We start from the raw sequence: 140,527 nt of genomic DNA on the forward strand, positions 1-140,527 counted from the left end.
AGGAGGCATCCTTCTGTGCCTTCATGGAAACATGGAAAAATGTATCCCAGCCTTCTTATGCAGACCTTCCTATGAGGACGAAGGCCACTTAAAACTTTCTCTTTGAGCCTTTTGGACATGCCTTTAGAAGATGCATCATCTTCACACCCTGTCCTGCAAAAGATTTCCCTTGCATTTCCTGACTATAGCAGAAGCTGGGGAAGCTACTGGAAAAATGTCTGAACCTTGCTAGTGGAGCTAGTTCAACCTCTCTTTCTGTGGGGTCAGGTTCTTTAGCCAGAGGAGCCTGCTTAAAGCTTCATAGCATAATTCTGTTGCCACACAAGATGTGGAGACAAGGGCCAGCCTGTGGCCTCACTGTTCCTGCCATGAGAAAGGTCAGGGAAGGATTAGAGCTGAAGACCTTTGGGAGCTGGCTTGCCTCTCCTTCTACTTTTGGGGAAGCAGGAATAATTGGGCCAGTGGGAGCACTTTTAGGGAAAGTTGTACCCACACACACCAACGCACCCCTCAGCATGATTTGCAGAGCTTTTGAATTCCACAGACAGATAAAAGGTTGTCAGGACCTAGGGCTACAGCACTTCTGTATGCATGAGAACCAGCACAAGTGCAGGTACTTTATACCAAACCCATAAAAATATTTTCCTGTCCCTGTACCAAATAGCAGCTTTATAGCTGGACAGAATGACGTCTGTTCCCACATCTACATAAAGTTGGTCACTTTTTTTTTAATGCTACGTTTCTTCTTGCACAGTTAAAAATACATGAAAGCATTCATAATTTGATGGTAATTCAGCCTTGAAACTGGCTAATGGCTTATTCAGGCTCCACAACTGGTGAGAACTCTGTATTTGTTCCTACTAAATTTATTCAACCTGAGAGATTTCCAAGTAACACTAATATGGAGCACTGACTTCACAAGAACAGAAAGACAAAGTGTTCCTGTTTCATCCTCTCCATGGAGGGATGCAGGAAGGCAGCATCAGGATTCTAATAAGAAAGGATGGTTTGGGTACAGTTGTTTGAATTATTGATTGTGAATAAAGAACTTTTTTTTCCTGCCGTTCTTTTTGTGTATATCATTCAAAGATTTATCCTAATTTCCTCAATTGGTCTTGCATTTGTAAGAATTTACAGCATAACTCAGGGCACTTTCTTCATAATATCTTCTGTTTGTCTAAATATATGCAATGTAGGAATGCTATGACGCAACTGTTAGAAGAGAAACAATATCAACTATTAATTTTACAGAAAAGAGTCTTGTTTTTCAATTGTTTCAGCCCCTGTGCTACTGCGTACTGACCATTATTTATACACATGCCAAGGTTGAGTTCAGTTGTTTCTCTCTTTTCACCTACATGAATAATTTCAATTAGGATTGATGGAAACTATATTTATGAGCACTATTATGCTGTTCTGAACTCAGTCTGCACCTGCATTTATTCTCTAGGTTCTACGTTGTTCCTCACCTCTATCCTCTGCCACAAGCTACTGACATTATATCAGCAATGTTTGTTTTCAAAGTAGTTTGACAAAAACCTAACAGTTAAAAACACCCCCAAACATTTTCAACTCCAAATTTAACAGATGTTCAATGAGCATGTGGATGTAAACTGATGGACAAACTGAGAGAGAGGTCACAGTCACTTGAAGAAATTAAAAGAGTATGTTACTGATTCTATTAAGGAACAAATCTCCATTTGTTAATTTCTAATTCCGGGTTGGCTCTACCACTGCTTGTAATCACTAGTCGTGATTCACCAGAGAGGCCTTCTACCTCTTCCCACACCCACAAATCTGGATGAACTTATTTCATCCTCAGTTTGGCCATCGCTACTACTTGCACAGACAAGATGACAGAAATATAGATCAAATTGCCCCCTGCCAGTGGGAGATGTTCTTACTGTGCTAGCACCACCTTCACACCTGCTATAGGGAGGACTTTTTCCCAATTTCATAAGGAATTAGACCCTACTTCCCAAAAGAGACACATACTTCTAGGCTGGGAACTACTGCTAGAGAGGACACACAATATTTAAAAACGAAAAAAAACCCCCGAGCTTAATGAGGTTGACGTTAATGAGGGTGAATATATATATTGCTATTAAAGGGAACTTGTTCCAGGGTTATCCTAAAATAATCTACTATTTCTCTGCTTGTGCTCCTTAATCAGGTCTCATAACACTGTTTTAATTAGAAAGCAATACTATTAAGCCCAGAATAATGAAATCAAATAATTCAGTAATTGTAGAAGAGTGACAGGCTTATCTACATTCCTTCTTTAACTTCTAATTCAAAAATACTCTCAACTTCCAAGCTGCCATATTGCATTACTATTTTGACTTCTCATTTGGTTTTCTGTGAGCCTCCAGAAAAAGGTAATTTTCAAGGAAATAAAAAATAAATCCAACTTTTTAAAACACACCTCTTGCTACTCTAGTATTTAAAATCTGAAAATGAGACTGAAAGCAGAAAAGAAAGGTGAAGAAATGGAAGGATAACAGAGAAATATTTTCAAGTGGAATAGTTTGCTTTCCATATAAAATAAAAATGAGGGAGAAATAAAAAATTGCTAATGAAAACTTTCCCATCCTCTTGTGTGGCGGGGGGGTGGGAGTTTTTTTTTTTTTTTTTTTTGTTTCAGTGATCTAAACAGCTATAGCTTTTTTTCCCTGTTCAATGACTAACACAAAGCCTCCATTTGCTGTCTTTCAAAGGCTGATTATAAGCTATTCTATGAATTTATGGATTTTCAGGAATAGTCCTAATTACTACGTGTCTGTGTGTATTAAAAAGAAATGAGGTGATATTTCTTGAGAGGGAAAATCTCCATACATTCCAATAATTATAGAAATTAAGACAAACAGTTAGAGGAAGCAGACTCCTAAGCTTCTTTAGTTATTATCCATTTTTAAATGGAAGTCCAAGAACAATAGTCTTATGTTGCAGCATTATATCATAACTTATGTATCTGCCGTTCTCATGACTTTTATAAAAGTAGCGCAGCACCTGCTAAGAGAATTGTTCCCACCCTGCTTGGAAGAAACAGCAAAGCGTTGCCTGTACATTTCACCCAAGAAGAGTGTTATTGAACCATACATTTTAAAAGAAAGATACATTTTAAAACACACCTGTGCTGGCCTTGGGAAACAGCTCATGAGAAACTACAGTTTTGCTAGCAGCTAATGCGCCTTCTCCGAAGACATGATTTAATAGGAATGCTGAGCTGTTCACACAGGGGCTCCTGCTTCACTGGGGTTTGACCCTTTGGAAGCTGAAGATTCATGGGCTTGTACCTACCTCTGTGTAAATCAGGAATATCTCCTTTGAAGTCAACAGATGTAAAAATCTGGGTGAATAAAGGAGAATCAAGGCCTGGGGCTGTCATCCCTGCCCTGCTGCTTTTATTCAGGTTTGGATTTCAAACATATAATTGCAGTATTTTTTTCCTGTCATTTGGGAATGTGGATTGGGGCTGAGCTGTAACAAAAGGAAGAATAGGTGCAGACTTGCTTCGCAGAGCTGTGGCATGGCGCCAGGGCAGGTAGCGGTGGCAGGTTTCCAGCTGTCCTGTCGCTCTGAACGCTCTCTCTCAGCACTGCTCCAGAACTCCCTCCTTTGCTACCGCCGTCCCTCTCGCAGGCAGCAGTAACAATGACATTGTTGATCGCACTGTAGTAGAAGACTTCATGCCTTCCTAATACATTGTCATGCTTCTAAACCAGAACTGCCTCACCACTGATGGTATTCAAGCCCATATCTTTCCTACATCATCTTTGTGAAATATATAAGCCTCTCACCTTGAACCGGTGTCACCATTTGTGCTAGAGTTCCTTACTTAAAGCAAGGTGAATCCCACCTGGGAAAGTTATGTACTTGGTCAATGGCTTAAACATCAGTCCACACATTGGAGGTGATGTTGCAAAGGTTATGGTTGCAGCTGATGTGTTCAGCGACCTGCCAGAGGCACATGACACGGTAGGGCTCGCTAAAATAAGTAACATGATGAAAGACTGTATTACTTACAGTCTTACTAACATGGCCTGCACTTGAATCAGAAAATCAATTAAAAAAAAATTAAAGAAACAGAATAGTCCACTCCAAGAGCGGAGTTAACGCAAAAGCCTACCTCAGAAGAAAACACTTGCACCTGTACTGTTCAACTCCCACACGAATGACAAATCAGCCTATCCTGGCACAGAGATTTAGGTACACAGATACCTTAAGCCTCACAGTCCAAACCAAGAGTCTCATTCACGTTGAAGCATTGTTAACATCATTGCTCTTTAGTCTTTTAGTTTTTTATATGAAAATCAAGTGCTAAATCAAAGGTTAAAATGTAAAGAGAGTTTCTTTTACTTCAGAAAGCACAATAAAAACAAATGGCTCAGCATAATCTGGAACACCCACCATCAGCTTTTGGGAGTGACCAGGGCTTTTCCCCATGCGGAGAAGACGAAGATTAAGGCTGAAGTTCAGAACACTATGCTGAAGATGCTAATTTCTAATGGGGCAACCAACCCAATAACACAGGAAAAGGCTGCATTTTACATTCCTATATCTTAATACGCTCTTCCACTACTGGAAAGATCAGTATGTGAAAAGACATTAGAGATGGTGTTACAAGAAAATTGCCAGTACAGAACTACATAAGCAACCTGTGCACATTTTTGTTTATCACTAGCTTCCCAAAGCTGCCCCACCGACGGCCTTCAGGCCAGGCCTGCCCTGGCCAGTTACTGAGATGGCCCAGTGTGTACTTTCTGCATGGATCCAACACTTCTTCACTCCTAAACCAGAAATGAAGACAGTGTTTCCAATTAAAACAAATAGCCTCAGTTTTGGTGATACAGATAAGAGCCACTAGCAGTTCTCACTTTGTTTTGGTGCATGGGCTTATCTGGAATTTGTGCTACTGTAACTAAAAGCAGAATCTGGGAACTACTAGGCATCTGTTTTATCAGAATAATTAAGAAAGAAATACTGTGTTCGATGTCAAATAATAGTTTAATGAAATCTCCCACAGCCAGTAGTTCTTCATAGTGCTATAAATGCTGGCCATCTCAAAATGAAATGGTTAAATAGCTGACACTTTGATTTGTGCTGTCAATAGTGTCCTGTTGCATTTTCTAACATGGAAAGAATATAGTCTTTGCAATTAAGATGCAGGATTAAAACAGATGATGCACACTGCTGTTTAGTGACCTACTATTGCTAATATAACGAAGAACGTGCATGTGTTTTCACCTGTACTTGCCGATTTCCAGCTTTTCGCACTGTACCCACACCTGAGGGATTTTTATGCTTCCTACCCTTGGGACCCACTGCTCAGTGGGGGTCTCTTTGCTGAGCAATTGAGAAATGGGATACCCAAAGCAGACAAAGAATAAACTCCTGGCAGAAAATGCAGCAACTTCAGCTCTCTCAGTGCTCTCTGAAAGCCAACAACAGGAAACTACACTGGGCTGGAGACAGTCTACTAAATAATTTATGACATACAGCACATTCCTGAATGACTTTTTCCCCATTAGGCATGCATTAACACATGGGAGCCTAACACATGGAAAATCTTATCTGGCCTCAGAGAGAACGAAGTCCCCTGCCGTTTCACTACCTCAAGCTAGACAAGAGCTTTGACTACTCTGAGCCAATGCTACTGTCTTCTAAAGAGATTGTCCTACAGTTTGCTCTAACTCCGCTGAATCCCAACTTGGGTTTTAAATACACCTTTGAAACAATCATTATACCAACACAGGCTTTATCTACTACATTCATTGCTTGCATCTCAGCAGACTATTACCTCAAAAATCTGCCTTTCTTAAACATGGCATTATTCAATGCTACCTCATTCCTAGTCACAAAACTTTCAAAAATCAGGGGAAACCCCTCATCTAAGACTGCACGCTACATTAAAGGACCATGTTTTATTTTTACACGAGGATTACCGTTCCCCCAGATTTCAATTGATTACTACGGACCATGTAAAATGCCACAGACCACAGAAGCTACATTTCTGAATGGATGTTTTTATTGATTAATCAGGCATTGAATCAAGTATTGTAAAATAAACAGATTTTGTTCATTAAAAAATGTCCAGAAGAATATCATTCATAGCAAACTTGTTTCCTCATAGTCACACAGAATATGAAATTGTCTGAGAAACAAGCAAAAAAAGAACACCTGACTAATTACTCTCAGTCTGTGTGTGTATATATGTATGTATGCATATACACAAATTACACACTATATTTGTGCATATACTGGCGTGTGTGTACCCATACATACGTATACATGTATACACATATATGCACAAAAAGTACTGACTGAATGAATAGTCCACTGGAGAAATGTGGCTTAGCTCCAAATGAAGCATTCTGTGTTAAAATAAAAATGATACATCAAGGCCTGTAGATAACAGACCATTCCTTTTCCATTGGCCAAAACCATGATCTGTCTTTAGACTCACGGTCTAGCTTTACAATGAAAATAGGTGAGATCACCGGGGATCTTTCCAAATTCATGGTGTTACTTCCATCCAGCTCAATCTCTGCCAAGATTGTACGGCCAAACACTGAACAGTGTTTTCAGTTTGTCCACTACTGAAATCAGCTTCTAGATTTAATATTTCTGGCAAAAGAGAAGATACACAGCCTTGCCATGTGTACTTTGGTAATATACCCTTTCCTTTTAGGCAGAAGCTTGGCAATAATCCTACATTAAAACTCCTTTCCTTCTGCATCTTTTTATCACTGTTTTGCATCAGTCGTCTCCTGTAAACTCATTATAATAATTTTCATGCCATCTCAGCTACCTTCCAAACATCCCAGGCCAGATCATCTGGGCAACGTACTTCAGACTGTATTAGTAGCATTGTGATCGATTATAAAATGTAATGTTTGGGGATTTATTTACTTTTTCGTTTTTGAGGGTATACATTTCTTTATTATTAAAACACTATGATAAACACTGCAGTTCACTATATGTACACATTTTTGCTTATTTATGTCAACTCTGGAAAGATCAGTGGCTCCTACCTGTGAACCATGGGATGCTGCCTCAGCTGAAAGCCATGGTACCAGCAACATACTGTCAGACTTTTCTCCATTTAATTCAGCATTTAGCAGGGCATGTAAAGGGGAATCAAAGGAACATGGATAGGCATTTATTTTCTATTAAAAAAAAGGAAAAAAAACAAATAGGCATGTATGTATTCCTCATCTTGCTCATAAGTTTTCTGCATCATCATAAGGCAAACTGTAGTACAGCTTGGTACCTGGAGAATCAGTATTTAAAAAATCTGAAGCTGAGCTTGGGACCATTTTAGTTTGGACCCACTAGTGAACAAAGTGCATTAAGGCATCCTTTTCAAAAGACACCTAAAGCATGGTTATAAATTACTGAGCAAATCTTTTCTTAAAGCCGGTATTCAATTTATCCTCTTTCTACACAGGCAGATTTTCACCACTTGCATAGTAACAACAAAACACTGTAAGAAAAACATTCTTTTAAAGTTGTCATATGCCTCAAGCATCTCCCAAAATGATCATTTATACATAAGCATTGTAGTAATTACAAAGGGCTTCTATTCTGCAGAAGGAAAAGAAAAAACATGCACCTGATCAGCTTTGAGATAAAGTAGGTACAACCTCTATTGCCTTCACTGAAGTTCATCCACCAACACCAGGATGAACGTAGGGGCTGCCCGTGCAGATTCCTACTGCTGCTGAAAACTTGTTATTTACTCCTCATTCACAAAGCGAACTGTGCTTTCCCAAACAACCCAGGACAATGATAACTATGAGCAAACCCCAGCTGCAGTGTTTCTCCATACAGCCCATGTAAAACAGATTTCCTTGCTTTGTTATAGAGACTACATAATATATGACAATGAAACATTTGTATTTAATTTAAAATCAATGGTAAAGTGGCGCATATGTCATTTCCGAGTTGTTGGCTGGGCTTGCTATGTTGAACCTTGTAAAATCAGCAATAAGCATTCACATGTCTACCATCAGAACCACGACATCTTCCATTACAATCAATCCTTAAATGATGCTGTGCTTTATCAAATTAGTCTACAGTCAGACCTTGGATTGGCTGCTCTCCTCCAGTGTTGCTGATTCTCAGAGATGGTACCAGTCTTTCACATCCTCAGTGATTCTACAATGTTTCCCAAAGATGAAGGCGAAACGCTGGTAGATGGGAAGGCTGCCATCAATAAAATAAATCACCAGATGATTTATCCACTCACATTTCTAGGAGATATTCCACATGTTTTTTTTATGAACAGAGAGAGCACTGCCCTGTGAACAGAAGTAAATTAAAATTTCTTCTTTTGCTGTGTTGGCTAGCTGCACTTCCTCACTTGTTTATTTTTGTTCTTTTTGGTCTGCACCCTCCCATGTGCAAAGTAGAAATTAGGAGATCTCACACTCAGTAAGACTGGTAATGAGAGCACTAGTATTGGCACGAATAAAACCTGCAGTATACTGACTTGTCCACTGCGCAGTTTTCATCCTTCCAATTTCCTGCTTTTATCCACTGTAAAATAAAATGATGTAAAGGGCTGATGAAACTTTAATTAATAGGACCATCAATGTGCAAAACAAATAAATCATTTTCCAGGTGTCCAAACCAGGCTTTCCCTTCTCTCTCTCTTTTTTTTTTTTGTTTTTATAAATAATTTATAAATCTTCCTGTAAGAGACTAAATACAAAACCAACCAAACAAAACCAACTTCAAAAGAACGTTCTAAGATATTATTAAAGCCACTTTTTGTCCTTCCGTACAAAGTACACTGTAAAGAGATATTCTCCCCCTTTCAGTTCTGGCCGGATTCGGCAGTGACGGCCGGGACCACTTTTTGCTTCCGTACAAAGTACACTGTAAAGAGATATTCTCCCCCTTTCAGTTCTGGCCGGATTCGCGGCCGGGATGCTGCGTGATCCACCAGCTCCGGGCAAGCTCCTGTGGGCAGCCGCCTGGCCGCCCTGGGAAGATGCGTCATCCTACCTTTTGGCTTTTAGCAGTCATGCGAGCTGCTCGGAGGAGTCTAGGTGGTCAGGGATAGGCAAGCCAGTTATAATGGTCAAACACTTATTCCACACAGTGAACGTGGGGCACACCGGCTGCCCAAATGTAATGTCAAAAGTGTAAAGGTGTAGGGAGTTCAAAGCATCGTAAAAAGCAAGGGAACCGTTGTCATAGTCCAGCAAAATCCCGACCCGCCGGAGATGAGGCGCTGGCTCGATGGGGATTTCTTTGCTGTTGTGCCGCACCACCCACGTGTTATTGCAGCGGCACAGCACCCAGGAGGCAGAATTCTTGCCGATCCACTCGTGCTTTGGCGCTGACTTGTAGGAAATACCAATGGCATACCTGGAAAACAAAAAAACAACTCAAGGAAACAAATGCTTCCTGCCACGTTTGTCTCTCAGTGACGTCAAACTCCAGAGGACTCACTGGAATGCCCCGGCCTCTTACTTCTGCTGGTTAAGTTCTAATTAAGTGATGTTTCACCGCAGTATCTGCACAGGCTTAATTAATGTTTTTCCCCATTTCTCTTAGGGGTCTGAGAGGTCAGGGAAACTTTATTGTCCCTCATATTGTTTGTAGTTTGGCTGCTATGGTAATTTGTTGGAGCACTCGCCTCTGGTATTCAAAAGGAAGATTGTTGAGTACTCAGCAACTCAGAGTTTAAATCACTGGGCCTCAAACTTCCACTTCCAAACAGATGAATACAGAGGAATTCATTGATTTTAAAATACACTGCTATCTGTCAGCTAATCTGATCTCTCCTTGCTCCTTTAATATATGGCCCAGAAGAAGGAATGCAAGAGTAAACATCAAAGGACACATTAAAAAAAACATTTTTGCCATTCCCAAATATGTTTTGCCAGATGTTGGTGTGGTTTTTAGATTCAAATGAGCATTTTTGAGAGTGGGTTTTGGGCCAAGTGAAGCAATTGAAGGTGAAGACATTTGCTCTGCAAACCATAATTTATGGCAAGATGTGCAGGGTAAAAGGATTGTGAAAATGTTCTCATTAATGGACACCGGGGGCAAATACCTGATTTCTCATATATAACAGAAATGTAAAAGTTCCTCACGTTCTAGAGACACTGCAGTATTTGTTGGGCTTTCAACCAACAGAGATTAATGTGCCATAAGTTACTCTATTTCCATTCCTTAGCGTTGGCACAGGTAAACAGCATTTTTCTTGTTTGAGACAGTGGGCATACCCGAAGACCTTACTGATTTTTCCACTCCATTAACCTCCATCATGACTGCTGCCTTTGAATCCCAAAGGATGACATCTCTTCCACTGACTAAAGGGCCCCTGAAATCCACCCCTGTATGACACAGAGGATCATTGAGGAGCGGAGGAATGCAATCCTCCATTTCCTGCCCCTTGCTTCGTACCCTGGGGCACAGACCTACAGCTCTGCTGCTCCGCGCCCCCTCCCCAGAAGCAAATCTGACCTCCACCCCTGTGAAACTGGATCATCAGATTGTCCTCATACTTATTTTTTTTTTCTTACTGAAGGACGCTAAGATCTTTCACATCTAGTAAAGAAATGATCACACTTACAAAGTTCGCTCTATTGTATAAACAAGATGAAACTTTCTAAGCTCTCCAATTCACTAAAATCTTAAAACGTACTGTATGTGGGTTCAAAAACCAACCATCCCCGGACATGGAGTAAAAGTCCTGTGAAGGCCGCTAAATATAAAGATGCTCTATCTGGCAGATTTAGTTCCAGAGTCCAAAAGTGCTGAAGACTGGGAAAATAGTCTGACAAACTATGTGAAAGTATATGCTTGTCCTGCTCCTGTACTGTTCCCCATGCCTCTGCTACTGGTCTCTATCAGAGAAACCGTGCCAGGACCTGCACGGTGTGAACTAGTTATTCTTTTCACATATATTTTTATATACATACCACGTACTCCCGCTTATGACCACTTCCCAGTAATGCCGCCCGCTGTCAATGAACACATTGCCAGCTACTCCGTAGCTCCCCTGGCTCGTGAATCGCTCTGGTGTGTGACTCTTTTTGGAGGATGTTTCATCACGTTCCACCGTCAAGTTATCATGAGACACTTTCAATTTTCTATGAGCAGATTTGGGGTCCAGTTTAAATGGCTGACCTAGAGAGGCAGAGACAAAGATGGCAGAAGAATGGTTTGGCTTTGATTTTGAAAAGGAGAGTGGATTAGCGAGCCTCTAAGAAGCCTGCAAGATTACAGAACCATATTAATATCCTCCTCTGAAGCGTTCTCGAGGTAGACTAACTTATTCTGCTCCCTGCAATAGCTAGTTTGCATTGTCAGTTTACTGTCACTCTCATTGTGCACTAACTTCCCCGTGTCGATAATCCCTGAAAAGAGCCCTGCATAATCATCATGCCCATTATCTCTGACCTAGAGGTAACCCGAATACTCTAATTCTTGCACGTAATTGAAACCAATATACATGCTAATAAAGGTCTGAGGGTTGCTTTTTTCACAGCATATTAGATTTAGAATAAGTTACATTCTATTAATTCTCTAGGGATAAAGCTCCATAACAACATCTTCATCGTTTCTACAAAAAAGTATGATTTCAAATCCCACAAAACGAGTTTGAAAAGAAGAAGAAGCACTAGCCTTGTCTGTTCGTTCACTCACAGCTTTATTTATAACAAGCACAGTCAACAATTCAGGATCGCTTTGGAAGGATGCCCATGTGGTGCTGGATACTGTGCATTAAAAAGAAGGAAGTGAACTGTAACTTGGTCCAAATAATATGGTGTAAAAACATTACTGAGGCTGTTGCTCTTGGCAAGTATCTTCGGCTGTAGCACAAGGTTTGTAGACAATAACAGGAAGCTTTTTGGTAAACCAAACCCTGTAGATATATAAAGCCCGCCACAATTCTGACAGGCTTGCTCATTGTGTCAAAAAGCAGAACGATCATTTACCTCCACCAGGAGACAACTAGGAAACTATGACTCCATGAGTGGTCCAGCAAAGCCCTTTTCCCTTCTGACTGTCTTTCATATCAAGGGGAAAAAAAGTGTAAGCGGAAGGTTTGATGACATGAACAGAAAACAGAAATGAGCGCTCTCATGAGGCCTGTGTCAGGCATTGACACACGTACATCAAATAAGATGTAAATTGTTCAGAGTTTATGAAGGAACAGTTAAGCATTTCTCATGCAGTAAACCTGAAAGCATTAATGTGGGGGGTAAGAAGAAATTAAGTCCATCTGAACAGTGACAGTCAATATGTGTTGGTTCAGATCTCTAGCCACTCTGAAAATACAGACATTTAAAATGGGAGATGATTAAGGCAATACTAATTCTCAATTAACATTATTAGAGATGGGTCAGGAATGAGATAAGGAGTACTTTTAGCTTTAGAGTTATCATCTACTTTCATAATATGTATTTACTTATGGATTATGATCAAGTATAAAATGAACCCATTGGAAAGTATTTGGGGCACATTTTACCTGCTTTTTCTTACCGCCCGGTAGCAGTAAAATACCTACAGCCTGGCTCTCTAACTGGTTAGCAGCCTTTGTGTTGCTGAAGCGGTATCTGAAGGATGTCTTTCTCCGTACTGAAGCGTATCTGGTCACATAATTTCTCACAGTCACCTGAGAGATTGCTTTTGTGCCACACTGGGTCACAAAGAGACAAAAGGATAAAAGATTGCCATTTCCAAACGGGTCCTCTGGTTATGCATTTGCTTGTAGGTTACCAGGTTTAACAATAAGCAGATTCTTGGTAGCAGATGTGGGGTTTGTATGAGCAGCTTTTACGCAGAAATGCAAGCCAGGTTAATAGCAGAAAGGGGAAAATGAGAAACGTGTACGTGCCATTCCCTGCAGCCTCCTTCTTGCAACATTCAGTATCGCCCCTCTTCGGGCACCCTCCCCTACAATAAGCAGGTTTCAGAGGGTGCACAAATCCCAGTGTTCCCTATCCAGTGCTCAGAGCTGCCTGTGATGACTACATGACTGAGGGACTGGCTGGGACACAAGAAGAAACAGGCTGAAAACCAGTCTTAAAATTGCTATACTACATCTGCTAATAATTTGTGTAACCATTGTTTTTTTGAAGTGGGATCTCTGACTACTCTACCACCTTGTTGAACTCCATAAAAAACTGAGGGGATGGAGCTAAGAAAGTTTTCTAGTGTCCTAAGAAAGGGATCATTTTGGAGGATAAAATTAAACTAGCAATTATCTTATGAAAATTATACAAAAATAAAATGTTTTATTGCAAACATAAGAAAAGGTTTTGCTTTGTAGAGGAAAAAGAATAGAGAGGACATTAAAACAAAACCACAAAAGAGTATTTTTCAATCATTTCACATGTGATGGCTCTGTTCCTAAATGATATTTCCAGTGACCAAACCTCAGATACATCTCTCAAAAAAAAAGTAATTTCTGCCCTACTGAAGACTCTGGCAGTCTTGAATTGAGTTAAATAAGTGGCTTTCTTTGTGGGAAGCACTTTAAACAGGTAAAGCTGCTCTGCGCTCTTGTATCTTCCAAAGATCAAACCTAAAAAGGAAGGCAAGAAAGGAGAAGAATGCGTGCGTGCCGGATCTCACGTTACTCACTGTTTGTCTTGAGCTTGCCAGGCTCGCTGCTTCTGCTGCCCGCCTGATTAATGGCCTTAACAATGAAGATGTACTTAGTGCCACTCTGTAACCCGTGCACTGTGTAGTGGTTCTGTTTGATATTGGGAACAATCATCCAGCTGTCGGCTGAGTTGCATAAACCTGCAATTTCAAACAAAGCACAATAGTTATAACTGACTAAACGCTTTGTAACAGAGGAACATTTAGAGCACTCCTGAGCACCCAACAACCGATATGAATTTTGCTTCTGTACCTTTTAAAGTGGTGTTACATTTACCGAGTCGCTACTTAATTCCACTAACTCATTTCGTCAGCCCTCAGCCAAGGTACCTTTTAAGTTCTTGCGATGTGAACTCAACCATAAAAAATGGACATTTAAGAAACGACTCAGTGGAGGCATGAGCAGTCTGAGTTTTTTCATATCCCAGCACAAGGAATTCTTTATTGCTTAAGAACTAGAGGATTATGGAGATCCCATCAATCTCCTGTTTGGATTAATGAACTCAGTTTAAGCCTCAGAAAACTAACATAAGCAGTAAAGCTAGGAGGGCTGGGGAGGCACCTTTGCTGACAGTCCCCAGGTATGCATTCTTCAGGACCTGAAGCAAATCATGGGAGGCCAAACAGGGTAGAGCGCGGGCGCTTTGGCTCTTACACTCCAGACTTTGTCAGGATGTAATCTAAGCCAGTAAATTTAATGGATGCAACTTTTTGATTTATGTCCTCATGGTTAGATGTCAGCTGGGGAAGAGCTGGATTATTTTCCAGTTACAAACATTTTTGGGTACGTTTGATGCCTACCACAGAAGTATAATATGTAGGAAGTAAGTAAAGTAAGTGAGGAGCAATATCATCTGCAAAACAGGAAAATACTCCATTGAGATGACCTTATTTATCTACATAAATTTTTCCTACTGTGATATAACTGCAATGGCAGTCGATCACCCATATTACTTACTGCATGTTTTGAACAGCTCCTGGCCTAATGGATCCCCAGAGTCTGATAGCTCTCTTATTATAAATGTTTACATAAATAACAAATTTAACATTCATGAAGTGCATATATTTTCACAACCTTTTATATAGCTATACAGCTAGAAAAAGATAAATGCAGATGGAAGTGTATGCATGCATGTGCATATGTAAGACTGGAAAACTTAAAAGAAAAATGCTTGACTGGATTAGGAACCTGACAGACTTCTTGGACTCTGCCTTTACTGGGCCTAGAACATGTTATGAAAGCTACTGTGTTATTAAAAAACAGCTTTCAGCTTTTAACTCTTGTTTTACCAGCAAACCAGTAAGTACTAGCGAAGAGAATCTTTTAGAAGTCAGTAGTAATTTCAGCTCTACAAATTAGGCAACACAAAACCTTTATGTAAAGTAAAAATTAAAAGGCTACTGGACACAAAACTTGAAATAAAAAGACCTGTGATACAAGTTTACAGACTCATACACAATTCATAACCATACTGGGATATTACTTCCTAATTTGGGATATGCTTTTCACAACAAAAGATCATTAGAAACAGAACTCATACCCCAAATTTCAACCTAAGAATTATGTAGCTTTTGTCTCAAAGGTCTCTTATGTTACCTAGCATGCTTGAGAGGCAGGCAGCTATTCATCCTGCTGTGCAAATGGGTAACTGAGGCACAGTTTCAGGTGGGATTCCTATCACCTTGTCACCTAATGAAGAGCTGCAATGCCTAACATATTTTTCCTGGACTCTGGGGAGAGGTAGAAATCAGCGACTAGTTTCTATCACTTCTCCAGGTGTGAACATCCTACCACAAGTGCCTCTCCTTTCTTGCCCACAGAGGCAGCCTAGGTGACCAGCATAGGTAAGATCTCTAACCAGGTATCTGAAATGAGGTGAGATGAACCCCTCCCACCACCCTGATTTGAAGTCTGGAAGTCTAAGCCTGTGGCTGAACTCACATGTGGGTTGTGGCCTTTGGACCATGATTTACCAGAATGAGAACATTTCTTTGTTGCAGTTTCCTGGTGTAAAGTGGGAAAAAAGAATTCTAGGATGTTCCTTATGCTTCAACCAGTGAGCATCCTGACCACATGTAGCCTCCCTAAATATCAGCTACAAGGGATTCAAACAGTTTGCTACATGTGGATAGAAGCAGCAAAGAAAAGCAACCTTGCGGCACTGTTTTTCTCAAGACTATTGAAAAACTAGATCATATAGAACCATCATCTGTCTACCTCCTGAAAAAAAAGAACCCAGTGTTATACACCATGAAAACCCCAGTTGTACCTAGCACCTGTAGTAAACTGCTTATAGCAACATCAGTCCACATCTTGTTTCACTGAACCATACCTACTGAATGATACTTATTTTTTTAGTCTGGGTGTGAATGGGTTTCCTAAGAGGAAGAAAGGAAAAAAAAGCAGCAGTTTTCTGGCATAAAATATTTCACTGAATGCTCAGAGGAATCCTCATCTTTTCCCACTAAAAATTTGCCACAGGTATTAGAGTGAAGGCACAATTGTTCTGTAGCTGAACTACCACATGGATTTTGCATTGAGACCATCGCTTACCTGGCTCATAGGTGCTATTGCAAAATAAGTGTTAAGCTAAAATAAAACAAAATGAAGCACTGGATTGAGAGGGAGTCCAGGATGACCAAGGAATCCCTAACTCAGATGCCTCTGATGGGGTATCAAATAACATATGACAGTAAGCGGTATGAATCCAGACAGGAGTCCTGGAAGTGTCTTCTCCTTCCACAACCATGCTTCAGAAGAAAAGGTCTATGGTATACACAGGCCATATATAAATAAACCCTTATTCAGACACAGAAGTGCTCAGATTTTTGCTAAATGATCTGAAAACTAGATTTGTATCAGTCACTACAACTCTCTAAAGGGCACATTTTTCAGGCTTGCATTACACTTTTTATGTTACCCTCCAGAGGCTGATCGCTCCTTAACAAAGTATAAAACTTGGATCTAACATATGAAGGACTGTACAGGTACAGATGCATTGCTATGAGTCTTCTCTCCAGTCTATCCTCTCCTCCTGTGTATATGGATTTATACATACCCAATACGCACTAGTCTGTAAAATATTCACACAAGGTAAACTATTACATAATTAAATAATCTAGTTAATGCTCAATTTAGATTTCTGTGTACAGAAGTCAGAGCCACAATAATTTTAGGTATTGCTATATCTTGGCTTCTGCTGCTGGGGCTAATGGCAAAACACTTGCAGGCAGGTGTAGATTCATCCCACCTGACCTTGAACAAAGAGCAGAGTTCCTGAGTTAGGACCTTACCTACCCTAAACTCTCTGCACGGTCAATAGAGAGAGTTGGGAACTCTCCGTTTGACCTGACTCATGACCTAGGGGAAGGCTCTATCCTCTTTGATGACACAAGACACCTTGGGTTTCTTTTCCTTGTCCTTCCAGTCTTAGGCATCCCAGACTACCGGCGTACAATAAATGTTGGATGTGCAGTGACTGACTCGGTTACTTTGCTCGACAAACCTTGCTGTCCCAACAAGCCCGGCTCTTGCCTATGCTCAGTGATGTGCCCATGAGCTTCCTGACTGTGAGGTATTTGATAACAGGCTTTAAATAGAACTTTCATTCAAAAATCTTGGGAATGAAGTTTTGATGGTGTCAAACTACAAGTCCAAAATCCTTCAAAACAGAGAATAGTAACTAGTGTCAGCCACATTAAGCTTTTAGGTATAAAAGAATATTTTGACACCGCATCAAAAGAATTTGTCTCCAGTTATGCCCTGTCAGGACAGCCTTTCTTCTCTGAATACAAAAGGAGATGATTAAGAAAGTTCAGGGAAATGACCAAGCAGCCTGGTAACGTGGGCATCCGGGGGTAGCGTTTGCCCTCTCAGCTCCCTGCCGGTGGCAGCAGGTTAAGTGGAAAAGCACACATCTTCTCCTCACTGGCACAGCAGCAGGAGCTAAGGGTCTCCTATTGTACCCACTCCTAACCCGGGCTACATTCAGGTTTCTTGTTTCAAAAACCCAGGGCTTTTTACAGAGTAATGCAGGTGGTAAAACAATGTATTTTAAAACTGTAGCCTACAAAAATGTAGAGAATTTAAATTACATCCTGGAATGGTGCAGTGAGCACAGTGATGTCCGTACAGGATGTGTGAGTTTTCAAAACAAGTTTCTCAGAGTCTGGAGGTAATAATTTGTACAGCTATTTCCCTGGTGTTGGCTGTTGATGCACTTTAAAAAACAGATGGGAAAAATCCCAAGGTGTAAATCCTCCTAAAATTTACAGTGTTAGATTTTAATAAAATGTATCTTCTTGAAAACTGGAAAAGGAGCACAAAAGTCATGGGAAGGTTATTTAATCTCTTGAGTATTTTAATTATTTTAAAATGCTTTATTTAAATAAATTATTACAAATTCAAATTGGTAGAACAAATACAGTAGGTGAAGGTAACAGATAGCTCTCCACCCCCACTTTGCCTTCCCATGTGGAAGAAAATAATATATGCAGGATTTCTGCAAAACACATTGCTTTTTTTTTAAGAAAAACACTCTTTTTGTACTCTTCAAGAGGCAGAAGTTTCCTTGATTTTATCGCAAACTTGCTTTTGTGCCATTAAAACATACTCACTAAAATCCTCAGTAGCAATCTGAAGATTGCAAGGAAACTGTTTTTAATAAATTAAAGCTTCCAGAAACAGACAAAAGCTAGAATATTCAAAAATTAATTGGTGAATCATAAAATCACTGTTTTTCATGGAAGCTTGGGCTCCTAGTTGTCTTAGATCCTTCAACAAAATTTTATCCTATCTTATAGGAAGAGTAACCATGTAATACTGGGAAGGTTCTGACAGTACACTGTATCTTAATACAGTGAATTTTAGTATTTAGCTGATGAAACTAACTAACCTAAATTCCATTTACCAGGAAAGAGAGAATTATTTACTGCAAGAGGCGGAAGTTTCCTTGATTTTATCGCAAACTTGCTTTTGTGCCATTAAAACATACTCACTAAAATCCTCAGTAGCAATCTGAAGATTGCAAGGAAACTGTTTTTAATAAATTAAAGCTTCCAGAAACAGACAAAAGCTAGAATATTCAAAAATTAATTGGTGAATCATAAAATCACTGTTTTTCATGGAAGCTTGGGCTCCTAGTTGTCTTAGATCCTTCAACAAAATTTTATCCTATCTTATAGGAAGAGTAACCATGTAATACTGGGAAGGTTCTGACAGTACACTGTATCTTAATACAGTGAATTTTAGTATTTAGCTGATGAAACTAACTAACCTAAATTCCATTTACCAGGAAAGAGAGAATTATTTACTGCTTTTTGTCTTGAAGAGAGAGATGTGTTTTTCATGAAAACACCTTGTATTGCAGCTAGTAAAAAGCTGGGTGTTTAAATTTTAACCTTCCTGAAGCACACTAAAGCAATTCCATGATGTTAAAAAAATGCATACTCAATAAATACTTGAAAATTTATTGAAATGCGATAATGAAATTATAATGCATGTTAGCTAGCTAGTGACAAAGTCATTTTAAAAGCCTTTACAATATTCAGATTGCAGGTGATTAGCTGCCTCTCAGAAATGCAAATGTGCGAATGGTGTAACTCTGAGAACAACTGCTTTAGTAAAAGCCTGCTTAATTTGAACTTCTGTATTGCTCTTAGGCACAGAACAGGGCTGCCAAGCATTTAATAGCCAAGCATTTTGGCCACATTTGGAAATAATCCTTCCTGTATGAAACAGGATTCAAAATGAAATACTCTATTTGGACCTTCTCCATCAAATGTTAACTCTCCAATTTTTCAGTTAATAAAAAAGAATATAGTTGATTACGTTGGATAGAAAATACACTAGAAAAACATATCATTGCTTGTTTTTGTTACTGAATTCTTAGCAATCTCTGAATGATATATGCCTCTGGTAGGGGAAATGTACCAAGGAGTGGAAAGTGCAGTCAGTCTGGCTATGTGGTTTTAAGAAACGGATTCCAAAAGAAAAGCCTCCATTAGCACGGTAGGTGGGTATGTATGCAAAGTGATTCCTATTGTCACCGGGGAAAAAAGCTTGTTGGTTTAATGCAGTACTTTAGCTACTCCCTCGTGACTAATTCATAGCTACAAAAACACAGAACTGAAGACAATCTATGAACCTGTTTACATTATCTGCTACAGGCAACACACAATACCAATGGAAACTTTTTGGGATATGACAGGGAAATTAAAAAAAATAATATGTGCAACAGCATGCAAATGCCATAAATAGAAAGAAATTTGTGCTAATCCAAAATCTATTCCATTAAAACAGGATTTAAAAAAAAAAATCACCTAGCTTCATTTCATCAAAACATGAAGGCTGCAGTGCAGCGCCTGCTAACGCCGCTTACAGTGAGAAAATAGCGCTCTCTGTTCAACCACACTGCTAAGGTACACTCCGATATCACAGGGACAATCTTGGAAAGTCATTTATAAAAGTTGGGATATTAGACCCTTCTGCAGGACAAAGAATATAATCCAACAAAGTGAAGAAACATCCAAGCAGTGTTCTGAGTAAAATCAGGATGTTAATGGGCAAATCTCCAGTACCAGTGGAAGCTGGAATGAACTGGGAGAGTCCCATGTGTTAGAAACCCGGGCAGATCTGCAGCAGCTAGATTTGGTGGGAACATCTCCATTGGAGGTGTTCAAGTCTACATTAAATAACGAGATTAAAAAGAAGCTTTACAACATTTAGAAAACCCTTCCACATATACTTACATGTGCATGCATTTAATGTGGGTTAACACTATAGCTTTCAATTAAATTGAAACTAACAGCCAGGATTTTTGTGTAAGACCTAGCTGCATTAAAAAAAAAAAAGGGCCAGTTCTTTAATTTCTTTCTACTGTCATTTGAAGTCTTCAGAGCATTTTGTAAACAAAGTTTCTTACAGTGTTAATTTGTTTTCTCTTCAAACTTTTAATGACACCATTTTTGCAAAGTGATAAAATGAAAGTTCAGACTGCACACTGAGCACTTCATGCTATACCCAAAAATTATCATATTGAATCTCTGAGAGTAGGCTAATTGATACATGTTTTGCAGATCAAAGCTTTCACCTCCACAGGGGAAACCTACAATACAACCTAAAAATGAAATACCTTGTTATTTATTCACTAGTAAGCAAAGAGTAAAACCCCACATCACAAAGGTGTGGAAATGGCACACCTTTCTGCTGCCGTGTTCACACGTAATGCCAATAACTGACTTGCATAAAGTCTTCTAGTATAAAGCCATAGATAAAAATGGGTTAGAAAACAAGCAATGAACTGTGTTATCTTTAAATCTTATCTGCTTAGTAGTGATTAATCAGGGAAGCTTTTCCTTCCTTATCTACCTTGCTCCAATTTGTTCCAAATTACTATTAGACCTTTTTGTTATCCAGCTTGCTCAGATGTAGGAGCATGTGTTGAAGGTTACTTGGTCTTTCCAGAAGTCTTAAATTTTCCAGTGTGTTGTCCAAAATTAGGCTGTTTAGCGAAATACTAAATGGAGGTTTTGGCAAAACACTCATCAAATTTTCAATAGTCCACCTTATGTTTTAGTCAATCCTGAATACCATAATATAGTCACAGTATGCTACTTAAAAATGGTGTTAACAAGCCAGCACATGAATCCTCAGATATCCTTTCAGATGGCTTGGAAAACTACCTCCAGTTTAGTGATGGAGAAAATGAGGTGTGCACAGCAACAGAGGAGTCAGTGCAGGAGTTTGGCTCAGTACTGAAACTTGGCATAGACCACACCATTTTTCCACTGACATAAAGCATGTAAACATGTCCAAAGCACTGACTTTCATCAAAGTATCTCAACAAATCTTGTAAGAAGAAAAACACTTCTGCGCTGGGTCAGAGCTAAGCCTATCCAGCTCAGTGCGTGCCCGGGGTATCTGATGGTGCACAAAAGCAAGGGCGTAGGAAGGTGTTAAGGAACAGGGAAAGCACACAGCGGTCATTTCTCACCACGCTCTCCCAGGCCTCAACAGCTTACAGCTCTGGGACTTCCTGAGCCAGGAGGAAGTCTCTGCACCTCATTGTTCTCAGTGGATTTTTCTTGCATGATCAAGAACTCAAAAACACAACAACCCTCTGTGGCAATGAGTTCCTAATTTAAATACATGTTGCCTGAACAAACTCCACCTTTTGATTGATTTGGTTCATTTCAGAATCCTTGTTTCATAAAGCAAGTACATGTCAGCTAGTGGTATTCCCGTTAAACACACGGGGAACAGGAAGAAGTTAAATGACTTCTCCAAATTCATAGTCAATGATCACTATGCACTGAACCCAGAAGTGTTGACTTCCTGGCCAAAGATTAGACAACACTGTTTTCTCGGAGGAATAGTTATTTAACAACAAAACAATCCAAGGAATAATCAGTAAGTTTGTTCATTAAGGAAAGTCACAGATTCAAAACAGAGAGTGTATTTAATAAAAAATGTGCTACAATACAAAATATAAAGCAATGATTGTTAATGTCATTGTAAGTCGAACAAAGTTACCACATTAATTGTTGTTCCACTGATGTTTGCTGCCTTATCTTTCAGTATACTAACTGAGACCTATGCTTTGTAGCCTTGAAGACAGTAAAAATCAGAGGGAAGGACTTAATCTGTATTTCTGACAAAGGTCCAGTTGTCCAGGGTATCTAAATGGCAACGGGGCTGCAGTTCTAACTAACGACCCGTTCAACACAGGCTCCCAAGTGCCTGACTAGCCCAGACAATGAAACTGAGGTCTTTGTCCCTGCTACATCTGCAACAAGGGACCTAGGACGCAAGAGACGAGCCCTGTTAACATAGCCAATACTTGTGCCTTTGGGAATATGTGCTGGTTTTAGTCTTCGAAAGCTCCCACTACATGGCACTCCCAGAAAAGACACAGGAAATTTTAACTGAATTAATTCTGAATTTTAAAACCTTTTGAAATCATTATTGGTTTGGATTTAAAATTTTGGCTTTAAATCTTCCTAGAAAATATTTTCCTACATTTATATTTAAAGACACTTGGTTTACAGAGAAACCATAAGGAAACAGAACTAGAAAAGAGGTGGTTTATACTTACTAACAACATTAGCTTGTCCGGTGAAGATGGTGTACTGCAGCTCGTAAGAGACCACACTGAACTCATCATCCGACGTCCAGTGGACAGTAATGGTATCATAAGAAGCTGTACAGAGCTCTTCTCGAATGGTGGGTGGGTTGGGAGCTGTGAGATACAACAGAGGAGGCTTACTGACACAATCAGTAAAATATTTCCCTTCTCACCTGAGATAGGGGATGCATCTGATGTATGAGTTTGTAGCTACACCATCCAACAGACTTTTCAACAACTTTTGGCTAATTCCAGTAGTAACTTTGATTATCAATAAATTGTTGCAAAGGTATTCTTACTATCAATATAACCACCTAGGAACTCCAGATTTGGAAAATATTTTTTATTAAAGTAGCTTTAGTTTCAGATGCCCTAGCAGAAGTGATGTGTTGGTGGTCATGTTAAACTGTGATTAAATAGGTACAATTGACATGTTACTTTTTCTAGGATTGTTTCTGACCATCACACCAAAATTATCAGTTTCATTGATGCATATATCAAGAGGGAGAGTCAACACTCTTCACTGTTGACTTGAAAGCAGTGTTTGCCTAGCCTATCTTACCAGAGGTTGGCACAAGTGGTATTTAAAAAATATAATTTTGGGGAAGCCTCCAAACACCCATGCTTTCATGCTCAATCTTCTCCTCTGTCCAAGTTCATTTTTATTTATTTCCTAGCTATCCTTCCTAATATAGATGCATATAATTTCTGTTGACCATACAACTCACTTTTTTTCAGCCTTATATAAAGAGTTCTTATAACATCATGACTGTATGACTATTACAACCTAATCTTTAATGTCACTGCTAATTAAATAATTCTAAAAGACAATCCAAACACTTTAATAAAAAGTTGTCCCTCTGTTTCTTTTTTTTTTAATCAACAAGCAAGATCTCTGTGTTGCAAGCTATACATTTTTCTCCCATATTAACACACAGGTTTGTTTTAAAGACCTGTTTAAAGAAGTGAAACTTGAAGCAAACTTCTTATGTCTAAATTTTCCTTGTTTGCATTCTTTACAAAGCCAAACAGCTAAATAAGAAACAAATGAGTCTTTCTTTGAAAGACTGGTGGGCCTTCCTGCATGCTTGTCTCAGTGGGAGCCTCATTCCTAATCATCTTCCCTACATGCCACCATCATGCAAAAAAACCCCAAACCCTTGTGCTTAATAGTGTTCCTCCCAGCTGTCACAGAGTGAGGCAGGAGGGCACTCAAGCTGAAACAACCACAATATGCCTGTATTAAAGGAAAAGGAAGGCAACTTTGAATGGTATTTTTGCTATCAGCTCTTTAACTTCTGTTAGCCACAAATAATGGCCTCGAAAAAAGTTCCTCTGAAGGAATTCCACTTTTACTTTTGCAACATCTTATTTTTATGAAACATCTATTTTACTTTCCATTAAGAATTTTTATAGTTCTTGTCCCCGGTTTACTGATGTATGTTCCCAAGGATTAAAGTGCAGACACATTTCCAAGCAGCCTCTTTCAACCAAGGGGCATAAGGAAACATTCAGATGTGTTTCATGAGATGACCATGATTTGTGATGCTCTAAATATTGTAGCACGGAAGCTTACCAATGCCTTTTTTTTTTTCCTCAGCAGAGGAACCCTTGGGACAGATGGATATTAATAGAGAGAGAAATGAACTAAAATAAGAACAGTCATCCAGGAGGGGAATATAAACAAAAGAAGGAGAAAAAACCCCTCAATCTTCTGGAAAGATTAGTGTTGCAGTTTAGAGGTTGTGTACTAACTGAGGCCAACTAACTGTTGTGAAAGCTATGCAGTACTGCGTTGGTCCTATCAGCTATGTTTCAAAAATGTATCCAGCAGAACAATCTACAGGAGCTATTTTTTTTTTCTAGCTGAGGCTTCATTTTCATATTTTGCCTTTCCTTCAAAGACAGAAAAAAATTTGAGAAAAATATTAATCACAAATATACCAGCGGATCCATTTTGCTACTATTCAACTAAAGTCTTCAGTCGTCTGCACCTAACAGAGCAAAACCTTTTACTTGAGAAATGTACCTGTTATTACTACAACACAGATAATAAATATTAATTTAATGGAAAGCAACAACTACTGAAGGTTTAATGAACTGTAAACCACATTTCAATAGCACCTAAGTGTCTTCAACTCCTTTGAAAATGACAGCCTAAGTTCACTCTTCATATGCACACCTGGCTGGCCTTATGGCTGGAGATTTACAGGCCTTCATATAATGAGCATGACAGAAAAAAGAGATTTGACCTAAGCAGGACATCTTTTCTCTTGCTCTCGTGATTAACCCACACCCACCTGAGACGATACTGCATGAAATTCAGCTCTTCAGCAACACTCATTTCATAAACCACTCAGAATAAAACAAAATATACCTGCTTCTCCTGCAGACAGACAGGGAAGTCTACATGCAAATGGTCTGTTACGACTTTCAAAATAATGTAGAAGTCTGACTGCCAAATTCATCATTCCATAGCACATGCTCCTTTGGAGAGTGTAAGTCCATAATGCAATTAAAGCGATTGACCTTCATCAGTTATCTTCATTATTACATTTGATAGTGTGTGATTTGCTTGTCACATTTACTAGTACTGCTATGGAGCTCAGGTGCCACAAGGAAAGCTCTACAGAGACTCCAGAGTGATCTCAAGACTGCACCAGCACCTTCCCCTCCGTGGCCTTGATGTGGGTGTGCTCCACCACTGCTCAGGAAGAGGAAGCCCGGCATGCTTCCAGCACAGCAGTGGAAGACATAAAGCCTCATATCCACCCTTCGGTGCTGTTTCCCCATGGACAAGCAGTGATTGCCCATGAGCCCTTCCAGTCCATTTCAGGGTGAGGACAGAGCACTGACTCGCACCGGTAACAAGACTGAAGTTTGACAGCTGATGCTGTTAATACCCTCAGCTATTGGCGGCCTCCTGCCTACAAACTGCCACCCAATATCAGGGAGAGCTAAAAAAATTTGAAGCAGCTCTTGAAAACCCCAAATTTACAGCCTTGAGCAGTGAGGGAAGCTGGAATCAGGGCCAGCAAACTTAGCAAGGTACAATGAAAGCTACAGTGGTTTAAGGAATTGCTTCCTAACATCTGTAGCTCTCCTTGGTCATGGGGTGGCAATCTCCATAGAGGACCAGGGCAAAGATCTGGGATTGGTAACTGCTTCAGTCGCGCTGACTTTCATCCATCTGCATTCATGAATCAACACTCTCTGACAAGGGTAAAAATCATTGCTGAAGGCTGTTTTAGTTAATTTGTGTGACTTCGACTCAAAACTGAGCAGGCACACTTAAACAGTTAGGAACCCCACCTGAAGTGCCTGAAAGGCAATAACTAATATTAGAAAAGCAGTTTCTTAAATTTGCTCCCAGAAGCAACTGACCTTGCGAGTATACCTACTCCCTTTCAACCAAGTTAGTCTAACCCACCTTCCATTCAACGTCATCTGTGTGGCTTTTGCTCTGAAGCAGACTGAAAGCATTCACATGGTCCAGACACCTGAGAGGCAGTTTAGGGAAACTGCCACCTCTTATTGATGAATCAGCATGAATGCAGTGGCTCCTGGGCGACTATTGAGACTATTTCGAAATCCTTTCAGCTTGAGGTCACAGAGATTGACTAAAACCACCTCAACTTTCTTTTGATTGCTCGGTCTCCAACTCCCTGCTGGCATGGGGTGATTGACTTTGTAAGGGTTCCTTACTGATTTTGATACTGAGTAAAAAACAAAGATCTAAGCCACCTCCTTGACTTAATGGTGCTAGAAATATTCACATTGCTGGTATGAACATGAAGGAGTTGAGGAAGCTGAACCTCTCTCAGCTGTTCATTACTGGCTCCATGGTGTATCATGACACTAGGCTGAACCAGCATGCAGAACTTGAAAGGCACAGTTACATCAGATGTGGATACAAATTTGATGTGTCATGTCATGCATGAGTTGGCATCAATAGCTCAGTCATACAACCATGTAGACGTAGTTTTGGTTAGACCAGAACTGTTTAAAAACAACAGAATGAGAAGAGATTACACCCAAAGCATGAGACTGAGCTGGCTAGAGGTGGTTTTTGATCTTTTAATACTGAAAGGGTTAAGAGGAAAGACAGGTTGTGAAGGGTTTCCAGAATGAAGTTGTTTTCATGTGAAAAAACTGCTGGTATATGCTAGGCAATGCATATTTCTTAGTACAGTCATAGCTAAAGTGATAGATGGAGAAAATGTATCATTGTTTCAGATGGGATTTCTGAAGCAGAGCAAATTGCAAGGTCAAATAATAGATGTTCCTGCAACTGATTTCAAAGTATTAAGACACAGAGCAAGTATTTTTGCTTCACCATGGATAAAAAAAGCCCTTATGTTAATAATATTGTGCAGAGAGTTTGCAAGTCATATGCATTGCCTGGATCTAGCAAGATACATGTTTAGAAAAAGATGAGTTCCAGATGAAGAGTTTGAGCAACTGGCAAGATAAGAAAGCTTTCAAAAGACATCAAGGCTATATATACAAAGGATAGAACAGTCAGAGGAAGATTAAGGGTATTGTTTTACTATACTGAGCTTGACATCTCAATGTCTGGCTGGCAACTTTCAGAGAAATATCAGAGATTTTCATTTGGATAGCAGAAGCTTTGGACAGACAGCTATGTAAATGATAAGCACAAACTAGTTAAATTTATATTTGGGAAAGAAATAGCCTAGGAAGAAAGAAAGATGCAAACTTCAATATGCCACATAGAAAACTGGGGTTGGGGAGATGGAGGATGAAGAAGATCTGACAAATAGTACACTGGGAAGAACCAAAGTAGAAGAAAATCTCCAGAAGATAACCAAGGTCAATTGCTTCGAAGGCAACTGACAGCAGACACAATGAAGCTGGAATTCAGGCTTTGACATTTTGTTCAGAAGCAGTACGGATGATCGACATAATATAGGCTTCTTCACTTGATTCACAACACAGATGTACCACTAGGACTTACAAATGGTCTTCATTTTACTTAACTGTGAAACATGATAAAAGTAAAGCCCAATCCACTCTGTCACACAGTTTTCAGTTTAAGATCTATGAAGAATCCATTCATCAATCTGAAAGGGGTAAAATAAAATAAATCTTCCTCTAGAGTTTCTGAACAACAATAGAGAATAATCAAGTGCATTTGACTCTTGGGACTATACATATACACATATATATTACATATATACATATATTTACATAAACATATTTTAACTGTCTGCATAGGTTGTATTTTATGCTCAGATAATTTGGACATGTGTTTTGGATTTTGCCATTGCAGCCATATGCTATTTATTAACGTGAAGAAAAAGAGTACAAAGACAGAGCCAGCTAAAGCTGTTCTTCACTGGGCATCAAGGGCAAGGATAAAAATGGTAGATTAGGAAAAAACAGCTAAACTGCTTGATACATTCGCAAGTTCCCTTAGACTGCATTGTGAGGAATTTTTCAAGACTGTGGATGAGGTAGGAAGAAGGCAGAGAAGGAGCTGTGTAAATGGCACAGCCAGCATGATGGACTGCAGAAAGGATCTTCATGGCATTGCACCCTGTAGCAAGACTACCCTTCATTTTGGTACAGTTACAACCTTTATTTTCTGCAGTGCACAGCAATTAGGCTGGTAATATTGACATGGGATGTGCAACGGGGAGAAGACCTGAGTGGTACAGGAGCAGACTGCTAGATGGAGTTCACCTCTCATAACTTTAAAGATGTAAACCACAATTATCTACATTTTAATGAGTCTCTCTAGCCTCTGTTTGGAGCCAGCTGGGAGAAATAGGCACCTCCAGAATGAAGTCAACTGACTGATATACATGCCTTAAAATGATGTGGTTATTCCTCTTCTTCAGCTACAAAGGAAGCTGAGGCTGATTATTTTACAGGTAGATTCCTAGGTTAGGGCAAATGAACCTGGCTTTTTCTTAATCCTTCCTTTCATTTCCTTGGCTTTTTATAATTTTGGGGTGAATACTCAACATGGTGGCAAAATTCCAGCAGACTTTGGGGAGAGGCAGACACCATAACATTTCACTGGTGCTGTATAAAAAGTTCAAGTGACTCTCACCACATTATTATTGTGTATTATTTACTTGAGTATGTGTTAAGCACTGATTGTATTCACCAGTTACACAGTGATACAGAAATTTCTTGCAGATAAAATCTCTCCTTCAGATACAGCAAGAACCCCACAGCTCTGTAACGCAAGGGTGGTGCTGCCCTGTGCATGCAGACAGCATTGCTCTTCCCAGTATTAATCTGTTCACTTACTCCCCTGCAGAAAAGCCAGAAACCAGCCCTCTGCATAGAAAAGATCCAGTGGTTGGCAATGAGGGGACTCGCGCTCTCACATTCTTCTGAAATAACATGGGTATATCTCCTGCAAACTGGGCTAAGAGAATGGGCCCAGGAAGTGTTTTTAAGTGCTTTTCTAACAGTGCTTTGTGACTTTCATTGCAAATTCTCGCTGTTAACAGCAGATGCTTAAAAGACCCTGCAAAATGAAAACCTACTCCATGCCTCTTCTGTTTTCAATTGAACTGGAATGAATTGTTCTAATTCTGGCATTGAAATCAAAACACCCTAAATTACAGTAATTTGTTTCTCTTTGTGAGTCATTATATACTCTGAGATCGCACATTACTCAGGCCTTCAGTACAGGCCTAATCCTGTGGGCTTCTTCAGGCCAAAGCTCTCCGTTAAGCGAGCTGGGGCTCTGCTCTGCAGAGAACCCATCCCACACCCTGGTGCAAAGCACACCGCGTGCTCTCTAGTCCCAGACACAGTGAGATCGTCCAGTTCTGTGATGGGGGAAATATACAGTATCACTGGCATGAGAAAACATCTTTCATTGCTGAGCTCTTGATGTTGATTGCTTGAACACCTTCTTGTTGCTCATGGGAAATCTGCCAGGCTGCAACCTGGCACAGCGAGCAGGCAGCCCCAAAGGAGAGGGTAACACGTGGAGCATCCGTCCCCTGGGAAATGGGATTTGGTCCCTGCTCTCCCTCCTCTGGCTGCTCCAGGCTGAGTTCCAGCTGTTCTTTCATTTCACTCTGCTGCGGTGTCTTTTAACCATTTCTCACTCCCACTTGCCCACACCCTGGTGGGGAGGAATGCAAGGACAGGAGGTAGCAAATGCATTCCAGTTGTCCTCTGTAGCACCTAATGCTTCCTGGGGCATTCTGGGGCTGCTAGGGGTAATATATTCAGGATTAAGAGGGAGAGTGTATTGGGTTTATATGGCAAGGTTTTGGCAGTGGTTGGGCTGCAGGGGTGAATTCTGTGAGAACAGACCAGGAGCTGACCCCATGTCAGACACAGCCAGTTCTAAGACAGACCCGCTGCTGCCCAAAGCTGAGCCCATCACTGATGCTGGTAGTGCCTCTGTGATAACATATTTAAGAAAGGGGGAAAAAAAGGCTGTGCAGCAGCTGGGAGAGAGAGGAGTGAGAAAATGTGAAAGAAACAGCCCTGCAGACACCAAGGTCAGTGAAGAAGGACGGGGAGGAGGTGTTCCAGGCACCGGAGCAGAGATTCCCCTGCAGCCTGTGGAGAAGACCATGGTGACGCAGGTTGTCCCCCTGCAGCCCATGGAGGACCACAGTGGAGCACATATCCACACTGCAGCCTGTGGAGGACCCACACTGGAGCAGGTGTATACGCCCTGAAGGAACCTGCAGCCTGCAGGGAGGAGCCTACACGGGAGCAAGTTTTCTGGCAGGAACCATGGCCCATGGGGGACCCACAATGGAGTAGTCCATTCTTGAAGGACTGTACCCTGTGGAAAGGACCCATGCTGGAGCAGTTCTTGGAGAACTGCAGCCTGTGGGAAGGACCCATGTTGGAGAAGTTTGTGAAGAACTGCATCCCGTGGGAGGGAGCCCACGCCCGAGCAGGGGAAGAGCGTGAGGAGGAAGAAGTGGAAGAGACGACGTGTGATGAACTGACCACAACCCCCGTTCCCTGTTGCCCTGTGCCATGCGGGTGTAGGAGGTAGAAGAGTTGGGAGTGAAGTTGAGCCCGGGAAGAAGGATGGGGTGGGGGCAAAGTGTTTTTAGTTTTGTTTTTATTTCTCAGTATCCTACTCTTACAATTAATTGGCAATAAATTACATTAATGTTCTCCAAGTTGAGTCTGTTTTGCCTGTAGCAGTAATTGTTGAGTGATCTCCCTGTCCTTATCTCAATCCACGAGCTTTTCATCTTATTTTCTCCCCCTGTCTTGCTGAGGAGGTGGAGTGAGAGAGCAGCTTGGTGGGCACCTGGCAGTCAGCCAAAGTTAACTGACCACAGAGAGCAATGAAGAAAATCCTATCACTACTATTTTATGAGGAACATATAATAGTAGCACCTTGAGAAAAAAATTACCTGTTAGGTAATCAAGGCATTCCAACAATTTCTTCTCCCTGGTAAAATCAAGTGCGAAAGTATCGAAAGTATCATTGAGATTAATTTCAGGAATCAGAACCTGGGAGGATGCAGTTGCCATGGAAACCCTATAATGAAAAGAAAAAGTCTTTTAGCACCCAAGACACAATAACTTTCACATCAAGGCAGGACCTGATCATTATGATTGTTATCACTTCGCAAAAAGGTTGACAAAAACTTTTACATGTATTTTATTTATATGGTTTAAGTTAGGAGCTTCTCCTGCCACTTTTATTTTGGCGAGCAAAGTCTCCAGTAAAAATCTCTTATTACTTAGCTTTTGCCTAACATGCAGTGCCAGATCAGGTTTTAACAAAATATTGGTTAAACAACAATATACTTTGAATTGTTCTTTCTAGTCACCCACTGAACCAAAGTAGCAATACCACATTTATCTGTGTTTTAAGCAATCCTGACAGATGCTGCATCCCTCCCTACCCTTGTTTTCCCAAGCAGTTTCTTGCTCCAGGCATTCCTTGGCACTACCGTCCCAAGGGCTCGGTGCAGATCCCCACACCTCCTCAGCTGTTCAGCACAGCACACTGCTGTTAACTTCAAAAAGCACAGGGGGGAGATAAAACAAATAGATGTCAACACAGTTTGTTTTGAAAGGCTTTTCCCTGCAAAGTATGTGTGCATACTTACACTTCCTCCAACACTGAAAAATTTCCATGCCTACTTCATTTCAGGAGCTACATCCACTTTTTGTCTGTCTAGCTGTACTAATATAGAGAGGTGAGCTTTCACAAGAAAACTGCCATCAGGATGTATCTTTCAGATCCTTCAGCCTGACATCTCAAAATATATGTTATTGGAGAGCTGGATACCAGATATGTTTACAGAAAGTTTGGTCCGTTTAAGCAAAGAGGTTATTAAATCTCATTTGTTAATTGTTTGAGTTTGGAGGTAAACACACAACCATGCACACAAGGTATGTCAGTTATCTGTCATTCATGACACGTCAGATCAAAATATTTTGATTGCTTCAATTAACAGTTTCCCAAATTAGAGTTTTTCTCTGTAGGCATGACTCAAATGGCTCCAGGCCAAATGCTTACTAAAAACTATGTTCTCATATATTTCTTGTGTAGTATTTTAGGAAAATGCCATTAGGAAAGTCAAAAACTGAGCTGCGCATCTCACTGTCTTCAGCATATTTTTCAAAAGCTGAGCTGAGGAGGTTTCCTAGTCAATAAATCATGTTATACAGTTCTCAGCACTGTTTCTCTTAATTGAAGTGCCTTTTCCCCATGTACTTAGAGGGAAAAATTCCCTGAGCTCTTTCACTTCTTTTTTTTCTCTCCCACCCCCCAGTAGTTCATCTGCAGTTACACTATGGTGTTTTATATCTAGTAGGAAAAAAAGACATGCATTTCTTGTAGGGCCTGCGCTAGGGCAAACATCTCTACAAAATTAACAATCGCTTTGCTAAGAAACCAGCAAGCAGGTATCTAAGATGAAGAGCTTCTCTGAATACCTCCATAAAGCACATACTTATTGTGAAGATGACCATATCACCAGGCCCTTCTGGACTTTGTCTGGGGCTATGCAAAGGATGTACTGTGAGTATGTGTGTTAAAGTCAGTTTTCAGTGAGCTCAACAGTTCACAGTTTCAAACACCATGTCACCACATTAGGTTCAGAGACTGAATTTTCTCCTGCACTTCTGCCTGCTCTATCTGACACTGTACTTGGTTGGAAAGGGTTTTTCTAGGATAAATGCATTTCACCCACTGTAAATAATGCATGACCTAAATCATTGTAGTGTGTGTAACGTCTTTGCTATACATAGTTACCTGTTGTGCTTACAACAGAGAATATTATACTGCAATTACTTTGAAATATGAAGAAATGCAATGAGCATAATTTCTCTGGAGAGAAAACAGGAGACTGTTTTAGCTGCTGGAGCTCAGGGCCCTGGTGAGACTGTTACATGAGCAGTCTAGAAGCAAACAAAATATTGCTCACCACATGAGAACTGAGAGTTACTTGTGGGGAATAATTTATTAATCAGATTTAGTCTCTTTTTCCACTTGCAATTTGTCTGCAAGCACTTGGTGTTTTTTTTCCCCTCAGTTTTATTCACTGCTTGAAATGATTCTCTGATTTTCAGGGCATTCACAGCCATCTCATTACAGACAGCAATCTGTGATAGCCAAGAATTAGATTTGATTGGGCACATATGTCAGCTGGTCTCATTTCTGCTCTCCAAGTGCCTCTCCTGTGACTGTATTCATGATGCAACTGTTCATGTTTATAAGGTGAAAATGGAGCTTCTCTGAATATTCTCTGGTAGTCAGTTAAAAAGTTTTGTCTCCACAGGTTTCTGCCCTACTGCTTGTTCCACCAAATACTGAAAAAAGGCCAGACCCTCGCCTTCAGCTTTTTGCTCATGATGCTCATGTGGTAGTTTTACTATCAGCTTCAGCTGGGAAGAAGAAGTGCCACAATGTAGCGTGGTGACAGAATACAAACTAGGGTCTGAGTCTGACAGATCAAATGGATCAAATGTAATCCATTGCCTTGCCTTTCTCAACAGATTTTCAATTCTCTGAACCTGTAACGAGCAACCCAGTGTTGCCGGCTTATTTATAAATTGATTAAACAGCTTTGGTGAAGCCTGATATTCATAGAATCTGCATACAGCACTCCAGAGTAACTGATAGACTTAAAAAAAAACCCCCAAAAACCAGCAGGGAATTTCATGCTTTGGATTAGGTGAAAATCGGCTGGACAATGTGAAGATATAATGTGAACCCAGAGATAAAAAAATACCTCAATAAAGGAGCATACTTTTTAATAGTTTTCTTCATTGTCCAGATACATTCTCCTTTTTTTTTGTTTCTCTGACTGATGATAATTCCAACAGAACATTTTTTCATCAGAAAATACTGCTGAAATTCAGTGGGAATGTTTCAGCATTCACAGTGTTGCACTGAAAACCAGACCAAATTTTCTGACAGCACAGTTTCCTAGAAAGACTTGCTCCCTTGTCTTTGGGTCCTTGATATATCTAGCATGCTGCAATGGAGCTAGGATCCTAGAAGTAGTAGAAATTCCCTGCACCCAGGGACCCAACACAGCAGCTGCCATAATTTCCAGACACCCAAGCTGTTGAATCTCCAACTCTTCGAGTGGGCTACCTCAGAGATGCATGTTGCAGGTTCCCAAAGTTACACATTTTGTTACCTGGCCGCTTGCTATTTTGTGAAGAATATGAATCCATTAAGATCATTCCGAATTTCTTCTACGGAGTGTAGTCGCTGCCTGATTTCTTTCTCAATCTCAGAATTTTTCATGAAGTAGGAAGTTCAGTTTCCAGAAACCTGTTTTTTTAGTGTGTTTAGCACCAGATATCTGCTTGGCATCTGTGCTACCTCCTTCATTTGTGCATGCTATTACTGTTCTAACTCTTATTTCGCATCCTTTTTCGACTGCTCCTCTTTTCAAAGGGACGTTTTGGTTTAGCATTACAGTAAGGTCCTTCCCACTATGGTACAGCACAAGGTAGTGTTTTGGGGGAATGTGTCAATTCACCCCGCTCTCTTTGACCACATTTGTGGTGGGACAAGACAATACGGCAACTGTGACAACCCATCTGCCTTAAACTGAGGTTTTTCTGTTTATCGAGAGGAACATCTTCTTTACCTTTCAGTGATATTTTTAGCAGTTTGCAGGAAGCGAGCGTGATCGTTCTCCTTCAGCGACTGTTCAGCCTGAGAGATGAGGGATGTCGAGCGCTCAATGCACTGTTTGCAGTTCGCAATCTGCTGAGCCAGTTTTCTCAACCTCACCACCTTGAGTGGAAACATAAGAAAGCAGTCACATCTCTAAGGTCACAAATCATGATTGCATTTGCACTTCCGAGGCAAAGCCGGAATGCAAAGCGGGAGTTAAGATGAATGGCTTCGCTGACAAGAGCTTCTTTCACACTAGCTTGATGGTGAGCCCCATCTAGCCACGTAACATTTGTAGTAAGGGGACAGGCACAGCCTTTCTGCCTCAATATTTTCCACATGGAAAACAACAGGGGAGAGCCAAAACAAGCACAGCTGGCCTATTTTCCAACAGAAGAAACGTCATTTCCTGGTACTTTCTGCTTACATGATAACTAAGGGCTATTTAGATAACCGTTTCCCTGAAGTGATGAGATCTGTGTTAAAGGCATTTTATAGATTAACTACTTTTTTCCTACTACTGAGGTGAGTTTCATAAAAAATAATCTGAAAATAAAACTTGACAGAAAAAGACTGTTCAACTCTACTAGCAATACACGCCTGCCCTTTTCATTATGTGCTTTTAGTCAAACAGGGTGTTTTCTTGTTGGGTATTTTTAACCGGACAAAAGCACAGTAGTGCCGGAGAGCTGATTATTATTACTGCAAACATATGTGCTGGAGATAAACACAGTAGATGTGACTGTAATCGTTAGCTGAAAGGTTAGGGAGGGGCACAGTCAATCCTCCATTTAAAGACAATGTTGGCTAACAAAACTTCTAGTTCCTGAAAGGTCTGGGAGTCCTTCCCACTGTTATCACATCAGGATCACAGTTTGAACAGGAGTAAGAAATAGGAAGGAAATGAAATAACTCTGGACTTTAGAAAAGCTTTAAGACCCAGTTACATGCAAAATGAGGAAACTAACAACCAAGTGGATTGGCAGAAATATCCAAATTTATAATAAAGATAACGGTCCCGATCTCAGCAATTAGGGCACAAGCTATGAAGCTGCTGAGTTGAATTTCAGATATAATTGCATCCTAAGCAGAGATAAGGGTATCTTAGTGCACCTACCCGACAACAGAAGCCAGTAGGAAAATAAATCTTTTGGAAAACTTTCAAAAAGAAAATACTGGCCAAATGATTAGTGTGGTATTTCTTCTAAAGATAGAAACAACAAAGGGAGAAAAATGCTGGGAAAGCATAAAGATTTTGATAATGCTAATGATCTGATCAGCTTCTAGGATGAACTAATGCCATAATGTTTTCTCTAACTGTGCATTTGCAGAGATTACAATTTGGTCTACACCAGTCTAACCAGGGAAAGGTTCACTGCAGTATTAAGTAGCTCATCTCTTTATTTACTTATTAATTAACAAAACAAACAATGAACTGAAATAAATGTTACCTTGTGAGCTTTTAGCAATCAGAAGGCATGTCATGATTTGTGACGTCTACATATGAAGTAGGTTTTTTTTGCTTGATTCTTTTTTATATCTTCTTCAAGAAGGCAACTGATGATAAACTTTAAAAGGAAGAGTCTCGTTTAAGTGTTTTTTTCCTGCTACATGCTCTGTGGGATTTTATAGGTTTCAGGTGATAGGTGAGATTAAGGACAGAGCTGTACCACGTTGTCAGACTCGTGTGTCTGAATCTGCAGCCTTGCAGTCACAGCTAGAACTTTATACCTGAGTGTTTCCAGCTCTGTAGCCATAACTATAGTCCTATAGACAAATTTGCCACGCCCTACCTTCCAGAAAGACTTAGCCACAAGCCCTCCTAAAAGAAGGTACATTGGGCAGAATTTCCTGTGGCTTTTCACATGGGTCTCTTAAACCCCTGAAATCTTTCAACATATACAACATTTGGGGCAAAGCATTCCAGATCTTTACTGGACCTCCACTGGTGTCACTTTTGGATGAACAAAGTAGAACAAAGAATGGGGATAGGTTCTGATATCAGCTATATTCAAATAAATTTGGAGTCAATTGTATTATAAATCTTCCATGCTCTAATGGACATTAGAATACATCTTTGCAAGCAATAGATTTTTTAAAAGCAACTCATGTACATAGCACAAATCCAAATGAATGGGAAGTTTTCTACTTCATTGGAAGCACAGCTGTCTTACTACACAGAGAAAGAGAGTTGAAACAATAATGCAGAAGGCCATCTTTTCCATTTTGAAGGGAATTATATTTTGTTAACAGCATGAGGAAATTCAAGTTCTGTCACACAATGTACAGGACCTGTGGTTTGAAACATGTTTAAGTCAGCCCTTGCCTACAGGCTTTTTATTTCAAGTTAATTGGAATATCTTGACAGCCGCATGACCCATTTAACCTGCTCTTGACTTTATTCCTTTCCTGAGCTTTTCCCACACAAGAAGAGTTTATATTTGACTTAGTTAGTTTAGCAGTTAAAGAGTAAACACCATGTACCTAGAAAATAAGAACATTAATTCAACTCTAATATGTTTCTGAGTTAACAGGTAGCTAGCAAAATGCATTGAAACTTGAATATCAGAGATTTTTCCTGCTCAGTATGTTTGTTGCTAATAATCATTGTACCTCAGTAATTAGAAATGCACACTTCATTTAATTCCCTGCATGTTTTTGAATAGTTTTTTGTAAATAAGTTAGACTTCTTATTCTCAAGAATGACAATGATTGAAACAAATTCTTTATGTGATAGTATTTTAATAAATAATTAAAATATCTAGACTAAAATATTCATGTAGATAATTGTCAGCCACGATACCAAATGTTCTGACACTTTGTAAAAGTGAAAACTTCAGGGGAAACATTGTCAGACATATAACAGAGTAAAGGAATCATTAATTAGTCATCATTTTGTTATCATTTACTGATGGTGACATCATTTCTGTGTTTATCCTTAAAAATCATAATCACATGTGGTAAGAGAAATGCCAAATAAACTGCTGAGGTCTAGCACACTAATCTTGATATAATTCATTCCTCTTTACACGAAAGTAGCAGTAGCCCAGGACTATGTAAGGACTTTTACAAACTTGTATTAATAGTACCTGAGGTCAAAAAGCCATAAGCATGAGGAAGCAGTGTTGACCTGCTTCTGATCTAAAGAAGAAAAGCTTTTACCTTTCCTTCCTTGATTTTGGTTCCAATTATTTGTCGTCTTTGCTGGATTATTTCAATGAGCTGGTCACATTCTTCCATCAGCTTGGTTTCTTGGCGGGATGCGTTTACCTACAAAGCAAACCATTATGATTAGCAAAACCTCTTTGGACATTTTCCTTTTCCTTTTTCTAATTTAAAAATTGTAATTTCTAAAATGTTGGTTTTGGCATTTTTTCTCCTTTCTGTGTATAATCTATGTGTTATTTTGTTTTTCCTGTCCTGGATTTTGTGAAATACTGAAATGACTCTGAATGTCTTGTTTGTAGGAGGTAGGACTTGCAAATAGATATTCATCAGGTACTTCTAACTCAAGTGAGAAAAGCCTGGTCCTGTGAGTACTGAGCAATGTCAGTTATAGCGGACATCAGTGAGAAGTGAAGGGTCTTCAGGAGGTGCTTAACACATCAGAATTTCAAGCTGTATATAGGACTGCAGTGAATACTAATGCACGTAAGAGCACAAGTACTGGATCAGACAGTCCATCTCTCACTGCTGCTAGTGCCAGCATCTGCTAGTAAAGCATCCTAGGAAGAAGTCCCACCATGTATGATGATTCCCATGAATATTTTCTCATCCTCCAACCATTTGCAGCTCAGAGTCTTCTTCAACCAGACACAATTTCTACATCATTACTCATCCTCAGAAGAGTTATCTTCTGTGGATTTATTTAGTCTCTCCTTCAACCCCTGCAAACTGTAAGTATCCCCACCATCCTACAGCAACGAGCACCACAGCTTAACTCACAGTCAAGTGAACAACTGCCTCCTTTAGAGGGATTTGAACCTGTCTCCTTCCAGCTGTATTTAATGATCCCAAGTTCTTTTACTGGAAAGGACAGCGAACTACTGATACCTATCCACAATCTATGTGCTGCTTGTGCTTTTATAGAGCACCGTTTTGTCCTCTAGCTGGACTTCTTTTCTACATTGAAGAGTCCTAAGTGATTAATTTTTTCCTCGTATAGGGATTCAGTTTTTCCTTGTATGAAAGCTGTACCATACCTTCAATCATCCTTGTTTTTTTTCTCTGAAACTTGGCCAGGTCTATCATCTCCTTTTTCATATGGGGAACAGAACTGTACTAAGTACTCAAGGTGCAAACAAACTATGGAGTCATACAGTGGCACGATATGTTCTCTACCTCATCTTGATTACTTTCATAATGATTCCTAATGTTTGATTTGCTGAATTTAACACTTGAAAATATTTATTATTTTCAGTGTCCAAATAGTGGTTCTTGAAAGATTCATACAACCAAAGATCCAAGCGAAATTACCAAGTCATGTGTATTGACTGTCTTTATTATTAACGCTTTGCCTCAGCAATGAATAAGATAGAAAATAATAGCTGTGCTTATGTAGTTTTCTACAGTATAAATATATGAGCCAGTGAAACCGTTCTTAATGCAAAAAACCTCACAAAGAATATTAGCTTTCTATGGAAAATGTTGACTTCTGTCAAAAAATAAGAAAACTTAAACCAGGAAAGTTTTGGTTCTCAGCTGAAAATGTTTTGTTTCTGGAGAAGACCGATTTTTTCAGTGAAAAGTCAACATTCTGTATGACAAGAAAAATGTACTTCCCCACTAGCAGTAGTATGTATAGCTTACATGTATGCATAAAGAGTCAGAGAAAAAGGCAAAAAGTTCTAATCGTATTAAAATAAAGAAAAATTTAAAGGAGTGATTTCAGAGCTGTGTTTCCACACACACTTTGCTAAGAGCAGAAAGCAACCTCTAGCCCTGGGCAATTGCTCCTAGAACCATGTCACTTCTTCCATTGGGCTAGTAAGAGCTAGTGGTGAACAACAACAGGGAACAGTTCCAGGTGACAAGTAACTATATTTCTCCCCTTGGTTATTTTTCAGTACGATGAGCCTCTTGATCTGCCTCAGCCTTCTTTTTTTTCTTCCAACAATGTGTTTTAACATGCATTTACCTGTAAGCACATTATGGAGCTCATTAAGATTAAGCAAATGCTTATATATCTAAATTTGGACCAGCGCCATTTTTACAAATAACCTTCTTATGTGAAATACATTGTGTCCTCCAGGCAAAGAGGGGACTTGTTTAAGGTTTTGGATTAGCCTTCTCAAACCTTCATAAAATTAAAGTTTGATTGCATATTTTACAGGCTTAATTATTAATTAAGACATCAGGATTATAAAGAGAAAATGTATTTGTTTCTGGAAGGGGTCAGACAGTACTGAAAGTGTTGGGGAGATCTGCACGCAGTAGGTGAAGATGTCGAAAGTACTTCCACCATGCAGTTTTAGGTGCCTATTTATCTCCTTATGTTAGCTGTTTGCTCTGCCTGGCTTCCCACCATGGTCCATGAGGAGAGACAGACCACAGAGCAGCTCACCCAAAGCCTCTGGCAGTGCCAGTGTCTCTCCACTGACCGCTTAGGGAGCCTAGAAAAACCAGTCAATCAACACTGTCCCTCCTATTCCCCCTCTTCTCGTCATCCCACTGCCCTGGCTGCATCACACCCTCCTGTCATGCACCGTACTTTGGCATGAAACTCTGCAGAGCTGTTTTCAACGAGCCGTCCAGTGCACCAGTTTCCCCAACCCTGACCCCAGTTTCACTGGTGGACTGAAATTCCACCAAAGAGCGGGGAATCCCAAATGGTCTCAGTTAGGGGCAACGATCACATCCACTGCACGTGGGCACAACTCCTTCTGTGTCGATACTGAGGTCTGCTCATGCCAGAGCCGACTTTGGCACTTGATTACGGCAACACTTCACAGGATTTTTGAGTAGCTTCCACTCAAAGTGTTACTTCTATCACCACTTATGTCATGATTTCATTTTGTCGAGCAGATCTAATTAATCTTTGGGGTTACTGTCATGAAACATAGAGTTACAGGAAGGTTAAGTCAACATTGTTTCATTTAACGCTTTTGTTGGTTTGAATAATAAAGTGTTAATAAATCTTAACTTAAAAAACTCTAAACTAAGAAAACCAAAATGCTTGGAAAAAACCTTTCTATTTCTTACACACTGACTGAAGACTTCTCTTTTTCTTTGAAATCTGAAAAGCAAACTCTTTTATAAACTTCATTTGAAGACATTTCCAACTTTATAGCTTGCACAAGCTTATTAAAAGTGAAAAGAATATTCCAAAATTATTTGATACGTCTGAGCTTTGTATGAAAAAAATCCCATTTAATCTCGGGGCTTTTCTCAAGCTGAAATACTCCTTAATCAAATTTTCAGCCTACAAGGCCTCTGATTCAGTAATAACTTTATAATTGAGCACATGCCTAACTTTAAGTGCACCATATTAGCTGTGGCCCTAAAGGGACTATTTGTGAGATTAGCATTGAATATTATTTACTTGTATGTTTCTGAGGAGTCATATGTCAGACCAAAGAGCCACAGGCATGGAGCAGGACTCTGCTGTACAGGTGCTACAGAAATACCAGAATAAGGCTCTGCCTTCTGCTTGAGTCTTTTGATGAACAGCAACCTTGACAATAACTTCCAGCTGGGACTGGCCAAGGAATGCGAGTACTGTCTGGTGAAAATATTTGAGGTTTTACATTCTACATTTTTCCACATTAAAAACAAGCCCTCTTTCCAAGGAGTTCATTAAAAGAGACTGAGAGCTGCACTGGAAAAGTCTGGAGACTGTGTCGCTCACTTTGGTTGTGGGAGGCTCTGAATCACGCAGACAGCAGACTTAAATCTGGGCTTCCTCCATCCCAGATGAATGTTGGCTCCTTAATCTGAGATATCTATTGCCTGAGAGTTTATGCTGGACTTGGGGACACCTCTCTGTAGAAAATTTCACTGACATCAATACACTTAGTTTTGGCATCAACAAATTCCTTAAAAATCCGTGTCCAGAACGACTTTGAACCTAAATCTTTGTGTTTTGTTGGTATTGATTTTATAAACTTCTCTTCCATGCCACAAAACTGTTTTAAAACAGACTAAAACATTATTACAATTTAGCAAAAATTATAACATTTTCTACTACAAACAAGCGAGCAAGGACTGATTCTAGTCCTGCTGCTTTTGTGGGGAATTTATTTCTATTTCTGTAATATCTGAAGACCTCAGACAGTTTACTAAAAAAACAAATATTTTAGGGTTCTTTCCAGGTTTTCCAGCTAGATGGATAGGGACTGCTGGCCTTTGCCTCAGGGAGTGGGTGTAGAAAAAAAAAGAAAAATGGGGGTTCCTCAGATGTCTGACAGGGAGCTGGAAACAGCAAGCCCTCCCGACCCGAAGAGGAGAGCAGGCCAGCTGTTCCCAACTCCACAAGCTGAGAACTGCTTTGGAAAGTGTTCTGCTCTCTGCAGAGGCTTCCTTGGCTTTCATCTTCAGAGACGCGAGTTAAATTGCAGCTTAGGTCATAAGAAAATGAATGTGGTGGTTTCAAAGTCCCCAGCAGATGTTTGGGAAATCACACAACTACAACGTGGCTAGAGGTTCACGGTTACAGGGGAGCTTCTCTGATTAATTCAAAGGCAAACAGAGTGTCAGAGGGCTAGATTCATACCCACGAAAACTTCCCCAACTAATATACTGGAATCAAAGGATTTTTTAGGGTCTCAGCAGAATTTTCCTTGCAGGAGCAAAACTTTCCCTCTGGGATTCCTTATGGGTGAGGCAATTTTGTCCACAAGTGGAAATGCACATGTGTCTTTTCAGCAAATAATCTCTAAATGACAAACAAAATAAGACACCCTAAGTTAGAGGTGGTCTGCTTTTTTAAGACTACACTGTCTGGGATAAATTCATCAAAACCAGAGTAATTTTTATTCTCTAGTCCTCCACTACTTATGCAAAATGAAAGGCAGCAGGTTGTGGAAAGAGTCTGATCTTTGAAAAATGAGGTATGAACTTGAGTTTCAGCTTTACTATTTAAAAATGGTCTCAATGCCTCAAAAAATAATTTCTTTGCAGTTGTGGCCATACAGGTAAAGCAGAGGTATCAGCTTTTCTTTATGGGTTTGAGTTGATGGTTATAGAATTACTATATACTCACAAATACACAAAAATATCAGAAAAGCAAATTGCAATGATTCCACTTAACAACTGTAACATCATCATCCACTTAACAACATCATTGCCACATATTTCAGTCTAGATTTTGAGCCTGAATTCCTCTTTACACTAAACCCAGAAACTGAGGGGGAAAAAAAATCTAAAATGATGACATATAATGGCTGGTACCTGTTTAGGAAGACTGTCTTCATTGTCCTGTAGATGTGGAACACACTTTCTGGGATTAGACTCTTTAGATAAATTAAAGGATTATACTCATCTAAAGAGAGAGGCCTATTTATTTTTTAATTACTCTGTGTTGTAAAGTGAATAACTTTTCTTCATAGACTCACAATACATTGAAGTAATATTTTAACATCATCCATGTTTCATTTATTTATTCAATGGCAATACAAAGGATAATGATTAATGGGCATTTATGAAAACATTTCTTCCCTTTCTTTTTCTGGATGGCTAGACTGAATGAGAGTCATGGATTTAAACTTCTTTCATTTCATATCCCTGTTTGATATTACGGGTTATTCAATTTAGTCTTCTGTAGAGCACAAGCAACTCTTGGAATAAAGCTTTTTAAGAATCTATCTACTCTAAGCATAAAACTGATTTTATCTATTATGACAAACTGTGCCTTTGGAAATATGTGATATTAATCAGCTTGCCATCTGAATGGATCATCTACAACTCCTTTATTCTGAACTGGCACAAGAGAAAAGAATGGTCATCTCCCATTTCAAGTGTGCCAGAGGCTTTGTTTTTGTTTGCATTCCACTTCTATCTCTAACCAGGAGACCTGTGTTTAGAGGCAGTCTCAGAGCAGGTTAAACAAAGGTCAGTGCAAAAATACAGCAACTTACTCTGGCTACCTAGGAATTTTGTGAATGAAGAATTGATTAGGCCAGGATAGCTAAATCGCTTTGGGTCAGGCTGATAAGACTATCTGGCCCAGTCTTGACTAAAAGTAAACCTTTTTAGAAGTTTGAAATACTCATGTTACTTATTAAAATATTATTTTAAAGTTTTTTTCCCTACTGTGTTTTGAAGCACATTGTTGAGAAACTAACCAGCAAGAAACCTAGCAGTCCTCTAGTGACATTTACAATCTAATCACAAAACCAAATCAAACCAGAAGTTTCATGGAAAACAAACAAATTGTTTTTCTAAGATTTCCGTTAAAAACATAAAAAAAATCTTAAACTCACATGATCTGGAAAGTTCTCGTAAAGAGCTACTGTTAAAAACATTAAAAAAATCTTAAACTCAGATGATCTGGAAAGTTCTCGTAAAGAGCTACTCCAGATACACTTATGCTGACAGCTGTAAAGCCCATCGACTAGGCTTGCTTCAATGAACCAAGTATTGTTTTTCTAAAACACAAATGCAGCATCATGTTGAAACTATAGCTGCATTTCTCAGGATAGGAAAGCACCCTGGAGAAAAGACATTTATTGAGAGACAAACCACAGTTTCACAACTCGGTTAAACTGCTCTGGGAACATACTGCCAAAAAGAAAAAAAGTATTCCCATTTTCCTTCCATCCGCAGAAGCCGGTGCGGCCACCTGGGGAAATGGCTGGGCTGAGTTCACCTGGCGAATGTGGATGTTGCACAAACACATAGGAATCAGGTAAAGAAACACGATGGGGAGGGCAGAAGCAGAGGTGGGGAGACTTTTGGCAGCAATGAGGCTTAAGATCAGATTAAGCTGTTTGTGAAACTAAGCCCTAAGAGGCATGTGTTTTTTTAAGATGCAGTAAAAGGGTCATATTAATAATTTATTTTCAGTCATTATTTCTGTCCTTTATGTTAGTCCTTTCTTTGAACCTAAATAATGAAAATATTTTTTGAATTGAATGATATTTACTTATTTATTGTTTTTATTTTGTTTTTCCTGCTGACATTAAGCCTTTGTTTCAAGTTGAGCAAAATACTCCATGTGTTTCATTTAGGGTAGAAAAACAAGAACAATTAAATAATCACTGAAGTTCAAAGGACTGCCCATCCTTTGATGAAGATGAAGCAAGTGCCCTTGTAACCAACAGTTCAGTACTTAAAACTCATCCAGGATCCAGGGTCTTTAGCCTAGTGCTTAACACACTCACTAGAGGACCAATGTCTCTGGTCTCCTTGCTGCTCTAATTACTGTTCAGCTACTTATGTTAGGCAGAAAAAGGAGAAACTCAGGAGTATTTTGTTCCCATAAAGGTACATGTCTCAAAGACAGAAGGTTCCAAAAAGTAACGACATTTTGACTGACAAGTTATATTCTCCGATGGCAGGCACAAAGTATTACCTGCTGCATTAGTTAACCAGTGATTAACAGTGAACTAAAACCCATTTTTCAGTCTAAGGTCAAATTTTTGCAGGAATATCAGTCTAACAAGACTGTGAATGCATACACGTGTATGGATGTGAGACAGAGGGAGAGGTGGAGCCAATGGGAACTGGCCGCCTGAACAGGCGATGGCAAGCACTGCTGTTAGTTTACGCACAATCCGTGTGACCGCTATCATAATTATGACTCCAATTTCCAGAAGTTACAAAACAGTTGTAGGTGCATTAACCTATACCAGCACGTGCCTAATCTGTACACAGAATGTATGCGTAAGTGCTGCAGTTCTATACATATATACGACCAATTATACATTTAATATAGGGCCAATATTTTATATAGGACCAGTTATACATTTGTGAAAACAAATAATTTCTTAGGCAAATAATATTTGACTACTAGGCTAGGGCTTACTGGGCATGCAACTTAGGACATCCTTGAATGAATATTCTGCATTGCCGTACGCCATGAGCATATTTTGTTAGTTTTTATTTCTGAAGTTTCTCTTTTCTCTAATGCTATGTAAAATTAAGACTCTGACTAAAGCTTACCTGAGATTTTCACTGAATGAAATCAATTTATATGAGAGTGGAATTAAATGTAGAACTAAAGTAATTAGAAATCAAAAGTAGATCATGCCATAACTTTAATCTGAACAATGTTAATAGAGAAAGTACTCTTGTACCCTCTCTCATTAGAAACTGTATTAGGAAACTAATGCTGTAAACTTCCTTAGGGTTTTATACACATCATGAAGTTTGCTAATTAGTCTTTTATTGAGAGTAATAACTGTATTTCCTTCAAGTCATGTTTTCCTGTCTATTTCACAAATCAAAAAATGTCAGTTACTTCTAGCACTTAAATATAGCAAATAAATTTAGCTGCTGAACAAGTATCTTAGCAAAAACAGAAGATACTGGAGCAGAGGCAAAAGCAGCTTTCAGTGGAGCCACTTTTCAAGTTATCTGCCCATGGTGATGGTAAACGCTTACTTAACCCATTGCCCCCTTCCTACTATCTAAAAAACCTCGTCAAAGTGGATTCCTAATTCCAAACTGCTAGTGGTCAGCTTTGTGTGACTACAAAGGCCATTTGCTGCAGTTCAGACACCAGGATTTACATACAAGCCTTCCACCTAAATTTTCCTAACAAGAACTTGTCGGTTTACTTGGGCTTTGGTTGAAATGGTCTCAAATCTCAAGAAGGAGCGAGTACCATGAAACTGTTTTTTATTGTCACAGACAAAGCCTCTTTATTGTTAGAGTGTCCTCAGGGAATCACTCTGGCAGCCAAGTTTTGATTTTGCTTTCCCTCAAGTAACAGAAATGCTACATGTATCTTATATAAAAATTGATGGAGACATTTTGTCGCAAAATTTGAAGACACTCTCTTGTAGCTGAAGTCTTACCAGAGATTTGAATTTTCATTATTTATAATTTTCCCATTTGGCTCACTTCTTTTTGATCAGGCACACAAAAAAAGGCAACAACAGGATTTTCCAGGTGCTGCCATCTTCTCTTCATCACTTTTGCACTACTGTTGTTACACTGATTTAAAATGTGTCTGATATGTGTGAGTGTTCAGTATCTGTGCTGGTGAAATAAAGGGTCTTTCAATATACTACTTTTTTTTCAGGTGATTATGTAACATGGCTATAAAAAACACCCTTTGACACACACAAAACCAATTTTTGACTGGGAACTTTATGCTGAGATTTAGCCTACAGCAGATCTTCAGAAGTGAGCTAGAAACTGAGCATTTCCATTACAAACAGAAAGCAAAGGATGCAGCAGTTTGAGGGTTACACAGTTAGAGGAACATGCCTTCTCTTCTTTATACAACCAAAATGATTTTGCAGCAGTGTCCAGAATTTGCTTCCTATGATGTTTGGTGAATTGAAAGCAAAACAAACAAACAGAAAGACTGAGATACAGATGTTATAAAACTGTCTACAAGCAAGACTTATTTTCTTTCCCCTCCCCCCTAGATAATTGCTCCAATTTTTCCTCCAGCTGAGTTCAGATTATGTTTCTGCATAACAGATGGGAGAAGCTTCATGGTATTGACTATATAACAGACGTTTAATCATATATTTCCTAGAAGAGATGAGAAAAAAGTCCAGAAACAACACTCAAATTGCTTAGGAAAAAGTAACTGGCAAAAGAGGCTCATGCTCAAATTTGTGCCTTATGCCAACTAACGTCATGATCTAATAGTCGTCTGCAGAAACCTCACACATTCATAGAAGCAACGTGCCTTGGAAACTATGACAAAGAAGCAAATCTGCTGTGACATAGCACTTTGTCAGCCAGAGAAACCTGCGACACTAAAACCAAGGGGAGAACCTAAGTGCTCAAAGCATTAAATCCTTCCCTGATTCAACTGAGAAGTGGCTAAATCCAGAGCTGCGTACAGCTGGAAAAGCCACAGGCCAGCAGAGCAGGATGCGGCCCCCATCGCCCTGCACATGGCAGGGGTGCAGGGGAGGGTGGCAGTGCTGCAGCGTGCAGGGGGGCAGGTAGGGGAGATGTGCCAAAGGCCACCCTGGGGCACCGCCATGCTGATGCCCCTCCAGCACACGGTGGGAGGCAGGGAGACATGGAGGTGGGCTGGTATGGCCACGGGAATACTATCACCCAGGCATTAACCTATATCACTATATCGTAGGTCTGTCAATCCCAATTTTACAACAGTGTTTTTGGAAGATTTGCCCAAGGCTCCTACAGAAATTTTCAGATATTCACGCAAGCAATTTGCGTAGCACATTTGTCATGAGCGAATTACTGCAGCCTTGTTTCACCCAGTGGGACTGGATCCAGTTAGAGCCTCTTCTCCCTCAGCTGAGGTAGAGGGCTTGTACCTAGACTGTTAATTTATGCCAAAGCATAAATATTTACACTACTTCCTTTTCCCTCAAACATCTTCCCCTTGTAATAGCTCCAGAACTAAGTAGCTGCTTTCCTGACACGCATGGATGTTTTTATGGACTTTTAAGAGCCACATGCTGATTTAGCCACATTCTAGAGGGCTCTCTCATTGGGTGAATGTCCACAGAATTTAAAAATAAAATTCTCCAGGATTGTTTTTAATGCTTTTAAAACAGTTTTCTACAGATACTGAGATGTGTGAGTGCTGTGAACTACGACTACAAATAAACATACTTCAGATTAGTAGCCATTTCTAGTCCATTTTCTCAGTTTGTGGAGAAAACTATATTTTATCCTATGAATCAGTTTATCGTTTGATGCAGCCAAGCCTCCTGTCCCTGGGGAGGCAGCCACAGCCACCTTCCCTAAAGAGAGTGAGGAGCAGAGCTGAATCACCGGGGCCAATCCAGCAAGCTGCCCCGAGCGAAGGTGTGCTCTGCAGAAAGCAGCCTGGCCAAAGGCGTGAAGTTGTAGACCTGCCATCATCTCCAAGGAAGGAAAACAAAACCTTCCTGATTAACAGCCTTTGGATTTTCTGCAAAACCAAGAAACGACAGACTGGATTACGGAGGAAGGGAGAGTGGAAAGATGGAAAAATGAATGTAAAACAGAAAACATGTTAGGGATGTGTCTGAAAGATGAGTAAAACCAGTGTGTCAGCATGCTCCTCGTGAAACAGAAAGAATTGGGACAGAAAGAGCGTTACAGTCTCAAGCGCTCACTTTTCAGGCTGTGGCTTCCATTCAGAAAATGAGATTTTAAAAATTAAGCATTACCATAAAATAAGTATTAGCACAGACTGTACTTACATATTAGGCATGAAATCATTCATTAAGATATTATAAAATGCTTAATAATATCTCTGCTGTACTTAAAGCAGTAAAGAATACAAGTTTGGCTTGATTTATTGGCAAAAGTTTTCCCACTGATATGCCCAGAACCACCCGCAGGAATGCAAGACTGGAAGTGGACTTCTTGAGTCTCCCAAGATCAGGTCCCCCACCAGGATAAATCTTGTCATAAATTGATAAACTCCATCTAAAAATAGGCAAGATTTATGCCTCCGTTGCTGTGATGAAAGGCAGCCCCAGATCCGCCCTCCTCGGTGGCTTGAAGGCGTCTAGCTTCCAGATAACAAACATCCCCAATCAGCCCTTGCCTGCTCACGCGAGCAAAAAGTGAAAACAACTCTTTTCAGAAGGGAATAAACATTAGTTTTAACACACAGAGAGATTGGGATTTGGCCTTTGCTATGGATAAAGTTTCAGTTGCCTGATGCGAAGGATGTATGGGTGGATAATTAATCTGCAGTGAAGCTGGTTGCTGGGAAGCCATTAACAGCTCACTTGGCTGATGAGAAACAGTGGCTCTGCGACAACATTTGGTTTGGCTGGCGAGGATTCATTTATTCAAAAGACACAGAGCCTGTTTGCTGTTCGTTTTTGGAAACATCAGCTTCTGCTCCATATCAAAAGCCAAAAAAGACATTCATTTTTCCTGTAATTTTTTGGTTTCTGACAGACAAAGGCATTAAAAAATGTTAGTGTTTATTTCTACAAATAAATGATAATTAGCATAACTTTTTTTAAAGTTTATATACTCCTCAATAAAAACTTGGTAACTTTAACACAAGGAATAATAATTTCCTTTCCTTCCTTGTTTTTCAAAGTTCAAATTATGTGTGAAATATAAGCAATTCTTTTTTTTTCCAACTGGTTTTAAACCTCCCAAAATTTAAATCAACATTAAAATAACATTATTAAAATGATTTAAAATTAGGTAAGGAAAATCTAGGTATGTAACAGCAGTTTTTACAGTGCACCACCTATATTTTTACATGCTTACAAATTGTATACAATATATTCTACATCATCATCTGTAATATATTGTATCAAAAAATGAAAAAGAAAACATTTCCTATAAAATTAACTGCTTGTTCGGTTTCAACCTTTGAGTTCATATGGCAACACTGATACAGCCATTGGAAACTTCAGCTTTTCTTTTCCTAATATTTTGTAATTTTAAATTCGTAACATTAATGTTACAACCAATATACTGTTTGCTTCATTTGGGTTTCTGGCTTGGGGTGAATTTCTGTCACGAAGAAGCACAAAGAAAGAGAGCATACTGACTTTTTAAAAATCTATCTAAGCCTCAGCTTCTCTAACGCTGGAAATAGTCACATCATATCTGAAGTTTCCACAGCGTTCTGAGAAAAAGAGATAGCTTTAAAGTTTACTTCCACATCCCCACTTGCCCGATTTCCAGCGTGGCCTAGGTCCAGGGTTTTGACTGAAGCTCATTTCTTAATATTTAGCTAATTTAAATGCTAATTAGACTAATTTGATGAATAAAACGTGGTAGGAATTCATTAACAACTTTGCTGCTATTGCTTTATGTCTACAGAGAAATTTTCTAAAACAGGGCTCCAGGGACAGTAGCGCATCTGTTACCAGTTGAACAAGTTGGATTTTTTGTAATACTAAACCTTAGAGTTGGTAATATATTGCAGAATTGCAGAGGAGATGGAGGAACCATCTTAAATTTTCCAGATCTAGCCCATCTTGGACACAGGCCACTAATGAAGAAGAGGCCTTATGCTGTCCTGGGCCCATCTGCTTCATGGGTTTTGCTCTGAGTTTTATATACAGTGGAAGAAAACGTGCTTTGTCTCTGTCTCTCGTTACCTACTACAGTCTTTCCAGCTGATACTACAGTTGTTCTGCCTGACGTTATTACTGTCTATATAAAGAACTCAAACCGTTCACCTCAAGTCTGATACTGTGGATAGACTTTCATGGTTTTGCTGAGCCCCATGAAGTCAGTGAGGCTCCACAGAGGTGGAGCAGATAGAAAAATGGATGAGATGATCTCTTTGGAAGAACAGTCTTGGGGTTCTTTGTTTTGTTTCGGGGATTGGGGTTTTTTTGTTTGGTTTTTTTGGATGTTTTTTTTTCTTTCTTTCTTTTTCTGCAGCATGTGCCATTGCCACAGTCCAGATGCCAAATAAGCAGATGCCAAATTTTCAGGATGTGCCTTTGAATCTATTCAAAAGCAAAAGCTGCTCTTGGGCTTAATTAGGTCACTGAATTTTAGTCTCAAAAAGACAGAAAAGAAGTAGCCCTATGGAGAACTTCCATGGGACTTTATAAGGAAGAAAAAGAGGCTTCTCTAAAAACCAAGTGCCTTTCTGCAGAGCTGGCAGGTGGCCGTGTTACAGCAGTTAATGTCACAGCTAACTTTCTCTTAAATTATATCCATGTTTCAGAAGCTCTGGGTTAAGGCTACCGTTAAGGCTACCGTTAGGTAGCTAGTACCGTTAAGGCTACTCTCTCAAATTCCCCAGGGCTATTCCCCAGGTAACACTGGTGAAGAAACCCGGCTTCCTTTCACATACATGGACAACCATACTCAAAGTAGAATACCTTTTCTACACACCATTATTACTTAATGCTGCCTGTCTGCTAGGAACATACAGTGCCCCCTTCTCTGAATAAACAAGGCTGCTGCAGGAATTGCAATGCAGTCAGAAGTGAAATGGTCCTATGCAGAAGCCTGTCAACAGACAGCATTGCAATGCAAAAAAAACCCCAACCATTTTTCACAGGGAAAGTAAGTTTTCCCTGCTAATCTGACTAGTAATTAGCTGTTTAACTGAAAATACCTCTTCTCTGTGATTGACGTCTAAAGCTTGTTCCACCCTAAATCAGCAGTTATTTATGTTGTGCCAGCTCCTCTGATTCCTACCCCATTAACATTCCCATGCCATCTTAGATTTAGTTTAGAACTTATGAAAACTGATTGCACTGCAAATGATGAACTTGGTGTATCTCAGTGAATCCCGTATATCTGTCAACAAGCACATGCACGTCACAATGTTGAGCCTTTCCTAGTCTTCCAGTGTTTCTCAGCCACAATTTACCTGGAGGAGGGGTAAAAATCTTTTGTATCTGGTGTGTCACCTGGAACTCATGGCTGAGACTGACAACGAGGAAAGTACTGGTGATAAAGTTTTGATGCCATGGGGAAGATTGTATAATAGTTACTGGCAGAAAGCATAAACTCATGTTGTCTTTTGCAAGTTTTTTATGATATGGAAGCTTTTTGTTCATAGTGGTTTTGGCTTTGTTGACTTGAATGTACTATAAGGAACTGAAAAGGTCTCACAGTGTGGCAAAAAGTAAAAGGAAAAGTTTTGCTAAAAAAAAGAGTCCATTTTGGACTCTGATCTCTTCCTGTGTCAGCTCCCATGGCTGAATTAGTCTGTGATTATTTTAATTCGCATGTAGAGCAGCAGCCCCCATGGGGCCATCTAAAACATCCCCCAGCTTTGGGGAAATATGGATTCAGGTACCTCCCTCCTAAAGACTTTCTGTGATAATCAAAGTGGAATATGTAACTGAGGCAACTCAATGGCCTGTAGGCTTCTTTCTTCTTCTGAAGACAGACATATTTCGTGTATGACTTTTGAGTCCACGTATTTAGACACTTAATTCTGAAGAAAAAAAAATAAGCAGTGGCTGATAGAAACCCAAATATCATTGTGGATCTGGGCGTTACTATTTCTTTGCCTTAATTTTCCACCTGTAGTTGTTACTCTACCTCACAAAGGACCCAAAAAGATAAACATGTTACAGATAGTGAGTGATGTGCGCAGGTACAGCAGTGATGGGGGCTATACAAACATATTATAGATAGGAAGGAATGGAAAGGATGTCATCTGTATTGAGAATACCATTTACCAGTGAAAAAGCTCCAAATCAGTTTACCACTATTTTAATTTAATTCTGCGCTTGTGTTTTTTTGTTTAAACTTTTGTTCCTGAATGCTGGAAGTGAATGTAATTAAGTTTACAAGTATTTCAAATGGACGTCAGTACTCACTTCTACATGTTGACAAGTCTGAATGAGTTTTGCCAAAAGAGTTTCCAGTTCAGTATTCCTCTTAATAAGGTTGGTGAGGTTACTCTCCAAATTTTGCTGTCAAAAAGAAAGAAAAGAACACATTAGCATTTTGAAGAATTTAATATTTAGGTGAACAGTTGAAAAATGGATATATTTTCAGGATCTGAACTTTGTAATTACACAGGTATGAACATGAGACTTCCATTTTGATATGATCCATTAAATGTTTTGTCTATGCATCAAGTACGGCAAGACAAGAGAGCAGAAAAGTTCAAGATATGAGCAAGTTCTAGAAAACAGAGTTTCTAAGGACCTACTAAAAACTAGATTAAGCAACTAGTTTTAGTCAGGGGGAAAAAAAGGAGTAAGGAGAACAGCAGGGAAGCTAAAAACATTTCACCAAAAAAAGTGGTTTGTTTTGGCTGAGAACACTTTTTGACTCCTTATTTCCTGCTCTCAGTCTAACATCTGAATTTAAAAGCCTGTTGCTAACTGAGGTCTCCAAGTATGTGCCCCTTTGGGACTGTATTTGTAAGGACCCAGTAGATGGGTCAGCACTTTCTTCTTGTGATTCACAGTGCTGGGGGGGATTGATCTGATTGATTGAATTCCCTAGGTCAATAGAGTTGTATTTTTTAATAAATATTTCTGAAGAAAAACATCCTTTTTACGCATAAGAATGAAATACCTACTCACAGGTTGTGCCTTCCCTAACTGCTCTTAAGAGAGAACTTGCGGCTTATGTCTGTGTTTATCAACTGATTATGGCTGCAATAAATATCTGCAACTGCGGGAGATCAGAGTGCTTTCCGGCTTCCAGATCCGAGGCCGCATCCTGACCACTGTGCAACTGCATGTGAGATTCCTCTCCATATCCACAGGAAGGAAATCCAAGCACATGAGAAGGAGGAGGTCTGTGACGGCTGTGACCCGCTCCCTGGTCTGGCTGCCTTGGGACCAGGACCCTGCCGTGCACCGTGGGCCTTGCAACTACCAGCTCCTCGCTTTTTACTACACGTCGCGAGATAGCTGCTGTTTTACATGGAATTCCATCTTCTGGAAACACAGGGGCATGAAAACGTCCTGGTTTTGCATAAACGCAAAGTTTCCACACAGATAAACCTCTGTAAATATAACTTGAGTACATAAAAAAGAAGAAGAAAAAAAGGAATTAAGCCATTAAAAAGAGTCCTGACTGTAAACACTCATTTATTTCAGTAACTTCAGGGGCACGTATTTCATTTTGAAAATCCTGGGGACTGCTGGCGTGACAAGCTGTTCCTCATAGTTATTCACCTATGTAAGTGTGTGAGACTAGTCCCTTGCTTAGTATTCTTGACAGGCTGACAGTCCCTGCCTTTTAATTGTACTTTGTCCTCCGAGCAGCCCCCAGTATCTAGGAAGTACTGAACAAGAATACCAGAACTGGGCCCCGTGCTTCTCTCCTCACAAGGGCTGTAGTGTCTCTGCAGAGCTCTCATTAAATTCATTCCTCCTCATATTTTATTAATGGACTTCTTTTCTTCACACTGCTACTTTTTGCCCCGATGTATCTATTCCGTCGCTTAAGTCCCTTCAGCTACCATGAACTCACCTGACCTCTCTCATCCTTTCCGGGCCCCCCCTTACCACCTGCACTTAGTGTGTGTCTGTGTGTGTCCGTGTGTGCATCTGTGTGTCTCTGTGTCTGCGTGTCTGTGTCTGTGTGTTTGTTTCTGGGGCTGTTGCTCCCCGCCTATTTCATGCTGTTTTAAACCACTTTGTTCCTTGCCCTCCCTTTCTGCAGCCGTGCAGTCTCCTTACTCCTTGCATATGGCTACAAACGAATGAAGCTGGCAATATTTCACTGCTGAACCATACGTACTTTGGCATTTACCAGGGCTGATGCTGTAAACACCGGAGGAGCAGTCAGTCCTGTTCCATTAAAGATAGCACAGGATTTTGATGGCTTTACGTACATACCCCTTCCGAGAAGGGTGATTGGTGTTTGAAGTATATAATTTTGGCATTTTCTTCCCAGCACAGCCATGCATATCGTGTATCACAAGCTCTGGCTGTAAAAATACCTTCTACACTGCATTTATTTTATAGCCCATTAAAACAAAGAGTAACAAGAACGGGCATTCTTTACCGAACAGTTTGAGCTGTATCTTATATTTCCATAAGCTGTACTGTGAACGATCATTTAATTGCAAAGGCATGTTTGCTGTGCTGTTAGATGTCCCTTTATAGAGCTGAGACTCACATGCAAAGTCAAAATACCATATATAGTTACAGCATCAGATAACCTTTGTCTTTAAAAACCAGTTTGTTAAGGGGGGTCCAAATGTGCAAATATTCTTGAAATGATATTTATATAGCTATATACCTTCTTATTGCCCATATGTTCATTTTATACATGTTCTAATATTTTATACCAAAAGATTTCAAATGAAAAATTTAAATTCTTGATTGGGATTGCCTAATTTTAAACATATTATTGGACTAACAGTTGGGACCTTCACATACTATGAAGAAAAAATATTCTCAAAGCCGTTATGGAATACTGCAGTGATTTTCAATAACCTGAAAGTGTCTTGAACTAAAGCCATTAATATATGAATAGTAAGTATTTTTCTCTGAAACAGAAATTTATTTACCCATAGATTACATATAGATTATTATATCCATGATATTTTCAAATTCTGGATAAAGAACAAAGTTTTAGAATAAGTGCTCTATCCAGTGAATATAAACATAAACCCATATATATTATTATGGTTTCACACAGGTCTCTTGATGTCCTCTGCATTTCTCAATTGTGAGAATGGAGGATAACTACTAAACAAGTGAGTTGCCTTACAAAAATTAGAGTTAATGCATTCCTGTGCTCTAGCTCCTCGAACTATGTCATTTTCAAACTGGAAAGCCCGGAATTTTGTTTCCTTGCAGTTCGGTATGCAAGAGATTGGGGTCTTTTTAAGTCAAGAAGCATCAGAATTTTGATAAACTTCTGTTGAAGAACATCAGTTTATATTAATGTTTTACTAAATAGCAAGAACCTGGCAGCTGCTTTCTGAAATTAACGTCAATCTTTTCAGTTTCACTAGGGCAAGTACTGAATGGCAGCTCTTAAAACTGGCCTGACTTGAAATTTTTAAAGGTCAAAAAACTTGATCAATTCTTGCAGTAGGTTTACCCAGATTTTCTCTTGGCAGTATCTTCCTCTAGTTCTTTCCCCTATTCCATTTCCATACAGACCATGGCACCACTTTGGCTACCACATGATACTACATACCAGAAGCGGAGTTCAAGCCCTGCACTCGTTCTTTACTCTGCACAGGGGGAGCTGGAAAGGGCCTGAAAGACTTTTAAGTTTCAGAAGTAGTTTAACTTGCTCACAGACTTTCCATAGTGTCACAAACTCATTTTACATCCACACCTGAAACTTCCCAGGTTGTGTAAAACTTCAACGCCAAATTTCGAGCTCTGGCCATCTTCAAAAATTGATCCAGTGCTGTAGACCAGAATTCCTGGGATAGTGAATTGTAGCCAGGTTTTAAGTCTGGAGAAAGTGTGCTCCCGCATTATGATAAGTATATGTGAAAATGAGTGGCAGAATAAGCTTATTCAAAGTATCTTCCTTCCTCCCACCTAACGTTCTACTGCCATGCTCTTAGGTGAACCAAATTACAACTGTATTTTTGGAAATGTTCTAGATAAATCGTAATGTCTTAAACATTTCCACCTGCCTTTCCTTATCTTTTTTGGTCACTTGCCAATTTTCATCATCACCTGTCTATTAAAAACTGATCTTGGAGATGCAGGGGTTGGTTTTTAAAAGAAGGACAATAGTTGTTGTGCATTTGCTCTGTGAAGAGACTTCATGTACGTTAACTCAGTGGATGCAAACTGCTCTTAAAAACCAAAAGCCAGGCTGAACGCTTCCTGACATAGCCTGCATGCTGCAGACCTAGCCCAAGATCTTGACATTCCATGTGTGCTTTGCAACTGTTTTTACAATATCCAGTATAGAGTGAAAAGAATGCTTACTGTCCATTTAGCATGGTCTGACAACTATACAACATAAATATTCCTATAATCTTGGGATAAATCCAAGTAGATGGAGTCACAGACATGTAATTGAAAAGGACAGTTGAGGATGATGTTTCATTTTGACTCTGCATGCCTATAAAATGATACGATCCAGGGACTGGAGTCTGAAGTTGGAAAAATTAATGCTAAAAATTAGAGGAAGGCAACTCAGGACTGGATGCCTTCTTTAAGCTGCTGTCTAGCTCGCACTGAAGTCATGATCTCGTTGCAGTAACGGCTGCATGAGGCTTGTGCCCTGATTGAAGTGGGAGGTCAGACTAGATGATCATAATGGTCTCTTTTGGCCTTTAAATCTACCAGTCTATGAGAACCAAATGTGAACCCATGCCCTTTGCCAAATTAACAGTCTCACGCAAAGCATCGCTTGTCTAAAATAGGTAGGTAGCACAAACAGATAGTCCTAAGCTACTATATGGGTTGAAAATGCTGTCAAAATAAATTAATGTAAGCTTCTTAAGAAGAAAAACACTGACTTGTGTGCTCCTGCCTTACATCACAGCAGAGAAAACAACAACATCCCGGAGATCTTCTCAGAGGCCTTTTCCTGGTCCATAAAAAATGTCTGTTTAAAGGGCCACAAGATAAGACATATAGCTATCAGCTACAATGAGATTTTAAATTCCATTTGAAGTAAAGCCACTGCCTTTTTCTCATTAAAAATATTGTTTTTCCTGCTACTGTTAAATATAAGTACGCATTTGTATTTTCCACTCACTGCTTACTGGAAGGTTTTGAGAACCAATCCACTGAAACTGCAGCACATGCTAAGAGTCACACACTGTGGGACACTACTTTGTAACAACAGCCTTGCTCACCATTTACATCAAATCCATCATGATCAAAGCCCTTCGGCAGAAAACATTGACAGCAGTTTGCATTTCCTTTGCTCCTGGTGTAGAACTGACCAGGGTAAGGCATATTCTGAGGCTACCTCCCAGTTTAAAGAAGAAAACAACTTTGGAATGCCTTCTGGGCTTATCAGAGCCCTGCACAGTGGAAATTAGGTTAAGTAATTATATAGGCTTCATGAGAACCACAGCCACCCTCCCATCACCTCTTTACAAATGGTCAAACTGAAACAGAGGTTATATATTTTCAGATTTGGTCGGTTGAAGAGTGTAACCAGAAGCCACACGGTTACACTGCAGTAAAACAGAGACGAGGAATAAGACACCGCAAAGCAGAAGTGTGATCATAGCCTAACTTACTCAAGCTAGCGGGGCAACCATAGCGGTGTTGACATGGCAGATCAGTACATGCAGGCTGGCTGGAGATCATAAATATACACCCTGTCGCTAACGAAGTCCATGCAACCACATCTTCGCTGCAACTGTTTTTCCTCCTAACTCGAAGAAGTTATGCTTGCAATGTGCTCCAGTTACGTTTCCACCTCGTCGTGGTGACATACCCTATGAACTAGGCCTGTTGCCTCCAGGACTTGTTTCTAACCTATTAAAAAAGTTGCCAATCAATTCCAGAAGAACTGACAGAATATCAAGCATGGTTTTGAGCCAGGTTTTGGGTGTATGCGAGTTTAATGTTTCCTTCGGTGCTCTTTATTTAAATGGACATGCCAGGTGCACATGGAAAAACTTAAGCTAATTTTTATTCTATGTACTTGTCCTGAAACAGATGACTACTCTCCTGTAGGATACACCAGCTCGACCCTGTATTTCTCCAGCCAGGGAATGGTAACATTTGCGGTTAATAGGAATGATCGACCTCAAGTCTCAAATGTGCAGAGCTTGACAACTGCACTCCACATTTCTATGTGAAAAGAAATAATAGCTATGATGTTGATACACGCCTGGGGACTAAGATTTTTACCTCAAGTGATTACAGTATATCACAAGGAAAGACCCATGAGATACTGCACTGTTAATTAATTGTCCAGGACTATTTTTATTAAAAGTGCAATAAAAATAGCTGCATTTGAAGCCACTATGACTTAAATGATGCTAAGTTAGGCCTATTTCCATATTTCATAGGAATGTCGCTTATTTTTTTATTAACCCTTATTTAAAATAGGACATTGTGAAAATTAAAGGAAATCCAAGCATATCAGGTTCTTGACCACATAAAATCTTTATTAAATGAGAGGACAATATTCTAGGGAAAACCGACAACTATGCTCTCACTTCTCTGCAAAGCCATGCCCTCAAACGTACCACGGGTGCTTGCCACTTGCAGCCATGGCTCTGCCCTTTGATTCAACTACACCAATCTGGCCTTGTGAGTTGCTTTGCTGCCATGCTCTTTAGCCTTCCTTCACTGCTGCTTCTCCCTTCCTCAGAACATAAGAGAAATTTCACAGCTGGGGCCTCTGAGGAAAAAGGACAGGACGAGAGCCATATATAGTACGCTATAGCAAAAGTTTTCCTTTGATGTGCAGTACTAGGTTTGGGAAAGAAACAATAATATACTTAATAACTATTCTGCCTGTAACAGGGACCATGATTACCAAGAACACAGGCCAATGGAACTGACACTGCTTAGTTATTTTCAATATTATAATGTGAAATGTACATACAAAAAATGAAAAGAAAACACCATTTTCTTTTAAACAGAGAAAGCAATTTGTTTTCTCAGGGCATTCAAACATGTTATAAAAACTCTGTCCCAGTTTAGACAATGACAAAACTGAATATAGGGCAAGTAATTTTTTTTTAGAGATTCCCATTTCAGTCAAACTATTACAAGATGTTGGCTTGGCTGGGATCTGGGGGGTTGGTTCAGCGTTATTTCTAACGAATCAATAAGCAAAGAAGGACTAGAATAATGATCAGGAATCAAGGCTCAAGAAAGACTAGATTAAGATTTGACTAAAGTAAAAACCGAAACCAGTCTCGGACTGATACGTGAGCTAATCAAGGTTTGCAAAACTAGATATATTTGAGGCCCAAATATATTTGGTGGTTGGGTTTTTTTTGCTTCAATGCCGTAGTCAGACTGGAAGCTGAAGTGTTAAAAGAGCACAACAAATACCAGACACCCTGCATTTAAAGCATGTCATTAAAGACTTATTGAGGATTCATAAGCTCATTCTTTTCCCCATGGGTTAATCCAGTGCAATGAAGGGGGTTAAGGAGAAATTGAACTGTTGCACAACTGTCCTGCAGCATCGTGGCTGCATCTACTTCCAAACTCCCAGGACATGGAATGTACTTAAAACCAGGAGTTCAACAAGAGCTCCTGCTCATGAGATGCCTAATCTAATATTGCACAAGCAAGACCTGGGAAGTATTCATTCCAAAAACTGAAGTTCTGAGTTTTGTACATAACTAATGACAGACATTTATAGGAAGAGAAAGCAAAAAGCTCATCTAAAGAACCACAATTTATGCAGTGTTATTAAAGTCCTGGCTTCTACAGATGTCTGCCTAAACATTTCTGAAAGTTTGTATTTTATTTAAGAGGTTATATTATGGAAAAAAATCTGGTTTTAATCAGTCAGGACATATTACTGCATTTTGTGGTTGAAAAATTCCATCTTATCTAACCAGGTATGTATAAAAAGCAATTCAGTATTATGCAAGACTGGCAGGTTAGAAAGGATAGCTAGATAGGCGAGGGGTAGAGGAGGTCAACATGGTGATTTGGTCTGTGTTAGGTAGCAGACGGGTGGAGCTGTCACAAACTTAATTCAGCTCTTTCTGCTTGCCTGTAACAAAGCTGCCATTTGAGGCCACTGCATTTATGTTTCTCAGTATGGCAAACAGCACTTTGAAGGACGTCTGTAGATGGCCCTCCTGAGGATATTAATTGTCCATCTGAAGATTGAAGCTGGAAGTCCATCTCCTGCCATGGCTGGAAGGACTGGAATGCCCAGGGCACACACTGGCTTTGTCTGCTACTGGTGCAGCAACTAGCAGTTGGGCTGAACAGACCACCAGTAGGAATTTATTCAAGAAACGGGAGTGACTTTCTGTGCAGTTCCTCCACAGAGAGGAAACAGGTGCATCTTTTAACACAAAATATTCCCAGCTGTTGCTCTGGCAGCATATTAGGAGCCATATAAGCACCACTGGTAAGCCCAGGTGAAGCCAGAGCACAGCATCTCTTTTGGAAAATGCTGATCCCACTGTCCAACGGCATGGTGCATGAGGCAAGTGTCAACCAACCACTCAACCAGAAAGACCCAACTCTGACTTAGGGTAAATCATACTAAACAAAGCCCCACTTACAATTACGTTATATAGTATTTTTTTGTGTTTATAAACTCTCCAGGATTTTGCCAAGAAGTACACCATGAGCTAATTCTTCCACTCTGGAACGCTCTGGTTTTGCGCCACTGAAGTCATTGGTGGCTCTGCCTTTTCCTTCCAGAGAACAGGCTCCAGCTGCAAGACGTTACTTGCAATAAAAAAGTTGGCATCCGTCCAGTTTAATGCTCATTCTGGCACATGCTCATTGCCTTGCTGCACGCAGTTAGAGCTTGGTCTAGACGGAAGTGTAAATCTCTCTGCGTTTTCTTCTCTTATTTTGCTCTATTTCCTATTCAGTATACTAAACCCCTCTACTATATTGAGTAAATGCCCCAAAAGAAGTTTGGCATGGTAAACTTGAGTTACTCACGTTTTTAAAGTTTAGACACAGGCTTAAATACTTTTTCGAAAAGAAGGCTTAAACATTCATCTAAAATACTTGTCAATCTGGCCTGATAATATAATTTATCAGTATTTTTCTGTACAAAGCTTTTGACCAAGCACCAGATCTTGAATTTAGGAGTTAGGAAAATAATCATCCTTGATTCAGATTTCAGCTACAGAGTTGTTATTATATTTAAATCTTTGACTTTACAAGTTGCTATGGATAAAACCAGAGAATAATGTTAAATAATCTTAGTACAATTACATACTTAGGCACTTATTAAAACAATGTGATGGTAATGAGCTAAGTTTAAACTAAATAGTGAGTATAAATTGCAAGATACAGATCATGATTTGGAATCAGATTTTGTTTCGTATTTCTGTCATATTCAGGTGAAGCTTCTGTTCTGACCTGCCTAACCCTTATCACCAATACTTCATCAGAGATCAACTCCAGATTTCAAATTTACCAACCAACAAAAAAACCCAACAAAAAAACCCAAACCCAAAACCAAAAAAGGCAATAACTAAACCAAACTACCACCAACAAAATAATAGGAGCTTTTGGTTGGAAAACCAGGTTCAGGTCTGAGTATAATTTAAATATCGATCCACTGGAAAAATAACCACAACAAAAATAGCACTTCCTTTTTGCCTTGTATTTACAACTGATAAATCAGAGAAAAGCATACCAAGGAAATAGTCAGCAGGCAGAAGTATCATCTTCTCTCACTTAATGTGCAACACTAAAAGCTATTATTCCTCCCCTTACCTCAGCAGTGGACCCAACTCCATTCCCAGACATCCTGATCTCCCTCACCACTCTTACCTCCAAAACACGTATGTATTTTGCCCCTTTTTCTTTGGTCATGCTGTGACCTGCCCAGCTGCTGCTACCATGCGCCCCTCATCTCCTGCTAGATTTTTAGTTTAGTTGAACCCAGTTGCTGGCTCTTGCTCTGTCGGCAGTGCAGAGTGCCAAGAGTTTCTGGGTGGAAAGTCTGAAAGTAACTTGAATGCTCAAGAAAATGCTCAGGGGGTGAGGGGTGTGTGCTACAGCCAGGGGAGCACCCAAAGAAATAATTCCTTTCCTTCCCCTGCTAAGGTATTATTTTTCAGTCCCTATTGGAGTGCATATCCATTCATATTAAAATGCAATAATCAATTCAATGTTAATCAGACTATCATTTGACAGGCCAATAATTGAAGGACAGATTATTATTTAACATCCCTCGACAATTTATATGGAATGGTTAAAAAAACCAACAAACCAAAAGCAAATGTCCCATGTGGAGGCCATATTAGACTTCCGTATTTCACTTATTTCAGCATTGCAGATAATAACAGATGTATTTCATTTTACTAATATGAACTAATCAATTAGTATGAACTAATGAATTGTTCATACTAATATGAACAATTGCATGAGGATACTTCAAAGTAGTGAATTTTAGCTCAAGAAGGCATGTTTGCATGATTATGGACCAAGTACTTTTGTAGTTTATTTTTACTATGTTCCTATGATAATAAATCACTTGTAGCATGCCAAACCATAAATGTAACTCAAGCCAGTTCTACTTCATCAATATTTGAGGTCCCATCATTATATTCCAAACATTATTTTCCATTTGTTGCCTCAGCTTACATACAGCTTGAAAGCATATACGAGGTAAAACTTCTGTCAGTAAGAATCAGCGGATTGTGACAATATGTTCCTAGTAGCACCACAGAACTCTGGTCTCTCCAGACATTTAAAACATACCATTAAAAATTTAAAATTCTGCTGTAGTTTGGCAAGGACATAGGTCACACCATATGAAATCAAAGGACATATTTAGAAAAAAAGTGTAAATAGAAGCCCAAATATGTGCACCTGTAAGATTTCACACTCACACTGCGTAGGCACAAGCTTATCTATCACTGTTTCAATTTCTAACACATAATTTTGTACTTCAGCTTCTGAGTTGAAACTTTCCTTTCTCTGTTTTCTTGACATTTCAGATTCTCAGCTGAAAGGCAGAACACTCAGGAAAGATCGACATGTTCTCTTCATAAAAGAACTGGAACAATTAATAAGAGATCTACATGTTCTAATAGCAAGAGGCCTCGAACATTTTACTAATAAAATAAGGACAAGAAGCTTTGTCTTTGATGTCAACATTAAACATACAAATTTGCATTAGTAACTTTGGTGAATCTGGCATCAGAAAAGAGAGCATTTAATGCATAGAAAACCAAAGCAATATTTAAGTACATATATATCCCATAATTTCATAAATGCCCAATTAAGAAAAAAAAACTTATGAATAACAGAGAGTAAACCATCTGAATCCACAGTCCCTTTTCTATAAGAACAGCAAGTGATACGTACCACCCAACCCTTCTTTAAAACCTTAGAAACTTAAGAAAAATTAAGGTAATTTTAAATTGCCATTTCCCTGTTACCTCTTCTTCCTCCAAAATGCCAAATTCAGAACTGATGGTCCCCTAGAGGAACTCATGTGTGAGTAATGAAGCCTTCTAACTTACCTTTGAATGATATACAAAGAATCTTAGACCCTTTCATCTTATCTAGTCCAGCATATCTAAATTAAGGATGCAGAACTGAGCTAGTCTTACATGGCCTGCTCATCATCTTCACATCAGGTGGGCTAACAGTAGGAAAATGTAGAATCAGCCTGCCTGAACCCTGCCATATAGCTTTGGCCGCTTTTCTGTAACTGTTTATCACGACGGGCCTTCAGGCAATGAAAAATACGTGTGCCTACATTTTGGTGAAAAGACTAGCAATTTAGAGAGATGTGCAAATCCAATTATTCCTGGAGAAAGAGGGAGGGAGATCTTAACATTTCATTTGTCACATTTAGATAACATGACCAATTTATACAGACTTCCTCCAGACAAATTATTCATTTGATTTATCACAGCCTTTGAAGTTTTCCTTACTATCAAAGCTGGCAAACTTTTTCCACTGAAAACATGAGCCAATGCTGATTATATAAGTATGCTTCTCATGGCACTTTGGGAAGATAGAAAAACTGTAAAGCCTATGGAAGTATTTATTTGGGGCCTTTAATTAACTAATTTTGATTTTGATCTCAGACAAAGTTTTCTTTGGAGAACAGACATGGACTTGATTCACCCAGTACATTTCTTCAGGTTTGTATTTTTAACATCCATTGTTTCTGAGAGTCAGGTCTACTGACTTTGTGAGAAACACCTTCTCTTCAGCAGTATAAAACAGACACAAACAAGCATGCATTTACATAGGTACTCATACATGCTCTGTAACGTGGAAAAAATAAGTTATGCAATGTGCAAATGGTGTAGAATAAGAACGCAGAGTCTCCTCTGGTGTTTCCGTGCATGATTCACAATAGCATTTTGGGGTCATACAACACTGATTGAGGGCTAAGCCTGATTTCATACACTCAACAGTTTTTAAAACACCCCATGAAAATATAGCTCTTTAATTTCCTTTGTTCTTTTTCTTGACTGAAGGAGTTAGGTTTGACTGAAGGAGTTAGATCTTTACTCCCTGGAGAAGCGAAGGCTCAGTCAGGACCGCATCACAGTATTCCTGTACTTAAAGGGCAGCTACAAAGAGGACAGAGGCTCTCTCTTCACAAGAAGCTACAGGAAGAAGACAAGGGGCAACGGGTACAAGTTGCAGTGGGAGAGGTTTCATCTTGATGTAAGAAATTTCTTACAGCGGGAACAATCATTCACTGTAACAACCTCCCCAGGGACGTGGTAGAGTCCTCATCACTGGAGCTTTTCAAGATGCAATTGGACAGATGGCTAGATAACCTCATCTAGGCTCCCCTTCCCATGAAAGTTTGGACCAGATGATCTTTCGAGGTGCTTTCCAACCTGGGCTGTTCTATGATTGATGATTTATTAAGTACTTTTATTAGTTAAAGAGCTGTATCTATAATCGAAGCATTCTTTTAAGTGTGGGTCTGTGTGCGTGTGTGCGTGCGCATGTATGGGCATGTTCTAGCAAATGCTATGGTGAAGTCAACTTACAGGTTAGTCTGGGCTCTTATTCTAGCTCTCTGGGCTCCATGCCTGTATTTTGAGCTGATTTGCCCAGTTTGAGCTGATTTCAATTATGCAACTCTTTCCTGATTTTGAACATTATAGGGTCACTAACAGTCAAAAGTGAGTTATGTATGGGAGAGGAGAATTGACATCTATCTAATTCCTACTGGCCTGGTCCGCTCTTTCCCGTATCGCCAGGAGTTTGGAAAGCAAAGCCTGGCAACACTTGTCAACCCCCAGGACTTCAGGCTTTCCCAGACTGAGGGGCTTCGATTCCTCCTTTCTGCACGCACACCTGTTTGCCCCATGCATAAACATGCAAGGCTGTGAGATGGCCAAGAAAATAATTGTGCAAACAGCTGAGGGGGTGCCAGGAGGACTATGCCATATATTACCTGCGTAACTGATGTCAAGAGCAGCTCTATTTTCCCAACTGCTCCGCTGTTTCTAGAAGCGTATACATTTTGCAGTTACACCGGGACAGGAAAAGCAAGTTGGCGTCGGTAAGCCTTTCACTTTGTTGTAACTGTTCGTGCAGGATATGGGAATTACATCTGGGAAATTGCATATTCTAGATAATATTACTGAATATTGAAATGACAGCTCTGTTAACTTTCATTATTTTCATTTGTTTCTGCCGGAGTGGCTCCTATCCCGCATACTTAAAGTATAAAACTAGCTTTTACCCAGGATTTGTTAATTAATAAGGATCTTATTTTACTTTATAGTTCAATATCTCAGGGTTTTTTTTGTTCTCGTAATAATGTATTTGTTCCGAAAGCTAACAGCAACTCAAATCATGCAATGTGTTTGTTTCCATAGTAACCACCTTGATTCAACTGAAAGAAACAAATGAAACACCAAATACATGAGGTCTTAAAATGCCTTAAATTAGTTAAGTAATTAAAAAAAATTGATAAAACCAGTTTTCTTAATAGAGATAAACCAGTAAAAGTGCATACTTTGTACTTTCCCTCTATGAATTTTAATGACTTTTACAAGAGAGAAACATTATTTCACAGATTATTTGATTTCCCTAAGATCAAATGCCTTTAATCCAAAACCCACTGAAGACTATACTAGTTTTCTAGTAAGTCAGTGGGCTTTGAATGAGATTCATCAGAAGCCAGTAAAGCTAAGAAGAAGGTCCCTCCTGTCACAGATACCATGTGCTGGTAACGTGTGCTTGCACAGACAAGTAATCTGGGCGTTCAAGATATTGATTAATTATTACTTTGTCGTCAGAGTAGCATCGGTATATTTGGTATCACACTATGGCTCAAACAACATATACATGATTACCGATGACAACAAAAGCAATGACTCAAAGATGCCTAGGTTTGACATAACAGAGGTACATTGCCCTTGCCACAGTCCATTGGTACATGATCAAAGTGAAAACTTACTGGATAAACATTCCTAAAACTAGCACCTCAGAAACATTTTATGAAAAATTATTGTCTTGCTGCTGAATGTCATTTTGAAACTGCATGTCTGAAAAAGGAGATTTCAATAGTTCCTGCTGGGTTTGTCCAGACCTTTAAGGCTGTACGTTCCCATTACTAAACATGCACTGCGGGATGCCTCCGGTGTATCACATTGGCTGCTGGATGCTTTTCAAGGTAAATAGAAATCTGGTTTGTTTCATTTTGCAGAGTTCTCTGCAGGTACCTTCCGAGATGTCTTAGGTACAAATGAAATTTGTACATCAAAAATGCTTTTGAGACTCAGGGCCGAACAACTAGCGCTCAAATCAAATGAGAATGAAAGAAAAGGAAATCACTGTAAAAGCAATGCATCTAATAGCACAACATGGTGATTTTCTTTACGGAAACACTGTACTTGGTAAAACAGCTGTTCACCCTGACGCTTGCAGAAAAGGCCCTGCAGATCCTGGTGGACAACAAGCTGACCATGTGCTTTCACGGCAAAGTTGGCGGTTTCACCTTGAAGGCGGTCAAATGCTGAAGCAGGTTGCCCAAAGAGGCTGTGGGGTCCCATCCTTGAAGACATTCAAAATAGTTAGTCCCTAAACAACCTGCGCTCATTGTGCAGGGGGCTGGACTAGATAACCTCCAGAGGTCTCTTCCAAACTAAATTATTCTGTAATTCTGTAATTAAGACGCTTATCTTCATAAATCATAAATTTTACAAAAATTGTGAAAATCTGGAGATCTGTTAAGATAAGGTAGTTGAGCCTTAAATAATTTTTATATGAAGCACTTAATGAAGTATATTTATTTAGAAGCTTTCTTATATACCATTTGACCTTTCACCAGAGCTACGAGACCTATAATATCCAAATGTGAAGTATGCTAATATACTTTTTATAAAAGTACAAGGGACCAATAAATAGCTATGAATTTAAGATTTTGTTTAAAATATTCAAGGAGGCAGATTTCAGGAAAATCAGCTTTTAGGATTTTGATAAGCTTGTGAGCTTTATTAGGTATGCCTAATATGCCCATCATTATAGTACATAGGTGCCAACTTATTTTGCACATTTGATTACACTATTTAATGTACATTGTAAAACATGAGTGAATAATGTGGCTACATAGCTTGTTCTATTAACTTCATTGAATCTGTCCTTTGAATTCTTATCTTCTGCAGGATATCAAGTTTCAGTGAAAAATATACTTTCTGGGTAGCGTACATTTACAGAAATATCACACCTTTTCTACTTCACCTGGAATCTATCACGAAGAAAGAGATTTTAATTTATTAAGGGATGTTTTTAGCTTTCAGGGCAATTGTGAGAGATGGTAAATAAAACAGAACAGGAACTCAAAGGCATCTTCAGCCTTTACTATTTCATATAGTCTACTAAAAAGAAAAATCTGGGTTTTTTTTCCTCAATTCAGCATTGGTTGGGCACTCTAAGCTAGGGCAGTAAAAATTGTCACCCCTTTTTCAAGACTTGGCTTGTCAGCACCAGACAGTTGTGATTTAGGGCTCCTGGGCTGCGCTGATGGGCATGAATGTTTCAAAGAGCTTTAATTTTAAAACCCATCAATGGAGAAAACAGATTCAAGCCTGCTTTTAACTGCTTTTAACATTTGCTTTCTCGATATGAAAGCTGTAGGGCAAAAGGAAGAGAAAGCCTTAAAACGTGTGTGGATTGCTTTACGTAGAAGTACAAGTTAGATTAAGAGAATTTAGTACTATACAGTGTTAGAAAAGTGTAAAGAAGTGAGCACCACCTAAATAAATTACAAATCCGTATATAAAACTTGTGCCTATTTCTCAGTTTCCCCTGAATAGCCTGGCTGCCTTGTTTTTCTCTGTCCCATTAAATTGTGCTTTTTTTCCACAGTCAAAAATGCCACTTAGCTGAAGTGAAATCCTTAATTCTTTTGAGGGTATACAGTATGGGTCTCCTAATTAGGACATCCTGTGGAAACTCAAGTAAAAAAAAGACAGGAGAAAGAGGAAAGAAATACTATATAATACTTTTACTGAGATAATGCACAAATTAAATAAAAATGCAAGCTAAAAATTGCACGCTCTTCATTTTTCCCTGGAGGTCTTGCAAAAGGCTGAAAGCATTTTCAGTTTACTCCCACAGATTTAGAAATTTGAGTGCTATTCTGCATCAGAGCTGTAATTAGTCATTTTGGTACTAACAATGGAGTTTATAATTTCACACCAGGCTGATCATCACTTAAACCCATTTATTTCAGCTCAGTACATCCCCAGTTAATTGGAATGTTTTGCTAGTGGTGTGTTCTCATTAAGATACAGTCATGTCATTACGGCCATTAGGCTCAACCTCTTCTCTTGAATCCAACCCAGGAAACAGCCCCCCCCGAATACATGCATATTGATAGCTGGATTTAGATACACTAATGGCTATCTTCTTGTTCAACTGTGAGTTTTAGGTGAAATAAAAGAATTAGTATGCAAAATGTTGCAGTCTCTCTTGCACATGAGATCAGATTCTGCAATTACCGTGGTCATGTCTGGCCTTAGAAAGCTGAGAATTTATAAGGTCTGCCTGCAGCAAGTTTTAAAAAGTAGAAGTTTGCTATACACAAAGGGCTAAGTTCAGCCATTAGTTGAATGTAAGAATCAGATGATTTCCAGAAATGTAGCTCAGTTCATAATTTGTCCTCAACTATTTAGAACGTATTTCAGATTTTTTAAAGCTGTTACTCGTATCAGCAAGGATTGTAGTTTCACCTATGATTATGCATATTTGACGTTTCCCATCATTAGATTCTGATTTCACATACAGCAATGTCAAACTTTAGTTATTCCAGATTAAATTTTCCAGATACAGTGTTTCCTTGGCCTGATTTGATTTAATTTTTATTTTTATGAAAATGCCAGATAAAACCACCAGCTAAGATTACAAAACAGGCTAGGGGAAATATGCTGCCGTCAATGACAAAAAGTCCTGCTCTGCTGCTTCAGTGCTTTGAAAGCTGGACTTAAATTTGGCAGGAGAGGTTTCTGTGCCAAGTATATGCCTTTTTGCCTTTTGCTGCCAGTCTTTCCAAATTAAGGCAAGATCTGAAAAAACTGTACATCACAGTTTTGCAAGTAAAATCTCTGAAGATTGTCAACACTAGCTGAGCTCCAGACTCCCAGCTGACCAGACGGTACGTGGCGTACCATCACGGTACAGCTCAGGACTACTAAAACCAAATTACAATATCCTTGTAATGACTTCTCCCACCTGATGACCCAAGGCGGGGTCATATTCCAGATATAAAAGCATAGAGTTTGTCTCTCCTGTGCCCTCAGTTCCCCTTCCATGAGGACCCACTAGTTAATGCAGAGAAGTTCAACTGAAAACCGAAATGAAGCAAGTGCCATAGTTTGATTAGAGACAGAGAAAGGAGTTCGACAAAGACATGGGATCTGGCAGACTAGCAATGGATAAAAATTGCTCCTGGTGAGGCTAGATCGGAAGCAGGTGCTGGGAAGAAATGGGGATGGACAGCTGGAAAAGCAGAGCGAGCAAAGAGTGACTTTGGAAAAGGATGCTGAGACTGGGAGTCGGGTGAGTGGGAAGTCCCTCTGGAAGTGCAGCCAGACAAGAGAGCCTGGAAGTGAGAGGGTAAAATAGCAGGGTAGATACTGGAAAGGATAACCCCAGGAATGAAAAAGGGGCAGAGATGGTTGAAAGATAAGGCGAGGGAAGGAAGAAGCAGAGCAGAAGAAGGACCAGGGGAAGGTCAGCGTGAGTTAGATGAGAATCTGCATATGGGAATTACTGTGGTGGGGAAATAGCTGGGACTGGGAAAATAAAGCCTTGCAGGGCAGAGCCACTGGGGCAAGAGACCAGAGAGGGCAGAGCCCTGATCAGAACAGTGGTCTGTGGTAGAGGGGGCTTACCGAAAATAGATGAGCATCCATGGAGTTCCAAGCAGTCTGGGAACCAAAGGAAAAGATTTAGAATACATACAGAGGTAGAGCCAGGGAAATGCTACTCTTGGGGCATGGATGCTGAGCATGTACAACTGGAAAAGGATCTGAGCAGCCAAGGAGACTGAGACTGGGTGTCAGGAAAGGGGAAGACTGAGTCTATGGAAAGAAGATGGGAATTAGAAATTAGTCTTCCTTAGAGGGAGAGGCCTCTAGGTGAATAATTTTGCAAGCCCCTGTGTGGGCTTATATTGACAGAGAAAAAAGTCAGCTCCAGACAGCATTCTTAAAATTCTCAAATGATCCCTATAATATCAGCTATACTTTCCCATTTAGCAAAATATTTCTATCTGCCAGCAGAAATGCAATCACATATTACAATAGAATCACATAAATGAGACCAATAGAGGCAACGTTCTTACAATTCTGTTTTGCAACCTTGGAAATTCTGCTTATATGCAAAAAGTGAGAAGTAAAAACCACAAACAGTCCAATCATTGTCTCTGGAAATGCTGCTCTTCTGTAGACACTGAAAAAGGGAAATATCAAAGGATCCTTTACTCTTCTAAATTACCAACCTGTGATATCTGTTTCTATGAATTTTGCCATTGATTTGATTTAGGTAGGATTTGACCCCATCTTTCTTTGAAAAGGAAACTGAAATAAAGCACTTGTTCTCCTAATCCAGCTTTTAATTAATAAAAGGTTGCAATGTTAATATGATTGTTTGGTTTCCATTTTTGTTAAGGATATTTCAGTGTAAGGATCAGCTCTCTACTCTCTGCAAGCTACCAGGGTGTTAGAGGACGATATTATTTCCTTCTGCCTGCTACCAAGTATAATGTATAATACAATGCAACTTGTCATCAGCTTTAGTTGAGTGTTTAGTGTTCTTATTAATAAATTCTCCAAATATAAGACTCTGTGGAGTTTGTAGTTCTTTTTTTTCTTTTTCTTTTTTGACATTGCCAATCAAAGAAGAAATTAAAGTGGTTTCATTTCCCATACAACAATTATTTCACAAAATGTGTTTTCTCACAAAATGTGTGACAGTTTTGACCTACAGCAATTTGTTGCTTTGGAAAGTGTCTAGAATTTTAAGCATTTGCTTTTAAGGAGCAGATCCATGATTGATGTAAATTGTGACTCTGACAAAGTTATTTATGTCAGCTGAGAACGTGTCCCTGCTAACTGTGCTGCTGATACTTACTTTGAAAAACAGATAAGGTACCTTATGATATTTATCATGACAAATCTCCCACAGATATCATATTTTTGAGGTTGTGCTACTTAATCTGACATACAAGCCTAAGGTTTTACATGAATCATTTAAAAGCTTATATTAAAAACATGAAGAGCACTGAGTTTTCGGGCTAATATAGGACAGTCAAGTACAAATATAATGACAGATCTGAAGTGTAGATTTAGCGAAGCGGTAGCATAACTTTGTCATAAGAATGGGAAAACAGATCAGAAAACTACAGGAGGCTTTTTTTAGCGTGCTACCTAGTGGATACGCATCAAACAGGTTTAAGGTGGGCCATCTCTTGGGAGCAGCTCCCTCTGGCACCTGGGGTCACAGTGGGAGAGACCTTGCTCTGCCCTGACACCAAGCCATGTGCTACATTGCGGGGACTTGTCCCCAGATTAGCCCTATTGCCTGCACTGCTGTGACCGAGCCACCCTGTCCTCACACCCCCGTATGTCGTGTGGTCCTACAACCATCGGCATTCAAAACTTGTGTCCAGCCACCTGGCAACACTTTGTCTCACGCCAAAGAAGAAGTGAAAGTCTTGCCTATCAATGTGCTTCAAAAGCATGCTAAAATGTTAATTATGAATGTGTGGGGTTCACTGAGTTTCAATTCCATCTTTATTACCAGGTACAGCCCAGTCAAGGATGCCATTACAGCCCAGCTATCCCTACAACCCATCTATACCAGGGTTGAGACCTTCAGTGTGTACAACACTGAACTGCACTGATTTCCGATCTGCATGTACGTTCAGTTCTGAGGCCCTGGTTTGGACTGCAGCCAGGTAAAGAAGCAGCTGGTGTTATAGCAGGCTCAGTGTGTTGACATGTTTTTCAAAGGTACGTTGGCTGCAATTGCAAATATGTTCTTTGTGGGATATTCATAAATGCCAAGAGAAGCAGGCATCTAGAATACAGATCTGCAAAAAGTTGTTCATATTTAACACTTATTAATTCCAAAGGGACTTAGACTCCTAAATGCAAGGCCCATTCTTAACTTTTGAAAATATCAGGTAAAAACTCATTCTCTTCAGCCATCCATGTTTCTATACCCAAAGCCTGTCTCCCTATATCTTGCATTGAGGTCAAATCTGGTGAAAATATTATACAATGGAAAAAAACCATTGCTAGGTGCTAATACTGTGATAATCAAACCTGTCTCTCGTTGTAAGGAATACAGACAAGTTAAGACTGCTTATAAAAGCCACAGCCTGACTCTGCTAGCTGGTTTAGAGACATTTTAGTATTTATCCAACACTTGTCTTATGCCAAAGGTGAAGCATTCTCCCCCAACAGTTTTATTGGGTGCTAGCCATTTCTCATCCAACACTTGTCATATGCCAAAGGTGAAGCGTTCTCCCCCAACAGTTATATTCGGTGCTAGCCATTTCTCTTACACTGCTAGGTATTGCTATTTGTTCAAGGAATAAGTCACTGTCTGGAAGAAAAACTGCTTTTGAAAATAAAATTCATATGTCTGACTTAACCCACACAGAGATATCCTAGCAAATCCCAATTCCCTTGTGAAAAAAATACTTAAGCAAAACAAGATTTACCATTTCTTTAAGAGATTCTGGAAATGGCATATAGCTCTAGTGCACAGCAAGCATGCTTTTAAAAGTAACACGTTTACTGTGTTACTTTCTTATTTGTCTTAAGGAAAAAGCATTCCTGACTGGTAACATCCGACAAAGAAAAAAAAAATTCATTATGAGAGCTGCATTATTTTGAGCATAGGCTGGTAGGAAAAAAACTACAGAGCAAGTTTTTCACATACGTTTTGTCTTGACTTTTATTCCCAGGAGTGACGTTTATTCTCTGGCCTTTGCCACTTCACATCACTGAGTATTTCAGTTCCTTCATTGATAAAAGAAGAAAAAGTAATACTGGCCTAACTCTATTTAATGAGGCAATGCAAAACTGGCCTCAGAGCAGTACCCAGAGGCCTTCCACAGCTACCCTCCGTGTACTGCTACTTGCTGGTTTTCGTGGGGCGGGAGCAGCCACTACAAATGTTCTGGCAGCCTGTACAAGTTAATTCTCAGCATGCATCAATCAACTGATTGGGACCGGTTAGATACAAGCATTACAAGAACACTGAACATGAAGAGTCCTGTAGTCTTTAGCATGATATTGCCACTTAACTGGTTGTGATGACAAGGCCAGTTTAAGAAGTACGGGCCTGCCATCCCCACTGCCCTACCCCTCTTGGCACCACTCTGTGCGGCTGCACTGTAAGCCAGGTCTGGGTTAAAAATAAAACTCTGAAAGAAAGGAGGAGGGAATGGGAATATACTTTGAACCAGTATAAGAGATCCAGTTCGCAACGCAGCTCCACAGACAGTTGTAGCAGAAAAGCTGAGGTGGTGATGAGCTGTGACAGAGCAGGGAGAGCAAGGTGCTGAAGGGTCAGAAATTGCCAGGCGGTCTTCACACCAAAGCCAGCATCTCGTGGATTCACTAAAAAGTAATCCTGACTCACTAAGTCCCTTTAAGCACTGTAAAATATAATTATATAGATCACTACTTTTCACTGATGTTGTGATATTAAAAGGAGGGAGGAATTTATTAAAGAATGTAAATGTAAAGGCAGCACCTGGTACTACATGGGATGATAAAAGAGAAAGGGAAGGAATAGACTAACTGTATAACTGATGCCAGTTCTCAGAAAAGCATAAGCTGAGGTGTGTGATCATGTCTCCTTGGTCAAACATTATTCAATTTGCAAAACAGCCACTCAACTCCAGCTGCAAATTAATGTTACTTACTCATTAAACCTGATAATTTAATGAAGTTCTATTTACTTATTTTGAACTGGCATGACAATCTCTGCTATGAATGTGTCTTACTTCCCTTCTAAGATCTATTTTAAATTTACGTATGTGGCCAAAAGACTTGCTCTACCTTCAAAGTACAAAACCCAATGCCCTCATTTACTTCCATTATCTGACACCATTTCTTTCACATGACCACTGAAAATGTACTCATTACTGGATGTGAATATGCTTGTGTTCAGGAAACTAAATTATGAATGGAGGTTTCCTTACCTGGCCTATCATGGCACTACAGAGAGATGCTGTCACAGCTCCTGAATTCTCAGCAAGGTCTGGACTCCAGGGTAGGGTTAGTTCCTTGGTGAGAAAGAAATGAATTGACGCAGACAGAGTTTATGGCATCCTTGCATCTTTTATTTACAGTAGATGCAATTTTAAAGAGAGGAATTAGATAGCAAAGTCAGTGTGTGGTATGCGACTCGGAGACTGGTTCTGAAACTCCAGAAAAGACTCCCTCATACAAAACCCCACACTGTTTCTCTGAGTAGAGGAAGGACTCTGTTTAAGCTCCTTTCCCCAGACAGTCAGACAAAACCTCTTAGCTTTATTTGCCTTACTTTTTTTTTTGGCAGCTAGTGACTTAATTTCAAAAGTTATTAAAATAACTTAAGAATGTGCCATTGTTGACAGGGGCCTTCCTGCTCTCACCCTTTCATCAGCACTACAGCAGGTGGGAGCATATAGTCAAGTGCATCAAAAAATTAATCTTGCTGAAAACAAATCCTTGCCAAAGGTGCATGATTGTAACAGCCAGCACCAGTGAGGCAGTGGATGACAAGTTATCTCAAAGCAGGTGGTGTAGAACCATCCCTCCTATTGATGAAGTCTCAGATTAGCTAAAACTGCTTACAAAACTTCGGTAAGTGAAATTTTCCTCAGAAGTTTCTAGAGCCCTCACTATTTTCTTTAGGCTTATGACTGTTGAAAGTCTTATAACCCCCTGAAAATTAAGCTACTTTTACTTAGAAATGTTACTGATTTGTTTTTCCAGATGCCTCGGATTTGAAGGACACATTTACAAGGCATGGATTTTCAAAAACACTAGAAAAATTAAGCTCCCATGATGCATTACATTTTGGGCACCCTAACTCCTGAATAACTTTTGCAAATCTTTTGCATAAGCTCAACAGTTGATTTACATACCCCATTGTAGCATCTATCATGCTTTGCCACACAAAGAAGCATCTTACTGCTAGCTCTATGAGCAAAGGGTCAGTCAGATTTCAGCTAGTCAGAAATATTTTATTTGCAGGCTATTATAGTTTGCTATCTTTCTAGACAAACAAGTTACAACTGTAGAATGGTGAGTATCCTCAGAACGCATATCTCTAGAAGCACGAGGGTCACTCATAACTACAGAAAAATAAAACAGCCACTCCCTGCAAAAATTTGGTCCAACTAACTGTGTAGAGTTGTGCTGGGGAAGGAGGGAAGAGCAGGGGGTGAAAAAGTAGCTTTTTAGCATTCTAGAGGGAGAGAATATATTGAGGATAGTAATGGTTTTGTTTCCAACAGGGTTTCATTTAAATTCATCCTTCTCTCTAACTTTGAGGTGACTGCTTGTTATACCTCCATGCAGCTGTCTGCCACATCTACAATAGCTTACAAACTGAATGGCTAGCCTCAAAAAAACAGAGACAGAAGTCTTGGATATGTTGAAGTCCTACAAAGTTCATTAAAATTGACTGCTGAGTAGTGGAGTGAGGACTCAGTTAATGACCCTGCTGAGGAGGAAGACCGTGGTGTGAACTGAGCTGACCCACAGGGCCTACTGGAGCATGCACCTACCCTGGAAGCACCCCCTGTGCTGCCCTACTGCTTGCCCAGACAGTGGCCTAAGGAAGGGAAGAGGTACTGAGGACGCCCATGGGTTTTCAAGAAAGTATTGCAAGGAAGGAAAACTGAATTCACAGAGCATGGGAGGAAACTGGGCTTACTTGGAGGGGTTACCAAGGCACAGGCTGCTCTACTTACAGCTTTGTTAGTCCGGTTGCCCATACAGCCTACTTTGTAATGCACTTGCCACCCTTCCAGAGTCTCCAACCTGGACTGGGGCTGGGTTATACACACCAGGAAAGGAGCTAACCTCTGGCCACAGGAGAAGTAAAAGCAAAGAATAAATTCTTGGCTAAATTCTTGAGCATCCACCACTCTCAAAGCAGAAAGTATAGTATCAACCTCAGCTGGAAAGTGCTAAAATAATACCAGCTCTATCACCAGCAATACTGCAGGGTACCACTATATATCATTATGTAGTATAGTAAAATACATATGATACTATATACTCTACATTATTACATGATATACTATATTGCAATATTATTTTTTATATTTATTATATATATTATATATATAATTATAAATATATATAATTGCTATATTGCAATATAGCACTGCAGTATCACTAGCTGTAACAGGATGACTAAAAGCATAGTCCATGGCCTTGGAAAGGATTATAGTCAAGTATTACAGTGAATACAGCTTTGCATTTTTAGCACATTTGATGTATTATCAGAGCTTCAGATTCATGTTTGCAATATTTGCATGCCTCTCAAATTTAGGAAAAGTGTCTAAATTAACGACCAAGATCTGAATTATCAATGCAGTTAGATCTATAGACTGGCACATTTCCTCTAAGGAAACCTCCAAGGTTCCCAAGAACTGGTCCATCCTAACGAGCTGTTCTTTAGCTAATTCCTTCCAAAGAATAATGCCAAGCACTCAGCTAATCCATCATATCTAGGTAGGTAGACTTTGCTATTTACAATGACAGTGCCCCACTTCTACATCTGCTGAGCAGGAAGGGAGCCTTTTTCTCGACTCCTAGAATAGTTCAGAGGACTTAGGCTGGAAATCATCAAGCTGCGTAAGTATGTGCTCACCCTTAAGCTCCTTCGTAATTATGCAGACAGGTACCCAGCACTAGGAATCCATCTGAACTACGCCACTTCTACAACATGCAAAGAGTGATGTGAGCCTTCAAATTATAAAAAAATAAGCACACAAAATAAATCAATATTCAGAGAATGAGTTAATATATTAATTATCAATAGAGAGGAAAGGACAAAACATTGCATTTTGAGCCTGCTAGAAACCTTTTCCTTCTTTAGTGCATGAGACATTTATCTGTAAATAAAATGTCACTAGTGAATAATTGTGAAGTTAGAAGAAATTTGTAGTAATTAACGGCAGAGCTGAGCACTGAAACATTCCCTCCAGGGATACTTACTCAAATACTGCCTTGTTTAACTGTTAGAGAATTTAGGCTAAAGCTTAAGTAATGATAATTATCCATAACCCACAGATGACTAATTGATTACTGATGAGAGATAGTTGGTCAAAATTAAACTAATTTATCAACTTTCTATGTAGATATTACAGAGTATGCTTTAAAAACAATAATTTATGATTAGAGAACTATCCCAAATGTTTATAAGTAAAAAAGTCATAAAACTAACATTTAAAATTTTTCCCTGCAGTTTTTAATACTTACTATATTGTTATATCACGGATCCAAGACTAAAAGTGAATTAGTCAGTAGTTTTGAAATACCTGCAATAAAACAATCAATTTATAAGCAATTGAAGTGACATACTGTGTTCTTTCTTCTGTCTCCTGCTGCAGAGTCCTGTCACACATCAGAACTCTGCTCTGCTAGGTACTATATAAATGTAAGACAAAAATTTAGTCCCCGCTTAAAGGTAGTTAAACATTACAAGAAAAGATCCTAGCATTAAAAAAATGAAAAATTAATATCACCTTTTATTATTTTTTAATTCCTTGACATATGGCATTCTGAACAAGCAAAAATACAGACTTCACTGCTTTGGAAGTGTCATCTTAGAGCCTGAAGTGACCTTGCCTTGAATCACTGAGCTTTGTTCTAGGTAAGGGGACTAAATGTGAGAAATGGATGCGTATTTGGCAAACGGCAGCACTGAGACAATGAGAAGAACAGGGAAGACACAGGAGATGCAGCAAAAGTACCACTATGTAGGCTGTTCAAAGGAACCATGGGAAGTTGCAATTCAGGACATCAAAACAGGAGGATACTACATGATGGCAAAGGAACACAGCTGAAGCAATAGCTGGGATATACAATTTTGACAGTAGTACCTCGGACAATGAGGAGGAGTAAAGCAAGGCTGGAATCAACATTCACGAGGAGGCAAGAGTAGGAGCCTATATGGGGAATGATCAGCATATGGACAAGCAAGGACATGAGCATGTGAGCAGCTGTATCAGAAAATGAAAGACTGAAGATGGAAGAAACTTCAGCCTGTCTGAAACCACTGTTTTAGACAAATGCATACACACACACACATATACGTATATAAAAATACATACCTGCGTATGTGTGTATATATACACACATATATATATGCACGTGTTTGTCAGTCGTCAAAAATATCTTGACAAAATTAAGTAACTTCTGTGAATATGCATTATTCAACCCATGCGATTGGCTGATTTTCTCCAGACCCCAGCGATTTTTATTCTTGTTTCAAGCTGTGTTTGTTTCTCCCCAGCTCCTTCCCCTTCAGAGCTTGTTCCTGACTGATCTCAACTGCAATAAGTTAAAACCAAGCATGCTCATGAGAAGTGCTGCCTGAGCGTATGGGATGCTGAGATATGACTCTCAGAGAAAGATGTCAAGCCCCGCAAATGCCATTAAAGGTCAGTGTCAAAAATCTTAAAAATTAATTTCTTAGATGCATATTCTCTGAGGAAAAGCTTTAAAGAGAGCAGTAGACAGATGGGGACAAGGAAACAGTTGCAGCTATTGAGAAAGGAAGTCCACGTGGTTTAAGGAACAAAGGAGAGTGTGGGAGCACAGGGAGGGAAACGTGTATGAGGAAAACCACAGCTAGCTGAACGCATTTTAGCAAAAAATGAATGAAGACTGTAGAGCTTTGTAAGAATGACGGTAGAAAGACAACCATATTAACTGAATACACTGGTCAGAAACTTCACGAGATAAGCAAAAAAGTAGGCTTTAGCTTCTACATTTCCTTTTGGCCCCAAGATGACTCTTTCAACATAGCTACACCTACAAGGAGCTACGTTTTCTTTCCTGAATTGCAGAGCAATTGTCTCATCGTGTATGAATATACTAGTGTGTGAGGTCTGTGCTCCTGCCGTGATTTCAATGTTTATAAATAGTTACATATTGAACATATATTATATTAAACATATACTTGAACTTTGGTATCCCATATTATTAATTTGAACAAGTTGCCTTAAATGTCAATCAGCAGCCTACCTGTGACTGGAGCATGCAGTTCCTACCATCCTCTTTCACAAAGTCCCCCTTACATATATGTTCACTTATAGAAAGAGTTATGAACTTCCAGCAGGGAGTTCTCCCTAGTGATTACTGAAGAATACAAAGGTTATTCTGAGATGGTTCTCCTTTTCTCTTTCTCTCAAGCAGTTTCTGTCTCTCTCCACAGAAATTTTATTAAGAATGGATCAAAAAATAAATAATTATATATACCAGCATTTACAAAAAACAGCAACAGAAAGTTCGTTCCCAAATTCCTAATTGTCCCTGTTCCCAATCCCATACACAATCCTATCACCCTGATATCTGTAGATCTCTGTAATAACAGTTCTGTAAAGATAGGTAGGGTTCACCTTTGGACTAACTCTTTTCTTTGCAACACAGATTGGAATGCCTTAATTAGGAAAAAAAAAAAAAAAACCAAAAACCACAAGTGTCTCTTTTTGAAAGTTTACGCTGGAATGGAAATTGAATCTTTGTGACCTAATAATGTGTATAAGTGACAGGAGATTCAGTTACTGGTTCTGAAATGATCAAAAACTGTTGAAGTGAATTACAGCATTAAAAGTGGCTCTGTGCCCAGGCATTAGACTATATTTAATTTAAAGATTTTTCTTGCAGACTGAAGAATGGAATAGAATATTAGACAGCAGACGATAGAAGATAAGATAATCTATTAAATATTAAGAGTAAGGATGAGAGGAGAGTATACAATTTTATTTCATTCAGTCTTAGCTTTGTTTTAAATAAAGTAATTTAATAATGAATTCCCCTGTTAACATAAATAGTAACTGTTTACAATGCTTATCTCATGTTCTCCATGAAAATAAAAGAATACAAAATGACTATGATTATTTTCCTGATGCTTTTGGCTCTTGATCAAAGATAAACCTGAGCTGATCTGCCTGTGCCCTATACCGAGATCTTCTATTGGAAGTTACACTGCAGCATTCATTATTTGTGAAGTTTCAGGTTACTCTATTTGTTCCACTAGGACATAATGCTGTGTCAGACTTTTAAGATACTTCTATCTAACATAATTAAAAATAAAACATTTGTTCAGCTTCCTTGTTTGAAATAAACATTGAAACATTTGGATTAAAATAGGTAAGCCAAATCTGAAACCTAGATAGGAATTCAGAAATTTTTTTTCAGTTTCTTGAGGCAGCATTGTTTACTAGTTAGACTATGAGCACAATGCTAGTACTTGACTATTGACAGAAGAAAAAAACCTAGGTTCCATCTCAAGGCTTGGCAACGACTGTGGGTGAGACAAACACAAAGCTTTCTGTTCTCACTTTAAACTAAGGGTACACTCACAGAAAGTGTGGGAGTAGATACGGGTTTGAAGTGCTTCAAGAGGAAAGAGCACAATAGAAGCGACGAAAGAACGTTTGTGGTGTTCTGCAGTGTCACATTGCTTCCACTTCACGCTGTGGTTTTCTCTGAAGTTCCAACAAAGCTTTTCTCCCATCCTGCCTAAGTTCTGCTAGTACCTTAACTCAAAAGTTTAGATAAAGAATCTAGATTTAAAAGTCCAGACAAAAATCAAGAGATCATAGCTATACCTGTCACAGGGTCCAAAATAATTTTCAGTCTCCAAAATTCTCCAAGAGTAACGCTAGCCCAATGACTGAAAGAGTTGATTTTCAGGTGCAATCCACTACACAATACAAAAACTGCATGTTTGATCTCTGTGATCTCTACTGCAACCTTTGATGGTGACTCCCAGGAATAAATAAAGTCACAGCTAGTAGTAACAGGCTGCGTCTCTGATTTTCAGGTTGTTTATACATTTGGGACATGCTACACTCCTACTTTGCAATGATGACTTACAAGACACAATAATGCTAGCTGTAATGCTTTAAATGGATCCTGGCCCAGACAACGTTTAAGACTCAATAAATTTTTATTTAAACTTAACATACCAAGAAATTTAGAGGATAAAAAAAATACTCTTCTATTTTTTATTTATTTATCATTTTCAAGTAAATCTGTCTTGCTTTATGCAGCCCTACATTTAAAAGAGTATGTTCTTTTTTTCTAACATGTCTATGTAGCTTTGTCCTGTGGTAGAAAATATGCCAAAGAGAAAGGGACGCTTTCAGTTTGTTGTTTCTTGTACTGTGGTAAAAAAAATGCTGGTTGGAGGCATTCCTGGAAAATACTATTATTTAGCAATTCTGCTTAGTACTTTGAAACGTCAGCCCTGGACTTTATCCCATAAGCCCTCATATGAGTGACCCTTACTCTTGCAAGTAGTACAACTGGAGATAGCAACAGATCACTATGTACCATATATTTCCATTACATGGGGCTGATACACAATATTGTTTTTACTGTTCATGCCTCTCCCTTCTTAAAAGCTTTGAGATAATATGTGCAGTCTTTAAAAGTTCCATTCCAAATCGTACCACAAAATGCAGGATAATTTTTATTTGCAAGCAACATGCATTGGACTGCTGTGACCTCTTCCAGGTAGAGGTCCCATCGCAGTTATCCCACCTCATGGGACCTAGGCACACTGAAGGGGCAAGTTACCCATAAGGGCAGAATAAACAGCTTCCCATTATCCCTACCCTAGGCCAACAGATAAATGCCACAATTTATCCAATGCATGTATTTAGAAAAGCTGACTTTATTTGAAAACGTAGCCTTTTTTTCATGATGTCTTGAGTTAATTATAATCCTGAAGGTTTCTGTATTGTACAAGTGCAGTGTAAAATGATATGTGAAATAATTATGAACTTATCAAACAAATACTGCTAGTAAAAACCTATCTCTAAGAGTCTCAAAGCAGAGGTCTTCTATAATTTGTGAAAGACACCAGTGTGAAATAAGTGTGTGTTAGTCTGGCTGCTGAGGAATTGAGTCAAGGAACGCCATGAATCTTGTCATAATCAATTGACCTCCTTATACCTCAGTCAGACTACAAAGATAATTAAGTAAAGTAGAACTGCACTAAAAATTAGATGCAACATTTGCATCAAACATGCCTGAACTAAAAAATTCACGTATGAGACCCCAATCCTGCAGGCAATTATACACCTGGATTTAATAATACATAATGTTTCATGGCCTCCTGTAGAACCTTACCTATGAAAAGCTAATCTTAGAATTAGACCCTCCGTCACCTATATATGGTAAAAGTACCCATGGATCTTTACAAAACCAGAGGAGACATGATCTCTGCCTTGTAAAATTTAAATCAAACAGCCAAGAGCAAATAGAACAAAGAGTAATCTGAAAGAGCGTGTATGTGTTTTTTCCTCCAAACCAAACATAAAAAAAGTATTTTAGAAAAACCTAGTGTTTTAAAGGTTTCCAGACATATTTTGCATGGAATGAGACAAAAGATATGTAAGAAAAATACTATACAATGACATTAAGGCTTGTAGAGGAGTTAATCAATAAATAGCAGTCAGGTACCTAATTCACAATACAAAGTTCATGGTACTTGGGCATTTAGTTGCTCAATTAAGCACTTAGTCAAAGCACATGGTTTTTGCTGCAGTGCTTTTAAATGGTTTATATGCAGTTTGACTCCATGGACCTCACTTGAGACTTCACTACTCAAGATGCAGACAAAAAACTCAAATTAATCCCAGTAAATTTTTTATGGGTATAGCCATCGATTCCCTGTGGTACTTGTGCAGCGGCCTCCAAAGTCATCTAGGGCCTTTTCTGCTGATGCCAACGAGCCCTGAATCAGGCCTGCCATCACAGAAACATGTTAATACCAACTTCGAAAGAGTACAGAAACTGAAGCACACCCCTGAAATGGATGATAAAAACTGGATGGTACTTTGTAAGGAGTCACAATCAGAGTAGAAAGAACTGGGGTAATATCCATTCTAATTCCCTAAACATAACCCACAGTATTTACAGTAAGATTTAATTTGGTGAGTCTGGATGCATTTTTTTAGGTGAAAAAAATTTTAAAAGCCTCTCATTGAGTGTCACATCTATATTCACTGAGTTCTTCAATGTATTTCAGAGCTGTAAATACATTTCACACCAATATATAAAGGGTGAAGTAGGTAATGAGTTGAGCTAGATGTCTCCTGCTGTACTTTGAGGCCCAGAACGGCACAGAAAGAAGAAACTGCAGTACTTTTAGTGAATTAACTTCAGATTTGATCTACAGAGGCAGGTTTCTATGGGGTAATGTTAAGTAATTCACTATAGGCCCATTTAATCCTGAGGTCTCTTGCAAATAAGGCTGCCAAATTGCAAAGGTACTTTGGGAAATCACCTATTGTACATCAGATGCCAAATTGAGACTCCAGTGTTCATCCTCCGCCAAGTCCCCAGACATGAAAAGCTCATGTTTTACCTCACTAAAGACCTTATTTTTGACAGCAGAATGAGAGCTGCAACAGACTGCAGGTTGCCAATAAAAATAAGATGTTTACTAAACTTGTTTTAGACATTAAATGCTCGCCTAGGGGTCTTTAGCTCTTGGGTGTTTTCCATGATGTGAAAAAAAAATAGCAAGTACACAAAATCATTTTACATAATGAATGACAGTCCCATATCTTGTAAGCAGTCATTCTACTAAAGAGCAAGTTACTGCTCCCATTTCAATTAACAGCAAGACTTCCATGTACAGGACTGGGATCTTTAAACAGCTTTTATTTACCTTTCCTTTTCTTACATATTTTCTATGCTAATTTTCATTCTTTCCTCTCCTTCTCTCTTGTATAATTTTTTACAAATTAACTCAGTAAAATACATCTGTCTTGAAATATTTGTAATTATTAAATTACATTAAAACCGGAATTTTCACCAATTAATTTATACGTCATCAAAATAAGCAGCCCTTCACTTCAGTCAAATACCAAGTTATAATGTTCAGAGAGATCAACAACTATAATGAGACCATGATCGCTGATGTTCTCCAGACTAAGAAGTCAATAAATAATAGGCCCACCAAATATCTGCCTCAGAAATATCTTAAAATGTATTAGAACCATGAATTCAAAGACATAGCAATTATCCTTTTCACATGCAGTCTGAAAGCAAAAAATGCATTAGGATACTCAAAAGATATGTAATTATGTATTTTAAAAAAGTAGTTGAGTAGCATTATCTTAATTCAGGAGGAAAGAATACCGTCTCAGAAGGAAAAAAAGAGTCTTCAAGAGACATTGATTTTTGCTCTTTAAAGTAGACATTAACTAATTTTGTGTCTCTTAGATACTCAAAAGATATGTAATTATGTATTTTAAAAAAGTAGTTGAGTAGCATTATCTTAATTCAGGAGGAAAGAATACCGTCTCAGAAGGAAAAAAAGAGTCTTCAAGAGACATTGATTTTTGCTCTTTAAAGTAGACATTAACTAATTTTGTGTCTCTTATGACTCTGTGACCAGAAATAAAACAAGTAGACATAGTAACAAGTCATTCCAGAAATTCAAATTCCTATTGAAAAAGTGTTGCGTGAATTGGAATCAATAGCAGAAAGACAGGACACATTTTCCAACTATTTTCACCATAACTTCATAGGTTACTAGTTCATGAATGAAATAAAGAAAATAAAGAAGAATGAAATAGAGAAACAAAGAATGAAATAAAGATGAAATGCACAATATCCTGGTGACAGATTTCCTTGCACCGCACCGTCATTCTTTTACCTTCAAGACTAATCTAACCAATATGTTTGCAGGGCATTTATATAAACTTTAAATACTCACTAAAGATATTTCCCCAACAGGGACAGTTTTTCTAGTGAAGCATCAACACACAGTGTTAAGTGGGTCAGCAAAAGTAAAATGGACTATTCTCACTATGCAAAAACCTCTTTGTAGTTAGAAAGCTGGTGGTGGTTTTGTTTCCACCTATGTCTACCATTATGTGGATCATCCAGGGAGGCAGGAGTTTGGGTTACATAGAAGAGGACTGTTATTGCTAGGCAAGATTTCCTGATCAAAAGGCTGTGAACATTTGCTGTATATTCAATAAATCTGAGGTATTAAGGGCATATAGAATTGCTGGGGCTGCAAAGGCCATCTGGGCAGTGTGTGACCCTTCCCAGGGACCTACTGAAGGCTTATTATGCAGTTGAAAGTGAATATATAACACAGTGCATGTTCAGGAAGGCTGGGATGTCCTGACAGCATCAGAATTCCTGTGCACGGGTGAACAGCAGCGTGCACATGCCTGGGTGGTGATCGCTGGACATCCCAAAGGCATTTAGGATTCCAGATGAAGAGCAGCCAAATTAGAAGAGTGTGATCCATTAGAGTTACCATCTGGAAATTCTGGGCACTCTTTTACAGCCTTTAAAATTTGCACAATCCAGAAGGAGAGGACTGACCCGAGAAAACCTGGGTGTATGGAAGCTTTTTATTACAAACTTGCCAGAGATAAGAATGTGAAAAATATATCATAATAATGAATGCTGCTGAACTTCAGTCAGCCAGAATCAGGGAACCACAGTAGGTTTCCTGAGCCCCTCTCTCCCATGAAGTCCACTTGAGCAGAATGGACAAGGCTAATAGAATACATCCTTCTGATCTGATGCAGAGTTGACACAGAAAAGCTGTGTTGTCAATATACAAGCTAAACTCAGCTGAAAAGCTGGGTAAAAACTAGTACTATAGCTTGTTCATCATTAAGAAATTCCACTTAAACTAGTAAGGTGATATTTTCCAGAAATGGATAAATGCTTTTTGCTGCCATCAGCTGTCTACTAGAGTATAAGAATCTGTATTTTCCCAAAAATGTTAACTTCTTAAAACAGAAGTTCCCTCATTGGGAATGGACCTCTGGCTCACACACAATAACCATTGGAAAAAAAAAAAAAAAAAAAAAAAATTGCCCAGTCTAACTTTATTCTGTGATTGAAACTTTGCAATTGCAAATTTCTACTTAAATAAGAACTAAGTAATAGAAAGTAACATTTTGGATGAGAGTCCTTGTAGAAATTAAACTCCAGTGCTTCTCAGAAGGAGAGGTTGATTATGATAGCAGTTAGTTTTAATGAAAAGAAATTAACCAAAAGTTTGACCAAATCAGAAACACGACTTTTTCCATATTGCTTATTATTTGGATAATTTTAATTCCCAGGACTGCACTCCATAGGCTGGTAAAAAAACCACTACGCTCTGCTGCACCCAACGTGAAAGTGCCGAAGAGAGCAGCACTCTTTTGGCATTTATTGCTTGACTATGTCCTAAAGCTATCAAAAATCAGTGGTTGGAAATCAGCCCTTTCCCAAGGCATCACAGAACTTACTGCCATTTCTTGATTGTTTTGAAAACCTTGGCATCAGAAATCTTTCTCTCCTTCTCTGCCACATTGGGAAACCTGGTGTTGGGTTCCACAGCACTTGGCAGCATCTCTCCTAGTCCCTTCTGCTGTTAAACTGCACGCTGCCCCAGGGTTTCCGAATCAGACGCACATCAGGCTTCGCGGCATGCCTCCGATGGAAAAGCCTTTGAGCAATTCAGCTCTTCTACGCTGTGTGGTTCGCAAACAACACAAGCCCCTCAGCGCTCTGAGGCTGAAGTAACGCTTGCAGGGACAAGTTGCTAATAGACAGTTTCCTAATGCTGGTAGGACAAAACGGGCCACAGAAGCCGTGTGCTTCAGTAAAGAAGACCTCCCTTACATGAACGAATGAAACATTGCTGTGTTGCTGGTGGCGTACAAAAAAGAGAAGTGTAAAATCTTTCCTTCTTTCTCCTCCAGTTATTATTCATTTGTAATGCAAAAACATACCATTCAGTAATCAGAGTGATAACTCATGCAAACACTGAAAAAGCTGATAGCACGGCACAAAGTTTTTTTCTTCAAACTCTGTGGGAAGCTTCTCAACCTGGGATTTAACCTTGGGATTTGCAAAACTACAGAAAGCTGATTTAAATATCCCTGTTCAGAGAACTTGGCCCACTAGTGCTCTCACTAAGTTACAGCTGGTCAGTTGATTAAAGATGAAGGTATCCAGAAATGACTGGATTTGAGGACCACAAAAATCCAGCTGCAACAGCTGGGCCCGAATAGCCCAAACTTTGAGCACTACTCTTCAGTAGTAAGTGTCCTGGCTAATGATCTTTGAATGTAAGCAGCTGGCGCGAGATGCAACACATGCAAAGGCAAGCTATAGATAGGAGGAAGCAAAGATGGGATGTTGCAAAGATATTACAATGATCAAAACTGGACACACATCCCAAACCAGGCTGTAAGAACAAAAGGGCATTTTAATGGGTGGAAATTATTTGTAATATATTATTCTCCTCACATAATAAAGAGGAAGTCTCTTTTTTCCCTTTTGCTGTTCTCTTATATATTGGATTGAAACACTTCCTTCTGGTCCTCTCTGCCAAGACCCAGTATCAGAGGAAATATCAGCTCACTATTGTTAGTATATAAATTAGCTGAACTTCATCTAAGACCAGTCTGTAGAACTATTGTGCCAAAAAAAAAAAAAAAAAGTTGGTATTCTCTTAATGTACTGCATTTTTATTTTAAAACAAACCTGCACAGAAAACGGGATTCCTTTGGAGAATGTAATGGAGTATAAAGGGGTAAATAAGGCAGCACTTGGAAAGCAGCCTCCGCAGGTGTCTTAGCTCCACACAGGCCAGACATAACCACTGTCATACTGAGCATTACCTTATTCTGCACTACGTAGGGCTGTGACTGTAATTGATTTTCTGGGTTGGCAGCCAAACCAAAATACTGGAAGCAAAAAAGTGGCTGTGTCTCTTTGGTCCTGTCCCCACCCTGGACTGGGAAAAGAACGAACTTGACCTGGAGTTTCCACTTTTTTAAAGAGAGACTGAACCTCCAGGCTCTAGGACAACCAAGCAGGAAGGCAAACGCGGCCAACGGCGTGTCTGCTGTTAAAGCTGTTTGAGGAGCAGTGTGAGTGTCCCCCCATGCGCTGCAGGGGACCCTGTGGGCCAAAGCAGCCGGAAGAGCAGGCTGTGGACCCCGGGAATGGCAGAGCCCAGCACCTCCGGCTGGCTGGGCACAAGAGACGCCATGCATGGCACTGGGGACAAACTATGCTACTGCATAGTTTCCTCAGTTTACCGAGGAAAGGGTCGGAGGAAAAATTGCTTTCTACCCTCACAAGTGAAAGACACAAAGTGCAGTGAAGAGAGAAAGAGAAAAGCCCACTCCAAATTCCCTCTGATTTTCTCCTCAGAGAGACTGTCCTTTTTGTAGAGGGAGGTACGGTTTCCAAGACTCTCATGCCGAGATAAAAATCAAATTCCATAATCCCCGAGTCAGTGGGTAAAAGAGGGGCGACAGGACTAGAATTTATCTCCAGGCTATTTTTTTCCTCACCTCAAACTGATTCTGCAGTTCTACTCAGAAGTGAAAACAGCTTTAGGATCAAAACCCCATTTGTGATGAATTTGTGGTCACTAAAAATGTTACCCAACTCTGTTGATTAAATTGCATGATAAGGCCAGTCTGATCCTTCCAATAAGCTCAAGATTACGCCAGCATTTTCTCAGTGACTTTGCAGAACTTTACAGCAACCAATTAGCCTGACCAGACAGGCCAAAACCAAAGTCATCATCCAGTAATGCTAAAAGAATCACAGTGGAGTTGTTGAGCAACTGCTACATTTTTTTGGGGTATGGCATGGGATAGAGGCACCCGATTGCCTTCAGCAATGCTGAAGATATTATGTATGAAATCCAGGATAACTGTACAGCTTATTGTGAGCTGAAACAACATGGCAACAAATGATTTCAGCCCCTCACTAAGATTGCCAGCACTCTGTCATTTGGCAAACCTCTGAGAAGACACGAATATTTCTTTCTCTAAATCTCAGACAGCTTTGGGTTTGCAAAGCTACATAAACAAATGAATTACATGAAATCCATGACTGACCTACAAATCCCACCCTGCCTATTTCTCTTTTCACTTCCCCTTCTGGCAGTTCAAATTCAGGAGACATCAGTCTGTTGCTAGAGTAGATTTATGTTGCTGGAACATTTACCTTGAGGCCAATTGTTAGCTCTAATAACTATTTTTTATTTCCATCCAAAAGAATGTTTACTGGCCAATGCTGAGCAACAGAAGGATACAGCAGGCTCATTTTGTCTTCTTGTTTTAAACCTTAGGGTACAAAGAATATCAAACCTCAAAATAAAGTTTAGCTCTAAGTAGACGTATATATATACACATACATAACAGGGATTCCCACCTACCTCTGAACTCTTCGCTCGTAGTATTTTTTAACGTTCTTTCCACATCAAAGATGTTCTGTGAACTTTACTGTTGAACATGTTAGTCTCTAATCTCAACATTTGATCTCTACACTTTCTTTAGCAAATGATTTTTTTTTGCTTTTCATCAAAAACCTGAAACTTTCCTCTTTCCCCCTCCTCCCTTTTTCAATTAGTTCTGCTGGCACTGCTGTCAGTTGCTGCTTCTCCAACTTTGCCAGTAACTGCTATGCACTAAGGAATAAAAAAATTTTAAAAAATGAGAAGATAACGTGAAGGACTTTGTTGGCTTCATCTGATCAGCTGTCCCTGAGCTGAAGTGTTAGGTAACTCCTTTGGGAACATGTGATGTTAAATATTCATGGATATCCAATTCTGAAGCCATCATACTGAATATTCATATTGGAAACACAATCCCAGGAGCTTTGCTTAGCATATAAAAGAACAGAAGCATAGCTGTTAAACTAAAGTATGCTTTAAGCCGCAATATTTCATATATGCTTAATTAGAATGGGCATACTAAGGCTTATTAAACATAAACATTTAAAGGCTCAGATTTGGCCCCAATGCAAATTCCTCTCTCCTGAAATTAGAATTTAATTTGGGGTCACTTTTACCACAAATTAGAAATAAAACCTGCTTTCTGATGAGACGGGATGACACTGGTTTTAGTTTTACAGTTTTGTAACCAAGAAAATGATTGTAGTAGTCACTTCATTACAACTCTTGGCACTTTAATGACTGCTTGTTTGATCTTGAACAGCCCAAGCAAAGACAATGTTGGTGTGTTCAGCACACATTCATCACGGAAGTTTTTACACATGTTTGAGTTGTGTGTTGTATCTCCATGTGCCAGCCTGGGTCCTGACAGCTTCAGGGGAATTCATCACGCAAGAGGCCAAGCTGCCCAACATCACTGCTTTCCCCCAGATGGAGGTCATTTAAGTTACAATCAAGTGTCCACACACTTGCTGACAGCATGCGGGGGGGGGGGAGCGCGTTTTTTGGGCTGGGCATGATGCCCCAGAGCTACCCTTGCCTGCTTTGGGGCTGCGACTCTTCCTACCCTGATGGCGGCAAAGCCGTGGCTCCCACAGGCTCCCTTTGGTGGACCCTCTTTCCTCATTGACCTTGTCACCGTGGAGCACGGTGAAAATTTTTCTCATGTAACCGATCTAAGGTTTCTCCTCCTGTCCTCCCCTTGCCTTCCCAATAGGCTTTCCAGCATGGCTTGGATTAGCCTTAAGTTCTTGCGGTTTCTTGTTTCAGATTTCGGTCTGGCCATTTGTCATCCTGGTTCTGTTTCTCCTCTCTCTGTTCTTAGAATGACAGAACACAGGATCACCTCTCTGGATAAGATTATAAATGCTTCGCTGTTGAGTTGCCAGTAACAAGTCTCTGCCAAATTTATATTCTAAAATTCCCCAAGCAGCAATTTAATTACATTATTTTGGATACAGCACCATAGCAGCTGCATTCATTTGATGAGGATTCATTATGGTTTATGGTGAAAACAATGGCAAATTAGCTCTGATGTGTTTTGGAATTTGCTCTTTATTTAGTTTAGAATAGCTCTGTTTTAGTGAGCATGACTCCCAAGCCCAGTTGATCCTGCAGTCTGTGAGAAAGTGGGAAGGCTCTGACAGGAGTTCTTAAAAATCAGATATATCTACACCTGTTGCAGCTCAGTTATTGAAGTCCTGCTGGTTTGCGGTTAAAAGGGAATTACCAGACAGATCCATTCCACTATATTTTAAGGAATATTCCAGGCCTATTTCAAAAGTCATGTATATAAATCAAAATAAATACATAAATAACAAATCCTCAGTTTTGCCCATATTTTTATGGACGAACTTTTTCCAAAGCAGAAAAGATTATATCCCTACTAGAAATTTAGTCAGGGTTCTCAAGGAAATCTAAAACAAATTACTTCTGTGACTGCTTCCAAGCTCAAACTTTAAGCCAGATTTGTGAAATATTTGTTCAATTTCTTGGAACTGTCTGGAGGACTTACAGTAAGTTCTAAGCACATGCTAGGGGGTGACATGAAACCTAAGTTCTAAGCACATGCTAGGGGGTGACATGAAACCTAATCATAGGGCAAAATTCGTAGCAGGGGGGTAAAAAACTCCAAAGATCAAATGTGTTCTCCTACCACTATTCCCAACAAAAGCCGCAGCTTCACATTAGAAGCTACATTAGAAGCTTTTGCCAGAGTGCTAACATCATGTGAGGGGCGTAATTTCTGCAGGGAATTTTTGTACTGAAAAAAGTCTTTGTACCGGCATAGTTATAGCACCATTTTTGTACCTCTGTAGTTTATTTTGCTTTGTTTATCAATACAGTTGGTTTTATTCGCAAAAAAGTTTTTTGGCCACTTAACGACACAAGGAAAAAGAAAGCTTTCTTTTTTCAGCTTTCCTCAAATTCTGAAAGGTTGACTCAATGTCAAGAGTCACATCTGTACATCTTAACAGCGGTCTGTGCTGATAAAAAGAACAACCCAGAGCTGGACATAGAGAAGTTGCTATATCCCCTTTTTATACACAGTTAAGGGCTATAGGTAGAATTGCTCCTCCTTGCTTAGGATAGTATTTAAAGTCCATTCAATTACTTTCCTCCCTGTCCTACTCTGCAAGATCCTCTTCTTTACTTTGTGCCAGAACCAAAGTAAGTCTGACCCATTGCTGAGTCATTTCAACTTGCTAGACATCCAGAAAATTATTCACTTACTATGCGGAGTTCTTTTTTACTGACCTTGAGAGCTGGCATAGCTCAGGTTGAGATCAGACAGGCATGGCACAGATGCTGAGGAGGAGGTAGGGATGCACCACTACAGGAGGGGGAAAATGGTGGACCCACAGAAACCAGCCATTAAATTGATTTGGCTGCTGGGAAACTATTTTAGGCACCTGACTTGTGCATCTACTATCAGCATCTAGTGCAGCAGTCTTCCTAGAGTACACTTGTGCGGTCAGTGAAGATGGCTGGGTGCCTAAAGAGGGAGAAAATGGAGCAGACTCAGTGGTCCCACCTCACGCACGCCTGCACCGCTGCATTGCCGGGGCTGCTCACTGCCAGCAGAAAAGGCAGGGAATCAGCTCACCAAAGGGTCGCACAAGTGCCGGAGCTGCTTCAGTTGGGACAGCAGTAGCATGCAGGAAAGAGAGTGAGAACGACCTAACAGAGTGAACCGTTTTTTGGCAGCAGCGGGCTTGTTAAATCAGTTCAGTGATCCCATAATGTACTCTATGTGCTAACAGTATAAATAAGAAAAACCCCAAATAGTCAACAATAAGTACCTAATAAATAAATAATTAGTAAGTAAGAATAATAAAAAAAATCCAATAATATTTGCTGAAGCAATGTGGGATTCTGCTGGTATGCCTGAGGCCAGAATTTGGTCTGTACTGTAAAAATAACATAAAGCAAAAGTAGGAAAAGGGCCAAATTTTTAAGACTGGACAGAAGGCCTTTTACTCACACTACCAAGCTCTTACCGCTTCACAGCACTAGAAACCCATTACATGAATTCTGACTCTTAAGCAAGAATACTGAAATTACGTATATACTATATAAGAGAACAAAACCCCGAAGCTTCAAAACACTTTTCTACCTGGCATGCCCAGTTTAAAATGGCTTCCCGTTACTGAAGCGCTTAGCTACACTCCAGGGTTTCCGACAGACTTTCCCTATGAATTTTTCTGTAGAAATAATGACTCAGAGAGAGCAGCCCTGAGACAGGCAGCTTCCAAGATCGGATATTTGCCTGACCTTGCAGACCTCCTCAGGAAGGAAACGCGTTCCTCCAAGGAAAACATGTGACAGCAGATTCAGAGCCCGTTCTGCAAGCAGGAGGCATTCAATGAGGCACTCCGGTCTTGAACTTCAGGGTGAACTGGGGTTCCTACCATGCTTAGAATATGTCGGGGAAAAAAAACATAAAAACCAAACATCCTCCCCTTTACTTTTCTGTTGGTTTCTTCCTTGGAGTGACAGTTTCATTGCTAACTATAAGCAGAGTCATTACAAAATAAGCTCTTCCACATCTGAATTTGTAACTTGTGACAATCATCTACCTGTAACCCAACAATTTACTTGTACCCCTATACTGCAAACACTCAACTCTGCACACAATAGAAGCAACAATTAGACTAAAACAGCTTCCTAATTTATTCAAAATAATTTTGATATTGTATGCATTAAAATCTAAAGCCTTCACTGACTTTAACAGTGCTGAAATTAAGCATTATGAGATTTAAGAGCAGAACTCCAAGTCGGTTTTGTTTGCTTGTTTGTTTCTTTGATTTTTCCTAAAGGGTAGTAGTGATTTATTTGACAGAAAAATTACATTGCTTTCAAGTGAGAACATGCAAACTGATTTAGGCAGAGCAAGAACCCACTTAAAACTGCTCAAAATTCAGACTTCATTTAAATGTTTTTCAGGTGTTCAGAAAAAAGTTTTATTAGCTTATCACTCTCTTTACCCAGCCTCTTTTAACAAAAGACATTACAAGAAAATTACTAATCTAAAGAGGTGGTATTACTTACAGTAATTCGCTACATGTTCAGACAAAGGTTTTCAATTTGTATAAATATGGACAAAGCTGGAAGTAATCAAGTAAATTAAAGGGGTAAAAAAAGGTTCCTCTGATAATATTCTTACCCAAAAAGAACTACACTAATTCATAGCATCCTGCCTGCATAAGAATTTCAGTGCATCAGAATTTCGGGAGAGCTAGAGCACGTGTCTGCCAAGTCTGAAAAGAAAGCTAATTCAGCAGAGGGAAAGACAACGTAAAAACCACAAAAAAGCTTCATGGTTGCTGCTCTAATTGGTGGATCTGAATGGAAAGGTCACTTTTTCCTCAAGAGAGATCATAAGAAATGCTCAAAAGAGGGTGAAAACATTATTGTATGTCTAATATAATGCCCCTTCCCCCCCCACGCTGCAGCATATTTTTTAAGTTGAAGGTTGTAATCAAATGCAGGGGAGAGAACAACGCCTGCCCATACTTAAGGCACATGAAAGAAAAGATTGCATCATCACACAAATTCACCCAAAGTTTGCATAAGCTCACCAGGCATCTCGAGTGGGTCCTTTCGGTAAGTGGGCACCTATCACCCCTTCTTGGGGTGAAAAGGGGCCTCAGTGCAGGAGCGCCCTCACATGGCACAGTTTTCAGTGTATGGATGAATTTTAACCCTCCGTGCCAGCCTTCCAAGAGCAAAGCCCGCACTCGCAGAAAAGCAAATGTGGCTCAGTCCCGCCAAGCTGAAGAACACCCCGTGCAACGGGAGAGCCCCAGCGTTGGTAGGGCCATCCTGGAGCGACCCACTGCCCCAGCAGTCCCCAGCATCTGCGTACACAGGGGAAGCAGGAACCGCAGGAAAGACCACACAGCGACCAGGAGGTCCATGACTACTGGAAAAACACAGGGGCTTTCTCTCCCAAGCATTCACCTCTACCAAGCTCTTGCATATCTGCACATATATTTTTCCCCTTTTATAGTTTACAGAATATAGTCAGGTTTGGTATATTGGGACAGGCATTGAAAACGTCTATTTTTGGACTGACAAATTTTAATTTTTTTTAAAACTGATTATGTCAGTCAAATATTATTCGTAATATTTTGATAGTTCCTTCAATTATTCCTTTGCAGGGATTTCTTGCATTTATTCCTTTGAAGGGATTTCTTGCATGTATGTGTTTAGAGTCTTTGGGCCACAAATAAAACATTTCAAATACTTACTCAGATGAACCGTCATCCATACACTGATCAATATGTTTTCTTCTGTTTAGTAACTTATTATTAAGACAGATATTACTCAAATTCAGTTTGAATGAGTTATATTCTCCATATGCTGCTGGCTTAATCTGGAAATGAAGGGATTTCTTGCATGTATGTGTTTAGAGTCTTTGGGCCACAAATAAAACATTTCAAATACTTACTCAGATGAACCGTCATCCATACACTGATCAATATGTTTTCTTCTGTTTAGTAACTTATTATTAAGACAGATATTACTCAAATTCAGTTTGAATGAGTTATATTCTCCATATGCTGCTGGCTTAATCTGGAAATAAAGTTTGCACACACTGTCATTAGCTACAGCCTAATGAGTCTGCTTAATGCTTCTACCACGGGGGACATATGCTGTGAACAGCTGCCTGTCTTTAATCTCTTTTAAAGCTTGACTGTATCATAGCAAATAACAAAACTTGGGTTCACAGCCTCACATTTCAGAACAGCCAGCACAACTCCAGAAGTGCGGAGATGAGTTTCAGTGGGGAGGCTACTGTAACGCAGCAGCCTACAGCAACTGCCAGCTGGTAAAGCAGGGTACCCTACCAGGGTGCACAACTGTCCCGAAAACTAGAAGAACATTAATCTATATAACTAATACAGCAACGCAGGTTCTTCTTTTTACTTTGTCACAGGATGTTATTGTTTCTCTAGTAGTCAATGAAAGATGATGTTTTGGGTTTTTTTTACCTTTAACTAATTTTACCTGTCAGCCAGACTTAGATATGGAAAATCTCTCCGACATTCAAATGCATTACAAGCTTGAATTGACATTGTTATTCACAGATAGCATGAAATCTCAGTATAAACTGCATGGGGAAAACAGGAGAGTTTGGCAAGTCATAAAAGTATCCACATATATGCAAACGAAATTTAAAGAAAAGAAAAAAACTGGATTATTTTGATCAGGGAAGCACTTTCATTATTTTTTTCTTCATCAGCTTCAAATTAGTCATTGCTTCCTCCAGCTCTGATACTCTGAGCGTGCTAAGAACTCTTCCAGTACTATCTGCCATCAGAGATGTTTCAGCTTATTTGTAGCTGAACAGGTTAGTATTTATCTTCTGAGGTAAAAATGGAAGTTTAATACCTTTAAAGTATGTATTTCAAGATGTGTATGCATTATAGGTGGAGTTACAGGAAACAATACAGAAAAAATGCTGGAGTGGCTTATGATTTTAGGCGTACCCCGGAACAAGACGCATATTAGCAATCCCATCCTGATACTAGTCCTGGGACCCAAAAGTTCCGTCCCCCTCTCGCCGCCATCTCTTCACTCAGCCTAACAGCAGATTGCTGCTCCCATCTTCATCTGTCCTGGTATTAACAATGATGATTTATCACCCACAACTGGTGAGCGTATGGTAAGTAATAGTGTAAGAAATGATTCATGAAGTATGGTACTAGGAATTAATGGCATCAAAAAGGCCCCTTTGTACTTTTTAGCTTTTGGAGAAAAGACTATACATTTTATTACTATTTATTGTAATTTATATGAGCTGTTGCATATGTTACATGAAAGATCTCTTCTCACTGTACCAGGTTTTTATCTTCATTTTATTTATAATACCCTTTGGAAAAAGAATGTGATATGAAAACCATAATTTCATTAAGAAATAAAAGCTGAAACACGAGATAGAAGAGAATCTCCATCTCATAAAATATGAGATAGAGATTCATGTTTTGCAATCTCTCATATTTCAGTTCTTTTTTTCAAATTTAGGGAGTGTAAATTTTCAGTCAATAGAGAGTACTGTCATAACAATGTACTAGCATCAGTTTGGACATCAGAATTAATTTGTTATTAGGCTGGCACATAAGACGGGACATACAGAGCCAGGAGTTGCACTGGGACCTCTTCTCCTAAACGAAGGGCACAAGAATCCACGCCTTTCAGCGTAGTGACAAGGGGGACTGAGGCTATTGTATTTCATACCAGAATAGTTATAAGAAATCAAATACTAGTGCCTCCACTGACTAGTGGAACTAGCCAATATTAATTTAAAACTTTTTTCATATTTAATCTTACCCATTTACATGATGCCAACAGCTCGCCTGAATATTACTGTGACCACATAAAATTCCTATGTATCTGTCATGCTTGCTTTCGTATTTTGTTCTAAGCACAGCTGAATTCCTTGAAGCTGGGATTACATCTCATGTACTTATACAAGATCTTATATTACAGGCTCAATTTTTTTTGAATTGAACCTTTGGGAATTACTATAGCAAAATTAAGTAAAATCATTTCTATACTTTACAGATGGGGTTGGCAGAGATGGAACACATCTATGTACAGTGGAACACCATCTATTCCAAAGTCACAAATGCCCACAGAGATTTCCTTTTTTTTTTTTTCTTAACCCCCCCCAACTTCCACATAGATACGAAGTTGTATATTGTATATTACTCCACAAAAATATCCTTGCCTTTTCTAATTTTCAGCATTAGGTTTCTCCTTGCCTTTTCAAATTTTCAGCATTAGGTTTCTGCAGCCAATGTCCTGTAGGCCACTAAAAGGCTATGGATGAGGGGTCTGTCGTAGTTTAGAAGATCATTCTCCATATCACAACTAATTGAACAGATAAATCGCAAAGGAAAAAGCCAGCCATAGGCACTCCAGTTACATTTCTCATCTGTGCTGAATTTGATCCCTCTCATACTGTAAAATAGAATTATAGGATTATACTGCTACTTTATGTTATTATGGCCAACATACTGAAGGAAGCTAAAATTGCAAAGTTTCAAAAAAGACGACTGAGATTACATTTTGGCAGGAAATTTTCATTTCTCCAAAAATGCAGATGTTGTGAGCATGGAAAAAAAAGCTTTCAAAGCCAAACTGCTGCAACTTTGAGCATGCATTCAATACAAACACATAAATAGCCCAAAAATTCTGGAAATGCAATAGTGTTGTAATTGAGATGGATGGGGAAATATTTCTACAGAAACATACTCCTGACTAGAGACTCATTGCTGTCCCTTTTTCTTCCCTTTCCAGTTTTCAACGCACAGAATCTCACAGAGCTCTTTCAGAGGAGACAAGGTGTATGTGCAAACACACAGGTGCTAGGAGGCGGCACAGAATTTTCTAAATTTTGCAGTGCAATTCTAGCTACAACAAAGTCTCACATCTTGGTAACTGGGGACAGCTGAAAGCGGGCCGGTAAGCTCTAACGGAGGGGACCTGTAAGGCACAGAGGCAGCGTAGAGCTCCAGTCCCTAGAGCGCTTTTGTCTGAGGCGTTAAAACAACCCTGCACGTGCTCCCCTTCCACAGTCATAAACTGGGATATTACATAGGACCAACACCCCACACAAAGGAGAAATTCATAAACCAAGCGACACTTCCACTCCAGCTTGCAGAAATTAAAAAAGAAAAGGCTATCGTAAAAAGCAATCCTGCTGGCACCATCAAGGCACATCATCAAGGAAGTCAGTGATATATTACTTATTAGCTACCCAACATGTTCTAAGCATTTTACTCATGAAGACAATGTGCTTTCAATTAAGCATTTATACTGTAAAAGGGTAAGAATCGCTTAAGTAAGCATTTACAGAAGGTCTAGGAATAATTCAGTAGTCACACTATGACAAACAATCTAATTTTCCATTTTCTTTGCTCCTCCTTCATTTTTCACTAACTTTAGATAACTGGAAAACAGAGCAGGCTCTGTCTGATTTGCGAGAGCGCATTATAAATGGGATGTGAAAGCTGTGAAGGGCAGGAATCCCCTCGCCCCACGTCCTCAGTGTGGGTGCTCACTCTCGATGGCAGTAACGTCCTTCCCAGCAAAAGAAAAGGCTTCCTGCGTGGAGGGTCAAGGGATGCCAAGGGAAATAGGGGGCTGGATGGCTGGTTTTGGGGAGAGGTAAATACAGGTGGGAGAAAGAGGGAACGCCCATATCAGGCTTTGAGTCCAAAGGGTGCTTTAGCAACCCAACACGGCTTTCCAGTCCGTGACCTTCTGGAGGAGATTCCCTCTCCATGGACTATTCAGGCTTTCCAAATTAGGCACCGTTTCTGATTGGTATGATCCCCTATGTATACATTCACAGTGCTGAGGATACATACAAGTATTATCAATTTGCTAGGAAGTGTACATTTTGCTGAAAAAAGAGGGCCAAAGAAAATCATAATAGATGTACACTTATAAAGCCTGAAATGGAAAGTAGTGTACTGGGATCATTGCTGGATTTGTGTTTTAAGATCAGACAATATGAAAAAAAATATAATAGGTCATGAAAATTGTTCAACATAAGATGAAGAACTAAAATGCTTTAATCATGCTCCTATGATTGTATGTCATTACAGGGCAGAGTTAAAGTAATTTGGATGTCTCTTCATGGAGTAATTTAACATATTAAATTAAAGCTTGAGAGAAATCTGAATATTGAGTGTTCTGCAGTGCTTATTTGGGAGATATTTACATCCAGGTTTTGGGGTGGGTTTTTTTCCTATTTAAAGCATAGTATTAACCACCTTCACCTTTGTCTGAAAATGTATTTGCTGTCACATTATTTTTTTAAATATTTGCATTAAGATAAGGTTATACCTTAAAATAAGTTCAGAATATACACACCTAACACATAGACATACATATTCATACCCTTCCACACACCTCTCAATGCCACCAGAGTGTGAGTTTTAGCCTACTGTCCGTGGTAAGTGTTTTTAGCCATACTCCCCCCCCCAACTAGCTTTATCATTCCCCAGTAAAGCACTAAAAGAATTAGCTTACTCATTCTATTTATCAGTTATAAGAGAACGTACTGTTATGCCAAAACCCGTAAATGTTCTGCCTTTGAAAGGCCACTTGTTTGTAACTTTTCCTCTTACTAACCTTATCTTTGTTACTCAGGTAGGCAGACACTACATTTCCTAAACAAAGGGTCAACCTGTGCCCAGTGTTCTAAAACAGTTCATTATTTGCCCTTAACTTCATCTATTTGCTTCATTTCCATTTTCATTGCTTTATTTTTTATTGCTTTATTATTTATTGTTTAAACACAAATTCTCATTCTGAGGAAGTATCTGTCGTTTTGTATTCCACCAACAACTTTCAAGCATCATATTGACTATAAAAGCATAAGCAACGAAGGGTCAGTCAAGAGGTCATTACAATAAGCAAATTCAGAGCTAGAACATGGACTTGAAGTCCATTATCTGAACAGTTTGGACCAGATCCATGGGAAAGTATGAAAATACATTTTACTTAATGCCTACTCTGGCTTCCCTGGAAACCAGAATCACGAGAACAAAGATGATAATGCCGTACTATTTACAATTTTATTTTATTCTCTTGTTCTTCCTGAATAGATTATGCCTTCAACACCATCATTTCCACTAAAAATTGAAGGAACTAAGTACTATGTGAATATTTTTGAAAGACTTGCCAACTGTTAAATTTGTGAAAGTAAGTTTTAAAAAGCTATGGCTTATATTATTTAAAGGATCTTAGGCAGATAAAAGAAACATAATCTCATAGTACTTATAGCTATTGTAAAGTCATAGTTCATTATCCACAGTCATAAACACAAGGAACTTCAAACTAGGCTAAAAAGTCTAAAATTTAAAAAAAAAAAAAAAAAACAAAGCAAACCCCCAAAAACCCAAAAAAGGACTAATGTTGTTATTACTGTATTGACATTTTCTATTATCCTTCTAAACTCCACCAAAGAAATACCAGATGGAGGAAACACAGCCACCTGAGATAACACTAGACTAAAGAGAGAATGTTCTGAAGTCTGCCTTAATATTTATATATTAATGTAATAAAATAAGTGTAGCTGGAAAACCTTTGTAGTAAAATAGTTCATTCCTACATTGATCCTCTTCCATGCAACAACTTAATATTTTTGGATCTTTGCAAATACTGAAGCACAGCCAATTAGTTATATTTTTGCATCTATTTCTGGGTTAAGTAATATCAGGTAATATTCCATACTAATAGATGTGACCATTCATCATTTTAATTTCATAAAAAATGAATACACTGAAATATCTGTCAAGTAGTATCTAATCGAGTAATAATCTAATACTAATATCAAGCTGCATCTAACCTAATAATAATGAAAGTCCATGAGTTCCACATTTTGTCAGGTTGGATATAGTGTTTTAACTGTATGTTAAACCTGCATAACTGGCACTATAGAAAGTAACTTTCTACACTCTGAATCTATTAAGTACAATGTAAGGAAAAGTGCCACTTATCTAAATGTTTAATAACACATATCACTGTAACACTGACATACTATGTCTTTACATATCAGTTGGATTTTTTTTTTTTTTAGTGTAAATAGCTTCCATTAAATAGGAAGTTAGTAAAGTTAGGGGAACTATAAATTTAGATGTGAAAATATTCAGCTACTAGAAAAAGATATATGCATGGAGTATTAAAAATGGATACCAACTAAAACAATTAATGTGTAGTTTATATATATATATGATCAAATATATTTTTACTGACCTACACATATATATGAAACTGTATATATTTTACTTAAAATATAGGCATACGTGTATTTATTCAAATTCAAGATTCTAGATATTCATGAACTTAGACACTAATAGAAAGTACATGTATTTCTATGCTATACAAATAAGTCTACGTACACGTACATACAAACATATGCAGTATTGCCTTTATATACTAACACATGTACTATAAATATGTGCATAAAATGAATAAAATTTATATAGACATATATTTACATGTATGTGCATAACATATTTATATGTAAGTCCAGAAACCAATATTCCTGGATTGTCAACCCAACTGTTTGTACGAGTATAGATCTGTAAGTGCTGGGTGCTTATGTTATCACAGTATACCAGCTAATGATCACGCTGCACCTACAACATTTCGCAAAATAAAAATAGTTGGAAAGTTTCAACACGTATTTTGCCAATATCTCTGCAAAGACATTTAAATATGAACAGTTTCTTAATTCATAACATACATAGCAGGGAAGCAGACATATTTTTGCGCTCTATTTGTAGAAGCTGTGGACTTGACAGAGTCTCCTATCTTTACACAATCGAAGTAGGCTTATAAGAGTTGAATGCAATTCTCCCGACATGAAAACAGTTTATGGCTGCTTCCCACCAAAAAATATGTGTGAGTAATTGAATTGACACACCACAGAAAACCGAACCCTTGCATCCTGAATCAACAGTGTAGGAAAGATAGATGTGTATGGATTCTGCCACTAAAACTAAATGAAAACCACACAAACAAGAAGCTCCCTTTTGTTCCTGGAATTGCTGAGTGCCATTCAGAAGGCTGCCCTGCCTTCATAAACATGCCCAATATACGTCAGCACTAATAAAATTCAAACAAAAACATGGAGAACCACAGCTAACCTACAGCAGTTTGATTCAACAAAAGATCCTTCTTGACTAAGCAGTACAAAAATTGTGCCAAAATTATTTTTTGGCAAGAACATATGCGTCAGCAGCCAGATTCTCAGTAAATATGAAGGCAAGTAAAAACATTGGTTTCAATGGAGTTATGCTAGCTTTACACCATTTAAAAATACGGCTTACCATCTATCTTCCTCTTTTGTTACACCTCCTCTTGGCTCTTCGCTAATATTAAATGAGTGATATCTTTCCATCCACACCTTGTAACTTCTTTCTCCCCAAAATATTCTCTCTTGTTCAAAATAAATCTTATCTTTTCATTTACTTATCATTTTCTTCTGTATAAATATATCTATAGAACAATGGTAATATTATGAATTTTCTCTGAAAAAAATGAACGTACTTTTAAATTGTCTTTTCCTTTTCATTGCAGCAAGACAAAAAGCAAAGAATCAGTATCAAAAGTAATTAGCCATAAATATTTTCTTTGAGGTACTATGGTGGGGTAAGCATAAACATTTGCACTTGCTATTTTTAAAGCCGTCATTGTTTATGCAGCTAAAAATTATTTCTAATTTATACCACAATTTTGACAAACACCTCATAAATTCAGTGTATCACCAGGATATTTTCTCCATTTTGGTCATGGTTTATCATTTTCCCATTTTTAATATGCATCTGTCTATAATCTACTTAAAAAAAACCCCAAAAACACAGCTATAAACACTAATCGAACTACAAGCGTGAAGGTATATCATGTGGTTGTGTAGCTAAGCAAGAAAGGACCGCTCCTGGAAGAACACAAGTGCCGTCAACCCCCTCCGCTCCAGTACAAGTTGAGAAAGAAAAGCACCTCTCAGGGTTGGAGCCGCAGTTGCCAAAGGAAAACACTTTCTCATTTTGAGGTGTCCACAATTGCTATTACACTGACTGTTAAACACACTTCAGCGTAGACGCCTCTCTTGGACAAGTGTACAGAACTCCTAATTAAGGACTTTCATTTTTGCCACAAAAGGAGCTAGATTGTAATGGCATCTTTTGTCCTGTGCTTAATGAAGGGTGAGATATTGTTTAAATAATTAGTAACACCGCTGGAAGAGAATGCAAGTAATTAGCATAGCTTGACACCCAGAGCAACACCAGTTGCTGTTGTTAGCATCAACAATGTGTCAATTTAAAAAGAAAAACCACAAGAAAGAAAGTGTCACTTGAAGCGGTTTTGCTTTTCTTTTTTAAAGATACAATTAACCACCCACTTTTGAATGAATCCACTATACTATTGGCTACTGCATGCTCATTCTTTCAGAATTTTTTTTTTAAAGATTTGGGTAGCCTGTATGTCAAACCCCATGTATATTAAAAACCTGCAGCAGCAATATAGCAAGCAACAACCCGTTTTTTCAGGTGGGGATTTTCTGATCCACTTGAACATTGAATTTGCCAATGGCGTGTGCACGTTATCTGTAAGTTAACAACGACCATCTGCAAGCTCGTACCTAAGATTTACATGAGCAGCATGACCAGTGACTCAAGAGGTCGTATCACCATTTATGAAGGTGGAGGCCTGAACGTGAAAATAAACCTAAAATTCTTGCCTGTCAGCTACCAAACACTGGTGTGAACAGGTATCGTTCCTTTACTCCTGAGGGATAAATGCCAATCTACGGAACTGAAAATCTCATTCTCTGAGCTTGACATAAAACGGCACAAATTTCTGAAATGGAAGAGGCAATGAGGAAAGGAAAGACATAGTTTTCAGATTACCTTCTTATGAACAGAGAATGGACGCTGGATCTGGATGGAAACCAGCTAGCCTACTGTTCCTGGGCTCAGAGTATAAACGTGTCATAATCACTGGCATAACTGGCACGACTGATGTCATCGCTGGCATTAGCAAAGTGAAATAGGCTGCTTCATGACAAAGAGGATAGGAACTGGATTTCATGTAGACTAATAATTGTCTGTGTAAACTACTTTTAGACAGTTTGGGTACAAAGAAAGTCCACGTCTCAAAAAAATCATACAGACATTATAAACAATGCTAGGACTTGCCGTTATAAGGAAAGAGTTATTTGACTCAGGCCTACACTAACCGTTAAATTAGTACTTGAATTACTCTTCACGGAGGCTGGTGGAAAGTACTCTATTAGGCTTCTGCCAAGTTAGCTAAACTGGGTAACATCTAACGTGAATATTATTTACGTGTCTGATACCCTTTCAGAGTTTGCTTAGGCATCTTTGCACAGAAAAGCCATAGATCATGCAAAAATACCCTCATTTTTTTTCCTAATATCTGCAATATTCAGTCAAAGATCTCAAGAGAAGAGACATGCCTTTTAAAGTCTTCTTTCAAGACTTGCCATATCTACGTACATCAACACTAAGAAATGTTTACTTTTTTACAACCTCAAAAATATACTTATCCAGTATTTAATGTTGATGGTATTTCATGTGAAGTAGTGTATTCCTACTCATATAAAGTTGATAAACAATACCCTGTTAGCTTACTAAATAGTAGCACCTGTTAAGGACATAAAACCATTGAATTATTGAAAAGCACTGTAAGTCCATGCATCTTCTATTGACATTTATAGTCCATGCCCCATTTTATCAATGGCTAAACTCTTACCTATTAAAATAACAAACCAGTTCAGGAAAAAAAAGAAAGCAAAAATAACAACCCCTCCTTAGTAAATAAAAAGTCTTTAAGAGATGAAAGGAAGCTATCAGGTCCAGGTGAAGAAGCATCTTTCATTGCGTTAATACAATCATAGAATATGATCTGCATGTTTGCACATGCATAGAGGCACAAAACCCACACAGCATGTGTATGCAGATTTCACCTGCAATCACCTAAAGTTATCACAGACGTGTGCAGCCACACATTTTTGTCTGAAGGTATTTAAGAAAACCCTTCCAGTTAGTTAAACCTATTAATTCAGGGTTTTTTTCCCACCTCCAAAATTCTGTGTGAGAAGGCTGGCAGATAAGCTTTGCCCCCCACACTTGTGGTTTCTCAATTGCAATCCATCTTTAAAAAATCCCCCTCCCCAGCCGCGCGCAGGCACACGCAGACCGTCTGGAGGGAGTGGGTGGAGGAAATCATGGGATGCGTAATTCCTGCCTTTGCTCTCCAGCAGCACCAAAGTCGGCATGAGAGGAACGTACACCCAGGTGGGTGGGAGGCCACTCGCCTTGGCCTCACTGTTCAGCAGGAGTTTTGCCTCCGCTGGCAGCCTGGAGAGCCGCCAAAGCACCCCGAGACCTGGCTGCCCACTGCCACCCCACCCAGGGCATCTTGCGTGGGGCCAGGGGGCTGCCAGAGCCACCCGGCTACCTGGCAGGAGATGTGCCGGGAGCTCGCCGAGCCATGGGAATGCCACAAGAAGCTCAGAAACAATTTTGGTTTTGTTTCCAGGACTGCACCGCCTGTGAGCCCGAGTGGGGGAGCGGAGCCGGCATTCGGTTTCCCTGGCTGGACGGGCAGCTGGCATCCCTGAAGCCAGCACGGATAAATGCATCTCCTGTTAGCAGTGATGGGAAGGGCTTTTCACAATGAAAGCAACGAAATGAAAAATAATCAACAGCAGAGCGTATGCAAAGAATGTCTGACATTTCAATCAGCCACTGTGTATGTGCAGTCAGCACTAAACCTTGCCAGCTGCCACGAATAAAGCTGTAGGTAGATAAGAAAAATCACCTAAACAGTAGTATATGCTGCATATTCCTTATGATAGCTATATAGAGAAATCAAAGCACAACTGAGGAATCTTTCCTTAAGCAAAATCTGACACCTTTTAAATGGTGATGAGCAAACGCACATACAGATCTGTATATGTATCTCGTCCGATTAGAGACCGCGCACCTACATTTCCCAACCCCTGCCCAAATGAGGAATTTAGCATGCAACCAAAGGGCACTTTCCTTCCCAACCACACGCTGCTTGGCTAGAAAGGACGATAGGTAGCACTAACCTTTAGCTTGTCATAGCGCTCACTTAAAGCTGCCACCTGATGGTCACGGTGTCGCCCGACCAGTTTACACAAGGCACATATTAACTGGTCATCAGTCACGCAGTACATGTTAACTTTCTCATCCTCATGCTCCAAGCACATTAATCCCCTGATGTGAGAGTCCGGGATGGGCTCGATGAGACGGTGGCCGGTGAACGGCTTCTTGTTGGGGTGAGTGGCTTTCAGGCACTCCTCACAGTAGGACACCTCGCAGGTAACGCAGGTTTTCACTGCCTCCTGGGCAGGGTCCTGGTCGCAGAACTGGCAGAGGACCTTCTCACAAGACGACATGCTGTTGCTATCGAACGCCCGCTCCCGGCGGGTCTCGCTAGGGGAATTGGGCCCGCTGACTGAGGCTTTCTGAAACCTGTCGATGATGTTCTGCAGGGTGACGTTGCGCTTGAGCCCGTCTAGACCGCGCTGGCTGAGGGTGATGACATAGCGGCAGGTCGGACACTGGAAGGCGGTGATAGACTCCACCGGCTCGTTGGTGGCGCAGTGGGAGACCAGGATGCGGTGCGCGCAGTTGAAGCAGAGGCTGTGAGCGCAAGGCAGCAGCAGCGGGTCTTCAAACAGCTCCAGACAGATAGGGCAGGTCAGTTCCGACTCCAGTGTTTCCATCTTCAGGCAAAGCTTTCTTGTGGCGTCAGCAAAATCCAGGGAAGCTGATCAGCTATCTGGAAACACATGTAAAATTCGATTAGGCGAGAGACAACATGAGGGGTCAGCCGTGGGGGGTTGTCAGCTTTCGCCACTGCTCCCGGGGCTATCAACCTACCATGCCAGGCGGGAGAGCTATCTGAAGTTTTGAACCTGCACATGCACACATCAAGGTATTTAAAACTGGACTGCTTCCCCCCCCTCCCCGTCCACTTAAGAATGCAAAACAAAAGCTCCTTCTTCCTGTCTTTCTCTTTCCTTTTCTCTCTCATGCAATTGAGGAAAACAGCAGATGTTTCTGTGCATTATTAAAACCCAAAATGATGACCTTCAAACAGCCTATTACAGCAAAATTACATTTCTTCTGCAGATGCTGCTTTTGGCTTCACTCACCTAGTAGTAAAACTTTTTAAAAAAACTTCACCTTTGTATAGCATTGTGCAAGGATCTGTCCAGATATTAGAACTGATAACCTAAAAATTGCCATTACAATTAAGAGTTATCAGATTGAAATTTTAATTTGCTATTATAGCAGTAGCACAGCATTTAGGGTACATGTCTGTATTTACTTGCTTAAATATATATCTGAAAATATACAGGGAATAACGTTTCTAGGAAAGCATGTGATATTTTACATATAATATACATGTATGATATATGTATCATCTACTAATATACTCCTCCTATGTAGTTCAAGAACATATGCAACTGTATTTATATGTACCTGTACTTTTGTGCATATGTACCTGTACACATATGCCCCAAAATATATCACATACATGTTTGTAGTAAGATAAATGTAGCTAGAGGATCACACAGTGTCATAACTGAAATGCCTAAAGGAAGGTGGATGAAGTAAATGATAAATAGTCGTTTAGCCCAAATTTCTGATGATCCTAACCTCTGGTACAAGAAGAGCCTCTAGAGAGTAAGATAGTAAAAATGTAGTGAGATAGTGAAATGTGTGATTTGCCTAGGAAGAGTTTGTGTGTGTGTGTGTGTGTGCATGCGCATCCGCTTTTGTGTGAGTACTCTCTACTGCTAAAACTTATGAACTACGGCTTGCTTTAGTGGCCTTGTTAATCACCTCAAGTGGATTAGGAATCAATGACTTTTAAATGGAGGGCATGGGATTTTCTGCAGAACGCAGCAGTACACCCCCATCAGAGATCAACTGAAACTTCATTTTGCCTCCTTTCCTGCACTCGGCGTTACAGAGAGTGGTTTTGAAAGAGTCGCCCTACGCAGCTCTCCCTGCCTAAGCTCCCATCAAGGGCCCGTCGCTGCTGCAAGCAGACAGGTCAGTGAAGCAGAAGCAAAAGCTATGCTTCACACTCACAGAGCTGTACCTCTTCACAGTACAATCTATTTAAGCTTTGTTGCTCATAACTGAGGACGGCTTCAGATGGCACAGCTGCATCGTCTTTACACTGTAAAGTCATTGTTTCGTTGTGTGAACTCTTGCCTTCTCCCCTCACCAGGGAAAAGGAAGGACGGGCAAGAATCCCCCACAAACAAACCTTGGTTCATTAAGGGTGAGGACAGCTCAGGGCTCATTAGCAGCCTTGGGAACCAAGCGTGCTTGAATCTTCTGTGCTTCGTGACAATTAGTGTGAGGAGGGCGGTGGCAGTGACAGGAATGCTACCTATAACCCCAATATGAACCACAGCAAAAAGGAGAGTTCAGCAGAGGCAAGGTTCAGACTGCCCATTGGTATTTAGTCCTCCTTGCTCTGTGGAAAGAACAGCAAGGCATCTATTCCAGAGGTATGCTTAGAAATTAGGATACTTTGCCTCTTTGCACTAATGCATCCTTTTATTCTGCCAAGAAATCTGAGCGTTTAAAAAATGCACTAACCCCATCACAAAATTTGCTTTCCTGTATCTTCTGTGACGCTAATCTTACTTGAAATAAAGTTCAGTTTGCCAAAGACTAATTCATTTATAACTATCCATCAGCTGCCATAATTGCATGGTGCATCTGGTCAAAATTAAAGGCCTGGCAATTTGATATAAGCAGGAAGACAACTCCCCTCCTCTCTTCTCAGCCATAGCCACACAGCACAGAAGAGATGAAAGCCTTTTCTGCAAACGAACACCAGTTTGTCTTTCCTCCTCTTCACTCTCTGTATCACAGAAGTCCCAGAAGATCAGAATCTCATTCACATTGTTTGAATCCCTTCCACACCGCAACTGTGTACCTCATCATCCACTTATCCTGCAGGCCGAATGTTGCGCTGGAAATGGGAGAAGGGGATTTGGGGTTGGCAGGAGACAATGTTTTAAAAAGGCAAACTAATCATTGCTCATCTATTGGCAGTCCGGTGAAAACCTACCAACCTTTTGGGTTTGTTTCTTAGGACCGTGTCTGGAATATGGGGCTTTCTTCCATGCTATCCTTTCTGTACAAAATCCCTCCTGCTCCTTCGTGTGCCAAACAGTTTCATTCATTCAGTTTCCTTCTTAAAACACTTTTTTTAACCAAAGGCTTTTTTATGGTACTCATATAAAAGAGAGGTACAGATAAACAGATAAAAGCAGCAGAACAACATTTGCATCACTGCCTCATGGAAAGATGTTTGAATCACCATCATGGCTCTACGTAAATACCACCATCTCAATTGATGACTAATTCTGATCTGTCTGACCTGAATGAGCAGCAGCTCAGCCCTGACTAATGCTATTCAGTATGAACAAGGGTGCCAAAATCTGATCTGAGACTGTAAACGTCTTGCAATAAGAGCCTATCTTCCAAGGTAATCAAAGCTAGCACACTGATAGAAACCAAAAAATGACATTTCCCTGTTTTCTTTTGCAGTTGCCAGTAAGTCAAAACACACTGCATCTGGGACTGCATAATGAATCCTTTAAGAGGCACTGAAGAGGGGCTGCATTTTCTGGGCCATCCAATGATTACTCTTTAATTGACTGCAATTCTGCTTTCACTTTTAGGAAGGTGCCTGAAGTACAGAGCATGCTGCTGATCCAGCTACAAAATCTTTCAAACTCCCAGGCCCTTGCCTTAAGGTTTATATTCAGTATTTTTTTTCTTGAGAGTGGTAGAGAATCCATAGCTACAGTAAACCGGAAGATTAGGCAGAAACTCAATACGCATGGTTTATATATGCACATGGCTGTATTCCATACTCAGCATGGCCCATAAACTGAAGGCCACATAGACAGCCTCCAGACACAGAAAGGAAAGAAAGAATTTTGAGTAAATAATTTCATATATGCAAAAATATGGAATTACTGGCAGAAAATTAGACTATTACCAAAATGTCACTGAAATGAGAAGTATTATCTTTCTACTCACAAGAGGTAGTTTTAAGAACAGATACCAAAGTAGAAGTGATTGTCAAAAGACAAGTGTTATTTGAAAATCAAAAATATACTTAAGTAACTTTGGATTTGTGACATCTCCCCAGCACATAACGATTAGTTATGCATTATGTGGTAAGCAATGCAGTAAATGAAATCCCAATCTCAACGTAGTTCATGGCAAGACTTCTACTAACCCTAGTGGAATTAGCATCTTTGTACCTCGTTTTAAGTATGACATATTTTGCAGGTGGCATTAATGCCTTCAGTTGCACAGAAGCGCGCCCAAAACATTTCAGAAGTAAAGAGGCACGAGACAAATTAAAACTAAAGCTGAACTAGATAAATTTCAGTATGTTAAGTACCAGTAGAGCTGAATAGATTAAAAAATCTGTCAAGCTGTTTCATAACTGGATACAATGCTATGCTGCAAAAATGCTGCATTACACCTTCCATCTGTTTGTACTTCAAAAATTATGGATCAGAGATACTACCAAAGTCCAGAAAACTGTTACCGCTGATCTCAATGAGACCCTAGTAATCAAAGCCCAAAAACACATTTCCTGAGGAGGACATAAAATAGGCAGTTCATCACTCTCTGAAACATTACTATTTATAGGAAAATCTGGTGATTTGGTGGCCCTGAAATCAGCCCGGGGATGACTGAAGGCTGACTCCTGATTTTCCATTGCTGGGAGTGCCAGTGTTATGGATGATCCCTACACTTTAAGTACATAAAGCAGTATATAGAAGCAGCAGGATAAAACCACCAGAAAGTGTTGGTGGGGGAGACTTCCATGAAGCAGAACTGTAAGCACTTCCTCACAGGAAGCAACATATTTCTATATTCTGAAGAAATCACGTGCTGTTAGAAAGATATTGCAAACCACACATTGCTACATGGAGCTGTTCTCATAGTAAATACCCCTATATGGCTCCTGTACACAGGCTAGCACTCTTTCTGCACCCAAACAACAATCAGAAAATGGCAATTAATGTCCAAAACAATTACCCTGCTAACCTCCTTGGGAAAAAGACAAACATCTAGCAGTAATACCATAGGACCTGGTGATGCTACAGTAATAAAATACTTCAAGAAGGCTAACAGCATTCTTTAAAGTTGGATCTGGATAGGACATTTCAGCCTAACTTGGTGTTAACTAGATGATCAATAATATTGGTAATTATTTACATTTATTTTATTAACAAAGTATTTATAGCATGATATTGCCAAAGAACATTCTTCACCCTAACTCAATACATTCAAGCCACAACATGGTATTTCTGAAGTGTTAATGTAATGTCTGAGGTAAAATGCCTAAAATATGAAACTACACTTAAAAACGAATATATCAAAAATTCCAGTATACTGAGGTCACTTTTTGTCAGTAAAACACTACAGAATTCTCCCCTCACAGAATAAATCATTAGCTATAAGAATAAAGTTAGCAGGCAATGTTTTAGCGTGCCACGTGTTGCCTCCTGCTCCTTTTCTACTCCAGCTGCTCCTGCAACCTTCAGGGGAGGTGAGAAGGGAGTCTACCAGGAGTGAAAAAGTGGTGGAAGAGGATGTCCTACAAAGCTTCGCTTTCCACTCTAGTAAAGGTGGAGCTCATAGCATGAATTAAAGCTGTTTCAGTGAACTTTTAAATTGTAGTGAACTCAATGACATTGAAGGAGGAAACAGAGCTGTAGGCCATTCTGCAAATTTTACGCATCTTAGTAACAAATCGCTCTGGGCAAAACAGCTGGACTTGTGCCACGTTCCAAAATTCCGTGATGTGTTATCTCTCTGGCAAAATCGCAGTTTGTCGTGTTTTGGTGAATTGTGGCCAAAATACACCCAAGCAGGTTTGAATAGCATTTTTCCTAATATTATTTTCTAACAATTTGTTGTGTTAAGGCTACTACTGAATGCCTACTACAGTAAGGCTATCTCAGCCCTGGTCCTCCATATATAGGAGTGTTCACAAATGGACACAAGACCACAGGCTAAATTAAAGATCAAACACTTGAAGATTAAGTATTTTTGTAGAAAACACTTGCCAACTTTTTCAGTTGGAAAATCAAATTTATTAAACTGCCATTATGTGAATATGAAATGAAATTTTGTATGAAATATGAACACGTAAGTATGAAAGGTAATAAAATGTGTTATGCATGTATGCATGCATGTGTGTATGCATACATATATGTGTCCTAGGTTTATAGTACAAGAAGAATTACAGTCAACACACACACACACTATTCTCGAATAAACTACGGCAAGTGCTTAAGCAGGCTACTATCATAGAATCATAGAATTGTTTAGGTCGGAAAAGACCTTTAAGATCATCAAGTCCAACTGTTACCCTAGCACTGCCAAGTCCACCACTAAACCATGTCCCCAAGCACCACATCTACATGTCTTTTAGATACCTCCAGGGATGGTGACTCAACCACTTCCCTGGGCAGCCTGTTCCAATGCTTGACAAGCTTTTCGGTGAAGACATTTTTCCTAATATCCAATCTAAACTGCCCCTGGCGCAACTTCAGGCCATTTCCTCTTGTCCTATCTCTTGTTACTTGGGAGAAGAGACCAACATCCACCTCACTAGAACCTCCTTTCAGGTAATTGTAGAGAGTGGTAAGGTCTCCCCTCAGCCTCCTTTTCTCCAGGCTAAACAACCCCAGTTCCCTCAGCCGCTCCTTATAAGACTTAATACACAGCTGTAGTTTTCAAAGTGGCAGTATTCTTCTGTTAAGTGCATTATAAAAGGAAAATTTTAAATTTACGTTCTTGCCATAAAATCTGCTATGGGCAATAAAAAAAAACACTTGCAATTTCTTCTGTTAGCTCTGGAAAAAAAAAAAAAAGAGAAAATGCTATTCTTTTTGCTATTTTCTATCCTGTTCTAGGATATACACAAAATTGTCTTGGGAACAACTTTTCCTTCCAACAGTGAATGTGATTGTTTCACATCACATTCAATAAACATTTCAAATGTGATTAAACCACTGGACTGCTTCATAGCCCAGTTTGTCCCAAGTCCATTACAGCTTTTACCTTCTGCAGCACAGACATTGAAGTATATGAGTACTCGTGATGCTAGTAATTGCCAGCAGGACAGCTAGTGAGATATTCGTGTAATTAATGTAATTTGTGTAAGTAGTGTAAAAGGAACTAATAATCAAAACTTGGAATTTTTTCTTTAGAAATGTTTAATGAAAACTTCTATAATGCTAAAGAAAGCAAGCTGCACACACCCTGAAGCAAACACATACTTGTTTTCCCACTGGTTTTTATCAAAGCAGTGCAAATTAATAAATATTTAAAGACAGTGCTGTTCAACAGCTCCTGATATGCAAAAACAAATACTCAGCATAAAAGAAAATGACTAGTTCATCCTATTCGTACATTTTCACTGACAGAAGAATGATTAGCTGCCTTGTCTAGAAGTAAGTTACATGCAGTGTTTCCATATTGTTGAAATAGTTGTTTGCAACATTTAAAGGATATTAATACAGCAAAAGCACATCTACTATGCTGTTTGTAGTGATATAAAACCTAGACAACATCCCTCTCTGGTTGAAACGTATGCTAGTAGGAGAATATATTTTCAAAAAGCCAAATCCTGTATGTTATTCAGTGAGACAAGAACATCTCAAAGAATTAAGGTCTTTGGCACAATATCACATATTCCTTCTCATGGGAGCTAAAACAATAACTGAGCCTGAAATGCTAACAGGCAAGGAAAAAAAAAAAAATCATGTCCTGTAAATCCCAAACCAATCAATAAATAGCTGATTTAATATTATCTATAGTATTAGATACAGTATTACACATGTGTGCATAAATCTATACTAGTATACATTTGGAATGCTTTTTGACCTTTATTTTTTATATTCTTGCAACTCTCGTAGCTTCACATTCTTTAGATACAAGATTTAATATTTCCTCTAAATGCTTCAGGGGAACAAAAGGAAAGGATTGTTTAATCTTTAGCACATGTGAATCAGCACAGGTCTACTGGTATCAGCAGCGACCTCCTAATAAATTTATGGCTGAAGGTCTGTTCCAAAAACCTATTCAACTAAATTCACACTCTTCATTTGAGAAATTGGTATTTATTCTAGGGTATATCATAACTATACAACAACAAATATTGAGGAAGCAGGTTCACATCGTGGTCTGGATACTGGCAGCATGGGAAACGATGACTGGAGCAGCCCCAAAAACTTGCCGAAGGGGACAAATTGCTATATACCACACAATTTTTTTTCTCTCTCATTTCAAGCTAAGAGCTTCCTAGATGATGGATGCTACTCTGCAACAGAAGGAAGGTAAAATAATTTTACCCAAATAGTAAATACCAAAACTCACCAGTTTTCATAGGGCTTTGTTTGCACAGTAGAGCTGGAAATCTCTCACATTTCCCCAGCTGGGAATTTCACTTGTGTAATGCCTTAGGTGGCATGGTACTCCCTGATCTTTAGCGAAGGCGATACAGCAACAGAAATAGTTCAGCACATTCCTTCTAGTCATATATGTTCACACACACTGATACGTAATTTAGTGCAGCTTGGAAACACCGGGGCCCTTAAGCTACTGCAAGTTTTCAGGGAAGATCTTAGTGTGGCCTAAAGAAATGATTGCATTCTCTTTCCGGAAGGTTGTCCTATGAATTCTTTCCCTGCAGCTAAGTAAAGGGGATCATAAATACCACTTAAATTCATAATCATTGCCTCCACCTAGATAATGACATTATAAGTTCTCAAGGAAGAACCCCGCGGTCTGCTTTCTTATCAAAGAGAGCCTTTAAAATAGCAGTTAAGAAATGTCCCAGGAACTACAACAGGTGTGAAAGTGTGGCCTCGCCAGCCACATAGGACTCTGAATTTAAACTACCTGCAAGATGCACTTTTGACTAACTAAAGCTTCTTGTGTTTATAAAGCTATCCCTATTGCATTGCAAGACACACAATGTTAGCCTCTCGCTGTCCTGCTCTCTGCTCCTCATATGTGATTGTTAAAAAAGCCTATAAAAGGTTTTTGATTTTTTTTAAAAGAACAAACACACATTCTCAGTGTTTCATTCTGTGCATTTGCAAAGACTACAAAGAGATTCTGGTGATTGCAAAAAAAAAAAAAAACCACCCCACTGTCCAACATTGAGGAGCTCCTCCTAATTTATGCCTGCTGTACTCTCAGAACACTGAACTCCCTCAGATCAATGGTATATTTAAAAATCAAGACTGTAATCAGGTAATTAGAAGGGGAAATTAGCTGTGAACCGTGGGAGGGTGTAGGATAAGGAACAAATTATCTCTGTGCTCTGAAGGTAATCTATTTTAGACCTCTGACAGAAACCTCTCTCGCTGGTGCAGGAAACACCCAGCTTGGGCTTCCTGGGCCCAGGAATAACAAAACGGGAACTGGCAGGGCTGCTCCTCCATTTGGGGAGCAGAACCCTCACGCAGGCCCTCGCCAGACCCTGAGGCCTGCTCCAAGAGGAGTAGGGACGTTTTCCATCCTAGTGGTGTCACTGGGGCCACCATGAGCATGCTTCCACCACCCCACCTTGGGGTACTAGGTTCCTGTTCTCCATTAGCAGAATGATTTTAGCAGCATTCTTTGGCCCTGTAGACCAGAACAGAAACCTGCAAATACCCCGTAGCAAATCACTAGCAGAACAAATATGAGAAACCAGTTCCTCTCTCTTGCTGCACAGTGGTTCCTAAACACAGAGGGTGGCATTCATCTGAACTGGTCTCTGTAAGGTCTATTGACTACTCTCTTGGTAGTCAATAGAAAGAAACAGGCATCTCTAAAGGCATCTCATTTAAACTATTTTAGAATATCTTTAGGACTAAGTGATCTGTGCTTTCTAGATGTGCTTATTTCATTCCAGGTATGAAAGGAACTTAAGAACGCTAAGAAATTAAGACTACATCAACTAACAAATAACTATTTCCCATGTTCTTGAGCTCTAAAAAAAGAAAATGGAGATTCTAAATCTAGTCTTTGTCATTCTTATGAGCTCAACAATCACTTGTTTAGTCAAATTTGCTTCCAATAATTCTCTTCCAACATAAGTAATTTCTATCATTCTCTGTATTTAAAGATCCAAGAAGATACACAGAAAACTGAATTGTGTTGCAGGAGAATGATCCCAAAACAACCTGTTTCCAGCTGACACTACTGAGCAGGGATTTTTCTGGATTTGGATGGTTCTGGTCCCTGCTGCACGTGAAGGGTGTGCGGACAGTTCCTGAGAACCAGACGCAATGGGGTCTGCACTAAGTCTTAAGACCAGCCTGCTTGGCATGACAAACCTAACTTCAACTTCTGTATTTTATTCACAGTTTTTTGACAAAATAGTAGCTTGCCTTCCTATACTGCAGATCATGAACCAGGTGCAAGACTCTTGTCCTTCCAACTGTTCATCCCCATTGTTTCTGCCATCCCACTGCAGCTCCCTAACAGGCTTCAAAGAGTTAAGTTTCTCCCACTTACAATACCAAGGAGTGTAGTAACTACTTCACTAGTCCTCTCCTCAGGTTGCCTGGCATTACCAAATGGCAGTATTAAGCCAAATAACCCAAAATGGTTAGTGCATGAGTAAAATAGTGCATGAGTAAAAATTCTGACCCCGACACAGCAAGACACAAAACGAAAACGGCAAAATCAACTGAGAAGAGAAAGTAGAGAGTTGTATGTCATGGTTAACAAGAGCCGGCTGTTCTGCCCCTAAGACACTCAAGGGTTTAGCATCCCAACCCAGCCTGTTCAGTGAGGCACCACACCCCTCACTCACAATGAGATGCAAAGTCTAAGTCTTTACTCCTTGCTAATAAAGCTAAATCCTAAGAAGGTGGCAAGTTTCCACTTAACCTCTCTTGAGGACTAAGTCATGTCAGCTGGTGCTTTTTGCAAAGAACCAGTAATGCTTTATTGCTTGCCAGAGGCACACCCACATGTATTTTATTTCTTGAGAAAGTGTTACTTAACAGAAACATACCACAATAAACCCTGGTGATCTCAAATATTTTCTTCTATGCATTTACAACCTTTAAGTATGTTATCCTTTAAAGACTTTTTAAAGACCTGAGACAAAACCAATCTTTAACCACAGCCATAATCTTGCCTCACAGGTTTTTAGTAACCACACTATGGCAAAACTTCATTGCTTCACGCTAAGAAATTAAGAGCAGCAAAGGGCTGCATTGTATCAGCAATGTAATTTGCAGCTTAGAAACTGAAGTGGTAAATAGTACTAGTCTTTTTAAACCCTACTGATGACCAGAGAGATGCTCTGGGAGCTGAAGTAAATTAGGAAACCAGGTAACACCAGTTTCTAATCCAGCTAGTGAAGTGATAAGAAAAAATTATCCAATTTGCCTGTGCTTCACTTGACATCAACCAGAGAACTGTACAACAGCCAGAAGCTCCACTATTTGATTTAAGCTCACTGTCAAGTGAAAGGGTTGTCGTTTTGAGCTGTCACTACAGAGTGTCTTCATTGCTTAGAGTCACAGTTCCCTCCAGCCCTGAGATGTGGGTGGTGTTTGGTTTGTACAGCTCTTCTCCTGTGCCCAAGGAGATCCTCATCCTGGGAAAGGCCTTGCTGAGTAGCCTCATGAAATGAACGGAGAATGCTTTTTCACTACCCAGCTATGGCTGTGTTCTGCGAAACACACGCACACGTATGCATGCACACCCACACGCATGAAAAGGATCCATTGGCTATAGGTGGTTAGACTACTTACTAGTTTGGTTGGGCTACTTACTAGTTTACTTGACATCCTCAAATTAATTGTCCTGCAGATAGTCTTCAGAACATCCCAAAAGGGAGTAGGAAAAAACAACTAAAATGAGCAATTGCTTCTGCATAACTGTATCAATGCCCCAGATAGGCCTCTCAAGTAAAAGGTTCTCAATGTCACTCACAAAATAGCTTAGTAGCTTTTAAGATAGCATGGAAAGAGAAAACAATAGCTTAATTACATCCCTTTGAGACGTTCCTCATCAACAACATATGAAGTCTCACAGTTTATCTCAAAAAACTAGAATAAATTGTACATTTCCTGTCAGCTAGCAAGCAGATCACCATTACCGTAATAAAGAGAGTAGCACTGTGAAAGAATTACTGGCATGCATCTGTACAACCTCCAGCCTCAAGCTTTTTTGTCCAGAGGCTTGTTAAATATCTACTTTAAAATTTGACTGAATGTCAGTTTATCTTGTTCTCAGACAATTGCTTGGCTTGAAATACTGTGCTGGGAAAATCACATTAGAAATTCTGTACCTGTGGACTATACATGTTTCTCATCCTCCTAAATGTACGGCGTGTTTTGGGGGCTTTTGTGGATACAGAACTTGTATACAAAGTAACTGTAGTGACCAGACCATCACTCTGAGAATACCAGTGCCAAAAAGTACATCCTTTGAAAAAACATCATCTCTCGGCCATCATACTTGAACACGTCATCGCTTTAGGTTATGTAACTTCATCAGTTACACATAAATAAATGTGATTTGAAAGGCTTTGCACAAGGAGTGGAGCAGGCTTTGGGGAATGACCATATTTTTTCATTCTTCTCATGTAAACATGTATCTCGGCCTTCATCTGTTGTTTTTAAAACAGAATTATAATGTTCCAGATGTTGTTAACAGTATGAAGATGCTAACGCCCCCTTTATCTCTCTTACTAGTTTTACAACAACTAACAAGACAACAATAAGCCCTGATTTGAAAACACAAGATGAAAAAGACTCTTTGCTAAAAAAGTTCCCTTTTTTCCTGAGTTTTCAGTACCGAAAAGATAATTCATCACAGCAACAGAGCAAACCTCAACTCTTCCCCTACGACTGCTAAATGCATTATAAAATACTTCCTAAACTACTTGCAATGGCAAGTCTACACATACACATCAGCTCCAGCTCCCGAGAAGCCACCCAGCCGCATACCCACCGCTGGATCCCGCCCTACAGCTTCTGGCCGAAACATTGCTGCGGAGACAGGGACCGCGCTGACCCTCTCAGAAAGCACCGGCAGCCCACCCGGGAGAGGCAGTAGCAGCCACCACCGTCCCAGTAATCCTGTGGCAGCACTGACTGCGTCTGCAACTGCGAGACAGTCGTGGCCGAAACACAACAGGAAAATCTCCCCTACAATTGCAGGAAAACCCGCTCCACCTAACCGCCTCCGCCAGGATCCGTGCTCCCAAAGCCAGCCCTTCGCGCTGCGCCCACAGCAAAATACCTCCTCTCCCTCCCAAGGGCCAGCCTCGGCGGGGTGAGAAGGCAGGAAGAAATGGATCCTCTCGCAGAGCATCCCAGCAACCCGCCCGAGGGCTGCGGTGGGATGGCGGTGCCTCGCAGCCCGGGTGAGGGCAAGCTCAGCCCTGGGGGCAATTAACCCAGCGCTGACTGATGACCGCTGGCAGCGCCCAGGCCCGTAACAGGAGGCTGACCCGGACTGGCCAAACCTGTCACGCACAAAATGAACGTTTCAGAAATTGCTGTTCTCCAGAAAGGCAGAACTCTGCAAGACAGACTCACGGTAAACAAGCAGTTCACTTGTTTTTACTGTTTTCTCCAAATATTACTCAAAAACTTAAAAACACAAAGTCCAGCAGGAGTTTGCCAAAAGTGGGGACAGTCTGAAAGAACGTAGTACCTGAGGGAAAGGCTTTCCTTGCTGCAAACACCATGGAGACGCCACTTTCTGAAATTCAGCAGGTGAAACACAAGATGATAGCAGTTGCTTAGTTTTTTGGAGGGTTTGGGGGTTTTTTTAGCTAAACTGGCGTGCAAGCAGCAAACTGCAACAGAAAACTACAAATGCTTCAGCAAAGTGCCCAGGAGGAATCCTGACTGAAGTCACACCAGACTTCTGGTCTCCAACAAAGGTGTTAAAAATTCATGCAAAATGGAAACAGCAGGAAAGAATTGCTTCCTGGTGTTCTCTGTTTTTCATGTTGCAATGCCCCTTTCATAGAGTGGTAACACAACAAAGCGAAACAAAACGTACGTCAGACATTTGAGCATAAGGTTGCAAATCCACACTGTCTTTGGTCTTTCTTCCATGGACGAGTCTGCACTTTGTTCTCATTGAAACAATAAACAACTGTTGTGATTATTTAATTTCCTATTCGTTTCATTTTCTTGAAACAATAGACCGGAGCCCTCACAAATGCACACTCTTCGTATGGTTTTTAAAGGTTTCTGCTGGCAATGTGTGTTAGCATGTGTGTGGAATGACAGCTTGTAACTGGTGAAATGAGCATGCAGAAAGCAAGACAGATGTGCGGAGGGATTACGATTATTGGAACACTTTTTTCATTATATTAGATGTCCACGGATAATCTATAGTCAAGTCGAGTTATAAGCTGCCCAGCAGGGGCCACAGCACAAGTACTAGCCTGAAGGATTTTAGGTTCCTCGGCTCATATCCTGTCCTTGATCTTTCATTAAACAGCATCATACAGCTTCTTTGGGTTGTCCCTCCAGCCATGCTGGTGCTCACTCATCCAGACACATTTGGGATCGACCAGTCCAAAGGCCAATATTATTAGCAGGTGCTGCCCTGCTGCTCTGTTTGTCCACATTAGAGTTAGCCTGAGTTTTTCATGCCTTTTGCTTGCCGACAACCAGCCATAGTGTCAAACAGAGTTTCATTAAATAAATAATTTTTAATGTTTAAATGTTCTCCTTAATCAATCACGGAAGTGATGCAAAACAATTCCAATAATCTTAATTCTACTGGTACATCTGCCTTGATTTCTGCATCTGTGCTTCTTCAGTTTGAGGGTAACGTTGCATATGTTTTAATAGACAACACCGGAAGAAGCTTTCAAAACTTACCTGAGCATGTCTATATGATGGTATATCTGTGAAGGCTTCAGTGCACTTTTCACTGCACATACACAAGTATGCACACGCACATGTGTGCAAGTAAATAATTATGGGTTCAAACCCATAGCCTCAAAAACTTCTACTTGTGCCACTGGCTATGCTAACTTGTTCTAGTTGTCATTCAAGAACCTTAGCTTAAGATAAAGAACACATCTGACAAATATCCACATCCTCTATCATACTAGTCTCCTTTTTTCCACTTTCTGAACTCATATCAAGTATAAAATAGATGACTTCTAGCCTTCCTCCTCTGCAATATCTATTGAAATTCATGAAAGCCCCACTAGACAAGTCTTTGGACATGGAGTTAGATTTTCATGTAGCAGATGGATATATACAACTGAATATGATCAAATTATCACAGTTTAACAAGATACCATCTTCAGAGCTCAAAGCCAGCACAGCTGCTGTGCATGTGCATACTTACGGTACTCACTAAGAGCTTTGGTGAATCTTACTAAGGAAACACAAGATGTATCAGCCACCGATGACCCCTTTCTGCTGAAAGTTACCACCTTCACCGCAGAATCAGTAGATTATGTGCTGAACCACAGCTCATGAGTTTCTTTGCAAGGTACAAACTAAAAAATGATTGCTCAAGGTGTATATGGTTGCAGTAAGTGACAGCAAGGGAAAGAAGCGGATAGCTGGTGACTAATTTCTTAAACTATGCCCAAAAGATTTACTAGATTTCAACCGGCAACGTCCCTAGCTCAATCAGGTTGTGAAGAAATTCAGTCTAAGACTCTGAGCTAATATATTACTAGAGAGGTAAGTTAATGTATCTAAATTTAACGTAGCTTAAGGCTCAGATACGTAGCGAATATCCATCTATTGAACCACTGTAAAATTATTATTTCATCATGTGTGAGTTCTAAATTATGTATTTCTGATGACAGAATCTCCAGAATTTATCTATTTGCTGTGCAGCCTTCTGTTTCTGCAGAATTCAGGGTCAGCTCTGCATGGGAAGAGTTTGTCCGGTGCGATCCTGTTGTTTAAGGGAGTGCCAAATAGCACGCTTCGTATTCTGCACACCTCGTAGCTGTGCCGCATAGTAACCCAGTATTCTCCTGGTTATAATGCTCCTTGCAATGAGGAAACAGAGTGCCGCTGGAGCAGATCGACAATAGGATAGAAACAAGCTGGTGCCTGATTAGGTTACAAGAAGTCCTTATTTCCACAAAGCATTCAAAGTCCTGGAAAAAGATAATACCAGGACTGACTGGGAGATGCCACTTAGATGGGGCACAAAACTGTACTCCGGTGTCACTACTGGAGTTCACTGACCTACAAGCATCCAGTACAGCTTTTTGTTGGGTTCAGTTGTCTCGCTAATAAGTCAGGCATAAATATCTTGGTAAAAACAGTTGGACTTGAAAATTGGCCCAGGTGTTTTTTTAAGAAAGCTAGAAATTAAGATTTTTACTTGTTGGTTTGGAAATCCTAACATGCAGTTTCCAAAACCTCGTTTTTACTGCTTTGCCATCCACCCACAAAAGAGAATTCTCTATGCCACTCATTCTATGTGCAGAACAGAAATACAATCTTTTTTTTTTTTTAAAGCTCATTACTTGTGGAATTTTATTTTATCTTATTTTGATGAACAGGGAACATACATTTTTAGATTGATAGGAGCTGCTGCCAGGCACCAGGCAATTGATACTCCAAACAATCAGTCCACTGTATACAGAAAGCAGATGCCATAGCGTAGTATAATGAGATCATAGTGGAGCTATAACATTAACAATTGGAACAAATATGCTAATATGTCTGCAGTTTGTAACTTTCTCACAGGCAAGCAAGAAAGCACACTCACACAAATTACTGATGCTATACAGCTAATCATAGGATTTTCTGATGAAGAAAAACAACAACAGTGGATTGGTTAAAAATAATCTCTCTCCATTCTTTCTTCTCCTGCCATATTGTCAGTCAGCACAGATGGGCTGATCCAAAAGACTTCTGCGACTCTCTCTTTTGCTGAACAGGGCCAAAGTTAGAGCAGCCTCACGGCTGTTCTGAACAGCATGTCAGAGATGTAGGACTCTCCTGCTCTGGGCAAATACCTTCAGTACATTACTGATTAGTCACGTCCTCTGCCCACCCCAAATATAACAAGTGGAGAAAGTATAGACGCTCCTGTCTTTTAGTCAGTATCTGCACCTTGTGATTCTCTTTGCACATCAAGGACATGGAAGAAAAAGGCAGTCTAGCTTTTTGGAAAAATTAGAAATTTCATGCAGCAAGAGCAACTCGTGATACAATACGAACAGCTTCTTAATACGAAACTGTTCCATACGAATGCTGAGTACCAATTCTCCTTCAAGTGGTTGTTTAATATTAATTGCTCTTTGAGCTATAAAACCTCTCTGTTGTCTCACTGATGGAAGTCTTAAGACAACAATGGGTGACTGTAGGCAGGTATGCCTTTCTCCCCTCTAATGCTTCACCTGCATTTTACAATGGTATTTAAATATAATTTGAATTTGGCCCAATAAGACGTACTATAAATGACCCACCATTAATGCCCTCTGGAGAAAGGCAAACCATAATTTCAACAGCAGCATGTGATCCCGAAACTCTCTGTGCCTCACTGGAGGAGCAACATGCAGTACGCAATTCATATCAGATGAATAGATTATGAATTGCACCATCAAATATCAGATTCCCCTTATTCAGATAAAATAGTATCTTTCTAAACTTCAGAGTAAGCCACAGACAAAAAACTCTCCTTGCTTACAATGTACAGCAGCTACTTGTAATCTTGGGGGTAGGTGAGGCAGGGAGAGGGAAAAATAAAAGCTACTCCCATCCCATTTCACTGCTACACAGGACTTGCTTTTAACAGTTCCCTGTGATCAATGAAGCCATTTGCTCAGCGCTGCATTTTAGGTTTTGGATAGAGAAAGAGAAGATTAATTACTCTGTTCCCAATTAACGATACAGCACTAAATTCTAATCTGTCCCCTTGAAGGACACTGAGGGAATGATCAGGGCAGGAGCATGAAAACATCAGTAGGACCAAACTGTTAAAATAAGATTTGAAGAATATCAGTGTGCAAGTGTATGCTTAAAAGCAGGGGAAAAAAGACAAAAACTACCCCAGCCAAATCCACACAAACTTGTTCCTTTTTATGTCTTCTCCTGCAGCATAGCCTAAAGGATTGTTTACCTGTTCAAACTCATCACATGGAAGAGGTTTTGTACTGATAATTGTTTTCTTTTGCTTTGTTGTAAACTGCTTTTTAGTGGTATGATGCCGAAACAAACTTGATCTGAAACTTACTAAACATGAAGGCTGAAGTTTCTAAAGACCTCTTCTGAAGTCAAAGTCTCTGCTAGAGTATTTGGAAAAGCAATTAATCCTAAATGGCGCACAGAACAATGAGATCTCAAATCTAGGAAGCCTCAAAGCTTTGGGAGGTTTAGAGATCAGTTTTGATTTTGAGGCTGCTGGCTATATCTAAATCCCCCAGTGTTTTGTTTTGGGGGTTTTAATTTTTTTTTTAGCATAACAGGCAGATTAGTCTCTTCAGTGGAGGTGCTTTACAAAGAGGATGTCTGATTATGCTTTACCTCTACGTCATCTGATTCAGAAAACTGGGATGCGACTATCATGTTAACAAACTTCAGAAACACTGCCTGAATCTGTTCATGTTTTTATATGGTGGCCACAAGGAACTGTATTAGAGGACCAATTTAAATGTATATTCTTAAGCATTGAAACATAACCCTTAGTCTCACAGGAAGATTATGTGGTATTCGTGAATAGTATTATGAATCTACACTTCCTGTATTTAAAAGTGTATTTTAGCCTCATACCCAGCTCTCAGTTTTGCTGAGGGCAACAGTGATGCTTCAGTGTTAAAAATCAAGAGATGAGTTTCCCAAAGAGCTCTGCAAGTGCAGGCTCAATGCTCAATACGGAACAATTAGTATTTCCATATCCAAGTGTCTTAGTAAGTACCAAGTTGTCTTTATTCGGTACTTTTAAGCCAACATCCTTGCTGAAAATGATGCAAGTTTTGAGTCACATAACAATACAGATTAGGTCAATTTCTTTAAAAAATTACATTTTACCCAAAATTCCTGAAAAATTGCAGAAAAGTGATCAAGACTGATAGATACAAAACATCCTCATTAAACTTGATATTAAGACATAATATGTTATCTGTAGTGACTCAGACACTATGTTCACAGGCAAGTCCAACTACATTTCTCTTTGCCATACATACTTCCTACAGGTTATGCTCTGTCTTACAGAAATTAGTGTGTTCCCAAGCAACTACACAATAATTGGAAAGTACATAGCCCACTATTACCAAAGGATTACAAACTTAGATTCCAGTATGCAGTCCTATTATTTGCATATTAATAAAATGTTGTTTCAAATGACTCGCAGAATTATATGATAAATTTCTGTCTTTCTCATTCGCACGTACACGTGAATTGCAGCTGAAACTTCAATTCTGTTTCCAACTGAAGCCATAGTTCAACATTTTTCTTATAAAGGGAGTGTCTTCTGACTGCAAACAGTAGCGGCAATTGCTCTGCAGACACTAAGAGACAGCATCAGACATATGAATTTCCTGGGAATGCTAAATAAAGTTAAGTACATAGACAAATACTTAGAGGATTAGAGCCAAAACAAGTGTATGCTAATGGGTACATCTATTGTCTTCCAGGGATATCCCTATATTCACTGTGCCAGTATTTTTTAAAATCAATGAGGACCATTAGCGAATTGAAATGAGTAGCCTTGAAATGTATTCGTAAAGGAAATCTGTGCCTTTTAATAAAGAACATTAACTCATGCAAAACAAAGCAAAGCATCAGGGAACCCAAATCCTTACTTAACAGCATAGGGCCTGCTGAGTGACTTAAGTGCATTTTACATTCGCAAAAGACTGCAGGATCAAGACCCTTAATGTGTATGGAAACATATACACCCTTATGTTATTTTCCTAAGAGTTTATCAAGTGAAGAGATATAACAATTTACAAATGCAAGTGTGTAAAAGAAGAGGATTATGGATATTCAATGTTCTCAATGGAAAGCAAATTGCTTAAAACATAAAAATGATATACTTAGCCTACACTTAGTTCAAAGACCTCACATAAGATGAATTTAAACACAGACCTCCAGAGACTGCTAAAGAAAACATCTCCACAAAGGCTGGCCTTGCTGATTATGCTTGATTTATGTGTTGATTCATGTTTTTCTGATTCTCCAAAGAAATATAAATCACTGTAATGCATTACATATTATTTTTCATATGCACTACTGACCTGTTCATCTGATTTTTCCTCCATTCAAAAACAAAAAAAAGAGAGAATTCATAAACCAATATGGATTGCAAAGAGCTTTCTTACAAAGTTCAAGTTTTAATTAATGAGGCCACTATAGCTAGGAGCACTTGTTAAACATATAGCTCTAATTAATCCCATCAATCACTCTCCCTCTTTAAGTACTCATGATTTGCAAGAAATTAAATGAGCACCAATCTTGGTAACAGAGCAACCTTTTTTTTTCCTATTTATTATTAAATCTCTAATTATCTGGCAACTTTCCTCTTGTGTCATACTCTTTACTCTTTATTCTCTTGTCAGTGTCTTCATCAGGGTGGTGCACCTGCATCTAGACAGAAAAAACACAGCTCATTGTCAAATTACAGATTAAGGACTCATGCAAGTATTCTCTCCCATCAGCCTGAAAGAAGAGCCTGTCGCTAAAGTTGTAGGCTCTCCGGAGCCCTTGCAGTTCTCAGTATCACTATCACCGTAGCCTATGTAAAGGAGTTTTCCCCCAAAAGTAATGCTGACCAAGAGACAAGGAAAGAAATACAGTACAGTTTACTTTCTGCTTTTCTTCAAAAGAATCTCCTTCTACTGTAACCTATCATAAATTACAACATAAATTACAACTAAAAGCATACCTCCCAGCTCAAAAACAATGGGAAACAGTGCATTTATTCTCAAGCAAGAGAAAAGGAGAAAGCTTAAATAACAACAAAGTCTAGCAGGTAAACCTAACAACAAAGGATCCAGTAGTGACTCAAGAAAAAAATCAGCTGGTTATTTAAGCAGTAACAATATCTTGAGGAAGGAATTGTTATGAAACTTCCAGGTCTAGAGCATGAAATTTTCCAGCCTGAAAGGAATGACAAAGTCCTCTAACTGGTAGGGGTGTTAAACTTCAAGTTCCTGTCGATGAAGAAGCCATCACACAGTCAATTATATGTTTCAAAAGCTAAAGATCATAGAAGACTGATATTAACATGCCACAGAGAAGACCAGCTGAGAATAATACATATGGCAGCTATTAATTTTAATCTGCTTGAACCTTAAATTTTTAATACAGACATATTTTTTCATAGGAAACAGTCATGCTAGATTAACCAAATGTTCCTCTTCACCTTTGCCATGGACAGGCTATGTCCCACAGAAGATGTGTGAGCTAAGAGAAAACTGAGGAACAAACCAATTACTGACTGAACCTCTCCCAGGAATACCCACTCTACTGCTGGCAATAGGCAGCTGGACAGCCATCCGTGTGCCCATCTCCCATCAGTTATTCCTCTGAGAGACCTTTTATACTTTGGGCCTTCGTAACATCCCACGGCAATGAGATCCACTGTTAATTTTAAGCTTTGGACCTGCTGAGCAATAATTTCACAAAGAAGTGGATGCGATGCCTAGTAGTGCTTTAAATAGTGAAGCTGCACAGCATTTTAATATTAATTGCAAATTCAGTTTTCTATTCCAGATAACATTTATTTGCCACAGCTATCACTAATTTATTCTACCTAGCTCTCTTTAGATCAAATAGACAAAGCAGAAGTCCCTTGAAAAAATAAAGTTGCTGGGCTGCAAAGAATGGACTAGGTTGGGTTATTCTTTAGCCACGTTTGTTGACTTAGCTCAGTTTTCAGTTGCCAGTAGAGACAGCCGCTATGCTCTGCAATTTTCCTCTCCGCTTGTCAGTCCTGTATGTATTATCAGCTCAGGAATGCAATAACTTCTCTTTTCTTCTCTTTTTCTTTCCCACCTTCTCCACCTAATTAATGCCAACCAGAATAAATGTGTCTTTATGAACTAGTCAGACATAGTAGCAGCTGCTCCAGGTAGCTGCTCCGGGTGGTAGTTCATGCCCATCCATATTTCACAAAGCAACCAAACAGGTTCAGCAACATCTGACATCTGAGCATGACTTGGGGAAAAAAAAAAAACCCAACCAGACAGCCAAGACAGGCCAAACAACCCACGTTTGGATTACTCTGCACTAACTTCTATGAATCTGTGGTAAATTCAAGATCATGATGATTTTTGTGTAACAAAGAGAATAATTTCATTTTTTCCATAACAAACAAAAAGAATCTGCTCAAAAGCTTGAATGATGGCCACAGTGCACTTGTTAAACAGCACCCAGCCTATAGGAACTTCTTTTCTGGGAAACCAATCTGGCTGGCAGCTAACTTCCCCTGACAGGAGACTTGCTGTCTTAAAACCACGGACTCTTATAGGTGGATGTAAGGATGTAAATGTCACATTTTCTCACCACCTTTGTTTTCTGCTGGATCAACCTAATATTGTCTTCTGCTTGCATTTGTCCTAGCTGAGAAAATCCCCTAGCAGAACGTGAACACTCATCGTGTGACGAAGAGGCATTGTACTACCTGAGGTGCTGGAGAAAAGTAGCAGCTACAGCATGCCAGAAAGAACATTTTTGCTGCTACTGTAAGTTAGAGTAAATATAGTTGTTATATCTTGTGAGACTGATGTGTTAAGGGCTCTGCTCCTGCACTCTGTTTTGCAGTGTTTTCTACTCCTTCCAAGTTCCTCATCAGCACAGACATCCACACCCACAATAGTGGCAGAACTGTCATCTGCCATGGAGTCACACCTGGAATATAAATCCAGGCTTTGATCCATTCACTCCATGATTAGACTTCTTGCAGCTTCTTTTCCCATCTTCAGTTAGGAAAAGACAACTTCAGTCATCTCTAGTGCCACAGACAGGGTGAGCTAGATAGCATGGGGCTGATTATATTGTCAAGAAACAGGTCTGAGAAAGGGCAAATGGGGCAAGGGGGCCGGGCAGGAGATATATGTTGTTTAAGTTAGGTTTCCTGTGTCAAAAGACTGATAGATAAGTTCCTCCAGACATGACTGACAGCAAAACTTTAATTTTAGCCATTGAAAAGCTAGACAAAACTTTATCCAGCTGTTTAGGTTCTGTCTAGAAAATGGAGTGACACAGGCACCCCAGGATGGGATAAACCTTCTGGAGATAGATGTCCAAAATAGGTAGCATGAGTGTCACTTTGTAGGTAACTCTCTCTTCCAGTGTTAACTCAGAGAAAGCCAGTACAGCCAGGATGTTCTGGGTTCCTGACCTTCAGGCAGCTAAACCAGTCCTCTCTGGAAGAGAAGGGGGCGTACAATTGCAGTGAACAGATAGCTGATATCCAGTTTATATCAATTCCTTCGAAGCTTGCTCAGGTTCCTGGGTTGCCATCAGGAATGGATGAGCCAGCGTTCCTTCAGGACTTTCACAAAGGCCGGACCTACTTAAGCCAAGCAGAAATGGGCAGAGCTTGTTCCACTGCGCATTTCCCCTTTCCACTAACCTTGCAAATGCACTTGGAAGACTTCCAGATGCAGTGGTGAGGGGAGATTCCATCTTAATGACATAAGAATACTCACACAAGCTGGGGCAAGAAATGAAGTCCATTTTCAGTAGCTTACTTTAGCCCAATTTTGAACAGTATCTAAAATATTGATTAAAGCCAATGGCCACTCTCATTTCCAGCTCATAAGAGCCAAGCCTTGAAAAACCCCTCATAGAAACCACTTCCATTTTTTGCTTGTCTTTCAACTCAATCAGCAACATTATATACGTGAAAGGGCCACGTATGGACACCTTATTTGTTAAAATACTACTTTTATGATATTTCCTGCAGTGCTTTCCTTCCCTAAACTATGGACACCTCTGGAAAATAAGGACTAGTTTAAATGCCTGGCAAGAAGCATGGCAGGTCTCCTGTCCAAAAGATAGAAGCAAGACACAAAAGATGAGGTGGTAGCAGCAGAGCCTGGCAGAGCTTCCAGCTCATCTTGAGGTACCTATAATTTAACAATGAAACAACAGAGTTCCTAAAGCAGGGGGAAGACCAGATTCTGAATTGTTATTCTGAGAAAGACCCTGTGTAAAACACCAAGTGTTGCAGTCCTACATGTGTAGAATACCCTGCAGGTGTTGTGCAGCCCATTTCTCAGGCAGTAATACCAAATGAAAAATAAAAAAAAAGAAAGAAAGGAAAAAGATGTGAATCTGTGGGAAACAGAACTGATAGGACTAGTTTTTCTCATCTGTATTCCTAAGTTTATCTATATACCATATTCTGACTTATCTTCTTTGTTGCCAACTTAGGCCTTCTGCTTGACAAGGTATTAATTCTTCTCCCTTCTTTCAAAGGAAATGAATCTAAAGGACAGAGGAAAGTAATTTATAGCATGCTGTTTTGTTCTATTAAAAATGTATGGTCCTTAAGGACTCCATGTGTTTCAGCTAATCTGAAGTAAATCTATCGGACTAAAACCATCAGTAATATGTTACCCTCTCTGTTCAAGGAGCTGAGCGTACCAGCCACTCAATGAAATACGCTCTGGAAAAGATCAGAAACCAACACATTTTCCTCCCATTAACAAGGATGAGATGTGCAAGAAAGCCTGAGAGATGAAATATTTTAGCAGCCATGCATGAATTCAAAAGGCAGCAGCACAGCCATCACTTACTTAAATGTTTAATGCTGAAAGAAGATTTAATGCTATCCTCAGTAAATCTTCATTTCTTTTAGTTAACCAGAAAACAATTTCTCCACATTGATTTTTTTGAAGTCATTTAGTAATAATTGGATACAAAAAAATCTACAAAATAAACAAGCAAGTAATATAGACATATTATCTACGTATCAGAATTACCAGCAGGGGAGATGGGGGAAGGTATTTTTTCCTCCATATTCACATTAAAGGGTATGTTATTCTGTCACCAATGCTAAGCTCCTTTGACACAAAGAACCTACTTTAAAAGCAGCAGACACTCTGCATCTGAGAAGGCAGATTAAAAAGTCCACCAAGCGGTTCACCAGGAGCCTTGCTATCACTGCTAAGGTTTTTATTTCAGTATAAACCCTGCATCATTTACAAGCTACTTTCCCCCCCCCCCCCCAGTGCTGACTTCACATTTCATAATCTTGCTTTCTCTTTAGGGTAGTGATAGTGGGGTAGCTCTCTTGTGAGGAACTCTGAAATTATGATTATGTGACTAGCTGAGTTTACTGAAGGAAGCTTTGTTCTCTCTCTTTTCTCCCTCTTGGGGCCAGCCAAGTTTTTCCCTCTCTTCCTCTCCCTCTTTTTGAAATTCAGCTGCTCAAACATCAGCCATACATACATAAACCCTCCTCTTCTCCACTCCCTTAACTCCATCCCCACAACCCGACACATCACCATCCAGAAGCAATTCCCTGGATGGGTGATTTTTAATCACTATCTTGACTGGCAGCACAGGGATTAAGCTATAGTTCATTCGAGAAGTAGCTTTAACACACATTAGCCCCCTGAAGTGCTAAACTCTAAACCTCTTTCTTCTGCTCTGTCTACTCTGTATCTTGCAAAAACCTTTACTGATGGTTGCGATGCACAGCTTTTCATCCATACTTGGTTACAGAAATGGAATTAACTGGCACGGTGTTCTTCAAAAACTACAACAGAGCTTTCTTTTCAGAATTTAATAACACAGGATGAGAAACATCCTTTTTATAAAGAAATTCTTTTTTTGTTGCCTTTATTACTTAAGGTGACATTTTGATTTATTCCAATATCAACTTATTTTAATTAATTTAATATTGCAGAGTTTTACAGTACCTTATCATGTCTATTACAACTTCAGGGTAGGTCAGATGTAAACAGATGACTGAAGATGTTCATCAGAGTCAGCATCTTCTTAACCTCGCATAGTTTCTGACTTGATGGCCACCTAACAATATACCATCTGGCCAGATTCTGCTACACTGATACCTTTAATAAACCAGTGCAAATCACTTTTTCCATAACGCAGTTCCTCCTACTGAGGATTTCTTTTCCTGCAGTACCAAAAGCTTTGCCATTTGTAATGCAGAAGAGTATCATCTGTGAGAATAAAGGCATCCCATCCAGTGGGGAGGGTTCAGCTTCGCAAAATTTCAGTAAACGTTTGTGCTGTTTAAAAGAAAGGAATTTGTTGGGGTTTTTTAAAGCCAAGTTTATACTCCATGCCTCTTTTACTGCAACTGTGCCAGCATGCCTCAAAATGGGTCCATCATTGCCATGCTCAGCACTGTGTTAAGTGTGTGACGGTGGTTTCATAAACAAGGAACTAAACTGAGACCACTGAGCTCTTTCAATTGTCACCTAAATCAGATTACAACCTAGGCTTTTCAAAGGTGAATAGAAGACTGTAGACTAAACATCCAGCATCACTTACATTAAATCCCACAGGATCAAAACGTTTTGAACTCTTAGGAAGAAAAGAAAGTTAATACTTCATTTTGTTGTGCATTCATGCTGGGATTTTATCACACGCACAGAGCATAGAGTGCCTTTAGCAGAGAAACTCTGCTCCCTTTACCACTGATTTTATTGTAAATTATTTTGAAATGTTAGAGTGCTACTACTCAAATAAAAAACATCTCTTATTAAGATCTATGGCTCTGCATTATATTTGCACTTGGGATTACGAAGTTATAAGAACTAGCATTTCCTGGAAACCAAAGTACTACAACGTGATTCTGTGAGACACCGTTCCTTTTCTTCCCGAGTGCTTCATTATCAAGTCAAACTGAGCTTCGTAATTGTCTTTAGGTGGAAGGTGGGCTGGACCCCTTGTATGCAATCAAGATGTTGTCAAGATGGTTTGTAATTATGAACCATGTAAACAATTACAAGCTATTATCAGCCTCTCTTTAGATGTTACCACTTTCATTTGTGTGGAAACCTCAATATATTACGCGCATACAAGGAAAAAGCAACAAAAAACCCAAAACACTTGCTGCATGAGAGATCTTTGAAATGACTGAACTATACAGTGAAAAATTTCAAATTCAAGTGACTGACCACAATGCCTAGAATGATTTTCACTTCTAGAAGCCAGTAAAGTAAATTATATTATTCAGGTTTTGTACCCAAGTAACAGGGAAAAGCATCTGACAATATTATGAACAGAATTATTCATGCTTATGCCACCACTAATGGTCTGAACAGTGAAAAATCAGACATATGAAATCTGAGCCCTCAATCAGTGAGTGATGTTAATTTTTCAGCAGCATTTGTGTAACACCCCTCCCCCAAAATAGTCAAACAAAAAGCCCTGTGTCACATACCTTCACGTTGCATTGGTAACATGGATATCCTACCATCATATTTCAGATGCAAAGCAAAACAGAGTTTAAAATAATATATAGAAGAGAGAGGAGAATATAAACCACTCAAAGCATAATACTTCACCATCCACTTGAGATTCTCTGATAAATATCTTTCTTTACTTTGAGTCAGACCAGTACTCAAAGGGCCACAAGGGCTTAAAAAGAAGATTTGTTCTGTCTAGTCTGAAGATAAATATCACCCTATTGTACCAGATGAAGTATACCGGCTCTTGCGACAGACTGCTTGTCTGGAAAAGATCTCTAGTACATTGAGTAGTGCTTGCTATTAGGACTAAACATTTTAAAAATACAATCTTTTAAAGCATTCTCACATATATATTTTTATTCCGTTACTTCATATATTAAAGAATCAGGGCCACAGTCTTGCTTTCAAGTTATGTATTTCATACATAAATGTTTGTTTATATTGGAAAACAACATATTAAAAAGATATAGTTTAGATATACGGGGAAGGGGTGTCTTTTTATGGTCAGTATTACCAAGCCTCCCTTCAGCTCCCCATCTGCCTTTCTCAGGTGCTTGGGGAGCAAAAAGGAATTGTGTGATGGTATGCGGCATCTGGAACAGGCTGACCTTTCCAGGACAACTGGTTTGTGAATTGGTTAGCAGAGTGCCATCAGGAAGAATGGATCTGATATTCACCTCTTCCCATCACAGCCCACAACAAGGCAAGCCAGCGGGAGCCTCATTATTACTACCCTCACGTGCATGTAAGTCAGAAACAGGATTTAGAAAAATGACTTAAAGGCTATTAGTTTACTACATTTGACATAAAATAAATTGAGAAATCTTTCAACCTGCTTCCTGGACTTTGATTCGTTTGGGTTTCTGCACTGCCACAAGAGCTCAACTCTTCCTGCATGAAAGCTGAGCCTGCAAAAGCCACCCAGCAAGTGGCATGAGTGAGCGTTAGCCTCACTGAGGGTGGGAGTCATCACACCTACACCTTTAGCAGGTTGAAAGCTAAATGTCTGGAGATCAAATTCACATTAAGTCTCTCAAATCTAGAGCAGGATAGGGCTGCTTGGGACAACTGCACACCCAATGACCACAATGTTGTCCGAGTCGTTGTTTCCTTGGCTAAGGAATGATGTTGCTGCAGCAGCAAAAGAAACCTGGAAGGAGGCAAAGGGGAGAATTCCCACACGTTGTGCCAATCTGGTGTCTGACAACACCGTTCTTTCACCAGCCTCTTTGAAGATGCTTCTGTGTCTCTCAATCTGGACACACCATTACAGACAGAAATCTGGACACAAGGCTTATTGGTGGGTTTTACTTGATGTATTTAAAGTTAGGAGCATGTCTGACAGTTAAACTAATAGGAAGGTTGGATTCCCAATGGGGAAGTGGTGGATAAACTGTCTGACACAAGTCAGTCTTCCTTATAGAAGAAAATACGGATGCAGAGACCTATCTGAGCTCTCAAATTGGGATCTTTGGTTTTCTGATGCAGTAACCTGGACATACCTTGGAATGGTTTTGGTTATGATATTGGTTTATAATACAGATGGGAAAACTGAAGGCAGATTTCATTTTTTCTCCTTTCTTACTGCTGTGTCTTACATTTTCAAAAGGGCATACAAGAATATACATTTTTTATATGTCTAGCTTGTGTCCAATTTTTCGGAGGAGTAAGTGGATCCTTTTTAAAGGATCTTTAAAAACCAGATCCATTTAATATGTTATTAGTGCCTCTTGAAAATACAGTCTGTTCTCTCTGCCCATCATCTTAAGTAAGCAAAAACGAAGTTGCAGTCACATAGCCAAAAAAGTGCTGTTTGCATCTGCCCACGTGTGCTTTGACATTTCCAATGCTCAGTATGCCACCATTTCCTTCCTGAATCAGTTTCCCCCCTTTCATCTCCAAAATACTCAGCTAAAAACCAGAATTTGATGGATGTAATTCTTCTAAATGATAGCCCAACACTTTGAAGTTTGATTTTCTTCCTTACCAGAGTTGCGCAACAGGCTCCATATTTTCCTGCAACATAATTTTGTTTAAATACTAAAATAACAAGATCTTAATGGAACATAAAATGACTACATCACTGTAGATAGCTCTTTGCTGCCAGCCATTCCTCACAGTCTTTGCCATGCATGGCTCATTACACAGGAAATAGTTCCAGCTTTCTTGTGCCCTAGCCCCAGTTTGTATGTGCTATTCCTTCATAGATCATAACATCAGCCTTTTTATTCCCAGATTTTAAACCACCAAACTGCTAAACACATTGTAGAATTTCTTGGAATTATTGGCATTAAATCACTACATTCAAACAGCCAAACAGACCAGATTATACATGATGGTTGTCTGAACAGAGAACACTTGTTCATCTTTTTCTCAGCGTTATGAATGCAGGAAAAGCATAAGGTGTCATTTTGAAGGCTATAAAGAAAATAGCATTCAAGCATAACTTCAGAAAGAGTTTTAGCCATTGAAACTCAACAGCCAAGGGCAACAAAAATTTCCCATGGATTTAAAATTCATAGAATTGGCAGACCTTTTGTAGAGGCAAGGGGTAAAGTTCATGCGTTTCATAGCTTCACTAACTCCAAGAAACAACGGTGCCTTTATGTACTCCTGAGCTTTTCTATAGAAGAGATCCTTCCATGGTTAGCAGAGATAAGAAATAATGTGACACAGATACAATACTTGATACTTCTGAGCAGTATAGCTTCCTAAACACATTCATATGCTTGGTCAGCAGATATTCCGTACTTTTGGTTGAATTACAATGTTTTAAGAGTAAAAAGCTGTCTACCACCTTGAAGAAACACTAGCTGCCTTTTGCCGTTTGGCTCCCTGTTAACTATGGAAAGAGGCAGCTCTGTTCGAAACAGATGCCTGGGAAGATGGAGCAAAGTCTGAATAATCAGCCCCCAATAGGGGTCTGGCAACAAAGCCCGGAGAGGAAGTTAAAAGGATTAGCACTATAACACTGTTTAGCATTAGTACTCCTCTCTCTCAGCCTGACCCAAGACCATCTTCCTCCTACTAAGTCTGCCCTTCACCATTTTTACTGTGCTCAGAATACCCGAGTTCACTCATGTATAACTTAACCTCCTCACTTGAGGGATCGTCACACCATTGTGCCTTATGAGCGGTTTGAGTGTGGCTTGCTCATTAGCTGTATCTGCATTGTTAACATCACTCAGGATGAGCCTGGTTTGCAAAGCAGTATTAGGGAAATGAGCGGTTCGAATGCATATGCTAATTCAAGGATAACTATGCCTTTGCAAAGCAGAAGCCCCCTGTGCTTGCTGTACGTCTTCCCGTTAGTGCTTTAGTCCAGGTCATGAGAACATTTTTAAGCAATCTCCCAATCGTCTCCATTAATCAAGCCTTGGTGTACATCGCTGACTGATGCTGGAGCAAGTGAAGTTTCATCCTCCCGGATGCAATAACCCAGATGATGAGCTCTAGATGAGCACTTAATAATGACCTTCAGCTGCTAATGAATATCCAGTCCTCAGGCCCTGAATAGGAGGAGTACAGTATGGGAGTAAAATGCGCTTAGTCTGGGTATTGGGTTCTCTGCATCAATTATTTCACTCTACAGATCTGTTGTTAACTGGTGCAGCATGACTTGTTAATGTGGACACACACACTGAGCGTGCCAAAAGCTCGGCACCTTCGGGAAAATCTGACTGAGGATTCAGGCATAGGCAAGTTTGGGAAGTAGGGAACATGGGGTTTCAGAAATAGAGCATACAGGGAAATGTGAAGTCCTGGGAATGGGAATGAGTGGGAGTGGAAGACACTGAAAGGACAGGAGATACTTATGAGTGGAGTCCTGGTTTATGAAGATAAAAATGCATGGTATGAAGTAGGTAACATTTGTGTCACAGGCTGAGATTCCCATTAGGAGACCTGCAAAGTGTAATACAGCTGTCAGCCATACTACCATTCTGGATGGGAGAAATGTTTCTGAAGTCAACATTTTTGCAATTAAGTTGTCAGTTTGTGCCCTTGCTCAGTTCACTGTAACTAAATACCATAGAGTAGCATGTAAAATAAACTGTAGCATGAATTCTGCTGAACAAGTCATCCCAGGCTGCTAGGAGACTGTAGTACCACTCTGCTAACCTTAGTTGGTCATATCCTCTATAAAGACTGAAATTCATCTCACATGACTTCAGATCAGAAAGACAACATAAAACAAGATTTTTCTGCATGTCTTTGAATGGGATATAACAGATGTCAGGGAAAACAATGCCCACCCTAAACGATACTAAATTTCAGTTCATCTGATGAAGTAGAGGTGTCCGTAATATAGAAGCCTACAGACGACTAGATCCTACTAATCCTGGGATCCTTTTGCACTCAATACGCATTTCAAGGAAGCAGTTTATCTTTTTTATATGGCTTTAGTGCAAAAAAGAATCCTGTCCTGGAAGTACCTATATCCATGGACTATAAAAGAAGCCTGGAGCAAATGGGCTAAGACATAGATGTCCCATTGGCAGTGCCTATATTGTCAGATGACTCCCATCACAAGAGTGCAGTATATCCACAATATTTCCAGTTAAACTAGTACACTTCCTGGAATGCAATCATGCATGGCTTAATCGAGATTAGAATGGTTTATTAAAAGAGGGCATCTCATAATATGGCCTAAAAAAGGACCTAAATAACAAAAATTGAAAAAATCATAGAATGGTTTGGGTTGAAAGTACCTTCAAAGATCATCTAGTCCAACCCTCCTGCTGTGGGCAGGGACATCTTTCACTAGATCAGGTTGCTCTAAGCCCCATCCAGCATGACCTTCAACACTTCTAATGATGGAGCATCCACAACTTCTTTGGGGAACCTGTTCCAGCATCTCACCACCCTCATTGTGAAAAAAAAAAAAACCAAACAACTTCCTTATATCCAACCTAAATCTACCCTCTTTCAGTTTAAAACCATTGCCCCTTGTCCTGTCACTACAGGCCTTGGTAAAAAGTCTCTCTCCATCTTTCTTATAAGCCCCCTTTAACTATTGAAAGGCCGCAACTGAAGTCTCCCTGGAGCCTTCTCTTCTCCAGGCTGAACAACCCCAACTCTCTCAGCCTGTCTTCAGA

The 140,527-nt window shown here is 39.6% G+C and overlaps 1 protein-coding gene across 1 annotated transcript; it reads right to left on the reverse strand.

Moving 5' to 3' along the window:
• Positions 1 to 8,872: 8,872 nt before the first annotated feature.
• On the reverse strand, positions 8,873 to 121,153 carry MID1 (midline 1). Its single transcript, XM_009287839.2, has 10 exons — positions 121,037 to 121,153; positions 108,064 to 108,779; positions 53,235 to 53,330; positions 38,038 to 38,145; positions 34,847 to 34,995; positions 31,139 to 31,266; positions 22,728 to 22,871; positions 13,612 to 13,773; positions 10,941 to 11,148; positions 8,873 to 9,378 (listed from the first exon to the last, which is right to left on the reverse strand). The coding sequence occupies exons 2-10, from the start codon at positions 108,721 to 108,723 to the stop codon at positions 9,030 to 9,032; spliced, it is 2,004 nt and encodes a 667-aa protein (XP_009286114.1). The 5' UTR covers positions 108,724 to 108,779; positions 121,037 to 121,153; the 3' UTR covers positions 8,873 to 9,029.
• Positions 121,154 to 140,527: the final 19,374 nt, after the last annotated feature.

Source organism: Aptenodytes forsteri, unplaced genomic scaffold, assembly GCF_000699145.1.
Source record: "Aptenodytes forsteri isolate BGI_AS27 unplaced genomic scaffold, ASM69914v1 Scaffold200, whole genome shotgun sequence".
Lineage (NCBI taxonomy): Eukaryota > Metazoa > Chordata > Aves > Sphenisciformes > Spheniscidae > Aptenodytes > Aptenodytes forsteri.

What these genes read in the sequence shown, in the direction of transcription:
- MID1 (XM_009287839.2), bottom strand. Translation starts at nt 108,723, where the DNA reads ATGGAAACACTGGAGTCGGAACTGACCTGCCCTATCTGTCTGGAGCTG. An exon ending in AGACTTGTCAACATGTAGAA is followed by an intron (nt 38,146 to 53,234) that starts GTGAGTACTGAC and finishes TTTGCTTTGTAG; the next exon opens with GTAAACGCATCCCGCCAAGA. An exon ending in TGGCAAGCTCAAGACAAACA is followed by an intron (nt 11,149 to 13,611) that starts GTGAGTAACGTG and finishes CTGCCTCTCTAG; the next exon opens with GTCAGCCATTTAAACTGGAC.